Source organism: Mytilus californianus, unplaced genomic scaffold, assembly GCF_021869535.1.
Source record: "Mytilus californianus isolate M0D057914Y unplaced genomic scaffold, xbMytCali1.0.p SCAF_11, whole genome shotgun sequence".
NCBI classification, from domain to species: Eukaryota; Metazoa; Mollusca; class Bivalvia; order Mytilida; family Mytilidae; genus Mytilus; species Mytilus californianus.
In genome coordinates, this window is record NW_026262593.1 from 41,976,419 (window position 1) to 42,092,883 (window position 116,465).

Genomic DNA, 116,465 nt, shown 5'->3' on the forward strand with positions numbered 1-116,465 from the left:
TCTAACAATATCCTAACTATTTCTGTATGTCCATATCTACAAGCACTCATTACAGGTGTCCATCCATCATTGTTACATTTATCATAATCGGCCCCTTTGTCTAATAACATCCTTGCTATTTCTGTCCAACCCTGCTGGGCAGCCACTTTAAATGGTGTTGTACCATTTATCCTGCACTGATTGACCTCACCATTATGATTAATACACCAACGAATCAAAGGAATGTCACCTATAAAACATAACTTTAACAGTGCAGTATCATTGTTACGTATATCACAGGTGAGTGCTAATTGTTTCTGGTAAGATAAATCTAGTTCATTCAACTTAGAGAGAATTTTTTTTCGGAACTGAGGTATCTTCATATTTATGTTACAAAACACATCATTGACTGCAGCGTTTGACCAGTCATCAATCATTCTTTGTATGTACATTTCATGATACTTAGGAGACACAACTGTTATAAAAGGATCCACATTGTCTTGTTTTTCGAACAGAAATCTTTCCTTGATCAAACAACTATGTGCATTTTTTATCAAGCAGTGGATTATTTTCCGTCCAAAGTAGTACACCAGAAAGTCAAAAATTTTATCATGAATAGTTCTGTATATGTTTTGTTCCTTTTTCAGGAATGTATGTATAAGTGAGTTCATGTCATCCTGTAAAGTAAGCCTTGATGTTCCTCTATCCAATTTGCATGCCTCACATATGTTCTCAATAACGGTTTTTGTTTCTTCGTTCAAGTCCTCTGTAAATATCTCTTCCTTCAAATTATTATTAAACATGACACATAAAGCCAAAGCACAGTATTTACCAAAATATCCTTTTTTCTGTAGTTTGTCGATCTCTGCTTCATAAACTGTAAAAGGGTTCTGGAAAAAATCTGTGATATTAAGTGCAGAATTCTCGTAATACAATTTACATAAAAGTGGGAAACAATCATATAAATCATAATAATCTACTATCTCAGGTGCTTTTGCCTTAAGATACACTTTAGCTATTGACTCCTTTTCAGCTTTTGATAAGCATATTTTGTCTGATAAAAGGTTACATACACATGACTTGAAAACTGATAAAGATTCAAACTTGTTATCCTGATACACTTGTAGTCGACATGCTACAATTATCTTAACAAGTTTATTTGAAAGGATCTTTTTTATTCGCTCCATGACTGGTTCCCAAACATTTATGTTGGTCTGGTCTAAAGAATAGTTTCCACATAAATCATCAAATACAAACAAGATTTTCCTATGTGGATTATCAAACCTGACAATGTCACCTGGATCCGTAGCTGGGAGTAAATCGTACCTTTCCTTTGCCATCTGTAATGCCACATGTCGGAGTGTTGCCGTCTTACCCACACCAGAACTAGCAGTAATAGTTACACAACTGTTCCCTTTTATACATTTTAGTACATGTTTTGCAGCTCTGGTTGTTATAATCATCTTGTCATTGTCCTTCCACTCCACAAGAATCTGACTGATTTGTGCTGAAATAGAAATAAATTTATTACTGTCTTTATTCAGATTATTCTGCAGTTTATATATTTGGTTATGGTCTAAATGTTGATTGTTTTTTTCATTACAAACAGGATTTTGCTAAGATTCATTCCAAGTTACATAATCTATTATGATAACCTATATATCGTCAACCAGGATAATCACAGTACATCTTTAAGCGCAAACGCATTTATACATATAATTGGCCGTTTTGCGTTACGCCGACTTTATTTATACGACCAGGTAAACTGAATAAGCAACAGTAAAACAAACGTTTTAGGTAGGCCAATATTCAAATACAATATGGTTATCTCTATTTTAGGGCAAAATAAAATCAGTCCATTTCAGTTATTATATCGGTATAAAATTTTATAATACGAAAATTCCGTGAAATGATGTTATCGTCTTTGGCAACTAAAGAAGCTGACGTAATATGTTTGCTTTCGGCGTCAAATTTAAACAATGGGCGTTTTCAGGCTTCTTGTTCGCCTCATAATGTAATAAAATCCGATTAAAAAAAAAAAAAAACAACCCATTCAGGTTTCAAATCTATCATGTAAAAAAGTTATCCCATACAGATTGTAAATGTGAACTGCAAAAAAAAAAAAATCTGACCGTAAAATACTGAAAAAAAGAAAAACAATGAACAAAAAAAAATGTGTTTTTAAGATTTAGCTTCAGACGTTATAACTTTATAAAAAAAAAGCTTCTACAAAAGATTCATAAAATTCAATGAATGTTTGACAATTTAATTAATGTCTAACAAACTTTAAACCCGACTGTATCAACATGTTATATTATAGCCAAAAAACAAAGTACTTTAATCAGTAAAATATGGAAAAAATGGGGAAAAAATCATAATTTTGCTGCATGAATACTGTCATTTGAACATACTAAATCTTCTATCCAATCATGTAAATACTGAATAAATGTTGTCAAAGAACTGAAAAATTTGAAATTGAAGTTTTAACTATTATGGTCCAATATCCAAAAGCTAAATACACGGTTCGATTCAGCATATCCAAGAATTTGATTTGTTGATTTATTAATGGACAATATAAACAAAGATTTAAAAGGGATTTGCTTCATAAAAAAAAAATTATATATATATATAGCATTTTTGAAATTAATTTATACAGAATTACAAACAAACCTACCAGGAAGTTTTACAAAATTAACAAAAAAAAAAAAAAAGAAAAAAATACAATTTCCAAAATATCATTCATCTAATATAATGTCTTTAAAACATCTTTGAAAACTTACCTTTAACTATTTTTCAAAATATCTAATAATGAACAATACATAACTTGTTCTTTAAAAATAGAATTTATTCTGTATCTTTTTTTAATTATGAATCTACTTACATTTTTTATTAATTGTGCAATACAGCTCTGAATTTGGTTTGTGATAAAATATTTGACATAGTATAGGTTACTGTCTCAGAATGAATGTTGTCTAAAAACTTTTAGATTTGAAATTGAACATTTACCTATTATGGTCAATATTCCAAAATCTAAAGACATGGTTAGATTCAACATATCAAAGAACCACAGATTCAATTTTTGATCAAATTAAACAAATTTTAATTTTGGAATCTTTGGACCTCAATGTGGACCAATTTCATTACGGGGCACAAAATCCAAAATCTAAATACACGGTGAGATTAAGCACATCAGAGAACTCCATATATTCAATTTTTGAAGAAATTAAACAAAGTCTAATTTGGATCTTAATTTGGATCAACTTGAAAACTGGGCCTAAAATCAAACATCTTAATACATTTCTAGATTCAGCATATCAAAGAACCCCTTGAATTCATTGGAACCTATGTACCTTTATGTTGACCAATTTTAAAAGTAGGCCCGAAATAAAAAATCTAAATACACGGTTAGATTCAGCATATCAAAGAACCCAAATGATTCAGTTTTTTATGAAATCAAACAAAGTTTAATGTTGACCCTAATTTGGACCAACTTGAAAACTGGGCCTAAAATCAAAAATCTAAACACATTTCTAGATTCAGCATATCAAAGAACCCCTTGAATTTTTTTTTTGTTAAAATCAAACTAAGTTTAGTTTTGGACACTTTGGACCTTAATGTTGACCAATTTTAAAACCAGGCCCAAAATCAAAAGTCTAAATACACGGTTAGATTCAGCGTATCAAAAAACAAAAATGATTCAATTTTTTATGAAATCAGACAAAGTTCAATTTTGGACCCTGATTTGGACCAACTTGAAATATGGGCCCAAAATCAATAAAATGTTCCGGTATGTGCAGCTGGATACGACTGCAGAGGTTGAATCCTGAATAGTTTGGGCAAATATGGACACTACACTCTGGCTTGATAAAGCTCTGAATTTGGATTGCAATTAAATATTTGACACATCATAGGTTTCTGTTACAGAATGAATGTGGTCACAGAACTAAAAAAATGAAATCGGATTTTACCTATTATGGTCCAATATTCAAAATCTAAATACACGGTTAGATTCAGCATATCCAAGAATTTAATTCATTTATTTATAAATGGATCATATAATTATTTTAAAGGGGTTTGCTTCATAAAAAAAAAATATATATAAAACATTCTGAAAATTAATTTATACAGAATAACAAACAAACCTACCACGAAGTTCTTCAAAAAATTTTCAAACAAAAAAAACATTTAAAAAAAAAACATTTCGAAAATATCAATCATCATTAATACACTGTCTTTAAAAAATCTATAAAACTTACCTCTTTTAAGAATATATAATAATAAACAGTGAATTTCAAACTATGTTTATACATAATTTCTAAATTAGAATATGATGCTATATCAATTTTAAACTAAGACTTAACTTAAAATGTGTAACAATTGTTCAATACAGCTCTAAATTTAGATTATGATTAAATACTTGATATGGCATAGTTTCATGAATGTGGTCTCAGTACTAATATAATTTAAAATTGGACATTTACCAATTGTGGTCCAATATCCAAATTCTAAATTTATGGTTGGAATCAGCATATCAAGTTTTTGAAGAATTCCAACAAACTTTAATTTTGGACCTTTGGACCTCAATGTGGACCAATTTGATAACAGGACCAAAAATTCAAAATCTAAATACACACTTAAATTCAGCATATAAAAGAACCCCATATATTAATTTTTTGTTAAAATTAAACAAAGTTTAATTTTGGACCCCAATTGGAACCAACTTGAAAATTGTGCCCAAAATAGAAAAGAAATAATTATATGCTTAGATTCAGCATATCAAAGAAACCCAAGAATTCATTTTTTGTTCAAATCAAAGTCAGTTAAATTTTGGATACGTTGGACCTTAATGTGGACCAGTTCGGAAAACGGGCCCTAAATCAAAAATCTAAAACACTGTAGAATTGGAAAATATCAAAGAACACCAATAATTCAATTTTTGATGAAATCATACAAAAATTTATTTTTGATCCCAATTTGGACCAACTTGAATACTGTGCCCAAAATAAAAAAATCTTAATACAAACTTAGATTCAGCATTTCAAAGAATCCCAAGAATTCATTTTTTTTTAAATCAAACAAGGTTTAATTTTGGACCCTTTGCACCTTGATGTGGACCAATTTGAAGACAGGGCCCGAAATTAAAAATCTAAATACACGGTTAGATTCAGCATATCAAAGAACACTAATAATTCAATTTTTGATGAAAGTAAGAAAGTTTAATTTTGGACCCTTTGGACCTTAATATGGACCAATTCGAAAACAGGGCCCAAAATCCAATTCTATAATAACCGGTTAGATTCAGCATATTGAAGAACCCTAAGAATTCAAAACTCCATTGAAATTGGTCAAGAAATAAGCAATTTATACAAAGTATTACATTAGTATTGATTTTGGTCCCATTTTCCTAAACCGTTAGGGTCATAACCCATAAAATCAATCCCAACCTTCCTTTTATGGTATAACACCTTGTGGCACAATTAAATAGCAATAGCAATCCATAGACTTATATTCAAGTTGTTGTGCAGAAACCAGAAATCCTAGGTTTTTTGCCATTTTTCGGCCCTAATTCCTAAACGGTTTGGGCAATGACCCCCAAAATCATTCCCAACGTTCCTTTTTCAGTATGGAACCTTGTGGTAAAATATCATAGAGATCCATACTCTTATACACAAATTATTGTCCTGAAACATGAAAAATGCTTGTTTTTGCCCCTCATTACTTAACAGCTACGACAATAACCCCCAAAATAAATCCCAACCTTCCTATTGTGGTAGAAACCTTTTGCTAAAATTTAATAGAGACCCATGCACTTATACTGAAGTTATTGTCTGTTAACCAGAAAAATAATTGTTTTTGTTAGCCCCTTTTTTGTTCCTAATTCCTAAACAGCTACTATAATAACCCACCAAAAAAAAACCCAACCTTCCTATTGTGGTATGGAACCTTGTGCTAAAATTTAATAGAGATCCATACAATTATACTCAAGTTATTGTCTGAACTATAATGTCTTTAGAAGCAGACCCTTTGGACCATAATGTGGACCAATTTTAAAACAAGCCCCAAAATAAAATGAAAAATCTAAATCCACGGTTAGTTTCGGCATATCAAAGAACCGAGATAATTCAAATTTTGATGGATTCAAATAAATTTTTATTTTGGACTCTTTGGACCTTAATGTGGACCAATTAAAAAATACCGCAATCTAAATACACGATTTATAAGACTTTGAATTAAACCCCATTGAAATTGGTCAAGAAATAAGAAATTTATACAAAGTATAAGAAAAGTTTTGTATTTGACACCTTCTTCCTAAACAGTAAGGGCCATAACCTCCAAAATCAATCCCAACCTTCCTTGTTTGGAATTGAACTTTGTAGTACAATTTCATAGAGATCCATATAATTTAAGTTACTTAAGTTATTGTCCGGAAACCAACAGATCCTGTCTTTTTTTGCCCCCCTAATTCCTAAACAATTTGGGCCATAACCCCCAAAATTAATCCCAACCTGCCTTTTGAGGTATGGAACCTTATGGTACAATTTCATAGAGGTCAATACACTTATACACAAATTGTCGTTCTGAAACAAGAATAATGCTTGTTTGTGTCCCCTTTTTGTCCACTAATTCCTAAACAGTTTGGACAATTACCCCCAAAATTAATCCCAACTTTTTTTTGTGGCATGGAACCATGTGGTACAATTTCACAGAGATCCATATACTTATACTCAAGTATTTTTCTGGAAATCAAATGTCTTTGGACGACGACTACGGCGCTGACAACGTCAAAACATTATACGACTTTGTGGTTGTATAAAAATGATGTCTTCATAAGTATGTGGAAATTTAAAATAGGTTACCCGATTTCATGTACGATTTTAAACGTTCTTTTTCTTATTTGGATACGCAAACGTCAAGTTATTTAAATTGGAGGTTTTTGGCGAACAAAAAAGATGGTTGATAATTTTAAGAAATGATAGAATAAAGTAAAAGCAAATAAAAGTTAATGTTTCTATGTCGTATTGATTTTATTTAGTTCACAAAAACTACAAACTTTAAAATCATTTATAATAAAATAATGACAAACATCGATATTTTAGGAATGTTTGTGGTTGCCAACGACTGTATGGTAGCGCTACCTAATTAATTCCCCCGGCTATTGTTGCTGATATAGCTTGACGACAAGGACGTTTCCTGGGACTTGCTTTCCATCTGCCCAGTAATGTTTCACAAAGTTATTGGTGACTGAAAAACTTAAAACTTTAGAATGTATCTTAATGTTAGTGATGACTGAACAACTTTGTTAACTGCAAAAAAAAAATCAAAAAAAAATAAGTCCATTTATCAGTAAAAAAAGGAAGCTGAAAAATAATGTTGACAAAATTTGCTCTAGATACTTTATTTTGGTCATAATAAAGCTTCTGTTCAAATTTTATAAAATTCCATAATCGTTTGACAAAGATTTTAATGTCTAAATAACTTAAACCACAGACTGAATCTAAATGTTGACGCCGACGGAATGTATGATCGCTAAGTTTCGCTTCCGTGACATAAATGTAGCAGATTCGACAAAAAACCAAGTTCAACAAAAAAATATGGTTACGTTGTTGTGGTTTATTTGAAGTAAATAAATCATTGTCTCTAATTATATAGGCATTGATAATTTTTACTGTTTTCAGTTACTACCCTACATGTATTAATTTGTATGGTTTACAACCAATTGTACATAAACCAACAAGAGTAACAGATAAATGTACAACTACCATATACCATATTTATACTACCGATGTAGACCATATTATAGAAGTAAATGTGCCTAGTTATGCTGTCAGTGATAATTATCCTGTTTGCGTAACAAGAAAACTTAACCCAAAATATCAAAAATGGAGCATTTATCCATAGAATATAGATCTTTAAAACAATTTGATAAAAATAAATTGATTCAAAATTTAACAAATACTCCTTTTCACCCCATTGAATCCATTGGATATGTTGATGAAGCAGCTGATTTTTGGTATAATCTATTTCTGAGCACCCTAGACAAGCATACTTCTAAGAAAATTAAAAGGGTGAAAAATACTCAACAATCAGAGTGGTAGACTTCTGATATAAATAGCGCTAGACACCAAAGAGATTATTTTTATAGAATTGGAGATATATATAATTATAAAATTTGGCGTAATAAGGTTACATTTTTAGTAGAACAGGCAAAGAAAAATTATTTCAAAAATGCTATTTCAAATTGTAAAGATAGTAAAACTATTTGGAAGTATGTCAAAAGTTTAAATCCCAAAAAATTACATAATAATATCACGCATTTAGAATATAAAAATAGTGTAATTGAAAATGATGTGGATTTAGCAAATACATTTAATGTGCATTTTACAAATATTGCTGAAGGTATAGTTGATAACAAATTATGTAATAAGGATGAAGGTCAAAGTTTCGATGTACTCAAAAAAATTGTGAAATCAAAGTTGCAAAGGGGTAGTGAAAAATTCATTATACCAGAAATGAGTATTTTACATGTAAACATGTATTTAAAAAAACTTGACAAGTCTAAAGCAACTGGTATAGATGATGTTGGACCAAATATTTTGAGTATGTGCAGCGATGTCATTGCACCAGCTTTAACATATTTATTTAATCTAAGCATTAAATGTGATAAATTTCCAAGTATTTTTAAAACTGCAAGAGTTTGCCCAATTTTTAAAAGTGGCGATGCTTGTAATCCTGATAATTATAGAACAATAGCAGTTTTGCCTTGTCTCTCCAAAATCATAGAACGACATATAGCTGATAGTTTGTATATATATTTTAATAGTAATGACCTTCTTAATACTACACAGTCAGGTTTCAGACCTAAACATTCGTGCACTACTGCGCTTACTAAATTAGTAGATGAATGGTTAACAAATATAGACAATGGAGAACTAAACGGAGTTATATTTTAGATTTAAAGAAAGCTTTTGATCTTGTTAATCATATAATTTTATTGAAAAAACTTGAATATTATAATGTTTCCAACTGTACAGTAGACTGGTTAAAGTCATACTTGTTTGAACGAAGTCAACAAGTTAAGGTCAATAACGTTATGTCTAATACTAAATACATAAAAACTGGTGTACCACAAGGCTCTATCCTTGGCCCTCTGTTGTTTATTTTATATATCAATGATTTACCACTGAACATAGAAACTTCATTAATAGATTTATATGCAGATGATTCTACATTACATAGTAAAGGTAATGATATACTTCAGTTAACTGCTAACCTTTAAAATGATATTTATGTAATTGAAAACTGGTGTTCGCAAAATTGTATGAAACTAAATGCCTAAAAATGTAAATCAATGATTATTGGTTCAAAACAGAGGCTTTATTCAACTGGGAACAGTTTAGATATCAATATTTCAGATGAACAAATAGATAATGTAGATTGTGAAAAACTTCTTGGTTTATATATAGACAAGAACCTAAATTGGATTGAGCAAAAAGATAAAATGTCATGTATAATAACAAATAGAATACGATAAGAAAATATTTACCTATGCATATACGTATTATTTATTTTAGTGCTTATATTCTGCCATTGTTTGATTATTGTTGTAATATATGGGGAAGTTGTTATTAAAGTGAAATAAATAAACTTAATAAGTTATTAAAGAAATCTGCTAGGGTTATAGTAGAAGCTGACATAATGACATCCTCCAGTTTATTGTTTAATAGTTTAAACTGGTTAAATGTGGAAAACGCATTCAATATCAAAAGGCAATACTTGTATTTAAATCATTAAATGATATGGTTCCTAACAATTTACAAGAAAACTTTCATTTTACTGGTAATCAAAATTATAATTTACGTTCAGCTGATGTAAAACTATTAAATCTTCAAAAGCCAAAAACAAACGTTTTGAAGACAACATTAACATATTCTGGTTCTCAAATATGGAACAGTTTACCTAATGAAATAAAAATGAATAATACACTTGTGTCTTTTAAAACAAAATGTTACAAGTTTTTCATCAATTGTGCAAATTAATATGCTTTTTCATAATTATCTAGATACAATTGTATATTGTGTATAATATGTCATTATAATATTGTATGAACTTATAAATATGTTATTATTATTTTGAGGACTCTCAGGAAGATTAGTTTTAACTAATGGGATTATCCTCTTGAAATAAAGATTATTTATTTATTTATTTATTTTATTTATGTATCTATTGACGTTTTTGAGATCAAAAATGTCTTTTATGGCGATAAATCCTACTACTACTATGAAACATCGGCCATGTTGATTCAAGGCCAATAACGTCTGAAAGGAGTCAGTTGACAATTTCTGCCTGTTGACTTACTTGTACATCTTATTCTGGTTAACATCTTCACCATTTAAATTTTTTTCGATCTATAATGATTTCGCCAAAAATGATAAACATGGATAAAAACCATCTTTTATGGGCAACAACTCTTAAAAGCGTTCAATTGGCAATTTCATTTCAGTTGACTTCTTTGTAGATCTTATCTTATATTTAGCTGAACACTTAAATCAGTAAAATTAAGTCCTTCAAGGGAAATAACTCCCTCGTCAAAGTTTACTTATTAGTTGATGTTTATTTCTGATCGTTATAACTGTATAAAATGTCTATGTGTTATAGTTTTCAAGAATTTTCATAATATTTAGCGGGATATAGACGTTAACCTGCTGGTCTATTCTACCCAATATCAGATTTCCTCTACCTGCTTTAGTTTTTTCAGATAAACGCCAAAAATTAAATTGATTGCCATTGAGACAAATATCCACTACAATTCGAATGAAGTGGATGTAAGCAATTATAGGCAACCATACGGTTTTCAACAGTGAGAATAACCCATACCGTATAGTCAGCTATAAAAGGCCCCGACATGAAAAATATGAAACAATTCAATTGACAAAATTGACGGCTTAATTTATAACAAAACAATTTACAAAAAACAAATTTGACAGACATGAACCAACGACAACCAATGAACTACAGGTTCCTGACTTGGGACAGGCACATTTAGAATGTGGCGGGGTTAAACATGTTTTTGAGCGGTCAACCTTTACAACATAAAAGGCACTATGTACAGATTCTGAGAGTACTCGCAGTTACTGGCATCTAGTTCAAAGCCAATAACAACTAATAAAAAAAAAACCATGTACCTAAGATTAAAATATCAATCAGTACACATCGAATATCCAATGGATTTAGTGTAAGGACGACATTAACAGTCAGAGAAAAACATGACCTTGTGCATTGCCAAAATAGGTATCGACAGATTGTAGTACCGTGTAAGTACATATGTGTAATATTTAGTATGGTTTCAATTTACTAATAACAAAATCAATATCTATACCAATAAAAACAATATTCAAAGATTTAATTACAGTGTTGACTAGTTAACCTTTAGAATAATTTTATTTAAAGGATTGATAAGTTTATCCGGATCGTATCTAAATTTCCGGGATCGGTTAACAACATCACCGTGAAATTTAGGATGTACTTTTTCGTTTGAAATAAGTTTTCTACAGGTACAGCCAAACTTGCATACCAAATCTCTGTATCTATGGAAGAATTTACTTAAGGATTTAAGTAATTTGCGGTAACGAAATCCCTGACTTAATAATTTACTAGTAATACAAAGGTTACGCTCATTGAAATCCAAAACGTCACTGCAGACTCGAGCATAGCGAACGATTTGGGATATATAAACACCATAAGACGGTGCCAAAGGAACATCACCGTCCAAAAACGGAAAATTAACAAAAGGGAAAGAAAAATCATCTCTTTTGTCGTAATTTTTGTGTAGAGTGTCTGGTGTAATGCTGAAATATCTAAATCTAGAAATTGACAGTTATTGCTGTTAATATTTGATTTATTTAAAGTAAGTTTATTTGGTTAATTTTCAGCAGTATATTTAGAGAATTCTTGCTTATTCAACGAAAAAATATCATCAAGATAACGGTAAGTATTGTTGAATTTATCAACTAAATGGAATTTAGACGGTTCTTTACTAAATTTGGTCATAAACTGGGATTCATAACAATATAGGAACAAGTCTGCTATTAAAGAGAAATTTAGGGCTTTAATCATCTCATCACACCTCCAGTAAGAATATCTAGCATATTTACCTTTCTCATTTGAGAAAAAGACTTTATATGAGTTGCAGCAAATACATTTTTTTTTAATATTTTAGCCCAAAACATATTTTCAATGAAGAAAAAGAAATTAACAAATAATGATTATTCAATGATAATAGATGAGCTTGGGTAATTAGAATGAATTGCTTTGATTAGAATTGACAAATAAATGTGTATGCAGTTTATTTTTAATAATATACATGATTGTAAAATTTATATATCTGATAAAAACTCAGTAAGATAAAAACCTGGCTTAAAAAGGAACCAAATCTTGCATTTTTCCCCCTTACTGTAGACATAATAGATATAAATCTTATCTTTTCTTATCATGATTATGAAAAAATAGATCAATGAAAATAAAGTTAGGGTTGCGTGTATAACAACAGTGACTCGATTTGACTAGCTATAAAGCCATGGACTTAATATAGTTTACAGCATTTAATTTTTTACACGTTATACTTCAATATACATCTCTAGATGTGTGTTTTTCATTCTATTTCATCCAGGCAATAACACTCCTATTTTTACATTAAAACATGTAAAAAATGCAATTTTGCCAAAGGAAATAATTAAATCCAAAATATTGTTTAATTTAGGGTAATTGCAACAAAGTTAGGTTAGGGGTTATGATAACGTCGAAATAGATGATAGTATTATTGATGCTTTATCAATTGACCGTACTGAATTATTACAACAAAACAAATCAAAAGAAAAACAAAATATTCCCTTAGTTTTAATAACTAAATATAACCCATATATACGTAAGATAAAGAAACGTATCATGAAACACTGGCATTTAGTACAGTTTACCGAAGATTGTGCACAATTATTTAATGCAGCACCAATAATTGCGTATAGCAAACATAAAAGTGTTGGAGATATGCTTAGTAGATCAAAGTTAAAGACTTTAAAATAGAATTGACAGTTGGACCCTTGATGATGGCAGATCTGTCATAATAACTAGATCTATTGAAGAAGAATTAAAATATAGATATATCAATATATACATGAATAATTTTTATATTTGATTATATTAAAATAATGCATCTTAAAATGACCACCCCAAGCTTAACTGTCGAAACACTAAAAAAGTGTCTGGTCCTATCATGCAATATGGGATGCGTGGTTGCATGGGTGTTTTATAATAACAAAATGTATGCAAGGACGGCTGTCCTACTGCACCTTACCGAGAATCGTTTTCTGCATTGAGAATAATCATCATTTCCTGTTTGATGAGATACAGTGCTAATTTATTGTTCCGGTGGACAAAGCTTTTAGCCTTGAGTTAAAAATACTTGATGGCCTGATTTACTTTGAAAAATTCCACAAAACAATGTGACTCATTAATAAATCATCAACACGGACAATTTCTCACTGCTATCTTATCCCCGCCTATCAACCCACGTGAATGTGGGTGGATCTTTTTTCAAGGATTATATCATGTGCAAACCTGAAAATTCTTCAGCCACCAAATGTGAGCTCAACAAAGGCACGTAGCTAAGAGAATCACTAGAAGTGAACTCAAAAATGGCACGTTGTTTTAATAGAAATGCTAAAAAGCAAAAATTCCGATTCTACAATAAAAAAGAACGGAATGAATATAATATGCAGCAAAGAACTGCACATAAGAAAAAGCATGTAGTTAATCTATCAAAACGCAAATTATCAAATCAGGAATATATCCTGTTGGCGAAAGGCTTGAAATTTATACCAACGCCAACAAGCAAAAATGTAAAAATGTCTATACTTAAAGACTACAATGAATTTGCTAGAAAACTACGATGTCGATATATGTTCAGTCAAGAAAAAACTGAACTTCATCCATTTCGTAGCAATGCAGGATATAAACCTTCTTCTACGTGTCATACGTTGGAAAATTATATCGACTAAACAAAGCTTGAATTATCTTTTCTACCAATAGAAAAAAATGTAAAAAACAATCTTACTAAGGGTGAAAGAATAGCACTACACAATTTGAAAAATGATGAAACAATAGTAATAAAAAAGGCAGATAAAAATTCTAATTGTGTTATATTATTAAAGTTCACCTATGAAATCTCAAACGATAAAATGTCGTTCTTAGATGTTGATGTAATTAAAGGTCAAAGATTTACAACACATGGCAGACTACATAACAGAAGTCATAAGACAACTAAATTCTCAACAGTACTGCCAATTAGATTCATTTAACATGGCAGACTTGAAAACCCAGGTCATTGAGAATGTTAGATCACTATACGAACAAGGCATAATCGACAACATAACATTTAAAAATTTTAACAAATGGTCAGAAATTAAGAGATGCACGTTTAGGAAGAATTAATATTCTCCCAAAAATTCCCCGCCTTGAAACGGAGACGTTCAAACAAATACAACATGATGGATTAAATGAATTAAATATAATTCCACCTGGCAGACCAATTATATCACAGTGTGGTTCAGTATCTGAACTTATTGGTCATTACGTGAATTATTTTCTTATACCAATAGTTCATAATCAGTCTACATATATAAAAGATACTACTCCTATGGCAAATAGCCTTTTGGTTTCGTATGATATAACACAGATGTTAACTAATCTTCCTCAAGAAGCTTTATTAAGTGCTGTTGGACGAGCTTATGACAATTTTGACAAATCAAACTTCAAAGTCAATGCTCCGCCAGTCAATGTATTATTACATCTATTGAGACTCATTTTAGAAAACAATGTATTTGAATTCGATGGAAAAATTTATAAACAAATAATAGGTACGGCAATTGGTGCAGTTCCTTCACCGGAAATCTGTGACATACTTATGTTCGAAATAATGAATCAAATTATTTCTGCATTTCAACATAAAGATAAAATATTCTATCATGGCAGATATAGGGACGATGGATTTATAATATATGATGGAACATCAGATGAAATTATAGATTTGTTTCGTCTAGCAAATAATTATAACCCCTTATTAAAGTTAACCTATGAAATCTCAAACGATAAAATGTCGTTCTTAGATGTTGATGTAATTTAAGGTAAAAGATTTACACATGACATTCTTGACCTTTTAAAGAAACTAATTCTTATATCTATCTGCACAGAAATAGCTGTCACTCACAGCATGTATTCCGAGGATTTATTAAAGGTGAAGCAATACGGCAAATTAGAAACACAAGCGACCATAACAAATTAATAAACAATCTAACTAATTTCAAAGTGAGATTATTAGATAGGGGTTATGATAACGTCGAGATAGATGATAGTATTAATGATGCTTTATCAATTGATCGTACTAAATTATTACAACAAAACAAATCAAAAGAAAAACAAATTATTCCCTTAGTTTTAATAACTAAATAAAACCCATATGTACGTAAGATAAAGAAACGTGTCATGAAACACTGGCATGTATTACAGTTTGACGAAGATTGTGCACAATTATTTAATGCAGCATCAATAATTGCGTATAGCAAACATAAAAGTGTTGGAGATATGCTTAGTAGATCAAAGTTAAAGACTTTAAAATAGAATTGACAGTTGGACCCCTGATGATGGCAGATCTGTCATAATAACTAGATCTATTGAAGAAGAATTAAAATATAAATATATCAATATATACATGAATAATTTTTATATTTGATTATATTAAAATAATGCATCTTAAAATGACCATTCCAAGCTTAACTGCCGAAACACTAAAATAGTGTATGGTCCTATCATGCAATATGGGATGCGTGGTTGCATGGGTGTTTTATAATAACAAAATCTATTGTATCGACTGCGATTGCTGATGACTGTATTGAACCTAATGTTGACTGAGGGAAAAGCAAGTCCATTTATCAGTAAAAAGTAAAATAACAAAAATACAGGATACCGAGGAAAATTCAAAACGGAAAGTTCCTAATCAAATGGCAAAATAAAAAGCTAAAACACATCAAACGATTGGAAAACAACTGTCACATTCCTGACTTGGTACAGGCATTTTCTTAGGTATAAAATTGTGGATTAAACCTGGTTTTATAGCTAGCTAAACCTCTCAAAATTCCATCATATTGTCAAGGATGTGTGAACAAATCAAACAGACATAATAGGTAAAAATGTCAAAAAAAGGGATACAGCAGTCAACATTGTGTTATAATCTTAATCAATATAAAAAATTAAACAAATATGTTAACAAAGAAACACAAAAAGGCATATATACAAAGCAAATAAGCACAAATGAAAGACAAGAATACAAAAATTTTTAACATAGCACAATAACACAATGACGGGATGTAAAGTACCGAGCCACGTCAAATGGAAATTACCAACAATAGACTAAACAGTAAAAGTAATATTCACAAAGACAAATAAAAGATCTAGAATACTAATATTAAATTACCAACAATAGACTAAACAGTAAAAGTAATATTCACAAAGACAAATAAAAGAATACTAATATTAAAGGTGAAGCAATACGGCAAATTAGAAACACAAGCGACCATAACAAATTAATAAACAATCTAACTAATTTCAAAGTGAGATTATTAGATAGGGGTTATGATAACGTCGAGATAGATGATAGTATTAATGATGCTTTATCAATTGGTCGTACTAAATTATTGCAACAAAACAAATCAAAAGAAAAACAAATTATTCCCTTAGTTTTAATAACTAAATAAAACCCATATATACGTAAGATAAAGAAACGTGTCATGAAACACTGGCATGTATTACAGTTTGACGAAGATTGTGCACAATTATTTAATGCAGCTTTTCATGCTTTCCATTCTCAATTTTATAACACATTATTAAGATGATAAACAACGTCAGCCTAGCATTTATACTTCAAGAACATCGTGTATTATTTGTGAGGTTGATACGGAAAAATGCAGAATTGTTTTTGAACAGCAAACTTTTTTATTTGCTTTCTATACAAATTTTTACCAATTTGGAAAGATTTCAATTAGTAATATTTCTGATATTAAATGAAATAAATGCTTCTCTTTTTTCGATTTTCATTTAAAGTTCAACGTGCCAAAGTTGAATGTAAAATGTTACCAAAACTCTGCCGAATAGTCTAAATACTATAAGTTGACCTTCAGGGCAATAATTGATTATATCAGCCATTTTTGCATTTTTAATTGAATGGAATACAGAGAAATTTTAAATACACCAGAAACTGAATACATCCTACAATAACATTAATCCATATTTCTGCAAGATAGACTATTCTAAAAGTCAGTTAGAATACAGAAACCAAATCTGGCAAAGTTTTTTTATAATGTTGAATAAGTGAATAGTAGGTCCATTTATCAGTAAAATACAAAAAGTATTTTTAAAAAACCCAAATTGTTTGAAAAAACGTCCGGATCCTTGTCTGAAGATAAGCTTCTGTTCAAGTTTTATAACCATCTAAGAAGGATTCAAATTTGTTATGCCAATTATTTTTTTTTTATCCCATTCAGTTTGTAAATGTTAACTGCACAAAACAAGTCCTTATTTACAATATTAAGGAACGAGTATTTTCCAACTTTTTGCGTTCGACGTTATGTCTGTATCATAATAGAGCTTTTAGCAAATTAAAATAAAAAAAAGTCTATGACTCACTCACTCACTCACTCACTCACTCACTCACTCACTCACTCACTCACTCACTCACTCACTCACTCACTCACTCACTCACACATTCACTCACTCACTCACTCACTCACTCACTCACTCACTCACTCACTCACTCACTCACTCACTCACTCACTCACTCACTCACTCACTCACTCACTCACTCACGCACTCACTCACTCACTCACTCACTCACTCACTCACTCACTCACTCACTCACTCACTCACTCATTTATTCATTCACTCACTCATTCACTCATTCATTCATTCACTCTTCCACCCTTTTAATCATTATAAAGCCTATCTTTAATTAAGTCAAATTCCATGAATGTTTGACAAAGTTAATGATGACTGAAAAACCTTAACCTTAGACTGTATCTTATTGCAAAATAACTAATATAAAAATTAAAAAATGTGGTATGATTCTCAATGAGACAACTCCCCACAAGAGACCAAATGACAAAAAAAGTTATTAACTATAGCTCACAGTACGGCCTTCAACAATGAGGAAAACCCATACAGCAAAGTCAGCAATGAAAGGCCCCCAAATGATAAATTAATGTAAAACAATTCAAACACTTATAAACTAACTACCTGATTTATGTACAAATTAATGAACGAAAAGCTAATATTATATACAGCAACAAACGACAACCTCTGATGAACAGTTCATTTATCAGTATAATAACATTGAATTAGAAAATGAAGAAGAATTGTTTTCAAACTTTTGTTCTTGATACTGTATTTTGGTCATTCTAAAGCTTTTGTCAAAATTTCATGAATATCCATGAAAGTTTAAAAGATATTTCTCAAATTTGTAATTTTTCACAAAAAGTTTGTACCACGATCTTCCTCTGAATTTTCACAAACTATTAGCTTTTGTTACCAAGAATTGATTTGACATAGCAAAATTTACCTTTAATCAAAATATGTTAATGGATGGATAAATAACTGAATTAAATTATCAAGGTCATGGTCTGTGACAGACATGTGAGCCTTTCAACACGACAGTTGACACATTTGGAGCAAGACATGCTTGCCCTCTGGAACTAAGATCACCCCTTATTTTTGTGTGGCTGATTTTCTAGCTTTTGTTTTGTTTTGTTTTGTAAACTCTTGCTTTTGCTATGGAATTGTCAGCTTGTCTCCAACTTATAGGTTTGTATATCCCTTTGATATCTTCTTCTTCTCTTTTGTACTAATTCTATATACAAAATATAGCTCATTTAAGCCCCACCCCCGGATTTCTTATTAATATACAAAGTGAGTGACCTTAACCGTTTAATCAGACATTCAACACACATTTGCAACCCATCCCCTCATGGTGTGAACAAATAACAAAACATATTAACAATATCTTTCAAGGCATTCAGAAGTTGCACAAGACTTTGTACATGAAGAACAGAGTGTAAAGTTGAAAATCTTGACATTGCAGACAGACATGAAAATATCATTCCCTGCACAACCTCGTATCAACCAAGTATCATTGATTTACTTCTAAGCATTCAAATATTTAATGGGACACCACTGCAGAAACAAACGGACAGGAATGATGATTCATATTTCATATTCTTACATCTCTAGAAAGGACTTATAAGTTTAACTCGTTATTATGATACTATCATTGTAAATTTCTTACGCCTTTGAATAAACATATTCTTAAATGTTATCAATTTGATATTGTTATTAAATCTTTGAATAATGTCTATGTTCAATTTAGAACTATTTCTGATTTTTTTAATGGTAAAGCACATAACTAAACATGTATTACTGTCAATCTATTAACACTTATGGTCCAACATCCTACACAGACTGCTTCTGATGTATTTACATTAAATCCTTTGGAAGTGCATTGATTTATTTGTTTTTTCTGTGTAAATATTTTATTAGCTGCTGTGAAATTCAGTATTGAGACATTGACATTTTGAGATCTTTCGTTTTCAGAATATAATTCAAAGGTCAAGGTCAAAGTGACCTGACCTGATTTTTGTTTTACACATCCCAATCCAATGATGCTTCTGCGTACAAAATTTTGTCATTCTAAGTGCAAAAGTACAAAAGCAATGCTGCACCATATACAAATGAGACAATATTTGACTATCATAGGGGTTAAAGGTCAAAGTAAAGGGCAGTTTGATGCTTCTTCATACACAGTTTTGCAAATTATGTGCTACGGTACAAAATTATGCACCAAACACCAATCAGACAATGTTTTACTAGCATAGGGGTCACAAGTCAAAATCAAGGTCTGACTGTCCTGATTTGATACATAACACAACCTCATCCCATGATACATCAGTAACCCATGTTTAGTTAACCTAAGTTCTACGGTACAACAGTTATGCGCAGTACACAAACCAAGCAAGATTTTGCTATAAAAATGTATATATATCATCATTCATTGGTACATAAAGGAAGAACCTAATACCATAAAAATAAAATGGTTTACGTAAGGAGTCGTTTATAAAAACAAGGATTTTTTTAGTCTGTAAATGAATATTTTTTGATTTTTGAAACGCTGTTCATTGCTCTAACATACTTAAATGCTTCTTTTTGCTGTTGTGTAGCTTTTACTTCAACTGTTGGTGCTTTTTTTTTCTATACTCATGTTTAATGGGTGCATGACAAGAGCCATGACTTTGCTAGTTTGTTTATCTTTACTATTCATAATCAGGTTAAGATTAAATTATATACTGCTTTTTGGAGAAATAATTTCCTCATGAATGCCAAATCTTACATCGCAATACAACATAAACGCTTACATGATTAAATGTATTAAGTAGAAGAACTATAAGTTAAAAAAATAACCTAACAAACTATGAAACCTGTTTTGTTTAAAACATACAGCAGGGCAATAGAGTGAAATTTGTGTACATTCATGTACAGCTGATCTAGAAATTTAAAAAACTTTATTATTCTACCTTTTAGAATAATTCTAATTATTTGGGTATATTGAATGAGTAATTATAAGCGAACATTAAACAAAATATATAACTTTAATCAAATGTCACACATAAATTAATGACTAAACTAATTGTCATTTTAATCATTGACTCTCAGAATCATCTATTGATTGACGATGTAAAGGCAATAATCGCCTTTAGTTTTATGATAGGAAATCACCAACAGAGCACAACATTTCTGTACTTAAATTAAATAGCAGTGGATATTTTACTTTTATAGAACAACATAATTTGTTTTTAATTATTGTTTGCTTTGTGATTTTTGTTTACATAAGAATCTCATCTTTTTCTTTTTCTTCTTTCTATTTTTCTATTTTACAAGATGTTTGTCTTTTTTTTTGTCTTTTTCATGTTTTTTGCACAGTACTTTATATTATACAGCATCTTTAGTGTACTCTGGTTACAATAAGAATTTCACACAGACATGGCAGGTGAGATCAGACATCTCAAGTAGAATTTGACATTCATACACTTAAGTACACAGTTGTATGTCTAAATTGATTTTTACTTCATTTATCAAAATTTCAGATTATTGTTTTGTTATAAAACAGAAATATCATTTAAAAATGAGTAATATTAATAGAAAAAAATTTCTCATACAACTGTCAAGGTCTCAATTCAATAGAGAAACGAAAGGATGTTTTTGACTATCTTAAATAAAAAAAACTGTATATTTATATTGCTTACAAGATACACATTTTTTCAGAAAATGATGAAATATCAATAAAAAATCTATGGGGAGGAGAGTGCGTTTTTAACTCATTTGCAACAAATCAAAAAGGGGTAGAAATTATATTGACAACAAACTTTGAGTATAAATTACATAAAGTAAAAAAAGACGACCAATGAAATTTGTTAGGAATTGATATGGAAATCGAAGGAAAAAGAATGACATAATAACCTTATATGGTCCAAACAAAGATACAACAGAATTTTATATAACACTAAGTGAAATGATAGAAATCTTAAACAACCAGTCAGTTGTTATAACTAGAGATTATAATTTAGTCCAAAACAAAAGTTTTGATACATATAATTGTCAAAATATTAACAACCCAAAAGCTAAGGAGAAAGTTCTAGACTTAATAGAAGTTTATAATTTAACAGACCCATTTAGGGAAAGTCACCCAGACTTAAAAAAAATCACATGGATAAAAGCTAATCCCATAAAACAAGCAAGATATAATTCTTTTTAATATCCAAAGACTTTAATCAAAATGTAAATGATGTACAAATTCAAAACAGTTATAGATCTGATCACTCCCCAATAATATTAAATCTAAAGATGAATGATTTCATAATTGGAAGAGGATTATGGAAATTTAACAATTCACTTTTACATGATATTGAATATTCCAATACTATAAAATCCATTATATATAAAGTAAAAGACCAATATGCATCATTAGCATATAATAAAGAAGCTCTAAAACAAATAAATGATTTAGATCTTCACTTTACCATAAATGACCAACTCTTTTTAGAAATATTACTTACTGAAATCAGAAGGAAAACTATTTCATATGCATCTTCTAAAAAGAAGGAAAGAGATAAACAGGAAAAAATGTTTTCAGAAAAAATTCAGAAATAAGAAGAAAGAATCTTAACAGAGGAAATATTAAAAGAAATTTGAAAAACATACATCATTTCTTAAAATAATCAGGCCAAAAAAATGAGGGGGTACTAGATCAGATCAAAAATGCAATGGATTGAAAAAGGGGAAAAGCCATCCAGTTTTTTTTTTTGAAAATGGAAACTAAACATTTGATAATTAAAACCATTCCCAAACTAGTTAACGAAAAGGAAAAAACAATTTGTAAACAAAGATAAACATTAGAAGAGGGCAAAAATTACTATAAAAAACGATACTAAAACAGAGAACTAGAGTAATGTAAATCTTAACAGTGTAGAATGAAAAATGAGAAAAGCCCTGGGTCGGATGGCTTTACAAACGAATGTTTTAAATTATTTTGGACAAATGTAGGAACATTTGTTTTCAGATAATTATATAATTTATGGTTATAAAAGGGGGAATTGTCAACAACTCAAAAACAGGGTATTATTGCTTGTTTACCAAAAGGCGATAAACCTAGACAGTTCATGAAAAACTGGAGACCAACAGGTTTATTGAATACAACATATAAACTAGCATCAAGCTGTATAGCAGAGCGTATTAAATCTGTTCTACCCATTATTATTGACAATGATCAGACAAGGTTCATTCCCGGAAGATATATTGGAGAAAACACTCGTCTTATATATGATATTTTATTCTATACAGAAGTAAATGATTTGACAGGTCTTCTCCTTCTCATAGATTTTGAAAAAGCATTTGATTCCGTATCATGGGAATTTATAAATGAAGAATTAGACTTTTTCAACTTTGAACCCTCTATAAAACATTGGATAAGGACATTTTACACACATATAAGTTCATCAGTATCTCAAATTGTTTTCTGTCAGATTTCTTTGAGCTCCAAAGAGGCTGTAGTCAAGGATATACTTTATCACCTTACATTTTTCTTTTATGTGCTGAAATTCTAGGAATTCTAATCAGAAAGAACAAAGAAATTTAAGGAATTGAAATTTAATGATACAGAATACCTAATCTTCCATTACGCAGATGACACATCAATAATACTTGACGGTACTCCCAAGTCTCTAGATGCATCTCTTTGCTTACTGCAAAAATATGCTGAAATGTCTGGTCTCCATATGAATCTGGACAAAACAAAGGTGGCGTGGATAGGCAAAAAAAAAAAAATAGTCAAGACACCACGTGTGTAAAATGAGGATTGGAATGGGTTTCCGGTGCCAGTAGGTTAACATTACTAGGAATAAACTTTTCTGTCAAATTGCATGAAAAGGAATTGTTGAACTATGGTCCAAGAATGAAAGAAATTAAAAATATAATAAAAATTTGGTCTAAACAAACATAAACACTAGTTGGAAAAATAACAATTATCAAGACACTAATTATTTCAAAATTAAACCATCTGTTTTTAACATTTCAAGCACCATGCAAAAATACTTTAAAACAACTAAGTGATAGAATTTATTCATTTATTTGGGAAAACAAACCTGACAAGATAAAAAGAGAAATATTATGGTTTGAACATAAATTAGAAGGGCTGAAAATGCAAGATATCGACAAATATATAAAAGGGTTGAAATTAACATGGATTAGACGGTTGCTAGAAAACAACCCAAAACTAAATAAGCTATTAGAAAGTACTTAAAAATAAATGTAGTTTTGAAAGTCTAGTATATTTAGGCCATCCAAAAATATGTAAAAACCCCTTTTTAGGAAGAAGTCTTTAAAGCTTGGACAATAAATGTATACCAAAAAATGAAGAAGAGTTTGTATCAGATTCGCTCTTGAATAATGAAAATATTAAAATAGGAACATCTATTTTCTATAAAGACTGGGCAGATGAATGGATCTTTTTGATAAATGATCTATTAGATGATGAGGTAAAACAAATGACTTTTCAACAATTCCAAAACATTTATAAAATTAAATCAAATTTTCTTACTTATAATGGAGTAATTTCATCAATAAAATCATATAAAAAAGCTCTCAAGAACGATATATCTATACACAATTTTTATAAAGCACAAGGTTCAGTTAATTCAAATAATATAAGAATATTTTTTTTATTAAACAAAAGCTCGAAAGATATGTATAACGTTTTATTAGAAAAAAATAGAACTAAACTTAGATGTGAAGATAAATGGTCCTTAAGACTGAACAAACATTTTGATTGGAAAACCGTTCATAATATGTCTTTAGACTCCACAAAAAGCTCAAAACTACATTGGTTCCAGTATAGAATAATACACAGAATCTTGGACACAAATACATTTTTTTTTAAATTAAAACAAAACAAAGCGATACATGTACTTTCTGCAATGAAGCTATTGAAGATATTGAACACATTGTTTGGACATGCCATAAAATAGCAGATCAGTGGATAAAACTCGGTGACTACATGTATAACCAAACACAAATACTGATTCCTTTTAACATTGATATAATTTTATTTGGAAATTTAGGAAAAACAGAAAATAAAAAAACTTAATGATACTATTATCAAAATTTAATATTTATAAAACAAAACTAAGTGAAAATCATGTAAATTTTACGGGGCTCAAAAATTATCTCAAAGAAAATCTTTTATTAGAAAAGAATATATTTTTTAAAATTAAGCCTCTTCACATTGCCAACCTTGCTGGGACCCCTGTCTTCCATTAGTAGAATAATTTATACAAAAACAACTAAAAATTACATTATGTAATGTTACTGTGTATATTGTTTAGCCTCCTCCACATTTATTGATTTTATTCTTGTTTGTGCTTATAACCACATGTAAGTTTTTCAATATCTGTTTGTGCTTGACGTATAAATTTTTTACAACAGAAAACCATTCTTGCCAAATGTATTAAATGTTGTAACAATCATTTCAGTTTTGACCAATATGCTGCCGCCAAAAATCCAAATTTTCAGTTTTTTGGGTTTTTTTTTCTACATTTTGCTTTTGTTTTTGTTTTTTTTTATTCATTTATTATTTTCTCTTCTGTCTTTCCTTCTTCTCTAAATCAAGTCAATAAGTGACCTTATTAATCATGAAAATATGATTTTTTTTTAAATATGAGCCATTTCAAGAAAGAGTAAAAATCAACAATTTTATAAAATATTACGGTCTGATTTAAAAAATCCGTAACACTATGAGAAAATGTCTTACAGAGTACTGTTTAAAGCAAAATTTGTATATTCATAACACTGGTGATACTTTCTTAAAGAGAATTATGTGTAATGTGAAAGCCGAATGTGTATATAATTTAGCATTTTGAAGTTATACTAACAGTAAAATTTTCAAATGGTTATTGATTCAATAGAATGGTAAGAATATTACATGACAACCAAAAAGTCCGGTAGAGATGATTATATAAGAACCTTTCAATACAAATTTTTGCATAGAATCATAGCAACTAATACCTTTTTGTACAAAATTAAATTAAAAGATACCAAGTTATGTACTTTCTGTTATCTTGGCGAAGAAACTATTGAACATATTTTTTTTGAATGGCCAATAACTTTTCAATTTTGGCAATCTTTTTCAAATATTGTAAAACTTTATTTTGGAAACGTCGTTCTCAACAAAGAGTATGTGTTTCTTGGTTGCAAACATGAATATGTTAGTCATAATTAAAAAGAATTGTATATATAAATGTAAATTAAATGAAAAAAAACAAATACGGTTGAGTTAAAGAATAGTGTAAACAAAATACCAATTTCTTGAATATCATATTGCAATGAAAAATAATAAATTACAAGTTTGTGAAAACTTTTGGTTTCCTTTACATGGAATATTTAACTAAATATTGATTGTTTCATATTATCTATTTTTTAGTTAAGTGAAAACAAAATAGTTATAAACTATGAATAAAGTTATGTTTTTCTTTAAAATAATTGTTTTAAAAAGTAATTCAAGACACATATTGTAGCAAAAGAGATGAGTGAAAAATATTTGTATTGTATGAGAGAAAGCCAGAGAGAGGGAGAGAGAGAGAGAGATTAATAATAAAAATATTTATAACCTTAAATACTATAATTGTAATAATCAATTAGTCAGGAATACATATTGTATACTGCATTGTTTTTCTAAATTGAAACCCTTTATACCCCTGGCAGGTGGTAGGGTAGGGGGTATGTAAAATCCTGACTATATATATATATGAAAAACATATAAAAGAGAAAGGAAAAAAGAGAAAGATTTAAGGTACAAAATTTATGAGTCGGACACGAATTGGAAATGGATTTACTTTGAAAGGGGTAAAAGTCAAGGTCAGATTGATCTAACTTTGGTATATGACCCCCTTCCCCGGAGAGGAGAGATTTAACTTAAACAGACAGACTGGATGGACATTGTGATTCCTAGACGCCCCCATTCTTTGTTTGAGGGGAGTATAAGGATAAATTATGCCTTTCCTATGAAGAGTTCCCAAGATAGAAATCAATTTAAGAGAAGACTCAATAGGGGAATATTTAGCCAGGTGCAAATTCACCGAAAAATAAAACATTGAACGATATCATTACTAAGAACATATTTTAAGCAACAAAAAAAAAAAGCTTTCAAAACATGGGAATATTTGACTTGATCACTGTGGCGTAATTTAAGTGACTTCACATGTGAGATATTTTAGATTTTTAACAAACATAGGCCAATTTTGTGTACATTTTAGCTAAATTAACATTATGTTGCCCGTTAAAAGATAAAGCAAAATCCACATCTATACTATTAAAATATTTTTTTGGACGACGGTTGTCTAAATAAAGGCAACAGTAGTAAACCGCTGTTTAAAAGTCATTAATCGATTGAGAGAAAACAAATACGGGTTACAAACTAAAACCGAGGGAAACACATCAACTATAAGAGGAAAACAACGGAACAACAGAAACACTGAAGTGCAACAAAAACAAACGCCAATGCAACATACATAGAAACGAACTATTTGATAACAACTGCCATATTCCTGACTTGGTACAGGAATATCGCTTAAATGTTTTATTTAGGCAAATAGATAGACAGCTTGAAATATATTTGATTTTAGGGCCAATATGGCCAAAGTTGAAAATTCTTAAATATTTTTATTGTTGACTGTCCAATATTTACCCCTTATATTCCAAGCTACTGTATCTTCTTGAGACGATTTTAACTTATTCATTTCTACTGTCATATCTTCATTGGCTTTTTTCAAGCTCTCCACTGATTTTTTCAATTCCATCATTTCATCATTTGAACGTTTAATTTCCAGTATTATTTCCTGATTAGTCTGATCCAGTGTCTTCACCTTCAGGTCATCACACTCCTGTTTCATTTGTTGTCCACCTAATCTGCTAATTGCCTTGAAATTAACAGATAAAAATCGTGATTAGTTGAACAACAAAGGTTAGATTGACTATTTGTTTTATACGTGTACCTTTAACAAAAATGTTAATTTCACAAAAAAAAATGGAAAGCTTTGAATTTATTCATGACTTGAAAATATAAATAACATGCATGGACCATGTACATTCTTTGAAGAAGATATTCACAAAACTTTTTTAAAATTATCTCGTAAGTTCTTTAATGCAGTGGACATGTATTTGCAAATCAGAAGCTATAAGAAAACTAGGTTAATTTTTCATATTTTACAATACCACTTCAAATAGAATTTCTATGACAACATTATATTACATAAATTACAAGATAATATGGAATAATTAATAATTCTCTTCATGTGTATCTCGACTTTTATATAGGAACAGATGTTTTACATCTGTACCGCTTAAAAAACAAGTCCATTCTTTTCGCTGTCCACGTGTTACTTTCATATAACATAAATTTGAAATTCATATATACCATGTATACAATTTTTTGTTGATTGATTTATGAAGAATTGAAATGTACAACATCAATTTGTCACTTCACAGAGGATGCACAAATACATTTTCTCCAATATACAGACTTGTCAGTATAATTTGTGATGTAGCTCTTTTCCGTCTTTTTAAACCAGTAAGATCGAAACCTTTACATGAGGAAAAGAGGAAATTCCTTCCTGTTTACTTTACCAATAGAGGAATTGATGCAATCAACATCAGCAACGTTCTACATCACAAGGAGGTAACATCTAAAATTCCTATTTATTTTCAAAATCAGTCTGTTCCTATTGTATCCTACAGTTACACCAAAACCATTGCACCCAAAATATTTAACTATAAACAAGCATTACAGGACCTTGATTTAGAACAATACCCAAAAAACCCTCTGACATGTGACTGTTCCCACTCGCCTTACAAGAACAGCCCCTCTGGCCATGTTATTACTGGGGATGTAAACATATTTCAGCATGAAAATCTCCGAAAAGGGGTTTTCCCTTTGTCCTCAGTTTAGAGAACCCCAACACATCAATTGGAACCATAACTTCAAAAATAATTATGGATTCCATTGAGGACTACGCCAGAGCATGGGCTAAACGAGAAGAAGTTCAACTGGACACTTTGTCAGAATGGGTCAAAACAATCAGGTCTCTGATAAAACGTCGCATTCATAAGTTGAAAAACTGTGTGAATCATCGACCAAAGTCCGTTTTCAGAGACAAAGAGGCTGTTAAATGTCTATCATCTCTTCAAGATAAGTATGTTGTTGTTCCTGCGGACAAAGCTTCAAATAATATTGTCTTTATATGTAAATCGTATTACTACGAGTGTCTTGTAAAAGAATTAGGAATAAATGAGCACTCAGGTAATCCCACATACAAAAACATATCATTTGACAAGGATGAGATTTTGGCGAATCATAAGTCTTTCATGGCTTCAATGAACATTGCATTGAACAACAAATCGGAGGACTTACATTGTTTGTATTGGATACCTAAATTTCACAAAATTCCATACAAACAACGGTACATTGCCGGCTCATCTGCATGTTCCACTAAAGAATTGTCCATTAGATTGACTAACATTCTGTCCGAAGTGAAAGAGTGTCTTCAGAAAACTGTGAAACTGTTTACTCGAGTAGTGGTATTAACCATATGTGGATTCTTAAAAACTCTAAAGAACTTCTGGATAATTTTAAATCTCGGTCTTATTCTGAAATTAGTTCTATCAAAACTTGATTTTTCAACCTTGTTTACCACCATTCCCCATGTGAAATTGAAAAACCGTCTAAAAGAAATAATCCACAATGCTTTTCATCATAAAAATGGTAGCATACGCTATAAATTTATTACTTTGGGATACCATAAGGCATATTTTGTTAATAGTGAACAAAAGGATAAAACAAGCTACACAGAGGAACAAGTGATCAGTATGCTGGAGTTTCTTATTGACAACATATTTGTTGAATTTGAAGGTAGACTTGTTCAACAAATTGTCGGCATTCCTATGGGAACGAACTGTGCGCCTCTCCTTGCCGACCTCTTCTTTTTTTCATATGAATCGGAGTTCCTTCAGACACTTGTAAAAAACAAGAAGATCAAAGAAGCCAGGTTATTTAATTTCACTTTCAGATATATTGATGATGTTCTTTCCATTAACAATCCGAACTTTTCTGATTGGGTTCCATTAATATATCCACCAGAACTAGAAATTAAAGAAACAACAGACACGGCTTCCTCCGCCTCATTTTTAGACCTATACCTCGAATTTGACATACACAGTCATCTCAGTACCAGAATCTATGACAAACGAGACGATTTTAATTTTGAAATTATCAATTTCCCCCTCCTTAGTAGCAATATACCAACTTCACCTGCATATGGGATATACATTTCCCAACTTATTCGGTATTCAAGAGCTTGCAGCTCCTACTCAGACTTTGTAAAACGTCACCAGTGTCTGAGCCGAAAGTTGATGAACCAGGGGTATGTCAAAGAACGTCTCGTCCTTTTTCTTAAAAAGTTCATCGGAAGGTACTAAGCACTTGTTGATAAATATTCCGTATCAACTTCACAAATAATACACGATGGTCTTGAAGTATAGATTTTGCGTACTGACGTTGTTTATCATCTTAATAACGTGTTATAGTATTCTTTTATTTGTCTTTATTAATATTACTTTTAATGTTAAGTCTGTTTTTTGTGATATACATTCTTATGTATCCCATCATACTTTGAACCACACAATTATTTTATTTATTAATATTACTTTTACTGTTAAGTCAGTTTTTTGTGATATCCATTTTACGTGACTCTATATTTATGTATCCCGTCATACATTGAACGACAAAATTATTTTATGTCTACCTGTGCGAATTTCAAACGCGCGATTTTACGCCAGTACTTAAAACCTTCCATCCTTTATGGGTGGACTTTACATAGATAAATAAAATCGTATAATATAAGCAAAATGAGGATGTTAAATTTGATGTATACCTTTTTGTGCTTCTTCGTTACAGTTGTTTGTTTTTATAGTGATTAAGATGATAACACAATGTTGACTGCTGAACCCTTATTTTTGACATTTTTACCTATTGTGTCTGTTTGTTTTGTTCACACATCGTTGTCAATATAATGGAATTTGATGCGACTGTCATACAAGTGAGAGGTTTAGCTAGCTATAAAACCAGGTTCAATCCACCATTTTCTACATAAGAAAATGCCTGTACCAAGTCAGGAATATGACAGTTGTTATCCATTCGTTTGATGTGTTTGAACCTTTGATTTTGCCATTTGATTGGAGACTTTCCTTTTTGAATTTTCCTCGGAGTTCAGAATTTTTGTGATTTTACTTTTTGTCAATTTGAAGTAACGTTCACTTTAAAAAAAAAACAGCGATCTATTCTTGTTTAAAAAAAATTACCCCACTCAGCTATGGGCATTATGAGTAAAAAAATGTTCTTCTTCTGTATTAATTACTTCTGACAAAATCAGGATTTTGATATTGCCGTGAATCATTTTATGAAGTAACTTTAATAAATTATTTAAACCAATGTGTTTGACTGGCATGTGTAGGATTCTAATAAAACAACTATGTATGCACGTTGAGTGTGTACGGTTTGCCTTAAATGGCTCACCATTTTTTTGTCAACTGAGCTCTAAAATCATTGTAAGATTATGAATTCTCTTTATTGTCAGCTCGCCTTGCATCAAATCGGTAGTTAGTATAAAAATGCAATAGTAAAACAGTACGAAAAAACATTGATCCAAATATTTTTGTTGACAGTCCTCTTTTCTATGCTTGCTACACAATCTCGCTAACTGTTTGTGCTATGCATGTGCATATGTATAAAACAAACATCGTCTATTGATTTGATTTCCAATATTTAAACGGGGAAATATAACTTATGGATTTTGTACACATGGTTGCATGTTTTTCTAGATTAACTTACATCAGTTACATTATCCCATGCTGTGGTAAAAGGAGCATTGTCTACTTTCCCCTCATCCAGGTGAGCAAGGAAATTTCTGTAATATTTTATCCTCGCTAAATCCGATGTTGGTATTGTTTCATTAGCAGATGGCAACCCGTCATATCCACCAAGAGGAGGGGTCAGGTCGGTCAGGTTTCTTAGTAACGTTATAATTAGAGTCACATCAAATGATTTAGAATCAGGTACATCTGAAAGTAAAATATTTAAGATCATCAAATCATTGAAGATTGAAGACCAATTAATAACCTTTATTATTCCTAAGAATAAGATTGAAGATTCAGACGCTTGATCATTTCGATAAATAACCTTTAAATATCCTAAGAGTTAGATGAAAGATCACAGAAACACGATAATTTCTATTAATTACCTTTATATATATATATATATATATATATATATATCCTTAGAGTGAAATGGAAGATCACAGAAACGTAATCATTTATATAAATGTAAATTAACAGAGTTCCAATGTCCAAGGCATTTCAAATATTTTATTTGTTAAATAGCAATATTAACTTTAAAAGCTTTTTTTTCTTCATCAAAACTATTATAAATATCTTACAGAAATGGAGGCTTGAGAAAGCTAAAAATGCAATTTTCAATAAACTTTATATTTACAAGGGCATAACTCTTTTTAAAAAAGTTGATCGTCACTGATTTTCGAACATGTTTCACATATTGCTGATATACTCCTTTGATATTAATTTTATAAAATCTGGCAAGAATTGTATATGTGAGAGCGCTTAGAATGCAATTTTCCATATAATTTATATTTTCAAGGAGCATAACTCTATTAAACGCATTTGATTGATACTGAATTTAGATCTTGTTCAATAGATTGCTTATATAAAGCTAAGATATAAGTTTTATAAAATATGTCAGGAATTGTTCACGTGAGAGCTCCAAAAAAAAAAAAAAAAAAAGACGGAGAGACGCATGGACGCACATGGGCAGACATCAAATATTTCGATGTCCCTCGCAACAAGAAGCGCGGGGGACAAACATGTATATACCCTAAGAATAAGATGGAAAATTACAGAAACTTGATCATTTCATAACAATGTATAATATAATCAGTTTTTCAGAAAGGAATGAAAGTTATGAGATATTATACACCATGTATGTACCTGTTATAGCTTGCAAAAAAAAACGATTACTTATTTTTCTAGTTGTTAGCAATTGTAAGTGTATAAATACATGAATAAGGATTATGTTTATGGCAAAATGATACACCAGAACTAGTATATAAAGGTACAAAACCACCATAGGTTCATAGGCTAATTTGCCATCTTTATGGATTGGCAGTATAAATATTTTACTAGTATTTGCAATTGGTTAACTGAAGATTTATATCTGTAACTGAAGTCCAGACAACTGACTAAAACATGCCAGGAAATCTAGTGAACAGGACGTTTAACTGTGAATGACATATAACATGCCTCTTACAAAATACCAGGAAATCTTGGGAACTGGAGTATTGTGACTAACATATTATAGCATGTCTCCAACAACATATCAGAAAATCTTGGGAACAGGAGGTCCAACTGTGCCTGACATATAATATGTTTCCGTAAAATTACCAGAAAATTATAAAACAGTAGTTTCCACTGTGATTAACATATATAACAGGTCTCTAACAGCATACCAGGAAGAATATTGGGATTATAAGGTTTCATTGTAAATGACAAATAACATATATGTCTAAACTCACGAAACTTACCAGGAAATCTCGGAAACAGGAGATTCCACTGTGACTGGTTTATTACTCGCTTCTTTTGAAGGTCTCTCAATTTATTGTACTCTTTCTTGAGCGAGGAATCCAAGCATGATGGAGCAAATTCATGATCAAATAAAGCTCGTGCTGCACGAGGAGATATTCCTGTCAGTAACAAGCTCATCCGGACATAGTTTTCTTCCTCTTGTGAAAGTGGTGATGCCATTATCTTAAGTTGATGTTGCTTTTTTCGTTATGACTTCTAAGATAATTTCTTTATTCAATGTTCTTCATAGCTTTTCATATACATATTTTGATATCAGCTCATGGCTGAACCTGTCGTGATTTTCTTGTGGTCCTGTTATCGGATTGGATCTTTAACACCTGCGAAAACCATAAATAAAAGAATTATAATACACATATAATATTATTTACCAATATGATGTTATCAATAAGTCAAAGTTAGTGAAAGTCCCATAACTCAGGCATGTTTTTTAAAACCAAAATGACAATTTGATAGTATTGTCAAATACAAAAAATGACAGACATTATCATTAAGCGATTGCATTTCTATAGAGATCTTTAAGTTAGAAAATGGAATATTGTGAACAAACTTTTTCATATAGATGCACATGTGTATGTTTTGTTAATGCTGCTTGGATATATTGTGCTTTTAGATATTTATATTGTTTATGCTATTATTGTTTAGCCAGTGTATTATATTATGTCAACTATAACTATTGATAGTATATATGAAAAGGATAGAATAATTGATATATTCACAAAATATACGGACATCAACGATAAAGCTATATAAAAGAGAGGCGAAAGATACCAAAGGAACGTCCAATTCTATCTCATAAGTCGAAAATAATCTGACAACGCCATGGCTAAAAAAGAAAAAAAACAACAACAGACATACAATAGTGCACAAAACACAACACAGAAAACTAAAGACTGAGCAACACGAACCCCACCAAAAACTGGGGTGATCTCAGGTGCTCCGGAAGGGTAGGCAGATCTTGCTCCACATGTGGCATCCGTCGTGTTACTCATGTTTGTACAAACCTGGTTATTAGTCTTATTCGGTAGGTCACATTCGGGGAAAAGAGGACGGGATTATAGTAACGACATTAGGAACATATCCGCTGTCATCTGTGAAACGAATATTCTATAATGGTCAACCAAATCGTGATGGCGCTTACGAAAGGATGATTTCAATTTCACCACTTGGAACTCTTCCTTGTGAGCAGCAACCCTCTATCAAGGAAATCATGATAGAAAATACAAGCCCTGGAATATCGTATCAACTGGGAGATATATACTCTGTATGCAGGCGCTGCTTGAATCTTGCTACATTAAAATGGAATGTTCACAATTGGGAAGCTGAAATCATCTCTTTTGTCGTAAGTAGATACTCATAACACAACTGCAAAAGAAAAACAATATACCAAAATATAGTTATACTAATACTCATATTAAGTGAGTTTTTCAATGACATAAATTGTAAAAAACAAATTCAACCAGTCGCTGAACAATGAAAAAGAGGTTAATGACAATGGACATATGACAGACAGAAACTTCGTCACATAAGGCATCTGCAAGCTTCTGCAATATAAAGCTTTATGCAAATAGTAACGCCGTCGCCGCTGCAGGATTGTAATTGCTATGTCTCGCATTCTATGCCTTTGTCTGAGGTTAGACAAAAAGTTCTCTTATTTTGGCCATCTCTGGTAAATAATTATTTTCTTAATAGTTAAAACTCTGAAAATGTATTACCTCCTGTATAAAAGGTGACTTTTTTAACAGAGCAATTATGGCTTGCAAAATGATGTTAACTTATAAATGTACTAGACAAGAAATATTAACATGATTGAATATAATGAGAAAGTATCACTACACAAATTATTTAACATTGTGTGTAAAAGTCAGATTAAAATTACAATACCTGTATACTGTTATCACCAAGATAAGCCTTGTGATATTGTGACCTTGAAATGTGTACTTGTGTTTTTAAAATGAAGTTGATTGTCACTAAAAGTAAGAACTCGTTGTATCTAAATATTATTCAAGGAAATAAAAAAATATCTTTCGAAAAAAAAAAAAAAAATAGTCCTGAAAGAAATAGATACACGTATATCTTGATCGCTTTTCTGCAGGTCACATTAAGGTCATGCATAGCCAGGGATTCGTTTAGAGAATGACTAATTTCTATACAAATAAAGAAAAAACCTACATGAGGAAATTTATAAACGAAAGAAAAAACATATATAAACAGCAGATCAACCTGTATTCACTAAGAAAAACTTTCTGGGACTATTCAAATTGCTTGGAGTATAGTTTCCTGCATTTGATTAATAAAAGAAATAAAAAAGAAACTCACATGAACTTTCATCCATACCTTGACTAGACTCCTATTAACATGTTTTCAGTTAGATAAGTGACCTTTATGTTTGATATAAGATTTAGATAACAACGTTCTGGGGTCAATTTATTTATAGGGAACAAATATTAGAAATGTGAACAAAATGAAATAGGTACATGTATATTACCAGGTTTAAACCTACCTAACACTTTAAGCGCCTGTCGGAAGTCAAGAACCTGTAATTATATCTTCATTGTTGGTTGGTTGTATCATATTTGATTTTTTCATCAATTAAATTGTTACAAATAACGGCCGCGTTAGTTTTTCTCGTTTTATTTTTTTTTACATTTTCCCTGTCGGGGCCTTTTATAGTTGACTATGCGGTACAGCTTTTTTAGTTGTTTAAGCCGTACGGTGACTTATTATTGCTTGCTTACTTCTGGGCCATTTAATCTCTGATGGATTGTAGGCAATCTATTTAACCACATATCCCTTTTTTGTAATAAATCTATATAACTTTGATAAAAGTTTGTTAATTTAATCATTTGTGAAATAATTGTTGTTTATTGATATGTAAGCGTACACTGATAAGTAAAATCAGGAGTAGAATTTTCATATTGATTAATGTATAAGGATAGTAACGTGATTTTAATGAATTCATATAGAAGTGCCCTAATTATTTTGTTCTAATGTAAATAGTATATATTATTAGATTCAATAAAAAAAAGACGGATGGGCAAAGAGGGGGCATAAACTCAATGTGGATAGACATAAAACTTTAACTAAATTAAATAAATCAATAAAATAGAATCCGTCTCATCATTTGGACAACTCATAGCAAAGTGTTTTTTTAAGGTCAACCATTGCGGCTTTAACGCCCTCATGACATTATGCTTGAAAAGTAAAAGATATATACAGCAAGGCAGCTGTAACTTCTGTAAGCAAAAATACTGATTTTGACATTTAAAGATTTATGATACTTAAAAGTTTAAAAAGAAGAATTTGTACGATATGTAACATGACACATAATGCAAAGCGAATTAAAGAGTTTTTAACGTAACGTAACGTATGAGAATTTGACTCTCAGTTTCTATAAAAATAAAATACTACTTATGAAAATATATCAACATTTTTGCTACAATGAATGCTATGTAAATACACTTACGACTCAACCGATAGTGCTTCTAAAGACTTGCACCCTATTGTATGGATGGTGTCCAAATAGACTTGAAGTCTACCAGCAAAGCACTTACTACAGGACGGATAATGCCCTGAAGATAGTCTGGCCACCATCATAGCCCCAACTATTTGATGAGTGCTGTCCAGCTAAGCACAAGACTTGTCAAAATATACGGATGATTTCTCTAAAGACATGAAGTAAATCAGGAAATCACTGACCAGAAGTCAAGTATATCATCTGTGACTTGAAATCTACAAGCGGAGTACCGACTGCTGGACAGATGATATCCTGGTGACTTAAAGACCGCAGCACTAACTTCTGGGCAGATGATATACACATAGAGACTTGCAATCCACAAACGAAGCATTAACTACTGGCCAGATGATGTTCGTGAAGATTAAGAATCCTTCAGAGCAGCACAGACTACAGCACCGATGATGTGCTAAAGTCTACCACCAAATGACTGACGGAAGACGTCTCTAAAGACACGACTCCACTAGTGAAGCATCGACTGCTGGACATTTAATATCGCTTGAGCCTAAGTTCATAGTCAAAGGTATATGTAGCAAAACTAAAATTCGTGTTTCGTTTTGTTTCTTAGCGGTTTCAGTAGGATATTTAAAATTTATCAAAAGTCAACCAGACAGGATATCTATTACCAATGTATGATGATAAAACAAGTTACTGTAATTGCGTCACTTTACACACGTTAAGAATATGCGTATGACGCGTAAATGCATACATTCATAATAGAGATTTCCAATAAAATGACATTACTCGACATTACCAACCTATCTGACTGAATCTCGGCCTATTGCATTGAAGGATGACGGAGGGGAGCATAGACTGCATGAATTTTTGGCTCGTTGAATACACATACTTTGTTGGAATAGATGCTACTTAAAAATTAGCACAAACTACTATTTTAATTCTTTACATATTTTGTTATAAAATTTGGGATAATTTCATTAACAACAACCTTTAAAGGGAATAATTAATTCAGTTACCGGTAATCAAATGCACCGATCATTACTTCGTCATTTCACTTGACCCGTATATTTAGCTCTCAAACGATGAATTGTTAATAGATATAAGAAGATGTGGTATGAGTGCCAATGAGACAACTCTCCATCCAAGTCAAATTCAAAAAAGTAAACCAGTAAAGCTACTTAATCAAAATTAAGTTTGAAAAAATAAAAATTAATGGAATCTGAAGCGAGATCATATTTTCATTTTTTATCGAAAAGTTATAAGATTAAAACAAGATTCAAACACGCAGGAATGTAAAAGGTGTACACGACTTGCTTCTTCTTTTTTTTTAGCGTACTTCCATGATTTATTTCAAGATACTTTTGTCAAAGGTAAAAATTCAAATCACTGATGCATCTTTCTGATAGTACTTTGTTACCTATCCGTAGAATTTTATCAAATGGAATTTATGAGGACGCATCTTCAAGAAAAAATATGATTACACTTTACTGAATCAGTTATTATTTTTATATCCTGTCTTTAATTATAATGATGCATGAATTCTAGGAAGAGCCCGTACAAACGTATGCGTAATTTAACGTCATTGCTCTTAATTTGTTTTTCTAAAATGTTTGACGTTTAACTTATACAAATATGTATGAAAACGGACATGTACGGAATATTTGATTGTAGTTTTGTTAAGTAGGATAATCATTTTAGTTTTATGACCAACTTATTATAGCAAGGGAATATTATATTTACTGGTCTGTGCATCCGTCCGTTCTTCTGTTCTGTTTAAAATATAAAACGTTTAAAATTATATACCAAATTAGAGTTTGACCCGGATTAAGTTGTGCACTGAACATGGAAATATGATCATGTGAAGGGGCACGGTGTCTTAAGGCCACACATTCTTGTTGCAAATGTTTTGATTAATACACGTACATGTATATGTATCTTCCATATTCATAACTGTCTATTTGGTCGCGCGCTCGCCTCGACAGTAACTCCTCAAAGGTGGTCGGGGGATAGAAATATGGTCACTATTGGTCTTGTTCCGAACGGCAGTTAAACCATTGCCAAAGTGGGGAGTCCGTTTGTTGTGCGGGATGTACAAGTACGCAGTCCCGTCCGGCAGAGTGGGGACGTTACATTCGATGCCTCTTGTAAAGAGAATGCAACGCTCTCTACACGTTAATTATGCATGAAATATTTGCTACTGGACGTTAAGCAACCAACTATCATTCGATTGACAGTAGCGTTACTTGAATTTTATTTCTGGTGATGCAAATGATTTGAATCTTGGCAGTCCTCACCTTGGTAAAAAGACGTCAATGCCAATAGGGAGTGGACGGTTAATTGAAAATATGAATCGCAAAATAGGTGTAGGTGATCTTACTCTTGATAGGTCACACACTGGCAAAAAGATCCTGTCTATGAAAAATCCAGGTTTGTGGAATTTTGTCATGAAATAATATTTCTAGTGCGCATTAAATCAATATATTTCAATGAAACTGCTGGTTAAAGGTTTAATTCTCAGTATTCAGTTACAGACAGGTCCTGATCAAAACAAAAATAATTGACAGAATTATATGTATGACCTCCTCTAAAATGTTTTTGTACAAATTTAGGGATATTAAGTTTAAGATCCACTATGTCTTTTAATTTATAGTTTATCTTTTGTCTAAATGTTTGGATGATAATAACTGGGTGAACTATGAAGTCTTGCTTATATTAACCAAGGTAGAAGGGTACTAGAAGAGTGCCAAGTTTCTATAGAAAACTTTGTCCACCAAGAGTAACAAGTTCGTTGTCAAAAAGTCTTGGACTCGATCTTTGCCCGTTTCAAATCGAAGAATAGCTGCCTCTCTGCCAAGCACGCAATATTAAGAATTATAGCAAAGATTTGTCGGTCCGGGGTCAAAATCATGTGTCCGGGTAGGATGACATGTCTTCCTGCGGTTTAATGCAAAGTCTGGTTCATATTCATCTTCTCGTCCTAAATATGCATATATTAAATACATATGCAACGAACACTTAATATATATATGGCCCTACATCCTATTAATACTTCTTTTTTTTTGTTCCACTTCTTACGTTGCCTACATCCCATCCCCTTTTCAAAATCCTGGATCCGCATCTGGCAACGAAATCTTATTATATTGTGTTGTTCAATGTTACTTACCTTACACATTTCCGTTAATGATTTATTCAGTAAAATGAATTCGGTGACCCCCTTTTATTTGTTTATCAATAAAATGGATAAAATACTACAAGTTAATTTACTTCAAGGGATATTAAAAAAAATTGCCTGGAAATGTCTTTTTAAACAAATCAATACAGAACAATCCCTAATCGAACACATCTTAATTCTAAAAAAACAACATATATAGGGATCTTTTATCAATACATTTTATAATGAATGAAAAATACTTCTGTTTAGAAATTAAATTGAAGCGATAGTTTTAACTCAATTTTCAACTTTTATAAAGAGACAGACTCTGACATACTCTGGTTTCGATATTTCTGAAATTGTCATAAAAATATCCTTCTAAATATTTTTCCCGCAACAAATATAATAAAAAAAAAATTATAAAGAAAGACAGGAAAAAAGTATAATGGGGCGTTCATCTGCAAATTATATTGAAAAATAATTGTCATAATCAAAACCATGAAAGATAACTCAAATCGTACGTATGATAGGTGTTTATACGTGATCTCATGTCAGTGAAAATAAAGGCGGGAATCTAGAAAACCACGTGATAAATAAAAATGCAAGATTTCTATCATTTTTCGTCATGATAAAATTATTTTATATGGACGAAAATTCCAGTGTGTGATTTTAAAAATCTTGGAATACTTTGTTTAAACTTGAGCAACGTATTTAATCAAATTCAATGGTTGGCAATAACCAGTCCCATTAGATCCGTACGTCGAGTTACGTACGTATGTCATTTTATTGGAAATCTCTAATAAGAACTTACTTTAACTAAATCTAACATAAACAGCAGTAGTTGTCCTTTTCTAGATTTGGACATTTCAATCTCTAAAGGAAAACTCCATACTAAAACTTTTCATTCCCTATTGTTAATTTTTCTTTTTTAGACGGCGATGTTCCTTTGGCTCCATCATACGGTGTTTATATATCCCAACTCGTTCGTTATGCCCGTGTGTGTAGTGATGTCATAGATTTTAACGAACGTAATCAATGCATCACTGGTAAATTATTAAGTCAGGGATTTCGTTACCATAAATTACGTAAAACTTTTACTAAATTCTTTCATAGATACAAAGATTTGATTAATAAATTTGACTGTACCTGTACAAAACTGATTAAAAACGGTATTTCACATCCTAAATTTTACGGTAATATTGTACTTAAAGCGCGGAAATCACTATGTGATCCGTGTAAACTCATCGAACCTTTAAACAAACTTATTAGTAAAGGTTATCTTACCAATGTTGTAATTAGATCTTTGAATATAGTTTACATTGGCACTAATATCGATTTTGTCATCAGCAAACTAAAACATAACTAAATTTGTATATTTTTTTTCAAACGGGATGTATAAAGACACACCCACGTTCATTTTGATCTATAAAGAGGTTAACTCCTAACTATCCTACTGCCTGTCGATACATTTATTTTTGGCATTGCACAAGTCATGTCTTCTTTGACTGTCCATGACGTTAAAATACTAAATCCCTGGGATGAGTTTAAGTTGATTTTAGTCTCTGATGCATGATTTTTTATTATTAATTGTTTTTGGCTTTTAACTAGCTGTCAGTAACTGCGAGTACTCTCAAATCGTACTTTCTTGTTTATTTGACCTGTTGATACTAATTGTAATTCTTTTTTGTTATTTAATGTTTACTTTTTCAGGGTTATATCTGGTCTATATACCAGCTTTGATAAGTATGTGGTATTACTATAAATTTTCACTTCTTCGTACTATAAACATCAAAATTATTTATTTTGTAAAAATATTTCCTTTCTCTATTTGAACTGTACACGTGTACCTAACAACAAAATTATTTTCATTTACCTGTGTTTAAAGTAATTGCAAATGGCTGATAATTTTGTTCAAGCATATTGTTTTTCTTAAAATGTTTAACATTTCACAGCGGTATAACATGTTACTTTAATTATTCTTCCCTTAGTTTATATATTTTGTATTTACATTGTATCATAGATCAAATTTATTTGTTAAGTGTATGTTCACTGGTGTTAATATGTCTTTTGATTGAGTTAAGCCATTTCAATTGATATTTTATAGTGTGTCTTTCTATGTTGTGATGTTACACTATTGTTTCAGATAAGGGTTAAGGTTTGGTACCATTAAACGTTTAAACCCGCTGCAATTCTTTGCACCTGTCCTAAGTCAGGAATCTGATGTTCAGTAGTTGTCGTTTGTTGATGTGGTTCATAAGTGTTTCTCGTTTCTCGTTTTTTTTATATAGATTAGATCGTTGGTTTTCCCATTATAATGGTTTTACACTAGAAATTTTTGGGGCCCTTTATAGCTTGCTGTTCGGTGTGAGCCAAGGCTCCGTGTTGAAGACCGTACTTTGACCTATAATGGTTTACTTTTATAAATTTTGACTTGGATGTGAGATTTGTCTCATTGGCACTCATACCACATCTTCTTATATCTATATAATAAAACATCAGATTAATCAAAGCGTCTTCATGTATTTTTCTTTAATGTCAAAACATAATACGACTTAAATATTCGAAGTAAATCAATATTAGCTGAGGTAATTGAAAAGTAAGTGTGTATCATCGTTGTCAATATAATGGAATTTTATGTGACTGTCATACAAGTGAGAGGTTTAGCTAGCTATAAAAGAAGGTTTAATCCCCCATTTTCTACATAAGAAAATGTGTGTACCAAGTCAGGAATATGACAGTTGCTATCCATACGTTTGATATGTTTGAGCTTTTGATTTTGCCATTTGATAAGGGACTTTCCGTTTTGAATTTTCCTCGGAGTTCGGTATTTTTGTTATTTTACTTTTTTTCAAACTATGTTTATAGAGGGGTTCGCCAGGGATAGATGAACCTGGGAATAAGGGCCTGAAATCCGGAGTGAGCCGGTGCTGATATCAAGGGAATAGGGGGGATATGTATATGCTGTAAAAGTTTCTTTTACCGACTGCCGTCTGGGAGTAAAGTGGAGATAAGTGAGAATAAGGGTCCCTGTTCACCCCTCTACATAGGGTCTTACAGTTTCTTGCATATTAAAAGATAAAAAAAATTCTTATTTTCGTCTATTGTTGTCTCAAATGGCTTAGGGGGGGTGTGGTCGTCAAATTGTCAAAACAGTTTTAAGGGTCAAACGGTTAATCAGATAAAATAGACTTGAGATCTGTAACCGCGACGCATTCTATATGTTCCATTCGGAAGTCACGACACCTTACTGAAAAAGAACAAGGATTTGAATAAAAAAGGCATAGATGTGAGTGTCATGACATCACAATTCTTGTGTACAAATAAACAATAAAGTACATTTACAATAATAGTAGACGTGACGTCATGATACACCCTTAGAATCTACTCAACCCTATGAGTCCATAGGTGGGCACCACGTCAATGCGTTAAAGCAATCACAACTCACTCATTTACTTAAGGTTCGATAATAATAAGTAATAGTAAAAATGGCACTAAGCCCCTTTACGTCTTTTTCTAAAACTGATAATAATCAACTATCATCAATCTTATTTCATATATTACGTTGTCCTTTCTAGTTGAATATCATACGCTAATTGGACAAAGAACCAAGATTTGGATCTATCGGTAACTTTTTAGAAGAAGGAATAAGTCCTATTGATGTCCCTGACAAATTTCTTTCTATGGTATTCGATAATTTAAGTATATTTGTTTCAAAACATGTATTATGTTAACATGACCATAGGGATCATATTGTTGCCGTTCAAAGATCTCATGTTGAAGGAAAGTAACTTTCTATAAAGGCGTCTAATTTCATTGAAATACGCATACAAATGATAGGAGGTCCTATGCTTCAAATATAAGGAGATAGAAGGTTTAGGACGATGAAGTAATTACAAATAATTTATAAATTGACTATATTTTACAAAAATGCCCTATTCAACGTTCAAGATATACAATTAAATGTAGACGAGGGAACATCCTTCAGGGACAAAATCAGTAAGATATGCGTTATCTCATCAAACATTGTCAAAAGTTGAAAAACGATTTTGTATCATTTTTTTTTAAATTATTGTGTTATTAACTTAATGTTATTTCATCTAGTTTGGATTTGATGCCTACCAATGTTCTTTAAAATAGATAGGATATCCTTAAGAGATTGAAATTACTTCGACGTTGGATTCGTTTACAACGATTGATACTTTAACCATGATACCTATAATAATATTGTCTTTTATAAACAATAATCATAATATCAATGGAACAAATTGTATATCAGACAGTAATAAGTTGTGCTGTTTCATAGATAATTAATGCAAATCAGAATGAAAAATAAACTGAATGCGAAGAAATGACTGCCCATATTTTTATATTTTTGCATATAAATGAATAAAGTAAGACTACATCTCTTATCTCAAAATGAAGCAACAAACTGCAGAAATTATTGGTTTGATTATATCCATTAAACTTCTGTCTTTCAATGGATTTGCCATGTATACAATAAGCACATCAAAAGAGTTAAAGATGAAACGTTTTTTAGTTTTAGCGCTCTGTTTAAGCATTAGTGATTCTCTAATTGGATTAGAATTTCTTTATGTATCTTTTTTAAATTTATTAGAATTAAACGATACAGGATACATGTACCAATGTATGGTGATAAAACAATTTATAGGTGGAACTGTTATGGCGTCACTTTTACAAACGTTGATAATATGCTTCGAACGTATAAATGCTACATTCATCATAAAACAAAGGATTTTGACGGCTCTTATATGCAATATTTCAGTTGCACTGTGCCTCATTTTACCTCATGTTATTGCTTTGGTACGGTTTGGACTGGACACTTTAATCGGAACATTTCCATGTGGCGTCAAATACACAGCAAAACTAGGATTTCTGTATTTGCATGATATACCAGCAATTTTCATTTGCTGTTTGATAGCACTATCCTACGGAGTTGTCATTTAGCGTATAACCAAAAAACAGAAAACAATAGCCGTTCGAGTATTAGAATTAACAGGCAACCAAACTGAAACAAAAATGCGCCAAAACATGATAACGCTTGGCATTATTATGGTCTTACATTTTCATCAAACTTACCAAGGTCTGTTCTAGTTTTGTATTCTTACATTGTTGGAGAATCAGACAAAGCTATGAACAATTTGTGGGCTGCTAATAATATTTTCCTGCCGTTGAATCCACTTTTCGACCCTCTTATCTACGTCTTAAGAATAAAGAATTACCGTGAACATCTTAAATCTAGTTCTAAGAGCATTTGAAAATCTAATAGGGTGACCCAAACAACTTGATAACCGACACATTGTTTGAGGTACATGTAAATAAGAGTGAAAGAGTTTGCTTAATTTGTGCTTGTTTAACAAAAATGTTTTATGAAAAGTTTACATAATCATGTTATATCAATTCTACAAATTTGAATGTATCAGTTTATAAATAAATCATATTCCACAAAACATTGTTGCTTTGTCTGGTTATTATAACAACAATCTAATTGCATATTTCTGGCGAACTGAAAGTTAAGGTTGGAAATGTAAACACGGTTTTATGCGAGACAAAAGGTAAACAAGACTGATACAGGTAGAAACAACAACAATTAAAGATGAATAGCACGAAATACCACACTAGAATTTAAAGTGAAAACAACAGAAACCGCTTTTAAACAAGATAGGATAAACTCAGTTCCTCCGGAATGGTAAGCAGTTCCTAATCAAGTAATGATACCCGTCGTATTTTTGTTTGGAGATGAACAAGTAAAAATCCGGTGACCAAGGTGATACGGTGATGTCACAATCGAGGAAAGGAGGACAGGTCTTTAACAACAACAAGTGGAAAATATACATTTTCATAGGGGACATATATATTCCAAAACTATCATCCAAGTCATGATGAAGTTTGTAACACGTCCGAAATGATGACTTCTGCTGTACAAACGGCTACTTGTAAGAAATCATACATGGAATATCGTATCAACTAGGAAATACATACTCAATAGCCAGGTACTGCTTGAAATAGGGTGCATAGAAATTGGATAATTGGAAAATCAAAATCATTTATTATGCTGTTAAATTTACTTCTCAAACCAACCATGATGAGGTCTGAAGTCCATCAGCAATATTTGATAAAACAAATATATACGGTCAAGCTTGTACCATTAAGAATTGTGCTCTATCTAAAATTGAAAAATATATCACCAATATAACCGCCTGTTACAATTTAAACAATTAACAATGTTTCATCTGTGTATCGATTGCAGGAGGTTGAGGTCAAAATAAATAAATTCCAAAATTGCTTTAAAAGAGAGGCGAAAGATACCAGAGGGACATTCAAACTCATAAGTCGAAAATAAACTGACAACTTCATGGCTAAAAAAGAAAACGACCAGCAGACAAACAATAGTACACAAAACACAACATAGAAAACTGAAGAGTGAGCAACACGAACCCCACCAAAAACTGGGGGTGATCTCAGGTGCTCCGGAAGGGTATGCAGATCCTGCTCCACATGTGGCATCCGTCGTGTTGCTCAAGTTAGTACAAACCCGGTAATAAGTCTAATTCGGTAGGTCACATTCGGGTAAAGGGGGACTGGATTGTGGTAACGACATTAAGAACATATCCGCTATCATCTGTGAAACGGATATTCCATAAAGGACAACCAACTCGTGATGGCGTCCGTAAAACTTACGAAGTGATGATTTCAACTTCAACACTTGGAACTCTTGGTTTAGTTGCTTCCTTGTAAGCAGCAACCCTCTATCAAGGAAATCATGATAGGAAATTCAAGCCCTGGAATATCGTATCAACTGGGAGATATATACTCCGTATACTTTAATATATTCTAAAACGTAATTCCAAACTACAAATAATCCCTGGAAAAATACACAATGTCTGGAATCGTTATAAAGTATGAACCTTTCCTGTGTATATCTGACTGGACTCCAACTAATTGACTATCGACTTGACCCGAGAAAATTGTCGATGGACACGTGACCCTCTTATAATTGTTTCTAAGTACTTTATCTACGCTTATGAGAATTATTTTATCTATCAAATATAAAGTATCTAGGAAGAATAAATCAGACAATGACGAATTTTGTTCGTTGACATCGTCTGCGTTCTTGTGATTTATCAACGAAAATGAAACAATAATATTATTCGAAAGTTCCACTCGGAAAGGTTTCGGAATATTTCGTGTCAAATCGTATCAAAACACTTAACATAATTTAAAATTTTACTGTTGAGTTACAAAATATGACAATAAATGTATTAGAATGAGTCTTTAGTTCATTGGAGCGTAAACAAATTAAAACCGGAAGTGAATATCCTGTTTAAGCTTATGGTCTAATACGGTTTGTAGTCTGTATTGGACCATGCCGAAAAGCTGTATCAACATCAAAAGAGCGACGTCATCAGTATTATATATGCTGATTTATCAATATAGGGCTGATTTGACCATATCATTTGATAATAAAAAAAGTAAATAAGGTCGGACTTTAATATCGCCAGTTTCTTAATTGACAGTAACATGCACGTGTGGTCAAATTCCAATTAGTCTGGTTCATGTGCATGTATCAATTAACATGCAAGGTATAAGAACTGTTAAATACACGTGATAACTAAAGTATACTGATGAGCAGAGGAGTAGGAATAATGAGCATATTCATCGCAACGCAGAGTCTGCACTAAAAAATATATGGATTGTTAATCATAAATTTGCGATGTTTAGCTCTCGTTCTGATTCGTTGACCCTTGTGTTAGAGGTAGAATATATTGCAAACATTTGATATGTTCTTGCAAATGCTGTCAAAAACCACAAAAAAAAAAAAAAAACGAATAATACAATGTATTTCTGTTTCAATCATAACCGAACAGTTAAACGCTTTAATGAATATTGATATGTTTTACATGTAATAAAGTTGTTCAAGGTTACATTTGTATTTTGATATTCTTTAGACATGAATACCTTATATGAAATGATGTTTTCTTGTTTAGTGGGTTACTTTTGAAAGTTCTGTAATTATTTAGAAATATATTAATTAACACAAACATATCCTGAATCATTTTTTGTCCTGTGATATCTAAACATTAAATAAACAAATGAATGAGTGAAAAGACAAAACATCCCAAAATGTGCTTTACATTTTGTCATGTCGGAGCCTTTTATAATTGACTAAACGGTATGGGTTTTATTCATTGCTTAAAGGCGTACCGTGACCTAACATTGTTTAAATCCACGTCATTTGTATGTAGTGCGACACCTTCTAATGGAAAGCAACATGGGATATTTTGCATAATAGGGATGCCAATCCTGTCAACTAACCTGGACTCATTCATTGGATGTTCATGCTAAAAAGTAAAATAACAAAAATACCGAACTCCACGGAAAATTTAAAACGAAAAATCTCTTATCAAATGGCAAAATCAAAACCCAAACACATCAAACGAATGGAACACAACTGTAATATTCCTGACTTTTTTTCAACTGTTTTTACTCATATGTCTATAAATAAAATACATATTGGGTATACATTGATGAAACAGTACTCAAATAACGCAATCATCTACACCACATATTTAGCTCTACATTTTTGCAGCAGCATTCAACCGATGTTAAAATTTCTGAAATCCAAAAGGATTACAATACTGATGAAACCGAATGAACTCCAAAAGAAGAAAATCAACGGGTACGTTGACAGAGTAGTGCCTCCTGCTATGTATGCGTTACCCGCAATGCGAATCTATACTCAGTCAAAATATCACAATCTGGAATACATTGAAGGACACAATCGGTAACATTACAGATCAGACGATTATTCTAGTATCTAAATATATGACTGCGAAAAAAATGTCACCAGTGATTCTTGATACGCTGTATTTATACATTTCTTCTCCCTTAAGCAAATCTGTTCTGTTAAGGGGCCAGCTGAAGGACGCCTCCGGGTGCGGGAGTTTCTAGCTGCATTGAAGACCCATTGGTGGCCTTCAGCTGTTGTCTGCTCTATGGTCGGGGCGTTGTCTCTTTGACACATTCCCCATTTCTATTCTCAATTTTATTAGACGGTATTTGATATTCTGTTACAGAACCATATTTCTATATTTTAGCTTCCCGAACAATTTCAAAATTTTTATCGTACCCGGGTACGATTAGGAATACATTTTGTGCGCACGGGAATTATATAATACATTTTACAGCTTTTCTCCTTAATTGAAGTCCTTCGTCCGTCATCTTATAAAAATCTTCTCCTTTGAAACAACTGGGCAAATTGGAAAAGTAAGATTAAATCATAATTGAGGGAATTTGTGTAAAAAATGTGTCAGATATTCACAACTTCCAACCAACATGACTGACATTGCTAAAATAGAATATATGGCTAAAACAAAAATTTTGTTTCTTATCTTGTAAATCGCTATACAAAGAGAAAATCTCATAGGGGTAGAAATTTTGAGAACATTGAAATTTACCAAACTTTCAGACAACTAGTTATAGTAGTAATTGCCCATTTATGACGATTTACGGGGAACAAAATCTTGCCAATTATCTTAAAAACTATAACATGGCCCTTGTGTATATATTCCCAATTTGGCTTTAAGGGAGAAGGTGACCATACTTCAAACATAAAATTTTTCGCCATATTATTATGGTTTGGTATGCAAAGTTGTCGGTTTCATTTTATAAAATTACGACCCTTATTTTTTTTTTACAATACAAGATAATTATTCTATCCAAGCAATATGCGATGGAAGAAAGTTTTCAAATATATTTTTATAGGTTAATGGCGAGGGTAAGTGGTACGTGAAATAAAGGACATATTTGTATACTTATGTTTTGGCAATACTGTGTCCGTTCTTCCACTGATAATTGCTTGCCCTTTTTGTTATATTTTGACAACTCTCAACCAGAAACCGAATGACGTAGAAGTTATCAAGTATACGTCACCGTACGGCCTAGACAATAAGCAAAAACCAGTACCACATAGAAAACTATAAAAGTCCCCAACATGACAAATGGAAAACAATACAGGGGATTTATGTACAAAATAAAAAAAATAAAAATAAATATGATATACAGCAACAAACGACAGCAAGTCACAGACTGCTTGCCTCGGAAAGGCACATACAGAATGTGGCGGGGTTTTGTTATTAAGCAGCGTATATTATTTACTGGGACAGCTGTTGTGCTTTGTAAAATTAATGTGATTATCATAACAAGATAAAACAAGTTAATCGTCATGGCAATCTATCATTATCACTGTTTTTTCTATTTCGGTTGAATTAAATTATTCATTAAGGCCAGCATTGACAGCATCATTTTGTATATCTTTTTCTTATAGTTTTATAAGGTTAAAAATTCTTATAAGTGCGTGACAGAAATCTCATGTGAATAAAATGAGATGTGGGATATACATTAAAGAGTCAGGAACCCAACTGATACAAAAATTAAAAGACATCTTGAACAATAGAGATGTGTATACAATGTTTCAAGCTCTAAATCGATAGGGTCTAAATATATGTGAATGAATTAAACAAGCCTACCAATGATATCCCACCAACACCATATACCCCCATGTTAAAAAATATAATAATAAAACAACAATAAGCATCGATCTCCAAGTTGTTTTTGACATTGTTAACGTCTAATAACTCTGTCGCACATTGCTTGATACAAGCTTATTTAGAAGTTAGATATCAAGATTCAAGAAAATGCAAAGGTATCTAGTACATCCTTTTATCGTTTGGTATCGAATTTAACCGTTCATGGTCTTTGTAATCTATCTTCAATTACAAAATCGTTCGAAAAAAATAGAAAATGAAGCCTCGTCTTTAGAATTTTGATTGCCTATATTTGAGTGCCCATACATTTTTAACAGACGATTCAGTAAATAAAGATAGATTACAAAAGGATATAAACGGTTATATACGGTATGGGCTTTGCTCATTGTTGAAGGCCATACCATGACATTTAGTTGCTTCCATCTATGTCATTTTGTTTTCTATTTGAAAGTTGTTTCCTTGGCAATCATTCCACAATATTTTATGTTTATGTACCGGTTATTGTATTTTTTGACTAAAAAAACATTGAAATAATTAATTTTTTGTCTAGGGATTGTATCCCTCCCCGCTGTGTATCACGTCTTTAAGCCAATTTTGTGGGATTTGTACTGATATTTTTGGACTGGTTTATGTTCAAGTTGAAATTTAAAAGCATGACCTTTTGCCATCCAAAATAAAGGTTTAATCAATGAAGCATCATTAATGTCTATAAGTGTATTACAGTACATATTTATTTAAGCTTTAATTAAATTTAACTCAATGTTTAGTCCGATCAAGAGAATACTCAAAGACGTTACTACAATCAGAAATTCAAAAGTATATATCAAACATCATCATGCTGTCATATAACTTGTCAATGGTTTGTGAAATATGAGGAGCCTATCTCAATTCTAATCACCAGCGAGAAACTTAGGTATGTCGGATAAGGGTAACAAAATACATTGAAAGAGGCCATTTTTGACTACTCAGAAAGATTTTACAAGGGTTCTTTGGATATTTAAATCACTCTACACAAGGATTTGTAGCTTGATGTAACGTTTACATTTCGAAGGGATGTTTCTCGGTATAGGATAAAACGTCAAGGTGTATAAATACTGTACGTGTGCAACGAAGTAAAGTTTTAAAGCTACATGTATTTATATTTCCCACAGCCGCAATAAAACAGAATCATAGTACTTGCCAATGATCATAGTACTAACAAGAAATATACTGTTATACTATTACTATACAGTATTTTGATCAAGTATCGCATAGTTTACCAAACATTTTGCCAATGTTCAAATGTTGTTAATTTAATTTAAAATGTAATCAAAATGTTTAAAAATTAAAAAAAAAACGAGGGCATTCAATGAATTTTAGATGGAGCAGAACCTTGTGCGTAATTCCAAACGGAGCGGGACTTTGTGTGTGGATATGGAAAGTATTTCCTGGTATTTCATGCGTCGTCCGCTAAGCATATCCAGAGTGAGTTAAACGGTCAAATTAGTGAATAGTATATAATCGGTATTAAACAGATTAGACGACCATTTTGTTAAGATATCAACAACCATAAAACATGTCTTTCCTGAGTCGAGACATTGCGTACATTAAGCCAATTACATGCAACTGTATTCAAATATTTAGGGATTGAGATTTCTTCATGGACGTAAATCCAGAAAAGGGCTCCGTACGCCCAAGTTTATGTAATGTTATTTTCATTTTATAGTGGACAAGAATACTTCAATGGCGGCATTGTTGAAATGTAAAAAGCAATTTTAAATATACATAAATTAGTTTGTCAGCATCGCTTCAGAGAATTGTCCATCTGTTATTGACATATAGTATCGCATCTTTACTTTTTGAATCGGACTCACTAGTGATATCTTTGTGATAAACAATTGTCATATTTATAAGTAAATAATTCTTTGGTAAACAATTATCAAATTGTAAGTAAATAATTATGTGGTAAACAACTGTTTAATCATAAGAGACAGCTTTGTGGTAAACAATTGTTAAAATTGTCAGTGAAATATTCTGTCGTTATTTATCATTTAATTGTAATTAGCTAACTCTGTGGTAACCAATTGTCAAACTATAAGTAAATTATTCTGCAGTGAACAATTGTAGGATTATAGGTAAACAATTATGTGGTAAACAATTGTAAGATTATAATTTAACATCTTTGTTGTTAATGATAGTCAATTCATAAGTAAACAGTTCTGAGGTAAACAATTGTCTAACTATACATAAACAACTCTGTTGAAAGCAATTGTCAAATTTTCAGTTAATAGCTCTGTGGTAAACAATTATATAATTATAAATAAAAAAAGGTTTATGGTAAACAATCGTCAAATTATGATTAACAACTCTGTGGTAAACAATTATCAAACTATAAGGTAAACAATCGTCAAATTATAATTAAACAAATTTGTGGTAAACAATTGTCAAATTATAATTAAAAATAAATGTGGAAAACAATTGTCGAACTATACATAAACAACTCTGTTCAAAACAATTGTAAAATAATCAGTTATAATAACTTTGTGGTAAACAATCGTCAAATTATGAATAAACAAATTATAATTTAATCAACTCTCTGCAATAAACAATTGTCAAATTATAAGAAAACAGCTCTGTGATAAACAATTGTTAAAATTAGAAGTAATAAATTCTGTGGTAAACAATCGTCAGATTATAATTAAACAACTCTGAGGTAAACAATTGTTAAATTATAAGTAAATAATTCTGTGGTAAAAAGTTGTAAGATTATAAGTAAACAACTATGTGGTTACAAGTAATAATTATATCTAAGTGGTGAACAATTGCAAATTGTAAGTAAACACCTACATGGTTAAGAATTATCCTATTATAAGTAAATAGTTCCGAGTTACGCAATTCTTCAATTACAAGCAAGTAATTAAGTAGAAAACAATTGTAAGATTATAAGTAAACAACTCTGTTGTAAACAATTGTCAAATGATAACTATATAAGTCTGTGATTAACAATTATTTGTTTATAAGTATACAGCTCTGTTGTAAACAATTGTCAAATGATAACTATATAAGTCTGTGATTAACAATTATTTGATTCTAAGTGAACAACTCTGTTGTAAACAATTGTCAAATTATAAGTTAATACCAGTGTGATAAACAGACGTCAAAATTATCAGTACATTTTTAGTACATAACTCCGAGGTATTTATTGAGAAATCATACAAAAATATTATGATCATATTTAATCAAATTACAATAAAATAGTGGTTATAACGTAATAACAATATACTTAAATACACATTAACATACTTCTCTACAATCGTATGCACAATCATTTGAGCCTGTATACACACCAACTTAAAGGTACAAACAAGTACAACTATGAGCTATTGCTTATTTATGATTAGGCTGGTCCACTCTTTTGCAACATACGGTTATCTCAGTCACCCTTGTTGTCAAGGGCCGATAACAGAGCCAAACAGAAAAAGGAGAGGGAACCAGTCAACCTTATGAAATCCTCGTTTTAAGTTTACAGTAAACAGGAAGTAAGGGGAAACGAATTTGAAAACACATTATACAATAAAAATGGTGAAGCATTTTCACATGTAATAAATTTCAGAAAATGCTACAAAACATTAAACAGTTATTATTATTTTACATCATTAAAACGGAAATGTATGTCTCACAAGATATAGTTATTTTTAAGAATAACCTATAAATTCAAGATTGGAGATTTGATGTTTTTAAGATATATTCGTTTTTCGCTAACTCAAAGTGCCTTCTCTACAAATGTTCATCTATTTTAAAAGAATTAAATCAGTAATATTTCAAATAATAAAATAAATTCGATGTTCTTTTAAATTTTAACGTGCTAAATTTGTATGCAATAGTTTACCAAAAATTGTGAAATTGATTTTACGAGCATACATGGTTTCAGCCATTTTTGCTATATTTGAAGCTTTTCCATAACTGACCATTTTGCTATTTACAATGTCTATCTATCTATTATAGTTTCCAAATTAATTTGCATAATAATAAAAATGAGTCAAACAATTGTTGCAAGGTCAACAACTTCTATAAGGACTCGTCCAATGGTTTCGGGCTTTTTTCTATATTCTGCATTGCTGTTGATTTTGCTGTTTATAGTTTTTTGTTATCTTTTATGGTTCTTGAGAAAAGGGGCAAAGCATGAATATTTGTCTGTCACTGTCACCTACCATCATTGGATAAAACTGATTAAGTTTGGGAACACATGTAGTTTAGCTTTAAAATGCTACAATATATAATCTATATTTGGATTTTTAACTATCATATCAATAGCACAACATGCGTTTTCTGTGTATTAATCTTTGGGATTGATTGATTGTTGATGCTTAACATCCAGTGGCAAATAAATATTTCTTGAATATTCGGGACATTAATTGTTTAGAAGTACAGTGATTATTAAGAAATAATACGACGACAGTTTAAGATTTATGTATTTAGAGTTAAGGTTAATTAATTGACGAATCTGAAATCTTCTAACTGAAATATCTGAAAAAAAAGATAAAAATAAGATGTGATATTATTGCCAATGAGACCACTCTCCACAATAGACCAAATGACGTAGAGGTTAAAGTTAATTTAATGTTAAATCTAAATCAAAATCTTCAAACTTCAAATCTTAAATATCTTTATAGTGTTATGTACCTGTTTCTTTCCTCGAATGCTCATTTATTATACTAACTATATCACTATGACCTCTTTCTGAAGCAATTATTAGAGCTGACTGGCCTTTATTGTTACATGTATTATAATCTGCTCCTTTATTTAACAACATTCTTATTATTTCTGGATGTCCAAATCTACAAGCATGCATTACAGGTGACACACCATCACTGTTACATTTATTATAATCTGCTCCTTTGCCTAATAATACCTTACTATTACTGTATGTCCATATCTACAAGCAAATATTACAGATGACCAACCATTATTATCACATTTATTATAATCTGCTCCGTTGTCTAGCAACATCCTTACTTTTTCTATATGTCCATTTCTACAAGCACTCATTACAAGTGACCTACCATCATTATCACATGTATTACAATCTGCTCCATTGTCTAACAACATCCTTACTATTTCTTCATGTCCTTCTCTACAAGCAATCATTACGGGTGACCAAACATCATTGTTACATTTAAAAGGAGTTGCTCCTATGTCTAACAACATCCTTAATATTTCTGTACGTCCATTTCTACAAGTAATATTAATAGGTGACCAACCACCATTGCTACATGTATTATATTCCGCTCCTTTGTCTATCAACATCCTTACTATTTCTGTAGATTCTGCATGTTCCTCAATACAAGCAAGCATTACAGGTGACAAACCATTACTGTTACGTTTATTATAATCTGCTCCTTTGTCTAACAACATCCTTACTATTTCTGTATGTCCATAACTACAAGCAATCATTACAGGTGACCAAACATCATTGTTACATATATCATAATCTGCTCCTTTGTCTAACAACATCCTTACTATTTCAATGTGTCCATATCTGCAAGCACTAAATACAGGTGACCAACCATCATTGTTACATGTATCATAATTTGCCCCTTTATCTAACAACATCTTTACTATTTCTGTATGCCCATATCTACAAGCAGTAAGTACAGGTGACCAACCAGTATTGTTACATGTGTCATAAGCTGCCCCTTTGTTTAACAACATCGTTAGTATTTCCGTATGTCCATATCTACAAGCACTACGTACAGGTGACCAACCATTATTATCACATTTATTATAATTTGCTCCTATGTCTAACAACATTCGTACTATTTCTGTATGGCCATATCTACAAGCACACATTACAGATGACACACCATTATTTTCAAATGTATTATAATCTGCTCCTTTGTCTAACAACATCCTTACTATTTCTGTTCGTCCATTTTGACAAGCACTAATGACAGGTGACCATCCATCATTGTTACATTTTTTATAATCTGCTTCTTTGTTCAACAACATCCTTACTATTTCAGTCAAACCTTCCTGGGCAGCTAGTTTCAATGGTGTTGTCTCATTACTCCTACACTGATCAACATTACCATTATTATTAATACACCAACGAATCATATGGCTGTCACCTATAAAACATGACAATAGCAGTGCAGTATCATTGCTATGTTCATCACAGGTGAGTGCTAATTGTTTCTGGTAAGTTACATCCAGTTTTTTCAAACAACAGATAAACTTGTTTCTGAACTGAGATATATTCATATTTATGTTACTAAACACATCATCGACTTTACCCTTTGACCAGTCATCAATCATTCTTTGTAATTACATTTCATGATTGTCAGGAGACACAACTGTTTTAAACCGATCCACATTGTCTTGTTTTCCTAACAGAAATCTTTCCTTGATCAAGCTACTATGTGCATATTTTATCATGCATGTAATTATTTTCTGTCCAAAGAAGTACACCAGAAAGTCGAACATTTTATCATTAATAGTTTTGTATATGTTTTGTTCCTTTTTGAGGAATGTATGTATAAATGAGTTCAGTTCATCCTGCAAAGTAAGCCTGGATGTCCCTCTATGCAACTTACATGCCTCACATGTGTTCTCAATAATTGTTCTTGTTTCTTCATTCATCCCCTCTGTTAATATCTCTTCCTTCAAATTATTGTTAAACATGACACATAAAGCCAAAGCACAGTACTTACCAAAAAATCCTTTCTTCTGTAGTTTGTCAACATCTGCTTCATAAACTGTAAAAGGATTCTGGAAAAAATCTATGGTAGTATGTGCAGGATTTTCATAATACAATTTGCATAAAAGTGGGAAACAATCATATAAATTATAAAAATCTTTAATCTCAGGTGCTTTTTCCTTAAGATATACTTCAGCTATTGATTCTTTTTCAACTTTTGACAAGCACATGTTATCTGATATCAGGTTACAGACACATGATTTGAAAACTGATAAAGATTCAAACTTGTCATCCTGATACACTTGTAATCGACATGCTACAATTATTTTGGCAAGTTCAGTTGAAAGAATCTTTTGTATTTGCTCCATGAATGGTTCCCAAACATTTATGTTAGTCTGGTTTAAGGAATAGTTTCCACATAAATCATCAATAACAAACAACGTTTTCTGGGTTTGATTATAAAACTTAACAATGTAACGTGGATCTGTAACTAGAAGTAAATCGTATCCTTCCTTTCCCATTTGTAAAGCCACATGTCGGAGTGTTGCCGTCTTACCCACACCAGAACTAGCAATAATAGTTACACAACTGTTCTCTTTTATATATTTCAGTACATGTGTTGCACCTCTGGTTGTTATAAACATATTGTCTTTGTCCTTCCACTCCACGAGGATCTCACTGTTTTGTGCTGAAATATAATTAAATCAATGACTCTCTCTATCCAGATTAATCAACTGTATATAAAACTGGCAGTCCTTGTCAATTAAGATGGAAGTTTAAAAAATTCATAGAAGCCCTCAATTTGTCCCTAATTAATAATTACATGTTCATTTTATAGCACCATCAGCAAAACCGGGGTTATATATTACTCACTATGTCTGTCCAATAATAAAAAAAAAAGACTGTGACAGATATGTAAACCGTGCAACACAAAGAGTGCCACAAAGGGAGAAGTGTCTGCTTGCTCTTTTGGAACACATGAGATCAACCCTGATTTTTGTTGGTTTCAAACTTTTGATATTAAATTTCAATATGGAATCTTAAGTCTCTCTTTTGCACTGATTGTATATGATAAAATAGCTCATAAAATATTACACCGGCCTCTTCTCTCATTGTCATGATAATATTATCATTGTGTGACCTTAGCCTTTCAGACAAACAGTCTTAACTTATTTGAGACGCATCCCCTCTTGGTAGGCACACATATAACAAAACATATCATGAATATCTCTAACGGCATTCAGCAGGTAGAAAAAACTTTGTACATTAAACATGGGATTGTTAAGTTCATATAAGTTTGTCACCTTGACCTTGCAGACAACCATTCAAACCCTCATCACTACATTGACCCCTCTTGGGGACAACAATAGCACCAAGTATCATTTAGTTACTTCAATGCAATCAAATATTTTCACCGGACACACCTGGTTGTAATTAAGATACTATCATTGTGAACAAATTTGGCTTTTACATAAACTAATTCTTAAAGGTAATCAGTTTGGCATTGTAGTTTTTTTCTTTGAAAGTTGCCTCAAACAGTACTTTCTCTGATTTTGTTTGATGTATAATACATAATTAAACATATATTGCAGTTATTAACACCATTGGTCCACAGCCTGTTGATACTCAAATTTGACAAGGACATTCTTTGCTCAGACAAATTGTGATGTCTTTACATTAAATCCGTTGGATGTGCATTGATTGATATCTTTGTCTAAGATAAAAAAAAAAACATGGTTTATCATAAAATAGTTGATAGGCTAGCATTCAGTATCTAGCTGTGAGTACGTTTTGATAAGAACTTTATTAACTATGTGTCTATGTTTTGTTTTGGTTGTTGTTTGTGCTAAGCATCTATATGAATAGTCAGGACTTTTCTAATTGATTTTTTGATAGTTTGTTCTCATGCTTTGCTATTACAGGACTGTTCCATGTAAGCAGAGAGCTGAGGTCTCAAACATTTTCAACCCTGCAACATTTTTTATGTGCATGTCTGAAGTCAGGAGTTTGTAGTACAGTGAATGTCATTAGTTGGTGTCTAGTATAATTGTTGTTTATTTTTTGTTTAAGTAAAACTCAGACTGTTCGTATTTTCTTTACATTGTTCAACATTCTGTTTTCTCTGAGTATTTAAAATTTACTATACAGTATTGGTTTTACTCCTTATTGAAGACCATATGACCAATATATGCCAATATTCTTGTCCTTTAGTGTTTGGTGAATATCTCTCTCATTGACATTGATAACACATTTCACACCTCATCTTCTCATTTTCATAATGATATGAAGGGGTATATATATATATATTTAAAAGTCTAAATTGAAAACAACGTTCAAACCTATGATTGCGTTGGATAAAAACCGCAATATTTATACGTGTGCATGTAAAACAAATTTCTTTGTAGAGGGGTCTAAATACTGCACAAACAACAATTTCCAAAAGACAAAAAAGTTTATGAGTATTTAAAATTTATTTACTATACAGTATGGGTTTTACTCCTTATTGAAGACCATATGACCAATATATGCCAATATTCTTGTCCTTTAGTGTTTGGTGAATATCTCTCTCATTGACATTGATAACACATTTCACACCTCATCTTCTCATTTTCATAATGATATGAAGGGGTATATATATATATATTTAAAAGTCTAAATTGAAAACAACGTTCAAACCTATGATTGCGTTGGATAAAAACCGCAATTTTTATACGTGTGCATGTAAAACAAATTTCTTGGTAGAGGGGTCCTAAATACTGCACAAACAACAATTTCCAAAAGTCTATTTTAACAAAAATTTATATATATATAAGTAATTCTGAACCAGTGACGACTCTACAACAGATATTATCCATCGGATCAACAGCAGTGATGGTGATACAGGCTGAAAATACATTCTGTATATATAATTCGTCTAAACAACAGCCCAACAATGTTAGATCTGTAAATTTGCGGAAGCAAATTTTTTGTTCTTCCCTGGCCGGGATTCGAACTCATGCTATTGACACCAAATCGCCTTGCACTATGCCCGACGCGCTAGACCACTCGACCATCTAGGCTCTATAATAATAAAGCTTTCGGTGGCCTGGTGTTACCTTTCCTCGTCAGTTTTTATTAAGCGTCGTAACACAGTACATGATATATAAGGCATGAAGCATTACGACGCTAGATAAAAACTGACGAGGAAAGGTAACACCCGGCCACCGAAAGCTTTATTATTACAGAGCCTAGGTGGTCGAGTGGTCTAGCGTTTACAAATACTTTAAATTTGATGAACACATTCTGGATTGAACTGGTTTGTGTGTCTTTATGACATTAATATTGTTAAAATTGTTCACTTCACAAATTGATTTCAATGACAGTGTAAATTTTTTTCTGTCATTTCGTAAATGTTGATGATTTTGGGAAGGATTTTAGAAGTTAAAATCATGTTTGCTTTTCTCGAACATGCCGAAGTTTTCCATAAAAAAATAACTGAGATATCAATAAGTAGTTTTAAAGTCTTTGACTGTTAAAATATAAGACCAACACAAGATGGATATTGATTGTTGCTTTCCATATACACTTAAAGTATTCTTGTCTATCTTTTTATGGCAAGACAACTCCCTTTTATTCCAAAACATAACAAATCAACAGGACTGGAAATAAATTCATTCCTCTTGTAGTTGATGTGTTTCCCTCGGGTTTAGTTTATAACCCGGATTTGTCTTATCTCAATCGATTTATGACTTTTGAACAGCGGTATACTACTGTTGCTTTTGTTTAGCTTGTGTATTTATTTGATTCAGTCTGTTGTGACTGGAATTGTGACCTGCATACCAGGAAATGCAAGTTCACTGATTTGTAGGATATTAACCATTTAGAGAATTGCAATCAGAAGCATTCTAAAACTTGTCCAATTCACCAAGAACAAATCTCACATCAGTTTTATGCCACATTTTCTTTGGAAAATGCCTGTACAAAGTCAGTAATATGACAATTGTTTTCTATTCGTTCAGTTGCTTGAAATTAGTTTAAAGGTTGATTTTGTAAAGTTTAATGGACTTCCCCATTTTGTTTTGTGTCAATTGATTTAATTATTCACCCTGTTATTTCATTGTTAAATTAGTTTTAAAGTTCCAAAAACAAGAGTGCACATACTGAAATGTCTTGCTTGCTTTACTAATCATGTTTAAATGTCATACCATACATCAAATACAGTTAGCATATTGCTCATATTATCTGAGAAACAAACCTAATTACAAAAAATGAACATTAACTAATGAATCAATAAAATGAGGTCAAGATCAGATGAACCCTGGCAGACAATGTGTATCCAATGCACTCATGCAATACACCAAATAGAGTTGACCTATTTCTTAGTATCTAAAAGAGAGAGGTAACGCTGAAAACTTATCATTGACTAATGAACAATGAAATGAGGTCAAAGTTACATGAACCGTATAAGACAGACAACTTTTAATCATTCCATACACCAAATAAGCTGATCTACAAATGTATTGTTTACAGTACTTGAAAGACAGAACAAACCACAAAAACTTTACATTGACCAATGAACCATGAAAATGAAGTCAAGGTTAGATGAACCCTATCAGACAGATATGTATCCTTAACAATCATTTCAAACACCAAATATAGTTGACCAACTGCTGATCGTATCTGATAAAAGGATAAAACCACAAAATTCTAACATTGACCATTGAACCCTTAACATTAGGTCAAGGTCAAATGAAACGGACATGCACACTTTTCAATCATTTCACACCAAGTATTACGGACCAATTACCTATAGTATCTGAGATACGATCTTGACCACAAAAACTTATGCTTGATCACTGATCCGTGAAAAAAGGTCGAGGTCAGGTGAACCCTGTCAGACTGATGTCTAGACCTTGCAAGATCCCTAATACCAATTATAACTATCATTTTACTCATAATAAGTGAGTATTTCACATGAGAAAAACTCTTCATATTTTTTCAAGCAGTCGAGGACCCATGAAAATGAGGTCAGTGTAAATGGGCATATGACAGACAGAAGCTTTGTAACATAATAGTTAGACAGCTGCAAAGAAGATATGAAGCAACCAAGTCTTTGGTTGTTATCTCTGTGACTGGCATTCTGACACTATAACCACAGGCAAAACTGATGTTTTAAGGCATCATATGGCAAATATTATTAAAATATCTTGTCGGATGACAGTTGTCTGGACTGTTTTTTTCCAATACATATAATCAACATTCAAACAGAAAATCAAAGATAGCTCAAAATAGATTTGCTTTAGTTATGCCAAATTTTAACCTTCTTCTATATTACAATTCTTGACTGTCAAATATTTACCCCTAATATTCCATGGTACTGTATCTTCATGAGATAGTTTTAACTTGTTAACTTCTACTGTCATATCTTCATTGGCTTTTTTCAAGCTCTCCACTGACTTTTCAGTTCCGTTATTTCATCATTTGAACGTTTAATGTTAAGTATCATTTCCTGATTAGTCTGATTAAGTATCTTCACCTTCAGGTCATCACACTCCTGTTTCATTCCTTGTCCACCTAATCTGCTGATAGCCTGAAAATTAACAGAGAACAGTCCTTATTATTTAAACGACAAAAGCTAAGATGACTTGTTCCTTTTCTACATGTATTTTCAACAGGCCAGGACCGCTACATTTCCTGACGTCAATACAATTTGCATAGTAGTTATCCAAATAGAAGGTAAATATGGCATTAAAAAAACTGACCAATCGACTCAATAAACGACAATGTGTTGTGGGCTACTACGAGTTTACTTCCAGTTAAAATCACGTGATATTAGTGGAAAACAGTCAACTTGTAAAGTGTCTGGGACTCTCATAATAAATAATTTCGTTCTGCCAATGTATTAAATGTAAAATATATAACATAATCTTCAAAAGTCGTAAAAGTAGTTGAACAGGTTTTGTCCATTGTAATACATTGTACCTTTGCATTGATTTCACGTGAAACAGTGACATTTCCAAGGAAGTGACCACTGCCAAGTATAAAATTCATTTCAGCTCTTTAAAATCTGTCAAAACGGTTGCACGCCTCTCTATATATATGCTCTTGGATTTTTTGTATCCGATATAATGGCATTCCAAAAACATTGAAATTCGAAATTGTTTGAATAAACAAGAGTCCTTTTTCCGAAGTGGTCGCATTGATGCTTATCAGGGTTTTGATTTCATAATAGAGGAATATAATTGTAACATTGAACAAAAATCTCCGCATTGATTTCATAATAGAGGAATATAATTGTAACATTGAACAAAAATCTCCGCAGGTTTTTGACACAGTACAAATGTGGTCAAAGAACCAATTTTTTTAAAGTTGGACTTTATCTCAATATGGTCCCATACCCAAAAAATAAATATACGATAAGATTCAGCATACCATAGAACCCCAAAACTTTAATCTTTGATGAAATCAAACAAAGTTTAATTTTGGACCCTTTGTGCCTCAATGTAGACCAATTTGATAACAGGCCCAAAATTAACAATCTTAATACACGGTTAGATTCACCATATCAAAGAACCACATAATTATTATATTCCATTTTTGTTGAATTCAAACAAATTTTAATTTTAGACCCCATTTTCGACCAACTTGAAAGCTGGGCCCAAAATCAAAGATCAAAATATATGGTTAGATTCAGCATATCAAAGAACTTAATATATTCAATTTTTGTTAAAATCAAATAACGTTTAATTTTGGAACCCAATTTTGACCAACTTAAAAACTGACCCCAAAATAAAAAAGCTTAAAACATGATTAGATACAGCATATGAGAGAACCCCTTGAATTCAATTTTTGTTAAAATCAAATAAAAAAATTTTGTTTGGACCCTTTGAACGATAATGTAGACCAATTTGAAAATCGATCCCAAAATCAAAAATCTAAAAACACAATTAGATTTAGTATATCAAATTACCCCCACGAATTCAATTTTTGTTAAATCAAACTAATTTTAATTTGGACTCCTTTGAAATTTGAAAACAGGCCCCAAAAATAAAAAATCTAAATACACGGTTTATATCAAGGAACACCAATAATTCCATTTTGATGAAATCAAACAAAGTTTAATTTTGGACCTAAAAATGGGCCAATTCAAAAACAGAGCCATGAACCCAAATTCTTAATATACGGTAAGATTCAGCATATTAAAGAACCCAAAAAATTCAAGGCTTTGAATTTAACCCTTTGAACTTTAATGTAGACCAATTTGAAAAAAGATCCCAAATTCAAAAATCTAAAAACACAATAAGATTTAGTATACCAAATTTCCCCACGAATTCAATTTTTGTTAAAATTAAGCACATTTTAATTTGGACCCATTGAAAATTGAAATTAGAAATTTGAAAACAGGCCCCAAAAATTAAAAATCTATATACACGGTTAGATTCGGCAAATGAAAGAATAAATTCAATTTTGATGAAATCAAACAAAGTTTAATTTGGACCTAAATAAGGGCGAATTCAAAAACAGGGCCATGAACCCAAATTCTAAATTATAGTAAGTTTCAGCACATTAAAGATCCCCAACAATTCAAGACTTTGAATTAAACCCCATTGAAATTGGTCAAGAAATAATCAATTTATACAATGTATTGCAAAAGTGGTTTATTTTGGCCCATTTTCCCCTAACCGTTAGCATCATAACCCCCAAAAACAAACCGACCTTCCTTTTTACGGAACCCCACGAATTCAATTTTTGAAGATATCCAACAAAATTTAATTAGGGACCCTTATGATCTCAATGTGAACCAATTTGATAACAGGACCCAAAATCCAAAATCAACAAACACACTTATTTTCAGCATTTCAAAAATCTCCATATATTAAATGTTTGTTAATATCAAACAAACTTTAATTTTGGACTCCATTTTCAACCAATTTTTAAAATGTGCCCAAAATTTGATTTATAATTATATGCTAAGATTTAGCCTATCAAAGAATCCCGAGAATTCATGTTTTGAAAAAATCAAACTAAGTTATATTTTGGATACTTTGGACCTTAATGGGACCAGTTTGAAAAATGGGCCCAAAATTAAAAAAAAAATTAAACACTGTTAGAAAATTGCACATCAAAGAACACCAATAATTCATTTTTTGATAAAATCAATCAAAGATTAATTTTGGACCCCCATTATGACAAACTTTAATACTGTGCCCAAAATAAAAAATCTAAATACATGCTTCGATTCAGCATATCAAAGAACCCCAACCGTTCCTTTTGTTTTATAAACCAAACAAAGTTTAATTTTGAACCCTTATGACCTTAAAGTGGACCAATTTGAAGACAGGCCTCAAAATTAAATAAATCTAAATTCAAAATTAGATTCAGCATATGAAAAAATGGTTTAATTTTGGACCCTTTGAACCTTAATATAGATCAATTCAAAAATAGGACCCACAATCCAAATTTCTAAATACCCAAAAAAGATTCAGCATATTAAAAAACCCTAAGAATTCTAGACTTTGAATCAAACCCCATTGAAATTGCTAACGAAATAAGCGATTTATACAAAGTATTACAAAAGTATTGTTTTTGCCCCTCTTGATTGAACCGTTATTGTCATAACCTATTAAATCAATCCCAAACTTTATTTTATTATATAACACTTGTGTCACAATGAAATAGCAATTAATGGACTTATATTCATGGCATTGTCCAGAAACCAGAAAATCATAGTCCTCTTCAGTACATCTTCGGTTCCTTTTTGGCCCCTTTTTGGCCCCTAATCTTAAAGCGGTTGTGCCATGCCTCCCCTTCCCCCTCTCCACAAGCATAACTTTCCTTTTGAAGGGTGCAACCTTGTGGTAAAATTAAATAGAGATCCATGATCTAATACACAAATTATTGTCCTGAAAATAAAAAATGCTTTTTTTTGCCCCTTTTTGGCCCCTTATTTCTAACCAGCTACGACAATAACCCCCCATAAAAAACGCAACCTTTCTATTGTGGTATGGAACCTTTTGCTAAAATTTAATAGAGATCCATGCACTTATACTCATGTTATTGTCCGTAAACAAGAAAAATAATTGTTTTCGTTAGCCCCTTATTTGCCCCAAAGTCCTAAACAGATACTATAATGCTCCCCAAAATAAATACAAATTGTCCTATTGTGGTGAAAAAAAAATGGGCTAGAACTTAATAGAGATCTATACACTTATACTCAAGTTATTGCTTACAAACCAGAAAAATAGTTGTTTTTGCCCCTTTTCGACCCCTAATTATTTAACGGTTTGGACCATGACCCCCAAAGATCAATTCCAGCTATGCTTTTGAAACCGGAACTTATAGTAAAATTTCATAAAAATCTATACTTTTATACTCAAATTATTTTCCTGAAACATGTGCTTGTTTTGGCCCCTAATAACAAAACAGATATGACTATAACACCCCCCCCCCCCCCCCCCCCCCAAATCAATCGCAACCTTCCTATTGCGGTGTGGTACCTTGTGCTTAAATTTTAAAAGAGATATACAAATTTGTACTCAAGTTATTGTCTAAAAACCAGACAAATGATTATTTTCGCCTTTTTCTGGCCCAATATTACAAAACAGCTTCGACAATAACCCCCAAAACCTATCTCAACCCTCCTTCAGTGGCATGAAACCTTCTGCTAAAATTGCATAGAGATCCATACACTTATATTCTAGATATTGCCAAAATATCTTCAGACGCAGACGCGGACATCGCCATTACATAATACGAACGCATAAAAAATTTGGCGGTCGTATAAAAACATATATCTGTTGTAGTTAAAAGCTAGTATAAAATGGGAAATAGTAAATAAGAATTACAATTTCACAAAACATATCAATGTTCACGTCCTTGACGCACATAAACATGGTTAGCATCATATATGATTTTATCAAGATTGGCAAATATCCGAGTGCGTTAAAAATATCAAAAATTCCTAGCGATACAATAGAAGTAACAGCTTGTTGCAATGATTGAAGAAAATATTGCTTCATTACCCTCAGAGCAAAGAGAAAAAAACCTGAAATATGCAGAAAAATCAATTCTTATAGATTTTGTTAACATTGTCAGACACGAATTAAGTATGTCTTGAACAGTTTCGATGAATTATGATGGTTGATATAGAATTTATACATAACCGTACCTGTCAAATTATTAATATATTAACATTACATAGAATTTCATAGTAAAGGGTTATTGTGTTTTTCACTGTTGTTTCGTTGCTGTCTTGTGGACGAATATATGAAATCTTCGTTTAATCATCAATAAAATAAAGTATATGAAATTTATATACAGGTGCAAGTACAATAAAGTAGAGTGATGGGTCTTATCATTTTTGTGTTAGATTACACTCCCGCATTGTAGGTGAAACATTTGGGTAATTTAAACATACGCATAGAAACAACTATTCGTTAATCTGAGCATGGAACAAATATTTCATATCACGGACTATGAATGTAGATACAAAATATGAAAAACTAAGCGAAATTGTGTATCCCGCAATGCATGAAAAAATGTGTTGTATTTCAATTTATGACACGTGTTCTCGGTTGATCCTAGTAGTCCACCATGCATTGTTACTCATTTAGTGGATTGGTCAAAAACCTAGGTAAAAGAAATTGCTTTGTACGTAAATAACAATTATATTTGCGAGGACATTAGTAGCTAATTTATGCATGTCCATATGAGGTAGTATTCCCGACTCCTAACAAAATATTAATTTCGCTATAAACGGAAAGCTTTGAATTTATTTATGACTGGAAAATAATAATCAAATGTAAGGACCATGTACCTTCTGTGAAGGAGAAATTCACAAGAACGTTGTTGAATTATCTAATTAGGTCATTTATACCGCGTACATGTATTTAAAACTATGAGAAAACTAAGTAATTTTTTCATATATCACAAAACTACGACAATATTATACTACATTCATTACAGGAAAACATGGTGAATTACTTGTTCTCTTCATGTTTATCTCAACTTCAATATAGAAAGAAAGTTTAACAGCTGCACTACTTTAAAAAAACGTCCCTATTTTGGCCACCATCATGTTACATTGACATAACATAGATTTAAAAACCATAGATGACATGCAACATTGAATCATTTCTTAAATAAAAGAAGACTGTGTCTGAGGACACGAATGCCCCAGGTCAAGCTTTCCAATTTTCCGAGTTAAAAAGGGTATACCTCTGGAACAGTAAATGACTCACTGCCAAAATTCTATCTGTGTTCTGTGGTTCTTAGCATTATGTATAAGTTTCATAAAATTTGAATTAAACAAACTTAAATAGGAGTGCGGAAACTAAAACAAAATGCAAGTTAACAAGTTATAAAGGGGCATAACTCTACAACAGTAAATGACATATAACGAAAATTTCAACTATATGTCTGTGTGTTGTGGTTCTTAGCATTGTGCATGAGTTTCATTAAATATGGATGAGTGAAACTTTAGTTACAGTGTGGACACAGCAAAATATGCTATGTTTCAAGTTATAAAGGGACTCACTGCACACATTCGAACTCTGTATACGAGTTTTGATTCTCAACATGAAGAAAACTGAAGTTAGAGTCCAGAAACGAAAATGGGACTATGCATGCAACTTTGGTTAAATTGTGTCTTTCTGTTAAAGATCTTATTCTAGCAAAGTTTAGTTATTTTAATTAAGCATACAAAGTTTAGTAAACTTTTTGAATATATTTGACGTATTTACAATCCTACAATATTTCCTTTTCTAACTTGTACATTGTTCTTCATTTTCGATAAAAGGGTTGAGATTGAGTTTTCATCCTTTTTTTTTTAATCAATTGAACTATTAGGGATTGAAAGGTACAATTTCAACATTGTTCACTTTAAGTCATTTTCGCTTAAAAAAAAACAAAACTAGCAGAGAGTTATTTCTGTTTTAAAAATTTACCCTTTTCATATTTTAAAATTCGGAGAGAAAAATACAGTTTACATCTTCTGCGGTATAAATTACTTCTGACAAAAACAGGATTCCAATATTGCGGCAACTCTGACACTTTATATTGGGCTAACACTCTCACAAGGAAAAGTGACTCTTTTTAAACTACATTAAAATGTTTTGTGTATATGCATTGCTTCTTGTTGGAGAATAAATAAGTTAATAAAAAATAGAATTTACTCTCATACTTTTTAAACGTTTTTGTTTCAAAGCATTTAAACAAATTACACGAACTGTTTATGCCATATTATGTATAATGTATGCGATGAATACCTTCCATGATAATAATAATGAAATATAACACATGTATTTTGTATCCATAGTAACATAAACTCACTTCAGTAACATTGTCCCATGCTGTATTGAATGTATTGTTGTCTACTTTTCCCTCATCAAGGTGAGCCAGGAAATTTCTGTAATATTTTATTCTGGCTAAATCTGATGTTGGTGTCGTTTCGTTAGAAGATGGCAACGTGTCATATCCACCATGAGGAGGGGTCAGTTTTGTCAAGTTTTTTAATAATATCATTATTAGAGTTACATCAAATATTTTTGAATCGGGAACATCTAGAAATGAATAAATATGCATACAGCTAGATCATTGAATCAATGACGATTGAAGCCAAATTGATAACTTTTATTCATATTAAGAGTTTGAGGGAAGATCACAGAAACTTGCTCATTTCTTTTATATGTCCTACGACTATGATGGATGCTCACATTAACTTTATCACTTCTATATATAACCATTATTATGATGGTTATATATAGAAATGAAATTATTTGTCATAAGAATAAGATAGATGATCACAGACACTTGATCATTTCTATAATATAACCTTTATATATCATAAGAGTGCGATGAAAAATTACAAACACTTGATCATTTCTATAAATAATCTTTATCTATCATCAGAGTAAGATAGAAGATCACAGGCATTTGTTCATTTCTATAAATAACCTTTATGTATCATAAGAGTGCGATGGAAGATTACAGTAACTTGGTCATTCCTATAAATACCCTTTATATATCATAAGAGTGAGATGGGAGTTCAAAGTAACTTGATCATTTCTATAAATAACTTTTATCATGTTTATATATCCGAAAAAAATTGGAACACTACAGAAACTTGATCATTTCTATAATTAAAGAAAGATGTAACACTAAAGAAACTTGATAATTTCTTTAAATAACCTTTATATATCATAGGAGTAAGATGGAAGATCACAGACACTTGATATTTCTAAAAATAACCTTTATATATCATAGGAGTGAGATGGAAGATCACAGTAGCTTGATAATTTCTATAAATAACCTAAATAGATCCCAGCAGTGAAATGGAGCATTACAGAAACTAAATCATTTCTAAATAATGCATAATTTATTCTGTTTCAGGAATCAATGAAAGATGTAATTATAATTTTCCATGTATGTTTTTTTGTTCATACTTGCAAATTAATATTCTATTGTTCTGCTAATAAACGATTGTAGATTTATCAATATATGAATACGGATCATGTTAATGGAATCAAAATGCTATAATACTAGAACTAGTATCACTATAAACCAATAAAAAAAGTCTGAAATGGCCAATATCTGTACTCGACTGTACTGATTTATATTCGACCAGTCTTAATTAGTCTGAAATTTAATTGATATTACTCGACTGTAGTCTGAACCGCAATTAACAGTCTGAACTTGTTCTCGATTTATACTCGACCAGAACTTAACCATTTTATAAGTGTCGGAACCATCATCGACCTAGTCTGAACCATACTCGACCAAGTCTTAACCAACGTAGACCTATTTCTGTATTTGTCTATTGTTTTTCATCAATTCAGGAACTATTTTCAGGTGTTTCCCTTGGCTTGAAATTTGAACAACAATTGGAAATCTAAATTGTATTTAATATAGCATTGAAACCAAAATTTTACAATAAACTCTATATAATCATCAACACTATATTCATCATATATATCACCTCTTGAAAAAATAAAAACAAGATGGTTAAAGTAAATGATTTCTGATCCGTTAAGAAATATCATGCAATAAATTAAGTTTTCAGTTAAATGAATTTTTATATAAGACCATGTTAACAGTGCATTATGTAAATCAAAAATACTAGAAATATCAACCATTATTCAAACTTAAATGTTATTCAAAACGTTTTGAATTTTCAGATATATTTTGTGGTTACTGGAAAATTTTCAACAACAACTTAAGCCTGGTAAAAAACTAGGTAAACGGACAGAAAGTCATAAGTCAAAATTTGATAGGAAAAAATTCACACGACAAAAAAGCACAAATATTTTGTTTATAATTGTTTGAATGCATAAGAGAAATATTTTAAAATAATTACTTTTGTTAAATTCTTTCATGTTACAGTTAAGGAAATTGCTCAAAAACCTTAATAAATGAATATCTTTCAAATTTAAATCATGCTTAAACATGTTAAAGGATATATTTCTTGGCATCATGTAACTATTTAAGTAACAAGCAACTTTGACAAATTGCTTTCCTAACAATTATTTGATCATTATTGACTTTTTTTTTTAGAAAATTGCTTTCATATATATCAGATCAAGAATTACAAAAATATTTTTGTCGTTTGATAAATTTATGGTGTCATTCGAGTGAAGCAATTTTTTTTTTAATTGTATATAAAGCATCATATTAATTTTTTAAATGACACCCTTGTTTTGTAACACCAAGAACTTAATATTATAGAACTTCCATAGCAATCCTTGACCTTTTAAAAAAGAAATTATGTCCTAAAGTTTCAGTAAAAATTTAGATTAATTAATTAAGTTTTCTCAAAATTTAAGACATGGCACATAAGAAGCACATTAAAAAGATTTAAATACCTCAGTACAGGTGGGATTTACAGCTAAAAAGAAATCCTTTTTTTCTTTAAACTCGTGTATTATTTTTCTAGTGGATTCAAAAGTCTTTGCGATTTAAGTTTTACAACATATTGTTTAATTTTCAAAGGATGATAATCAAAATTTATTACTACCTGACCAGGTGTGCTCTTTTAATGAGTGTGCCCCAAGCAAGAGGTATTACTTTATAGTTTACCTCTGATCAGAAGAACATTTTTAATCATTTCTAATTTAATAAATCTAATAATCATGTAAGGATGTAGAAGTCTGTAAAAATATCTCTACTGTTTTGTGGTTGTTGTCATATCAGATAAAAAATAGTTATATAAACAGTTAAAATTAAAAAAAAGGAGAGGTTACTGGTCAAGTATAGTTCAGACTGGTCGAGTATTGTTCAGACCTTTGGTCTAGTATGGTTCAGACAGATAAAATAGGTCAAGTACATGTCGGGAATTGGTTAAGACTGTTTCTGACTGGTCGAGTAATAGTTCAGATTTTTTTCAACGGCAAAGATAATGTTCAAGTACAAATCAGTACAGTCGAGTATGGTTAGATTGAGGTCAAATAATAACAAGTAAAATTCAGACCATTTCAGACTGGTCGAGCAAAAATCAGTACAGTGTATTACAGAAATAGGTCATTTCAGACTTTTACTGGTTTGTAGTTTATATAAAGTTACAAATGCTTATAAGCTTTTTGGTATCTTTATGGCCTTGATTTGCAGTAGAAAAAATTTCTTTTTCTGTGCAGTGGCACCGTTTTTTTTTACTAGTATTTGCAATTGGTTAATGATGCAAATTTTAAAGTCTGCTGACAATTTAAGTCTGCCATTGTCTCGCACAACATACCAGAACATTTTCGGAAGAGGAGGTGCGACTGTGACTGACATACATGTATCAAAATGTCTCCCACAAAATACCAAAACATCTTGGAATAAGAGGTTGCACTGTGACATACATATAACATGTTTTTCACAACATACCTTGAAATCTTGGAAACAGGAGGTTCAACTGTGACTGATATATAACATACTTCTCACAACAAACCAGGCAATATTGGGAACAGGTGGTTTCGGTGTGACTTACATATAACATGTCTTTCACTACAAACCAGGCAATCTTAAGAATAGGAGGTCGCACTGTGACTGGCATATAACATGTTTCTCATGCCATACCAGGCAATCTTGGGAACAGGGGGTTTCACTGTGACTGATATGTAACAATGTCTCTCACAACATACCAAGAAATCGAAGGAACAGGTTGTTTCACTGTGACCGACTTGTAACAATGTTTCTCACAAATACCAGGAAATATTGGGGACAGGGGTGTTCACTGTGACTGAAATATAACATGTCCTTATATAATTTCCAGAAAATTAGGGAAAAGTGATTTCCACTGTGATTAAAATTTGATATGACTCTCTGTATTAACCAGGAAGTCTAGGGAATATGAGGTTTCACTGTGACTGACATATACCATATATCTCAAAAATTACCAGGAAATCCCGGAAACAGGATATTCCACTGTGACTGACATAAACCATATCTTTTCAAACCGCGAAGACAGGAGGTTTTTCTTTGCCAGACACATAACATATTTCTCTAAATTAACCAGGAAATCTAGGGAACACGAGGTTTTCTGTGACTGACCTATAATATAAGAGAGGGACGAAAGATACCAGAGGGACAGTCAAACTCATAGATCGAAAACAAACTGACAACACATCTCTCTCTTTTTGCGTACCAGGAAATCAAGGAAACATCAGGTTTCACTGTGACTGACACAACATATCTCTCTAAACTTACCAGGAAATTTAGGGAACACGAGGTTTCACTGGGACTGACATATATCATGTATGTATTACATAGGAATCGACCTTATGCAAGTGTAAGACTATGCTTGATTTACGAACATTTAAATATGAAACAAATGATGAATTTTGGTTTGTTTTGTAGGGTTCTTTATCAACTCAACGTTCAAGCAGTTAGTCTTTACATGGCGATATTTTCAACCCGAAATAGGTTAATAGATGTGTTGATATTTATTTGCATAAGGTTGATTTCTATTCGACGCCGCTCATATCTCTCTAAACTCACCAGGAAATCTCGGACACAGGAGATTCCACTGGGACTGGTTTATTATTCTCTTCTTTTGAAGTTCTCTTAGTTTATTGTACTCTTTCTTCAGCGAGGCAACCAAGCATGATGGAACAAATTCGTGATCAAACAAAACTCTAGCTGCACGAGGAGATATTCCTGTCAGTAACAAGCTCATTCTAACATAATTTTCTTCCTTTTGTGAAAGTGCTGATGCCATTGTCTTAGATTGCAATAATAAAATGTATGGTTTTCTTTTGTTCAGCCAAATTTTTATAATTTTTATCATAGCTTTTCATACAGATATTTGGATCTTGTTCATAGCTGCACTTGACATGATTTTTTCTTGTGATCTGTTCAACATCTGAGAAAACCCTAAATAAAATATTTTGAATACATATAATATTATCCTTCAAAGTTTTGTTATCAAAAGGGCAAGTTAGTGAAAGTCCTTTAACTCCAGCATGCATTTTAAAATAAAAATAAAAATTTGATATTATGGTCAAATACACAAAATGACTATAAAAATCATCTTAATCACTAAGAATTTTTAATATTCTTTTGTTTTCAAAATGTAAATATGGTCCCTAAAAAATGTTTTGAAAATGTAAATATGGTCTCTAAAAAATGTTTTGAAAATGTAAATGTTATCAAATCCTGTTTTGAATATATCGAAAGTACTACAAATTACGTGTACAGACTGTCAATAGATATAAGAAGATGTGGTATGAGTGCCAATGAGACAACTCTCCATCCAAGTCAAAATTTATAAAAGTAATCCTTTATAGGTCAAAGTACGGTCTTCAACACGGAGCCTTGACTCACACCGAACAGTAAGTTATAAAGGGCCCCAAAAATTACTAGTGTAAAACCATTCAAACGGGAAAACCAACGGTCTAATCTATATAAAAAACGAGAAACGAGAAACACTTATGAACCACAACAAACGACAACTACTGAACATCAGATTCCTGACTAGGACAGGTGCAAACAAATGCAGCGGGTTTAAACGTTTTAATGGTACCAAACCTTCACTCTTTTTCCTGAAACAATAGTGTCAAATCACAACATAGAAAGACACACTATAAAATATCAACTGAAATAGCTTAACTCAATCAAAGGACATATAAACACCAGTGAACATACACTGAACAAATAAATTTGACCTATGATACAATGTAGATACAAAATGAATAAACTAAGGGAAGAATAATAAAAGTAACATGTTATACCGGTATGAAATGTTAAACAATTTAAGAAAAACAATATGCTCGAACAAAAATATCAGCCATTTGCAATTAATTTAAACACAGGTAAATAAAAATAATTTAGTTGTTAGGTATACGTGTACAGTTCCAATAGAGAAAGGAAATATTTTTACAAAATACATAATTTTGATGTTCATAGTACGAAGTGAAAATGTATAGTAATACCAAACACTAATCAAAGCTGGTGTATAGACCAGATATAACCCTGAATAACATTAAATAACAAAAAAGCATTACAATTAGTATCAACAGGTCAAATAAACAAGAAAGTACGATTTGAGAGTACTCGCAGTTACTGACAGCTAGTTAAAAGCCAAAACATCATGCATCAGAGACTAAAATCAACTAAAACACATCCCAGGGATTTAATATTTTAACGTCATGGACAGTCAAAGAAGACATGACTTATTCAATGCCAAAAATAAATGTATCGACAGACAGTAGGATAGTTAGGAGTTTAACCTCTTTATAGGTCAAAATGAACGTGGGTGTGTCTTTATACATCCCGTTTGAAAAGAATACAAATTTTGTTATGTTTTAATTTGCTGATGACAAAATCGATATTAGTGCCAATGTAAACTATATTCAAAGATCTAATTACAACATTGGTAAGATAACCTTTACTAAAAAGTTTGTTTAAAGGTTCGATCAGTTTACACGGATCACATAGTGATTTCCGCGCTTTAAGTACAATATTACCGTAAAATTTAGGATGTGAAATACCGTTTTTAATCAGTTTTCTTCAGGTACAGCCAAATTTACTAATCAAATCTTTGTATCTATGAAAGAACTTAGTAAAAGTTTTACGTAATTTATGGTAACGAAATCCCTGACTTAATAATTTACCAGTGATGCATTGATTACGTTCGTTAAAATCTATGACATCGATCACTACACACATTGGCATAACGAACGAGTTGGGATATATAAACACCGTATGATGGAGCCAATGGAACATCGCCGTCTAAAAATGGAAAATTAATAATAGGGAATGAAAAGTCGTCTCTTTTATCGTAAATTTTCGTATGAAGTTTTCCTTCAGAGATTGAAATGTCCAAATCTAGAAAAGGACAACTACTGCTGTTTATGTTAGATTTAGTTAAAGTAAGTTCTATTGGGTAAATTTCGGTAGTATATTTAGAGAACTCTGGATTATTTAACGAAAAAATATCATCTAGATAACGGAATGTATTGTTGAATGTATCAACCAAATGTAACAATGACGTGTCTTTACTGAGTTTGGTCATACACTGAGATTCATAGCAATACAGGAATAAATATGCTATTAAAGGGGCGCAGTTAGTGCCCATAGGAATACCTACTACTTGTCGATACACTTTATCGCTGAAACGTACATATATGTTGTCCAGGAGAAAATTTAAAGCTTCAATCATATCTTCACATTTCCAGTAAGTGTATCTAGCATACTTTCCTTTTTCGTTACAGAAAAAGGCTTTAAACGAGTTACAGGAAATAAATTTGTAATGAGATTTTTCAAAAGACCATTTAACTAAATATGAAAACTTTTTCTTGATAAGATTGTGTGGAAGTGTAGTATAGAGAGTAGAAAAATCATAACTGTCAACAGAATTATAAGGACCATCAAAAGCATGAATTTTGTCTAAAACCTCTAAAGAATTTTTAACACTCCAAAAATAATTAATACCATTATTTTCATAAGCTTTATTACAAAAGTTAATAACAAGTTCTTTGATAGTAGTAAGGGAGGTAGTTAGAAGCACTGATAGATTGGTAGTAGAACACTTACTAGATGCGGAGATGAAACGGAATTTAAATGGTTTTTGTGCAATTTAGGTATTCAGTACATAGTAGGGACTTTCAAATGTTTGGAAGAGGCTTTAAGCTGGGTAGTGGCAGTGATATGCTTGTTTACAATTTGACTCTCTGTGGAGCGTACGGACCTGAATGTAGATGAATTTTTAATTTCGTTTTGGAGAACTTCCGTGTAGTATATGCGTCACACCACCACTACGTTATTTGCTGCTTTGTCTGCCGGTACGAACACAAACCGCTTTGCGAGTACTTGGAGTTTATTTTTTATTCGGGAAATGGGAACATCATGGACCCTATTACTAATTTCAGAATTGTTTTCAAAATGAGATCTAATAAATCTGGTACTAACATATTTAATGTATTAGCCCCAGAACCAATTGATTGATAAAGAATGATAATTCTTTAGCAGCAATTAAATCTGTTTATATGGTACTGCTCACTGTTTTTAAATGTAAGAACCATTGTGAGCACGCTCACATACCCCATGAATCACTCCATGGCCCCACATTGTCACTCGGCAAACCCAATCCCGACAGATTACTTAGTTCAAAGACTCATAACTCCCACAAAAAGCAACTGATAAAAGTTTCTTGTGGATATGCACGTACATTTTATGTCCTTATTATCTATAAAGTTTCAGGAAATTATGTAATGTAGTTTCAGAGAAGTTACAATGACAACAGTTGCAGTATTGTAATTAGGCCAATCTTCTAAGTTCAAAGGGATATTACTCGTAGAACAATAATCGAATCATAATTTCCTGTGGATTTGCACATCTACAAAGTATGTCCTAACTATCTACACATTTTAAAGAAATTATGTTGCGCGGTTACAGAGGAGTTGCGATGGCAAACTGTTCCAGTAGTATATTGAGGCCAAAATTCTGAGTTCAAAGGGGCATTTCTCCTTGAAAAAAGAATTGAATCATAATTTCATGTTAAAATGCCCATCTGTATAGTATGTCCTTATTTCTACAAAGTTTCATGAAATTCTGTTGTGTAGTTTCAGATAAGTTGCGATGACAACAACATGACTGATGGACGGACGAGTCAAAAATATTATACCCTTCGTCACTTTGTTTAGTGGGTAATAATAAGATAAGAAATTATTGGAAACATGAAGATTATCATATCTTATCTGGAAAAAAATACAGAGAGAGGTGAACAAGTATATAAGGGCTGGGACATAAAATGATGCACGTTTCTAAAAGTAATGGGGACATAAAGGTATTTCTTATAGCAAATAGTTTCACAAGGACTTCAGATTGCACTGACGGTGTCATAAAAATTCTTTATATCTTCTATGGGTTTAATATGTTTTGGTTTATTTATGAATACATGTAGTCTGTATATCTATAACATAAATTTTCTGGTTTTTGTTATAAATTTTTATATAATAAGAAAATGTTAATATTGTCGCATATGGATGGAAAATACATCCTCATCCCTATAATGATACTGGTCAACAATACCAGTTTATGTAATATATGTAATAAATGCACAATGACAGTACAGACTAAAAAAATCCTTACAACTTATGAATACTCAATCTCTTATTCATCTGGATACGTAACAGACTTCAAAACAATTTGTCAGGAAAATACATTGTAAATAATAGAAGGGAACCCCGCCACTGCATGGTAGAGATCTTAAAAAAAACGACTTATGATCAAATATTTCTATAATCATTATTTAAGATTTATAGTGTTAAAGATTCACTTAGAAAAAGGCTTAGTATACCATTTATTATGGTAATAATCCCTTCTGTTAAATGCAAAGTTCATCTGATGTCTACAAAATATTCTTTTTTATCATAATCCAATATTTTCTTTTTATTTCCTTACCAATAAAACATTAATTCCAATTTCATTAACATTGTTGAAATGTATTTAAAATCAAGCAAATTTGCTGTAAAATTAATCTCTAGACACAAAGACTAAATGCATAAGGCCAAGTTTTTTAAATATTTATTTGTTTACGGATTTTAGATGTGAAAAAGTCTGATCGGTCAGTCAAAAAAAAATTTTTTTTTTACAAGACATAAATATGTGTATAATTACTGTGTACCTCAGCTTTTTTCCGATATATGTGTCTTAATTTTGTGTCATTATACCTTGATTTTTTAGTACCAAACAAGCGTTCCTGACTGTTTTCAGCATAAAATGCATGTCACTGTCACACAAGTTCGTAAAAAAAGGGGAAGGTGTAAGTGCATTTACAAGCAGGACATGAATGGTCATTTCGCAAAGAAGAAAAAGTAAACAAAAATACAGGGAATCGATAAGTAATGAGCGTCTGGAAACTACGTGAGAATATTGGAAATACGTTGTATGAAAGTAACAGTTTACCCCCCCCCCCCCCCCCCCCCCCCCCCAACTGGAAGTAGACATGTCCAATGTGAAATATTTGTTTCGTGACTACCCTTTTGATATCGAAATGTACAGACATTATCGAACAACTTATGAAACAAGAAAATTCTAAATTGAATGTGGTCGGTCATCTCCAGTTACTTTTTACTAGAAGACTTTCCCGTTTGGACGAGACCATTTCATCTCCCTAATTATACCATTCCGTGCATAAAGTATAAAGAAATAGTTTTGGAAGATGTATAAAAACAATTTCAAGTTATACACTGTCAACACTAGGAAATACATTTGTAGACAACAACAATCAATTGTGTCCCCGGACCTTATCGGATAGAAAGACTTGACTAATTTTGATCGTACTTGGTATTACATAAGCTTAGAGAATTATAAGACAGTTGACTAGGTTTCATGGCAATAGGGTATATATAATACATATTGACACTATGACCATCTTAGTTGTGAAATTTGTATATTTATTTTTAAGGTTCAAATCGAACAATTTCAATTTGGGCCTAAAAAAATTTAATGTACAATTACAAAATTTTGCTTTTTAAAAGCCCTTTTACATATATAATGTATTATGATTTTCGAATGAAAGGAGAAGCTAATATATACATATAGTTCTTTCTATTCAACAATTTTTTTTTTATGTTTTCATGTTTTTTTATCGTATATTATGTAAAACTCAAAGGTGCCATGCAGACGCTGGAATAAGATGGTCTACGCCGAAGTGCGATGGTCCGTTAGCCGATGTGAGAATCGGTCTATATGGCGTGTGATGGCTGGTTTAAAATCTACATTGTACAATTGTTATAAGAAATGGTTTGGCTTATTAGTTGATATATAGATTTGCGTTAATAATTTTCTCTGTATGTCATCAGTTACAGTTGCATGCTAAATAGAGATCGTTCTTTCTGATTTTCTGCATGAGGACATAAGTCTGCGTTATCATTTTAGATTTACTTTGATCCTCTCATTAGTTCCACTTTTACCTTAAAATCAAAATACTGTCTGTCTACAGACCTGTATGTGTGAAGAGAATGCCTTGTTCTATTGTATGTAAATTTGTAGATTTAAAAAAAAGGTTTACTTTCCCCACTCAAACAAAAAAAAAGTTACTTTTTACTCATTTCTTAATTTGCTTATAAGATGTCATGAAACCTTAAGTCTAAATTGAAAAGGACTCTTGCATTCATCTTTTTTGGCAGATAATATCGTCTGCATGATGCACATTCAGCATAGTTTTTTTTTCACATTTCAGTGTTGCATGAAATTTTAGTCAACAGAGGTATATATTAATACCACTTACTATCCTACAGAAGAAAATAAAGGAGGTATATGCAATGACTCAGGTGTATGATTGTATTGTAAATTTTTACAGACATAATGAAGTATATAAAAGGGTTTTCAACTTTTATGTATAGAGCCCCTCACATGTTACATGAACCACACATGCCTTTCCACCAGAGCAATCAATTCAACACATTTTGCACATTATTTTCTGTGATAATATACTTTTCTCATATTCAAATGATTCATAAAACTTGAATTAAGCGTACAGAACACAAATATCAAAACATAACAACAGTGCACATGCTGAAATGTCTTGTCTGGTTTACTGACCATTGATTTAGTTTTGAAAGTCTAAAAGATAAAGGTTTTACTACAAGTATCACATAAACTTAACATTTGTAAAGATCCATTACAATGAGGTCAGGATCAGATAATTTTTTTCAGACAGACATGTACACCTTCTAATCATTCCATACGCCACATATAGTTGACCTATTGTTTATGGTGATTGAAAGACAGACCAAAACACAAAACTTAACATTGACCAATGAACTTTGAAAACAAACTCAAGGTCAGATGTTACCTGCCAGACCATACATTCCATACACCAGACATCATTGAATACTGCTGATAGTATTTGAAAAACAGACAAAAACCACAAAAACTTTACATTGATTAATGAACCATGAAAATGAAGTCAAGACAGACATCATTCCATATACCACATATAGTTGACCGACTGCTCACAGTATCTGAGAAACGGACCTTATCAAGTAACTTTAACCTTGAACACTGATTCACGAAATGAGATTGAGGTCAGGCAAACCCTAAATGACGGACATGAAAATGTTGCAAGAAACCCATATATCAAATATGGTTATGTTATTAGTCATAATAAGTGAGAAATTCACAGGACAAAAGAAAAAAAAAACGTTTTTAAGCAACTGCTAAACCATGAAAATGAGGTCAAGGACAATGGACATATGTCAGATGGAAATATCAAAACATGAGATATCTGCATACAAGGTTTTATGGCTAGCCAAACCTCCCGCTTATATGGCATTGTTAAAAATCCGCTAAAATGACAACACTACGTGACAGGAATACAGTACAAACAAACGCAAGAACACGCAGCACAGAGAAATACATAAATAAATAATATAATAATACATTACAACATATAAACCGCATAATCTATAGTTTAATATAACAAAAATAGTGATTTTGATATTTATAATAACTGAAAAGATGACCCGAATCCTTGTTAAGCATGACCTTGTCAATCCAAATTAGAACTTTTTAACTTAAATTCACGAAAAATGTTTATAAATTTGATTATCAAATTTTTGTTCTTTTCTTAGCAGGATTCATATATATATATTTATATATATATATATATATGTGTGTGTGTGTGTTTCCTTTTTGCTAAATCGTTCGTATGCATTACAATTTCTGCCAGCCAATACCTAATTATATTATAAATGAATACTGTCGATACAGACAAAAAGAATTGCGTATAAAAATGAATATACAATCTCCTCTTTGCCTAGATAACCTACATATAATGTTGTCTGTTCTTAAAAGGCTACATTTATTTGCAAATGAATTGTGAGTAATGGGTGAGCACCATTTTATTCTAAGACAATGAACCTTGTTGGGGACCTAAACAAAATAAATTAACATTTTAATGTTTATCATGTCAAAGATTTTTTTAATTTTATTTTCAAAAGTCTAAGTTTGTATAACTGATATCTATTGTAGAAAAAATTCAAGTTCTTAATATTACCTTTATAATTATGTACTCTTTCAATTTAACTTTTTTATAAGTATATAAGTTTATTCTCGATGTTGGCAACTGTTACGTAACTAATTAATAATGCAGTAGTTATTTACTCTCTTGTCTTGTTATGTCATTAAACTATATTTCAGTGGTTATTGTTGGTTCACGTCAGTCATATTTGTATTCGTACATTGTTTTATTATAAATTAGGCTGTTAGTTTTCTCAATTAAATTGTTTCACATTTTTCATGTCGGGTTCTTTAGTGGCCGAATATACAGTATGGGTTTTTATACGACCACATTTTGTTGATGTCGTATATGTCGTTGTCCTCAGAAGACATTTGGTTTCCAGACAAAATCTGAATATACGGTTAGATTCAGCATATTTTAGAACCATAAGAATTCAAGACTTTGAATTAAACCCCCATTGAAATTGGTTAAAAAAAATAAGCAATTTATACAAAGTATTACAAAAGTATTGTTTTGGACCTGTTTTCCTAAACAGTTATGGCCATAACCCCAAAATCAATCATAACATTCCTTCTTTTGGTATTTAACCTTGTGGTACAATTTCAAACAGAACCATAGACTTTTACTCCAGTTATTGTCCTGAAACAAGAAAAACATGCTTTTTTGCCGCTTTTTGTCCATAATTCCTAATCAGTGTTTCTGTTGTTCCGTTGATATCTTCTTATAGTTGGTGTGTTTCGCTCGGTTTTAGTTTGTTACCAAGATTTGTTTTTGCTTAATCGAATTATCACTATTGAACAGCGGTATACTACTGTTACCTTTATATAGCTTTTAAAATTCGTTTCAATTATTAATTTATCTAAAGCAGTACAAGAGAAATCAAAAACATTAAAAACAGTATATATACGAACACACACATTTATAAGCCAAATACTTGTTTTAAGAAACACAACTGTACCAGAGACTAAAATTGCCTTTTCTAGGAAAAATTTGAAAGTACAAAAATTTCAAAGCAAAAGTCTTAACGTCACAATGTTCATTGACGCATTTCCCCCTAATTACCTTAGGTCAACCGGGGCAGTTCATTCATAAAATCAAAATTGTAAATCTGTCTATTGGGGTTCAGTGTTTTATATGTATTATAAAACCAGTTTTATCGTTAATAATTGACCTACAATGATTCATATAAATAAAATAATGAACTATCAACAATATTCGTTCGTTATTAACACAAATTATCGGGTTATATGTTTTTTCGTGAATTTAAGTATAAAAGTTCGACATTGGCATGACAGATTCACGATAAACAAGGCTTCCGGTCAATTTGTTTTATAATAATGAATATCAAAATCTGTAATTTTTAAATTCTAAATTATAGACTATCATACAAGCTTTCAAAATCCGTTTCAGTTATCAATTAATCTTCAGCAGTTCCGGAGAAATCACTTACAAAATATCAATTTAACCCTTCCGTTTTATCCCAACTTCCGCGTTTTAGACCTTCCCCCGTGTGTGAGGGAAGTCAGTTATCAATAAATAATAAAATTATTTATTTAACGAAGGTAACTCATTAAACTTTGACATGCTAATCTTCCTTGAGGCCTTCGAAACTATTAATACAAATAGAAAAACAAAATACAAACGAACTTATATAAAATACATAAAAGTTATGTAAAGTAGCTTAGATATTAAATAAGCACATATGCATTCAATAGAAACAAAATCATTAAATTCAGATATCTTCATTCTGTACAGTTAAAAAATAGTTTGAACATTTGATCTTAAATGTATCTAAATTATTTATTTCTTTAATATTATTTGGCCTTTTATGCGATTTTTAACAAATTATGTAATTATTTTAACTATTTGAAAAGTATTAAATGTAAATTACGTTACTACAAGAAGCTTCAAAACAAGTTGGACAGTGATCCTGTTGATAGGAAAGAACTTTCACTTTCAGTTCCGCTTTTGCGTAGCTCTTAGGTAATTTCCTTCAATGTAATAATGCTCTGTATAGGCTTCCTATCTAAGGAGCACCACCATGAAGTATGGTGTTAAGAAGACATTTGTATACGGTATCGGCTCAGATTTATGTGATACAGAGGCGGATTTTGGGGGACATAGGACCCGGACCAGATTAATATCGGATAAATGCATATACTTTTTATCAAAACACTCCAAACGTGGGCCTGCTAGGGGTCCTCTTCTTCGAAGGAACATTTTTGTTTCAAGTTCCCCAGTCTGGTCATGACGAGAAGAACTACCAGATCTGAAAGTTACAAATCGTCTGTCTTGTATGTTACCTATGCGTCAGTGAAATGACTGTGAATTTTGAAATTGCAAACAAAAATGTGTAAAGAACTCATTGTGATTGAAAACATTATGTTGAGATGCCGAAAAGAAAACGTAAGCATCCAAAGCGAGCACAAAAGTATAAATCTGATTCTTCTTCTTCGGATCAGTCAGTTTAAATGGACAAAAGGCAACGTACGACCAACACAGAAAATAACAAGGTACGTTTTGTTTCTGTGCTGAGTGTTTTTGCGATTGTTTGTACTGTATTGCTGTCACGTAGTGCTGTAATTTTAGAGATATTAACATTGCCATATAAGCGAGAGGTTTGGCAAGCCATAAAACCAGGTTCAACGCACCATGTTTTTCTTTTAATGTCCTGTACCAAGTCAGGAATATGGCAGTTGTTATCAAACAGTCCGTTTCATTGATTGTTGGCGTTTGCTTTTGTTGTAGTTCAGTGTTTCTAGATATCCGTTATTTTCCTTCAAAAGTTGATGTGTTTACCTCGGTTTTAGTTTGTTACCCGGATTTGTTTTTGCTTAATTGAGTTATGACTATTGAACAGTGGTATAGTTATCAAAGGTACTAAAGATTTGAAAAAAAAATCAAATGATTGTCACCATTTGTTAGATATACTCAAATGCTAACAAATAGTTTTCCAATGCAATTTATTTTTAAGACTAGTTTATAGTTAATTTAGAAGAGGTGTCATATATGTTTCTCCGACCAATGATGTGAATATTCGTAAATGTAAGTTTAGGGTCATCTGTAAATCCAATATAAATGAATGTTTACTTTTTAACCATTCCTTGAGCCTTTGGTACTCTAGCCATGGGTATAATAGCGGGAGGGAAGATCATATTAAAATCCATGATAACTTCCTCGTTAGACAATCTGCATATCAATAGTATGGATCTAGTTGTGAAGGGTTTTTGCTGGGTTTTATTTTCTAGTCCATTAAAAAGTATCTTTGTTAAATTTATTCGCAGCCTGCTCATAACTAAGACAATTTTAGAACTTCACCTATAATAAGGACTTTTCAGTTCTGTATAAGGTTTGTATCAGACGACCAAATAAAGGTCCCTACATGTTTCGCATGGTTTTGGTGTTGTCCCAATTGGCAGACACCCCTCGTTATCCTATGCTTTTTTCATGTGCTTTGTCTAGGCAAAAATTATTCATACATAAAAAAAAAGCTCCATGAAAAATGTTATGTTATCAAAAACTATCTTCTCAAACAAGTGGAAGAACGAATTCGGTCAATTATTAATGAGTCGAAGATTTATCTATCCTTTCAATATGTTTCCGCAAACTTTATGGATTTTTCTACCGATAAATATTTGCAATAAAAGGCAATAAACGTTATGAAAATAGTAATATCAACATAGAATCTAACTGGATAATATGGTTGTCAGTGATAAACTAAAAACACGAGTAATTTTATAGAAATATTGAACGCACGATGATTTCCATCAGATATGACAACAACAATGGGCAATCGAAGCTTGCTAACAATAGGATTGATGTATATAAGTTGATCAAATATTTGTTTAGAAAAGCTTGAAAAATAACTTATCGTACATCATTTCACTATGTAGATATGTTCAAGTATGCTTGGTAGTGTATTTGAGCAAGACAGAAAGAATTGCGACCATGCTTTTTTCGTTGTTCGCTCTATTCATATTGGGTATTTTGATACCAAAATAGTTGTATGATCTGTGCATAAACCGTATTAATGGTCTACTATCACAAGTTGAAAACATAGCATTGAATTTCCGGCAAAAAAACTTTGCCTAAGACACGAGACAAAAAACAAAGGAAGTAAAAGTACAGCGATAATACATTTTTTCTGTTAGAATTTGTCCGTCGATGGGGTACGATTATAAATACACATAAACTTAACTTATATATGACACGTGATGATGTAAAATGTGTTGAATGGATTTAAAATGTTATATGATAATTTTCTCTGATACTATTAAGGCTTTGGAGATTTAACGAACAATTCTGAACAATGATAATCAATAAATTCATTCAAAAATAATTATTTTTTAATTGAATTTGTTTGAATAATTAAAGAGTTGTTGGTTTGAATAGTTTAATCAATTTCGTGCTGACAATAATAGAAATAAGAGTTGACATTACAGTTAACAAGATTGAATACAAATACCGAACCTGAGTGCAGAAAAACCAATGAATGTGCGCAAATGAAAGTAAGATAATGTTGCTCGGGTTTCAAAAATACACAGTCTAAAAAATCATAGATTACATTTCAGAAAAAGATTGAATACTTTGAGAATGATGATACTTTCATATAGTATATATTTCCAGTTAGAATGTATTTTAAACCACCATAAATCATTCACAAATTACAAAGTTATACAAAAATATGTTTATTACATTAGTAAACACAAAAACACAATTAATATCCAAATAATATTTGGTTGATAAGAGAAATGTGGCGAAATAACACAAATAAAAAAAAAGAACTGAACTATACGAGGAACACAATTGACAATATGGTAGATTGAACATTAAGTCCTCTGTGATCATACATGGAGCAATCGGAGATGAAAGCAGTTCCATGTTTACACAAATGTGCATGTGTATCTTAATCCACCATTTTCTACATAAGGAAATGCCTTTACCAAGTCAGGAATATGACAGTTGTATGCCATTCGTTAAATGTTTTTGAGCTTTTTTTTTGCCATTTGAAGGAACTATCCGTTTTAAATTTTCCTTGTAGCTCGGTATTTTTGTTACTTTACTTTTTACTCTTTTAAATCGTTTAATGAGATTTATAATTTCTGTAAACAATAAAACACTTTTTATTTGCCACAAACTAGTATGTAATTTAACTGCAAGAAGGTCAACGTCACACCCTTAATATTGTCTATCTATTTATTAACTGTATTGCGCAAAAACTATACATGTTCTAATTTTCACACCAAAAATATATGACGGCATTTTGATCCGTATTTGATATCATCAAAAATCATGCCTACACTAAAGCAGTAACAGGATTACCAGATATCATTTAGTCGTGCATGTACTACTGAATAACACTGTTTCCCCTCAGTATTCCGTGTAACATTGCGCAGTGCAAATATACTTTGATCGTAACAGAACACATTTGTTCACAACAAACTGTGTGATCAATTGTACTCAATCATTAGTTTTGGAATATATGTATTGCCAACATGAATATCTGGTATTCGCTTGACTAGTATACATTATTGTTTAGAGGTCAGCTGAAGCCCGCCTTTGGGTGTGGGATTTTCTCGCTGTGTTGAAGACCTATTAGTGGCCTTGGGGTGTTTTCTGCTCTTTGGTCGGGTTGTAGTCTCTTTGAAACATTCCCCGTTTCTATTCTCAATTTTATATGAATAGATAAATCATATAAAAATTGAAAATTAGTTTTTTGTTCAAATTTTACAGTACCGTGCATCATTCAGACAGATTAGGAAGCATGTTGCTGGTTTTTAAAGGATGTGCTGATGTAGCCCATCTGTCATTGACAGATTGTGCAAGATTACAAAGAATTAAGATCTCATATTTACGAAGGTGAAGATGTGTAATATTTTATTGATTTTCTCAAGATGTCGGATATATTCATAATCCTAAAAATGAATAAAGCAATATGTTTAATATAAAAGTAATTTATATCGTTTTCCGTGTATTTGGTATATATCTTTATCCGTAACGTTTGAAGTAAAAGGTTTGAAACACAAATTATATGATTTGTAAAAACTGAGAGTAAAAATCCGAATAAACAACAAAAACGCCTTACATTACAACCAAAAGAATTTTAATGTGTTCCCAAGGGAGTTGAAACCATGGTTATTTTAGTACTACAACATAGTTCAAAATTTAACAAACACATTTCCAATATCGAAGCACTAATTTCTTGGCAGTATTGGTAGATGTTAACGTCATAAACATCATGTTGTTCAGCAGGAACTACATGAAAGCAGTTAAAATTTCATCTATGGCACCGTTTGGAAAATTTGGTGATACAACACTTTTAAATTATCCAACTAAGATACGAAATACCAGATTGTGCTTCTGTGCATAACGTTGAAACCTCTTGTTAGATTTCAAAAACACTGATATTGATAAGTCAAATTATGAGTTTTAAATGTCCCTTGATTTATTCCCCCTTATATTTCAACGTTAACTATAAAGAGTAGTTCCAATTATTAACTAACGAGAACGGTTGTTTAGGTAACGTTTCTCGTCTAAAATGATATCAAAATAGTATTATTATAGTACTTAATTCAATTCGAAGGAGTTAAATGCATTTTCTTAATTACAGTCTGTTTGTATGTTGATAGATTCCCATTTGGCTAAAAATTTAGTTTAAATTTGAAAAACTAACATACATAAACTTAATTTTTTTATAAATAATTTGATGAGTTATCATACCTCTTTACCATGAGTTTGCAAATAATATTTTAGATCTAAATTCCCCTTTTAATGTCGACAAAGGGAACAAACGTTAAATAAAAGGACATGAAAGCCCTTAATTGTATTATACCAGCTAAATAGATAACAATAACACAAATAGAAGCAACACAATAGTAGAAAATACTTAACTAAAAATTATATCAATTTACGAAAGCAAGCTCAACATTTGTTACCTGTTAATTTGAAATCACGTCGTCCTATCCTTCATAAAATAAAAAAAAATTTGGGGTATTCTAAACAATGCTCGTCGACTGTAAAAGTGTTTATTTTTTAAATATTAAGACAAATGGTCATGAGTACGTAAAATTTCAAGTATTGAAAACTTCGCAAGCATCACAGCGTCATAAACATTTTGACGCCTTGAAATCAATCCAAAATCTTTAAACAGCAATTACTAATAAGATAAATGCACCAGGTGTAAATACGATTCGATGTGCGTGTCTTCGTCTAAATTTTGAATCATTAATTTGCACGAACACTTATAAGTAACTGACAGACTTTTCAGACTGTTCATTTATATTTATTACAACATGAGTAATCAAATATTTTCCACTGAATTCGGCATCACACTTTTAGACTGATCAATAGCTGACCCATATTTCAATTCATAAATATATATTACAATATATACAATCAAATATTTTGTTACCGTGCATTATTCTTGATAAATTTAGTAAAGAACAGCTGTTTAAGGTGAGCATGTGATATTGATATAACAATAACATCCTCATATAATTATATTTCTTTTTAACGAAACACATGGCACAAGTCAGTTATGTTGTTGAAAGGTGCATACTGTCGCCAGAATTAGTGACATTATAAAACTAAAGATCACAATCATTTAAGATAAGCAATATTGATGACTTGAAAAATTCGATATTTTCTCACGTGTAAAACCATTCTAATAAATGATAACAACGTAGTATATACAATGCAAACCATTGTATGATCATCTATTAATAGATAAGGTTACGTATGTTAATATTGTCCATACATATTTTACGTTTAAAACAACGTTATTCCCTCTTTTCGTTTAAGGAAATGAAACTGTATTTGCAATTTATTATCAAGCCTATCCGTTTTCAGATACATCAAACATTCTAAGATTGTTACTAAACGTGTAAAAATGAGAAAATCTAATGTTCAGAAAGATAAATTATACCTATCTCACAAATTCTCACCTTCTTGTGATTAGGATATATATTTTTTTAATATTAGGTCTGTGGTTTATGGTTTCATAAAATACATCACCAAAAGACACTTCGATTTACACTTCTATGCGAATAATTCAAATTCTAAATAACTTCTATGAATAACATTGCATTATGTATATCAGAAATAATCGTTATGAAAATAATAATAAACCTACCTGCCGTTCTCAAACATCATGCACCTGTTTTGAGATCTTTATATATTATTACGTCATTATAATATATTGACAGTTATCATACAGTTGTTCTTGGTGAGCAATCATATCATACGGACAAAGCAATATCAATTTTACACTATTCCCAATAATCGATGAAATTTTGAATATGTTTTATGTAGTATTGATGCTTAGCCATTGTTGATTAAGTAAATTCAATACTATTTTGTTTAGCAAATAAACAATAAAAAATAAGAACTGATTAATGAAAAAAAAAGTATAAGATGTCAGATTGACACGAAAAGCTATATCAGTCTTCCACATTACGGGAATATGCATCTCAATGCATCTTATTCAGAATGAACAAAGATACAAAAACACACATAAGAACAAACAGGTCAAAATAAGATAAGCAATATATCAACGAATGAAGCACAAAATGCATTAAAAACCATAAAAACAAGGTCTTGTGTCGGTGTAGAAGACATAAGTAAACAGAGAAGTTAAATGTTAAGGTCAATTTTTGTTGACATTAAACATTATATGTAGACGTTGATGTCACTGAAGGTCTCATGTTACAAGTAAACAACTGAAATAATATTAATATAAAAAAATACTCATCAAAGATACCATGTTTTATTTATTTAACTTTAGACGCACGTTTCGTCTGCAAAAGACTCAGCAGTGACACTCGAAACTAAAAAGGCAAATATCAAAATTAAGTTGAAGTAGATAAAATTATGATATATTTTTTTCTAAGAATAGTGTTTCGAATGCTGGTCATTAGATTGATATGTTGTGCATACACATATGACATCTTCAATTTTGTTGTTCATAACATGCATTTCTATATGCTGCAAAGCTTCTGTTTTGTATGTGTATTTGCATTTGTTCATTCAAAGTATGGCAGGGAAAATTTAGCAGTATTCATGTAAGAAAGGAGTTGGCTTGGTCGTTAAAAAGACATTTTATACAGATGTCTATCAGGAAACTGTACGAGAAAGTGAACAAAAAAAAAAGGACAATTCATTTTAATTTTGTATGCAAAGTGTTTAAACACATTTTCAACAATAATGCCCTGCCCACACTGAACCGAAAGTGTGTGAAAACGCTATTTGGCGTATATCCTAAAAAGGAAAAATCACACAATAAACACCTGTACTAAGATACACGTTTAGTGTAACCAAAAGTGCACGGTAGACTACCTTGAACAAAACACATAATTCTGATACGAGTAGGACGCACGAACGAACGCACAGACTGGATAACACAATACTTGTTGATATCGTAGGCGAAGCATAAATACACAGTTATTTAGACGTTCGCATGTTTTGTTAGTAAGACTATGTAACACAACTCTTGTAACATTGTTTTCACAATATATAGATAAGTTATTATATAATAAGTACGTCATTGAACAACTCTCTATTCGGATATTTAGGGGATTTTTCTCATAGGTGGGATGATAGAAGCTTTATGACTTCCGATATTTAAATAATGTAAACACGGTTTAACATTGTTATCTTTTAAATTGTCTTTGTTTATTTCCATATGAGACTCAAAATTAACATCACTTATAGTTCGATGACAATGAGTATTTGTCACATTACAATATCAAATAGCAACGCAAGAGGGTTTAAAGCTGTTCTTTCTTTAAGATCATCTATCACAACAATTTAAACGTTGGTTTGTTAGAATTAATTTACTTACAGCCAAACATATGCCTATTTCACACAGATTCTGTGTAAAGTTTTCACTTCTATGACTCTCTGTGATACAATCAAGTTAAAGTGTATGTAAATCCAATTATGACAGGACAAACATGCAACATAAAATTGGTATATTCAGTAAGAAAAATTGTTTATCCACAGGATTTATTGATAAAAGTTGAATTTACGACATGGATTTGTTTACCAAGTGAATAAAGCATAAATGGAAAAGTCTAGACACGTGAATAGATAATCGATCGTTTCAAGTTTTAAAAAATCACACACAACATTGTGATCTACCATTTTGTCTAAAGATCATTACCGATAGTATGTAAATCAATATTTTACTCAACTAGAAAAAAATTAAAACATCACTTTATAATTTTGATGCGTTGGAAGCGCTTTTCAGGATTTACCTACATCACGAACATTCAAAGCTGAAATATTTGAAAGCCAAGGATGTATAAGGACCGAAACAGTTGAAGAGCTATATGACAAAAAAGAACCTAAAAAAATAACCAAATCCATCTCAGGTCAACTTTTGTCTGAGAGAGATTAAACCTTATTTATTATTTTAATACCTTATAAACGGACAATTAAAAAAAGGTTTTATTATAAATCATGTCAGTACCGAAATACTGATTACTGAGCTAATGATACCCGTGAGGACAGATTGTCCATCAGAAGTGGTATCGACAAAATGCTGTAAAAAATTAAAACAAAATATTCTTACCATTTGAGTATAAATTCTATTGTCGACACACCTGATTTCGATTCTAAGTGAGTTCATACAATTTCCTCCATTTTTGTATGTTATCATGATTTGTACTTTTAATCGATTAAGGAGATGTGAACATCAAGTAACTACTTTTGCATTTTATTAACAAGGTTTTCTTTCCCTATAGTTATCAAAGGTACCAGGATTATAATTTAATACGCCAGACGCGCGTTTCGTCTACATAAGACTCATCAGTGACGCTCAGATCAAAATAGTTATAAAGCCAAACAAGTACAAAGTTGAAGAGCATTGAGAACCCAAAATTCCAAATATTTGTGCCAAATACGGCTAAGGTAATCTATTCCTGGGATAAGAAAATCCTTAGTTTTTCGAAAAATTCAAAGTTTTGTAACTGGAAAATTATAAAAATGACCATATAATTGATATTCATGTCAACACCGAAGTGCTGACTACCTGGCTGGTGATACCCTCAGGGACGAAACGTCCACCAGCAGTGGATCGACCCAGTGGTGTTAATAGTTATCAAAGGTACCAGGTTTATAATTAAATACGCCAGACGCGCGTACTACTGTTGTCTTTATTTAACAGTATAAGTGACACTTAAAGTGATAACAGTTCAGTCAGCAATCATAACTTTACAATGATTTAAGGATTGCGATACACAACACCAATGACAACTTCACAAAATATTGGAATACAACCTTTTTCAAACCTTTCACCGTATCCGCCACCACCCATCACAATCTCTGATTATCAACGAGCTATGGTGAATTTTAACTTTCAATTGATACCGGTCGATTGAAAATAGACTACGTTTAGATTTAGCCAAACAAAGATATAAACGATTGGAAATGGAAAATCAACCGAAAAGACAGTTTAAAAACCAACAGGAGAACATATTGTCTAAACGATTATACAGGGAATTTAAAAAGCGCAAAAAAACATAGTATCCAAACACTTACTGTGGAAGATTTTTAAAAACATTTTTAAAACCTGATTTTAAAAGATGTCACTAAAGGGGATCAGCATAGTAACTATACCCAAGAGGTCGTATATAAAGAATAAGACTCTCCATTCACAGAACAAGAACCTGAACCTGAAATTTCTATAAGTCTTTAAAACTTGAGAAATCTCCTGGGTATGAAAATATTATGAACGAATATATATAAACGAGAAGAAACTTTATCAAACCAGTTTTGTGTAAATTGTTTAACCGTATATTGAGTGCTGGCGAGTTTCCAGAAATATGGGTTAAAACATTATCATTCCAGTTCACAAAAAAAGACCAGTGGACGACCCAGGCAACTATCGTGGTATTTCTCTCGTATCATATGTATAAACTGTTCACATCAATGATTGACACCAGGCTTACCAAATGGAACGAAAAACATGATATAACAACCGATGCACAGTTTGGATTTAAACCAGGTTATGGAACAACTAATTGTCTAACAGATATAAGAAGATGTGCTATGAGTGCCAATGAGACAACTATCTATCCAAGTCAAAATTTATAAAAGTAAACCATTATAGGTCAAAGTACGGTCTTCAACACGGAGCCTTGGCTCACACCGAACAGCAAGCGATAAAGGGCCCAAAACTTACTAGTGTTAAACCATTCAAACGGGAAAACCAACGGTCTAATCTGTAAAAAAAAACGAGAAACGAGAAACACGTATGAACCACATCAACAAACGACAACTACTGAACATCAGATTCCTGACTTAGGACAGGTGCAAACAATTGCAGCGGGTTTAAACGTTTTAATGGTACAAACCTTCACTCTTTTTCTGAAACAAAAGTGTAACATCACAACATAGAAAGACACACTATAAAATATCAACTGAAATGGCTTAACTCAATCAAAGGACATATTAACACCAGTGAACATACACTGAACAAATAAATTTGAGTCATTATATAGTGGATTTTTTTTTATTGCTGTTTCCTAGACTATAAAAGAAGCTTAAACTGTGGTTAAGATTAATCAGGTGTGGTATAAGTGAAAACTTATTAACTGTTATTACATATATGTATGCCAAAATTAAATGTTGTGTTATATTGGAAGGATTTTTTTCAAATTTCTTCCAAAGTAATAGTGGATTGATGCAAGGAGAATCATTATCTCCCGTTTTATATTCTTTGTATATTAGTGACATTGAAACTGAGCTTATAAGTCAAGGTTGTCATTCATATGAGTTAGAGATGCTTAATTTATGTTTACGTATGTATGTAGATGATACAGTTTTATTCAGTGAAACTATTGATGGTTTACAAAAGATAATAGACAGTGTAAACATGTATTTTAGAGAGTATGACTTGAATATTAACTTGTCTAAAACCAAAATTTTTATGTAGGAATAGCGACCACGTGAAAGCGACAGAAACATAGTACTTAAATGGTGTTGATATTGAATTATTGGATGAATTTACATATCTTGCCATACGTTTTAAATACAATGATAACTTTGTACAGACACAGAAAATGTTTGCAAATCATGGTATAAAAGCATTATTTAGTTTATATAGTAAAATATATTTCGATTGTTATAACCATGAAACTATGTTATCTCTTTTTGACACATATGTATCCATTATATTAAATTATTGTTTTGAAGTTTGAGGACATCACAAAGACGAAAATATTGAGAAAGTTCACCTGAGCATTGTAAAACGTATATTTAAAATTAAAACATCTACTGTTTTTTATATGGTATATAGTGAGTTGTGTAGATACCCTTTGTACATAGAGATATTGCAGAATGCTTAGATATTGGTGTAAATTATTAAACACAGATAACTGTATTTTACAGTCTTGCAACCAGGAAATGTTAGAAAGATCAATTTAAAAACCCCATGACAAACAAAAGTGGCATGTGAAATAAGAAACATATTATTTCGTAATGGTTGTCAAGATGTGTGGTTACACCAAAATGTTATTAATATTGATTCGTTTTTGCAAGTAATTGTTAATAGAATGAAATGTTGTTTTGTAAGTAAAATAAATGCTTTTTTCAATGAGTCATCAAAGTGTCAATTCTATAGATATATACACGATCCAGATACTTTACAATTTTACCTAAACAAACCTGTAAACTATGTGTTAAGCCATATATTTGTAGATATAGATTGTCTGCACACTGCCTCAACATTGAAACCGGTAGATTTTGTAATTTGTAAAGAGAAAACAAACTTTGTAATATGTGTGATAAAAATCTGATTGAAGATGATTACCATCATATTTTAGTATGTGACAAATATGTTGATACAAGGCAAAAATATATAAAACTATTTAATTAGAATAATATCATCTTGTTATACATATATATAGTTATTGTCTGTTCATAACATAAAAATGCTTAACAATCTCGGTAAATACCTTTATTTAGCTGATAAGATTCGTTATTTATAATATAACGCTCATACTTCATTACTTATATAATATTTTTTCATTCTCCGCCAAAAAAGAGATATTCTGATTGAAGATGATTACCATTATATTTTAGTATGTGACAAATATTTTGATACAAGGCAAAAATATCTTAAACTATTGTATTTGAATAATATCATCTTGTTATACATTTATACAGTTATTGTCTGTTCATAACATTAAAATGCTTAACAATCTAGGTAAATACCTTTATTTAGCTGATAAGATTCTTTATTTATAATATCACGCTCATATTTCATTACTTATACAATATAATTTGTTGTCATTCTCCGCCGATGATTCAATAATTTAAACTGTTTGTAATTGTAAAACACAATGTAATTAATCACTGATGTATTATATTTGTATATGTAAATTCTATAAGCTGTATTGCTTTTGAATTAAAGACTATTAGTATACAAATACTAAAGTTTTATTCATATTATAACATATTTTACAGAAACAAGGGTTAAGATCGGGGGCTTTGGTCTGTATACACTCTTTTTAACCGAATGCAATTGATTACAGATGCTTCATTTACACTTGTACCATGCAATCTTCTTTTTTTCCTTTGATCTCTTTAGGGGTAAATTCAGTAAATAAATATACGTCATCAGGGACCGCCCATTTGGGGGAGAGCTTTCTGTACAAAACTGAAGTCCTGTGCTCTTCTGATTGGTAGATAATGTTTGTAATAAATATTTTTTGATAGATGGATCAAAACTAGAGTTAAAAAAAATTAAAAAATGAATGCTGAATGTACTAAATTTTTTTACTACAGGGTTGAAAAGTAATGGGGGTCAGTAAAGGAATTAAGTGCGAATCTACAGTGTTTGTAAACAAGGCCATGTGAATGCCCAAAAATGCCGCATGACCCTATGTTTTTATTGTTGCAAAAGATAGGGCTACATTTGTACTTTCATGAATGATATATGAAAGCTTCCAATTTCTAAAGGTAAATCAGGTATAAATTTAATTCAAGACATAGATTAGCATTAAAGTCAATGGGTGATTTTTTACTGAATATATCCCTATAGGAAAATATGCACTCTGTCACTGTACTTGTTCAAGACCACACAATAATCACAAAACTCATTTCCTGTAAATATTAATGCAATTTAAGCATTTTGGAACCAGTTAAAGTTGTTTTTATACAAATATCTATGTTTAACCGCGGCTATCCAGGATGCTCTGAGTGTACTGTGGGAGGAAGCATGGGGTATATGGTAAAAAATCAGTTTTGTGTCCAGATTGAAAGAAACAATAGAAATTACACTTGAGAGTTATGATATTATTAAAAGGCATAAATATTCTCCCCATTTTATATCACATTTGAACATATTTCTCCTAATAATGTGTAAAATTATATGGAAAATCAGAATTACCTCCCTTTGACATAGTGTATTTCTTTTAGCTGTGTTCCCCATGTTAAGTTGTAGATCATGTTGTAAATAAGCACTTTTCAAGTATTTTAACACTCGAATAATCTGACCGTATGAAGATATTCATTTATTTTTACATAATTCATTGCGTTTCTTTAAGTAAAAAAAAATACTAGACAACTTTTCATTATTATATACCCTTCATCTATAAACTAGTGTTGAAATGTTTGTAATTGGATTGCTATGTTAAATAATTGCTTTTTAATATTCCAAATTGGTACTTTTATGTTCCAAATGCAAAGTTTGGTCATACCCAGTCTTATTTTTTTCATATTTGGTACTTTTTTCTACTTCAGTTTTGTCCGTCTAGTTTTGGCGAAGAAACCATCCTGATGTTGGGGTAACAGGAATTTCTGCAGAGTGGTTGTCAATGACATTTTGTGAAATTTACAAGTAATTAAAACACAGATTTAGTAAAATGAAACATAATTGTTGTTTTTTATGGTATGAAACTGCTTAAAAAACCTTTGAAAAGTCTTTTTGTGGTCTTTTTCAGGGTATTTAATTAAAATCTTCCATATTAGGCAAAATTTAACTAAGAGTACATCAAGACTTTAGTTCCTAGATGTACTTGCAATACTGATCAAAGCAAACACAGAAAACAATTCATATTTATTAAGCATAGTATTTTACACCATTCTTTTAAAAACAGTCAATGTGCAACTTTATATACCAAGTATACATTGGCCGCAGTATGGGCTGTAGTATAAATTTTCCTCCCTCTTTACAAGTTCAGCCTTTATGAATGTTGTATTGAAACTGGAACTTGAAAATTGGATACATTACATGATTAATACAACAAAAATAGGAAAAGAAGTTAAAAAGTCCCTTATAGGGGTAAATTCAGTAAATAAATATACGTCATCAGTGACCGCCCATTTGGGGGAGAGCTTTCTGTACAAAACTGAAGTCCTGTGCTCTTCTGATTGGTAGATAATGTTTGTAATAAATATTTTTTGATAGATGGATCAAAACTAGAGTTAAAAAAAATTAAAAAATGAATGCTGAATGTACTAAATTTTTTTACTACAGGGTTGAAAAGTAATGGGGGTCAGTAAAGGAATTAAGTGCGAATCTACAGTGTTTGTAAACAAGGCCATGTGAATGCCCAAAACTGCCGCATGACCCTATGTTTTTATTGTTGCAAAAAATAGGGCTACATTTGTACTTTCATGAATGATATATGAAAGCTTCCAATTTCTAAAGGTAAATCAGGTATAAATTTAATCAAGACATAGATTAGCATTAAAGTCAATGGGAGATTTTTTACTGAATTTACCCCTTTATGGAATAAAATAGAAACGACAAGCATGTACCATAATGTATGCTCTAAATTGAAACAACCAAATTATATTGCATAAAAGGTCACATGGGCCTATATAATTCAATGAGTAAACAGACATGCGATAACCAAAAACACTAAAATAAATATTGCAGGCGTAAGCTCCGCCTCCTAAGAAAAAGATTACGACTACAAAAAAGCACACATACAAATGTCAGTTTTATTAGGTTTCAAATGAAGAATATAAATTAAAAAGAAAATCTCTGCAGGTTTTCTTCATCAGGCAAAAGAACCAAAAAATATAATGTCCACTTATAAATTTCAAAACTAGATGAAAATATCTCCCCCATTAAATATGCTTAACCTTTACGGCAAGTTTTTAAGAATTAAAACTAGTTATCACTATTTTACGAAATTTTCCTTTGATCTTACTGACTGATAATTTCCTTTCTCAGCACAGTAGAGTGATATGGAAATTATCGCTAGAAACTAAGGGCACACGTGCCGTTGTCAATGTAAACATAAACGTCGTCATAGGCAAAATAGCGATAAACAGATCATCATTGGTCATCTCAACTCGATTGCTTTTCTCACTTTCGCCGTACCAGCTCAAGCGAGAAAATCAATCTCGTTGAGATGACCAACGATAATCTATAATTACAAATACCTCGCCCAGGATTCACAAGTTTCAAGTAATTTGTCAATCATTTAAAATTATTAGAATTACGAAAATGCGATTTCATAAATGTTTATCACCCTTTTAGTTTTAAAATGTTCAATCTGGACGCACTTGGAGAATACACATATTTACGCAACATGCTTAAGAATGTGAAATAGACAAATTAAATTTATTATGCGCAGAACATGTGAAATCTGGATATAATCTTCAATCTATTCGTTAAAGCTAATAAATCTGTTGAAAATGATTTTTAACGTACTGTTATAATTCCTTGCAATGGGGGTAAGTACACACATATAGTTGTAATGGTTTATTTCTTCCTCAGTGATATTTTTCCGTTGGAAGGTTTCTCACCGTAAATGGTTTCCAGATATGGTATTTCACGGGTAGATTTCTACCGGAGGAGTGAAATTATTTCCATCCTATATAAAAATCATTTAACAGTAAATCCTGTCCGGTTAAAATTTCACATAAAATTGTGAAATACAATCACACTGTCTACTATATTAGGTACTCACAATCTATATATACCTTAACATAATGATAAATGTGTCACCAAGGTAGAATAAATTTGCATAATTTCACAATCAAAAAGCGGTAATTATAAGAGATTTTCATTTTAAAGATACTATATTCCGGAATAAATTTCATAGCGAAATTGTTTCCTTTTTCTTAATTTTCTAAATATAAAATGATAACTTTAATTAAAAATTAAATAGACGGAAAATATTTCACAGTTAAATACTATCCAGCTGTGAACTATGTTGCTGGGCAGCATTGCTGGGCAGCATTGCTGGGCAGCATTGCGGAATAAAATATTGTATGGAAAGTATTTATCATTATAAACAGTTTCCAAAATGCCCTCCTATCACGTAGGCGAACAGTATTTACAGGTTAAATGTTGACCAGTGGGAATATTTACTGGTAGAAAATATCATTGACATAATTTAAAATTTAATATCACTGTCAACTTGATCTCATTCTATTTTCTGATCATCATCATGAGACTGTTTTAGTGAAGTTTGGTTGTATGGTCCTTACACTTTATTTGAATCCATGTCTTTAATCATGTAATTGTCCTTTCCACAGTAAGAGACGATTTCATACGGCCCTTTATATCTAAATTGCTCAACAGTGCCCATTCCGTTTTACGTCAAAATTTTTTAAAAACTTTTTCTCCAATTTCATGTGTTTTAGTCATTACATTTCTGCGCCTGTCATACTTCTGTTTTTGTTTCTCCTGTGTTCACTATCATCATTTGTTCCTGTTCATTTGTTTTGTTTCGTTTCTAGCGGTTTACTTAACTTGCTGCATCAGACGAAGAAATTTCTACATATTTAACATTTAACCATGCATCATTTCATGCGGTAGGGTGGTTTTCTAACATACATGGCTTCGAATGATGTTATTTTAATACTATCGTGAACAGACGTTCTGTATGCAAAATAAGTTTTATTTATATATTCATGCCAGCTCTGTCCATCTTCATTCACTGTTTAATGATAATGCTTTTCAATCTAGAATTGAATTTCGCCGGTAACCCTTTACCGTGTGGGTGATACGGTGAAAAAAAGTTAAATAACAAAATACCGAACTCCAAGGGAAATTCAAAACGGAAAGTCCTTTATGAAATAACTAAATCAAAAGCTTAAACACATCTAACGAACGGAAAACAACTGTCATATTCCTAACTTGATACAGGAATTTTCTTATGTAGAAAATGGTGGATTAAACCTGGTTTTATAGCTAGCTAAACCTAGTTATGTAGTGATATGTTTTATGCCATTTTTAGTAAACAGTACTTGCTAGTTCAAAATTTTGTTGTTGATTTCACTACCATAATCGGAAACTATTTCACTACAAACTCCAAATTTATAAAAATGTATCTTCGATTTTAGACTCTATTTCTTTCGACTTTTAACTGTATATCGGATATACTTCAGGCCATTTAGATGTATAATGAACTATAGTCAATACATATCTCGGGAAAAAAAGTTCTCAATTTCTTGTAAACAAAGAAAATTAAAGAATCCCATGGAACTTGGTCATGCCTTTTTAAAGTTTTTACATTTAAGTCTCCTGTTTTAGGGTAATGTAAACTAAAAGAAAAATCACTGATTTTGAGAAATATTTTTGTAAAAAGACACCCCTTTTCCTATCAAGAAAAATTTTGACAAAACTGCCAATAATTAAGTTTTTTTTTATTGGAGATTAAAAACTAAAAAATATATACTCTTATAAAAGTTTTGACAAATTTTAGTTACATTAGCCCATAATTTTCAAATGGGAGCACTTGGTGGTGTAATTTTCTTTGCTGGGTATAGAATTAATTTTTTTTTTGCACATGACCAATACATATTGTCACTCTTATTTAACATGCATGTTGAAATGTTGTGCGCCATATACCTTTGCAAGAATTATTTCAGTATGTTTTGAAACAAATATTTAAGACTACAATATTTGAATTTTGGTTGGTATTCTTATTTATCTCATACAGCTTTTATATAGTATTACTTATATATTTAATACTTATAACCAACAGAAGACAATGGTCTTTGTGGTCTTTTTGTTTTCATGTAGGCATTCCTGACATTTAAAAAAAAAAGCGGTAACGTCTTAAACAATACCTAACCAATAATGGCGGTCCAATATTTTGCTAATTGTCTTGTTTCTGCCTAAATGGCATTCAGTTTCATTATGACATAATGTAATCATACTGTTCTCTTTGTCTTTTGTAATCACAAGTCTTTCAGATGAGTCTATCACTCTATTTCTATTTTATTTAATTTTTCTTCTTTGACTCTCACTTGAGCTAATGCGATATTCTTGGGTAAAAGTAAAATAACAAAAATACCGACCTCCAAGGGAAATTCAAAACGGAAAATAAAATGATAAAATCAAAAACGAATGGAAAAAAGCTGTTTATAGCTGAATATATCATCATACTCTGATTTCTCTATTACTATAGTGATGTAAGTATATTTCTACCTGTACTTTTGTAATTGTAAAATTGAGAATGGAAATAGGGAATGTGTCAAAGAGACAACAACCTAGCCATAGAGCACACAACAGCCGAAGGCCACCAATGGGTCTTCAATGCAGCGATAAACTCCCGCACCCGGAGGCGTCCTTCGGCTGGCCCTTAAACAAATATGTATACTAGTTCAGTGATAATGGACGCCATACTAAACTCCAAATTATACACAAGAAACTAAAATTAAAAATGATACAAGACTAACAAAGGCCAGAGGCTCCTCACTTGGGACAGGCGCAAAAGTGCAGCGGGATTAAACATGTTTTTTGAGATCTCAACCCTCCCCCTATACCTCTAGCCAATGTAGAAAAAACAAACGTACAACAGTACGCACAGTAAAACTCAGTTAAAGAGAAGTCAGAGTCCGATGTCAGAATAGGAATCAAAAGAAAATAAACAAAATGACAATAATACATAAATAACAACAGACTACTAGCAGTTACTGACATGCCAGCTCCAGACCTCAATTAAACTGATTGAAAGATTATGTCTTCATCATACGAATATCAGGCACAATCCCTCCTGTTAGGGGTTTAGAATTATACCATCACAAAATATATGAGAAGAACATAACCCGTGTCATGCCAACAACTGGTTTTAGAATAAATATGTTTAATTCCGATGCAAAGACCCTATAAGTGAATCAATATTAAAGCCAAAATATGCAATCTTCAATGACCTGACAACAGTATCGTAACTATATCCCTTCTTAATAAGTCTATTTAAAGGTTTTGTTAGCTTTTGAGGTGAATACTGACATTTTTGTGCTTTGTAAAGAATATTACCATAAAAGATTGGATGTGAAATACCCGAACGTTTAAGATGTCTGCATGTTGAGTTATATTTACGAATGATGTCCTTATACCGATGATAAAATTTAGTAAATGTTTTGACTAGTTTATGATATCGAAAACCCTGGTGTAATAATTTTTCAGTAATACATAAATTTCTCTCGCTAAAATCTAATACGTTGTTACATACACGAGCGAATCGTACAAGTTGAGATATATAAACACCATACGATGGTGACAAGGGAACGTCACCATCTAAAAATGGATAATTAACGATAGGAAATGAAAAATCATCTCTTTTATCATAATTTTTTGTATTAAGCTTCCCGTTAATGATATAGATATCAAGATCGAGGAAAGGACAGTGGTCATTGTTAGTATTTGCTTTATTCAAAGTAAGTTCAACAGGATAAATTTCTTTAGTATACATACTGAAGTCGTCATTATTGAGAGCCAATATATCATCCAAATATCTAAAAGTATTGTTAAATTTTTGTATCAGATGTTGTTTCGATGGGTCTTTGCTGATTTTAGTCCTAAATTGTAACTCATAACAATACAAAAACAGGTTCGCAATAAGTGGTGCAAGTTAGTCCCAATTGGAATTCTGATAACTTGACGATATACGGAATCTCAAAAGCAAACAAAAATGTTATCAAGTAAAAATTCAAGGGCAGATATAGTATCAAGGCATGTACATGTATTTCACTTACCTTACGTTTTAATTGATCAGGATATTATTTAATAATTACAATCTGTGAAATAATGTCTGGTTTTGATACATATTTTTCATGATAATGGTTTTCCTTTTTATATTGTGATTATGAAATAGAAAATTTTTGTTTCAAACAGATGATATTTTACTATAAATTCATTTCCGAATACTATTTTACAATTAACACCTGTGATGTTATTTCCGATTACAATACATTTGTTTTGATTTTATAACCCTATGCATGACAAGGCAAAGAAGTTCACGAAACTCTACACAGAAAGCTGAAAACTGTGCATCACGAACCCGACCACAAACAAGGGATTTCGCAGGTGATCCGGAAGGGTGAGCAGATTCTGTTTCACTAGTGGCACCGTTGTGTTACTCGCAGTGAATACAAATTTAGTGATGATTCTCATTTAAAATGTCACAGTCGAGGAAAAGAGGACGGGATGGTGTTTGTGACAATTGGAACATATCCATTGGCATCTGTGACACAGATATTCAATAATCATCACGGGATCACGTGTGTAAAAGTTTCGAAGGGATAGTTTCAATTTTACCACATAGAACCCTCAAGATCAATAGCTTCCTTATAATCTGCAGCAAACTAATGTCAAGGAAATCATGACAGGAAACGCAAGTTCTGGATTTTGTATCAACTGGGAGATATATACTCCATATGCAGACGCTGCTAGAATGTTGCTACATAGAAATGAAAATGTCACAATTTGAAAGCTTAAATCTTCCCTTTTGACATAAGGTTTTGTTCTCAACCGACCATCATTGTTAATTTCTAGATGTAAGTCAAGATATGAGGTAGACTTAACTGTATATGTGGTATCCTTTATATCCAAAGTTCTATTGGACAGGTGCATTTAAGAAAGTTATCTAAATAAACTCATTATTGAGATTAAATATTCTTACGCGAGTCGTGCGTTTCGTCTACAAAAGACTCATCAGTGACACTAGAATTAAAAAGTTCAAAAGGCCAAATAATGTAAAAAGTTGAAGAGCATTGCGACCCAAAATTCTGAAAGGTTTTGTCAAAAATACAGCTACTGTAATCTGTTCCTGGTGTAGAAAATTCTTAGAATTTCGAAAAATTCAAGTTTTGCAACACTTTAATTTATGAATATGACCATACCAATGGTAATCATGTCAACACAAAAGTAATGACCACTGAGCTTGTTTTACACTCAGGGAGGAAATTACCATCAACAGTGGCATCTTTGTGTAATATTTAGTGAGAGGACATTATCTATGAGTGAGGAGGAGGTGACACGGGGGATGCTCATTTTCCGATTCCTGCATTTTTTTGTAATTTGTTCCCGCTTCCCACGGACACAAAGACCAGACACCATTTTGTTTTCCGCGGGGACAGAACAAAACATATTTTAAAGCAAAGAAGGAAATTTGTGTTCTAAAAGAAATTTTATTGATGGCCGTTTTTTTATATGGCTATATTTTTCAAGCATTGGTAATGGTTTTAGTACGACTTTCAACGTAAAGTAATACTTCAACCGTCTGACTTACATCATTAATTTTTGTTTTTCGTTGCTTCGAGTCAAGACGCTATCTGCCAATACCTATAATTGTTTGCTTCACGTCTAGACGCTACCTGTCTATATTTATTCTGGACGATTGATTGTTGTTATGTTTCACGTCGAGAAGCTATCTGCACATACCTTTTCTGGACGATTGAATGTTGATTTGCTTCACATCCAGACGCCATCTGTCCATACTTGTTCAGGGCGATTGATTGTTGTTAATCTTAACGTCCATAACCCATCTATACATACCTATTATGGACGATTAATTGGTGTTATGAATCACGTCAAGAAGCTATCTGTCCATATGTATTCAGATTGATTGTTGCTTGTTTCACGTCCAGAAGCTATCTGTTAATATTTATTCTTGGCGATTTATTGTTGGTTGCTTCAGAGAGCGTTGGTTGAGAAGGAAAGAAATTGTTGTTTCTTAAAAATCGTGTGTCGACCTCTTATTCTATATTTAATTTCATTTGTTTTCATGTATGGTAAGGTCGCATTGTCATTTATACTAGACTCAAGCTAACAACCACTCCCTAGCAGCAACCTGCCAGTTTTCATATATACCTATAAACCCAAGTTTCAATAGGCTTCAGACGTGTTTTTAATTATTGTATATACCCATTCTTATATCTTAATCTGTATAGTTCTAACCCAATTTTGACTCATTTTGGCAAATTTTGAGTATTTACTCCAACAATATATAAGAAAGGCATTGTTAACCAAAACCACAGTTTTGTTGAAAGTAAAGCTATATTTTGTCTCAAGGGTAAAAAAAAAAGATCATTCATTTTGGTTAGCATTGCAAAATGTGTCCTTCGATGCAAAATTTTACAATGACATTTTAATTTGCAATTTTGTATCAAAATGCTTTCAACAGCAACATGTAGTACATAACTGCTTTTTGAAGTTATACAAATTTTTAAAGGTAAATGATAAAGACAGTTTAATATTTTATTTCAAGTAGGTTCTGAATACCTTTGGAATATGACCCTATGAGTGAAAAAACAAAAACGGGGAAAATTAGCACTAACCACTTGTAATCCTACACTCTAAATGCATTCAAATCTTTTTTTTATCTTTATCTCATTCATAACTATAACCATTCTGATTGAAACTATAAAGATTTATTATATAGATTTACGATCTAATAGCTAAGCCCGCCCAGCAAATTCCATCAACCTAGATGAAGTAATTGTGTCACTTCCATTTCATGTCCCCATTAGTTCCCTCGGACGGAGAAACTAGTTAATATATCTTAATAGGTCATCGCGCAGTAGAAATACATATTGTTTGTGCTCTCCTTATAGCTGGACGTGGGTTTATTGAGAAACTGAACACGTCTTGACAATAATTTCCATCAACACAATCCTTCTTAAAACAAAAGGATGCCCGGGAAACATGGAATGGCAAAACATTACAATTGATTGTTAAATTATATTCTGTTTATTTACCATCAGTATATAGAGTACCTGTGAGATAGGGTTGAACACCCAATACCCAAAACAGTGCTTTTTTTTTACACATACGAAATGTCCAAGCTTGCTTTATATGATATATATAATGAATTCTATCATAAACAATAATTTTTGAAAGTTTTAATTTACCAACTTTGTTTGCATGGATTCTGGTTCCTTGTCAAACATATTTGTGTGTCTGCTTCTGCTTGTTCAGGAAATTATTCAGGTGAATATTTAAAAGCTATCTTTAAAATAACTAACCAGACTGTAATTAGTTAATTATTGTTTTATTGAATCTAAACGTTACTGTGTAAAATGTCTTTTAAGAACATTTGAAATATTGCACACGTGACAAGTGAGATTTATAGTTTTATTACCACGTATAAAAAGGATAAACATTCAAGAGAACGTTCTACACAAACACAAACAAACAAACAACGTTTAAAAGTACACAGAAAAATGTGTAAAAACGACTTGATATTAAATCCAGGAAGGAATCATTTTATCCAAACATATCAGCACATGTCCCTTTATATATTGCGTTGTTTTCTTCACCTCGAACCTGAATCGATTAAGTTCCGAGACGGTCCGTTTCCCGGGTCGAATCTTAGTCACGTGATAACGATAAGTTTGTGATATATATTTTAATGTTAAATAATTCTATAACTTGTATATATTAATGGACTTTTATGATCATAAGTTCTTGTGTTGATTTGTTGTAATCTAAATCATACGGTTGTATAATTCCATCATCTTCTCTGAGTACAACCTGGTGGCTTTTACCGTCTGGACTAATCTTGACAACAGTGTTCGATTCGTATCCACATACATAAGCATTTCCGTTGCTGTCTACTGTTATACCTTGTGCATTTAGCAAGTCAGAATTTTGAAATCTGTAAATATTACCTCCATTTAGGTCGTATGACAAAACATAGTCATTTGTTTGACTAGTTTGAACTATGTTGCCTTGCGCATCACAGTCGAAATGTTTAGGTGGAACGGACACTGTAACTTTCTTGCACTGCAATATACCACAACTTTCACTACAATCTAAAATGTTGATTGCCTTTTTACTGATACGAAATGCTAATTTATCTCCATTAGAAGCTATGTCTGATGCCTTTTTGTGTTCAAAACATTTACTGAAATGGTATCCTTCCTTTCCACATTTCAACCGTAAAATACCCTCGTCTTTGATAGAAACAAATATAAAAGACTCCGATATTGGCGACTTAGCCATGTCCTGTATTTTTATTGATTCGAATGATTTTAATTGTTTGCCTGACGGTTCACAAATGAAGATTCGTTGATTTTTTGAATCTCCAAGCGCAATTTTGTGCTTTCCGATAAAACAACATAGATCAGGAATAACATAATCTTCCTTTAACATTTTCTTGATTTGTACACTATGTTTTAAATGAATAAACTTCTTTCGTTTAGCGCTAGCGTTGTCTAACATTTCGTCCTGTTCTAAGTTTGTGATATTTTCTAGTGTATGTCCATTTGTAACGCCTTTAGCGGTATATCCATCGGTAACACATTTAGCGCCAATCGTATATGAGGGAATACCAAAAAGATAAATAGTCCAGGTTTATTGTCTGTATCTAACTGAAAGTCTAATGATTCCTTATGGTATAGAATAGTTTCGTTACTATCTGACTGGCAATCAGTATCTAATTTATCATTCAAATCGCGCAAACCTGTTTCAACTCTCGTTTGACTAAATGCGGTATCTCTCATAAGTGAGACCTCCGACTCTGGTATTATATTTGTTGCCAAGTTTTCTTCATTCTGCAGCCTACGATCTTCATGTGCAATCAACCCAACACTGCGAATTTGGTTTGACATTAAAGATGTAGATACATGTGTTGAAGAAATAGTTCCAAGGTCTGTAATCAAATCAAGTAAGTTTGATCGTTGGAAACGAAGCTGAATTCTGTCCTCATCGGTAGGTAGACGAGAAAGAGCATTCATCTTTCTTTGTAATTCGTGTTCCAACGCGACTAGAATTACAAAATGTTGTTTCTTTGTTAAATGGTCTCTGACATTTTTGATATCGTGTTCTATGGATTTTACACTTGATTGGATTTTAAGAAATGTTTCAATATTATCGTCTACTTTTTCTATTCTTTTCGAATGATGATGCGACAAATTTTCTACTAGCCCACTCTGTAATGCATCGATCTTGTTCTTAATTTCTTGACAGAAATGTCCTATCTCATCATGTACTAGTATGCTATTATGTTCAGCTTGCATTAAGTTTTTGTTTTTAGTTTTTTCCTCAATACGTTGATCAAGACTTCCTTTAACTTGTTCTGCTTTGTTCTTGAAGTGTCCAATAAAACTGTCACTATCAGTTTTGTCTTTTATTTCTTCTAATTCACGACATTGCTTGTGGTGTTCTTTCTTGCACAGATTGCAGAGGACAGATTTATGTTCAGAACAATAAAACAGAACAGACTGATTTGAATGCTTACTGCAAGTTACAGGAATATCTAGAATTTGTGCACTGATGATCATTTTGATATAAAGTGGCAGAACATAATGTTCGCTTGTTATTTTCAATTTTTGATGGACAACTGCACATGGTGTGCATAAGTTCTCTACGCATTCGCGACACCAAAATTCAGCAAACTCTGTACATTTATCCCTTACACAAACATCACACAATGGCGTCTCTTCCTTTACTGTAAGAAATAATATCATATAAAGCTTACTAGATTTTTATAGTTTTGTAAGTGTATGTCTAAGGTATAATTTGCATAATTGGATTAAAAATCTGATGGATTGGCTTTTTGTTTTGTTTTGTTCAAATCAAATTAAATCTGTTTATTTCCTGATTAAAGGGCCCTTAAGGGCATTTCAATTACAAATAAGAAAACAAATATATAGACAAACATATGTACATTCATTTTAGACAAAACAGACGTATGCACAGCAATACCCACTATATTTTCGCAATTTAAAAACGAATTACGAAGCTGTCTAATATTTTGCGTCGTTACTTGATTGGTAAGTATTTGTGATCCTAGTTGTTGAAATCATCAGAAATATAAAAAAATACCTAACAAAAGTAAAAAGTGTCGTCATAACTAAACAAGAGTGCACAAGCTGAAATTTCTCGCCTCCTTTACTTATCATGATTAAATTTCATACCATACACCGAAGATAGTAGGCATATTGCTTACAGTATCTGAGAAACATATATAAACTTTGAAAATTGAATATTGACCAATGAACCATCTTAATAAGGTCAAGGTTAGTTGAATCCTTCCAGACAGTATGAACAATTAACAATTATTTAATACACCGAACATAGTTGACCTTCTGCTTATGGTATCTGAGAAACAGACATAACAAGGAAACTTAACATTGACTAATGAACCATTAAAATATGGTCATTTTCAGATAAACCCTGAGAGACAGACATGTTCACCCAACAATCTTTCCATACACGGAATATAGTTCGCTTATTGCTTAAGTATCAGATCACGGACAAGATCATGAAAATTGAACGTTCACCAATGAACTCTTTAATTAGGTCAATGTCAGATGAAATTTGCCAGACAGAGGTGTACACTTTACAATCATTCCAATCACCAAATAAAGCTGATCTGTTGCTTATAGTATCTGAATAAAACAAGATCAAACCACAAAAACATAACATTGTCAATGAACCACGAAAATTATGTCAAGGCCAGATGAAACCTGCAATACACGCAGGACATATACACCTTCAAATCATTCCTTCCACCAAATGTAGCTGACCTATTGCTTATACTTGTTATAGTATCTGAGAAAAAGACCAATTTCAAAACTTAACATTGACCAACGTACCATGCAAATTACCCCTGCCGGACGGACATGTACACCATGCAATCATTCTACACACCAATTATAGTTGACCTATTGCTTATAGTATATGAAATGCGGACTTGACCACGTAAACTTATCCTTGATCACCAAAATTAGATCGAGGTCAGGAGAACCCAGTATGAGGGACTTTTAGACCTCACATACCAAATATAGTTATCTTATTCTAAATTAATGAGTATCTCACATGACAAAAAAATTGTTTTTCTCCAAGCAGTCGATGAATCACAAAAATGAGACCAATGACATATGACAGACAGAAACTTCTGCAATAAAAAGCTTTATACAAATAGTTTACGCCATTGCTGCCGTCGGACTGTAATCTCTGTGTCTCGCAATATTCGACTTTGGTCATAGGCAAAGCAATGTCTCTTATTGACTTTTTTACAATGACAACAAAATGTGTAATTTCTGGTACATAATTATTTTTAAATTCTTAATAAACATTATAATAATATGAAAATGTTTTATTTCCTCTTGGAGAAAAGGTGACTGTCTTTAAAATGTTTAAGAGAGCAATCATGGCTCGCAAAATAGTGTCAACTTATAAATGTACTAGATAAAAATTATTAACCAAATGACATATCATGTATATAGCTAAGTGAAACGACACTAATTATTTGATATTGATTGTAAAGTCAGCTTAAATCTGCAGTACACGTATACTTTTATCACCAAGATAAGCCTTGTGATATTGAGACTTTGAAATGTTTAATTGTTTTGTTTGTAAAATGTAGTTGATGTTTCACACAAAAATAGTTCATTGTATCTAACATGTCTAAATATAAATCAGGAAATGAAAAAACTTTCGAAAAAAATTGTTCTGAAAGGTTTCTATACACGTACAAGTTAATCGCTTTTCTGCAGCTCATATAAAGGTCGTGCTTAGCCAGGCATTCATTTAGAGAATTACCAATATCGATAAACGGATTAAAAACCTACATGTGTAGATCGATAAATGAAAAAAAACCTACATATATAACATTGTATAAGCAACAGATTAATCCGTCAATAGTCATTAAGAACATTTTATGAGACTATTCAAAACAATGGAATTAGAATTTCCTGTATTCAAAAAATGAATAACAAAAAAACTCACTTAAACTTTCCTCCATGTCTTCTCTTGATTCTTATTAAAATTAACATATTTTCAGAAAATAAAGTGACCTATATACATGATACAAGATTTAAATAACAACGTACTCGAGTCAATTTATTTATAGTAACAAATATGAATATGTATATGATCACTATTATTCTATAAATGTGAACATGGTGAAATATGTATATTATCATGTTTAACCCTACCAAACACTTTTAGTGTCTGTCCAAAGTCAGGAGCTTATGATTCTGTGGTTGAATTGACGGTGGTTGAAGTCTGACATATTAGTTTTCTGTAAATTGAATCAGTTCGATTTTGTCGTTTGAATTGGTCACATTTTCTTGTTGAGGCCTTTTTACAGCTGACTATATGCTATGAGTTTTTCCAGTGTTGAAGGCTGTATGAAGACCTATAATTGCTTACTACCACATCATTTGATTGATAGTTGTCTAAATGTCAATCATAGATGTACAAAATCTGTATAAAATAATTCAGTAAAGAACGGTGACCTTCAGTAGCTTTAATCCACTTCATTTGGATTTTATTGGCTAGTTGTCTCACTGGCAATTACATCGCATCTCCTTAATTTGTTATAAATCTATACAACTTTGATAAAACACATGTTTATTGATTCACTTAGAAAATTGATGGCTTTTAATAAATAATCGTACATTGATAAATCAAACTTTATAAAGTAACGTGATTTAGGTTAATCAATATAAAACGTCCTAATTATTTGTTTTTCTATGTAGATATTATTCTTAAAATCTATTATCTTCAAGTAAGTTTTCAATTGATGTTAGAAAATATAACAAGGGTGTAGGTTTTTTTTGGGGGAGAAGGGGGGTCAGAATGATCTGCTCAATGTGGAGACAAAACAGAATCCTTTGCGTCATCTAGAACGCTGAGAGCAAAATTAATGTCTTTTAAAGTTGAACTCTAGATCACATTGCAGCTGTAACACTCATGACCGTATGTTTGGAAAGTTACAGAGTTAAAAAAAAAGAAAACAGCTAGAACCCCCATAAGCGTAGATGCCAGGATAGTTAAAAGTTTATAACACTTGTCACTTAATCAGTTAAAAGTTTAGAAAGAAGTATATGTACGTAGCATGACATATATAAGAGGGTCCGTATGAGATTAAAAGAAAATGACAATGGACAACAAACTACACAATTAAGGGCCAAAACATGAAGAAAAGAGAAAAACGGGGCGCTTAAATATAATGATTAACCGTTCTTTTAGTTGTGTCTGCTTATTTACATTCCTTTTAACTTCTGTTTTCCCAGGCTAGTGCATATGTTAAGGAATTAAACTTACCAGACGGATTGATAAATTTCAACTTCTGGGTGAGTTTTCCACATGGACTATTTAAAAGAAATCGTGAAGTAGCCCTTTATTTACTAAATCGACCTTTTCAAACAGATGTAAATGGTTTGCAATTATGTCTCAACATAAAATTGCGATATTAAACGAGCGTTATATCGTTTCACTTGGATTTAGATACTTTCCACAAAAGAAATTACTTTTGGTTTACGGACTGATGATTTTTTTCGTTTCACGGACTGATAATTTATGTCAATTGGTATATTTTTGAAATGCCTTCAGTACTACATCTATAACAGTAGATATACATTGCGAATTGCGTCAATACATTTTTATAAAATGATGACAACACGAGTTTTCTCAAAATAAACGCATTCAAGTTTACAAATACAAAACTCCTCAAAGATATCAGGTGCTTGAAGTATAATTTCTTTTATTTAAGGTAGCACAATACAAAGATTTTATACCTCCTATTCCCCAGTTTTAAAATGCTGTAACTTTCTGTATAATGCTTGAAAATTTATAAAATTGGTATCTATGGATAGCTAACAGATAACTCTTTCAAATCAATGCAATGTTAGTATTATACAACAATTATGTAATTAATTATAATGTTAACTGTGTCTACAAAATTTTACAAGAAATTTCCACTTTCAATTGAAATTAGCTTCTTTATGGTTATCTCGAGAGGGTTGAATTTATTATATGTTGTTCCTAGAGCCATTATCTACAAAAGGGTGTCTCAGATTTTGGATAGAATGTATAGATCAAATTTTACACCTAATCAAATATTATCTACTTTTATGTGGTAAGGATGTTTACACTAATTAGAGATTTATGAGAGAATGGAATATGATAGCGATAATTTGAGACACCCTTTTGTAGCTCCTGCTGTGTTGATTAAGATTTCGTTTAAATTTCCTGTATAGTTATAGAGATGAAAGAGCTAAATTCATTCAAGTGAACTGACCAAGATTTTGCCATTAATTGCATAATAATTGATTACATAATGATTGCATAACAAAAATATTGCCTTCATTTAAAAGAATAATCTTTTATCTATCTATATATACCTCTTTTATTAATTTTTATGCAGTCTTAAGAAAGTAACAGCATTTTAAAGGTTGGAGATTGGAAGTAAAAAAATCTTTGTATTGTGCTACCTTAAACGATCACATGAATCACAAAGAAACTCACCTCAACTTTCATCCATGTCTTCTCCTGATTCTTTTTTACATATTTTCAGAAAATAAAGTGACCTAAATATATGATACTGTAGTAATAATAAAATGCTTTATTTCCTCTTAGAGAAGAGGTGACTGTATTTAAGAGGGGAATCATGGCTCGCAAGATGGTAACTAATAAATGTATTAGATCAAAATTATTAACCAAATTACATATCATGTATATGGCAGACTGAAACTAAAAAATTATTTAATATTGTTTGTAAAGTCAGCTTAAATCTACAATACACGTTTACTTTTATCCTAAGATAAGCCTCTTGAAAGTGTTACCTTTAAATGTATAATTGTTTTGTATTGTAAAATGTAGTTGATTTTTTTTATACAAAAATAGTTCATTGTATCTAAATATAAATCAGAAAATGAAAAAAAATTTCGACAAAAAAAGTTCTGAAAGAATACATGTATATGTTGATCGCTTTTTGCAGGTCATATAAAGGTCGTGCATAGCCAGGCATTCATTTCGAGAATTATCCATATTGAGAACACAATTAAAATCCTACATTTGGAGATCGATTAATGAAAGAAAAATCCTACATATATAACATTGTATAAGCAACAGATTAATCCGTCTGTATTCATTAAGATCAATTTATGAGACTATTCAAAGTGCTGGAGTTATAAATTCCTGTATTCAAACGATAAGATGAATCACAAAGAAACCTACCTTTGTCCTTCATGCTTTTCTTGATTCTTATTAATATTAACATATTTTCATAGAGTAAAATAACCTATATGTATATGATCACTATCATACTATAAATTTGAACATAGTGAAATATATATATTAACATTTTTAACCATACCAAACGCTTTAAGTGCCTGTCCAAAGTCAGGTGCTTCGGATTCTGCGGTTGAATTGTCGGTGGTTCAAGTTCGACATATTAGTTTTCTGTAAATTGAATCAGTTCGATTTTTTTGTTTGAATTGGTCACATTTTCTTGTTAGAGCCGTTTTATAGATGACTATATGCAATGATTTTTTCCATTGTTGAAGGCTTTATGATGATCTATGGAAAAAAAGGGGGGGTCAGGATTATCTACTCAATGTTTTAGACAAAACAGAATCCTTCGCGTCATCTAGAAAGCTCAGAGCAAAATTAATGTTTTTTAAAGTTGAACTTCAGATCACATTGCTGCTGTAACGTTAATGACATTATGTTTGGAAAGTTACATTTTAAAAAAAACAAAAAAGCTAGAACCACATAAGAGTAAATGCTAGGATAGTTCAATGTTTTCAACACTTGTTACTTAATCAGTTAAAAGTTTGGAAAGAAGTATATGTACGTAACATGACACATATAA

General features: G+C 31.4%; 2 protein-coding genes across 4 annotated transcripts; both read right to left on the reverse strand.

The window, feature by feature from the left end:
* Window positions 1-1,443: 1,443 nt before the first annotated feature.
* Window positions 1,444-90,827, reverse strand: LOC127720106 (ankyrin repeat domain-containing protein 50-like). Of its 3 annotated transcripts, XR_007990618.1 has the most exons (5): window positions 90,794-90,827; window positions 74,193-74,567; window positions 69,552-69,781; window positions 62,581-62,811; window positions 1,444-1,486 (listed from the first exon to the last, which is right to left on the reverse strand). XR_007990618.1 is itself a non-coding variant. In XM_052226516.1 (4 exons), the coding sequence occupies exon 4, from the start codon at window positions 56,858-56,860 to the stop codon at window positions 55,448-55,450; it is 1,413 nt and encodes a 470-aa protein (XP_052082476.1). In that variant the 5' UTR covers window positions 56,861-57,930; window positions 62,581-62,811; window positions 69,552-69,781; window positions 74,193-74,470; the 3' UTR covers window positions 52,433-55,447. The 3 variants fall into 3 exon arrangements, 2 of the variants coding, with proteins under 2 accessions (XP_052082476.1, XP_052082477.1); XM_052226516.1 differs by lacking the exons at window positions 1,444-1,486; window positions 90,794-90,827 and adding an exon at window positions 52,433-57,930 and having other exon boundaries at window positions 74,193-74,470; XM_052226517.1 differs by lacking the exon at window positions 1,444-1,486 and having other exon boundaries at window positions 62,538-62,811.
* A 17,482-nt stretch (window positions 90,828-108,309) lies between these two features.
* LOC127720120 (E3 ubiquitin-protein ligase TRIM71-like) lies at window positions 108,310-112,745 on the reverse strand. Its single transcript, XM_052226548.1, has 2 exons — window positions 112,592-112,745; window positions 108,310-110,306 (listed from the first exon to the last, which is right to left on the reverse strand). The coding sequence occupies exons 1-2, from the start codon at window positions 112,605-112,607 to the stop codon at window positions 109,108-109,110; spliced, it is 1,215 nt and encodes a 404-aa protein (XP_052082508.1). The 5' UTR covers window positions 112,608-112,745; the 3' UTR covers window positions 108,310-109,107.
* Between the last annotated feature and the right edge of the window lie 3,720 nt (window positions 112,746-116,465).

Bases quoted from the DNA above. Each gene is read 5' to 3' on its own strand.
- LOC127720106 (XM_052226516.1), bottom strand. From the start codon at position 56,860: ATGATTGATGACTGGTCAAAGGGTAAAGTCGATGATGTGTTTAGTAAC.